Here is a 121,896-nt window from a genome sequence, read left to right as displayed (position 1 = left end):
TTGCTAATCTAATCTAATTTGTGAAGAGATGAGGACTTTAATCCAAGGAAATGGCTCTTAGAAAATTTGTACCATATCCTGAACATATTTTACTGATTTAGAGTAGTTAAAATAACCAGATATAATTGAGGACTGTAATAATGGGAAATGGAATTTAAAAATAAACCAAAATAGACACCTTTATTCAACACTTATGAGACAGGAAATCATGGGAGAAAGAGGGGATGTCACATGCAGCAAAGTACTGGGGTTTGAACTGTGGTCGGCTGCGTACATGGCATTAAACTCCGCTATGCCATAGCCACCCCACACTAGCTTTGTGTCCCATCAAGGCCACCCCGGTAAAAAAGTCCTGGATATGCCACTGCTTGTAAGGTTTTATCCAACTATTTGCCTCTTCTTTATTTTCTACTTGTCTCTGGCCTACATAAGATTGTATCTCCTTTCAGAGGACTGGTCATGATGTCTGTGGGCCAGCAACATTTACAGCAGGCAGAGAAACTGCCAGGGCCAAGGTGGATGAGGAAGGTCTGGAAATTGCTGTTTGCAGACATGGAATGTTGCTGCAAGGCTTAAATCACTATCGTGGTGAAATATGTGCCTACCCATTGTTCCTGCAGAAAGAGCTGGCTGAAACAGCGAACATAAAGTTCTTTTGTATGGACCTCACTTGCAGGTAATCTTGACCCTTGCCAAGTCATACCTGATGTTTTCACTGGTATTTTACACTGTAGTCATTTGTTATAGCTTGACACAACAGATCTCCAATCATACCTTTGAGACATTTTGGCTGTTGAAAGTGGATATGGCTTATATGGTGTCACCTCCATGTCAATCAGATGTAGGCCATTATTAGAATTAAAATTTATTTTGCTACATGCTGTTCTTTGCTTGTTAACACAGATTTTATTGTTTAACTTTAAGTTGTCTCATTATTATCTCAGTATGCACCCCAAACACTAAGTGTTTTTTTTTCATTACAGGTATTGGCCATATTTGGAGAAGACGGCAGAGAAGTTGCCCGAGCTCCAACCACTAACAGAGATGAAGCCTTTTCTCTCTGTAATGCATGCCAAGGCTCACACTGGCAAATGTGAGGTACAGTTTGCAGGTCAAAAGTTTGTGTCATAAGAATACTGAACACATTAGTGAAATCACTTAACATGTTGTGGCCATGTTACGCCCTTGTCAAAGCCAGAGATACTTGCTTTTTGCTAATGTTCATGAGCGCACCATAGCTGCCTCATGTGCGTAGTGTCATTTTGGACAGTTGCTTTGCAGGTCCTGAGAAATTAACAAGAAGCTGTTGTGTATGCACACTTTTTGATTCCTTTGGGTAAATGGTAAGATTTTAGACACCACATTAGAAAATACTTATTACATTATATAAGAAAGTAAGTAAGTAAATACAGGGAGTTTATAACTACCACATATATTTGTTTGAATTTTTGTTTATTTTGGTGCAGGTGAGATGGGGTGGCAGAAACCAGGAGGGTGCAGGAACTACTGTTGGTGAGGAAGTGGAGCAAGTGAACAGCTTTCTCTCAAGGGCAGCTCTGACTACAAAATACATGACCAAGTCAGGTTGGTTAAAAAATTCCCTGAAAAAAATCGCAGTCCATTCCATGCTTTGACCCCAGCACTACATGATAAAATTGATGTTAACTTGCATCTTCTCTGTTTTGTTTGTACAGGCAGAGGAGATATGTTGACAATGCTTGCCATGGGATGGAACAACAGGAAGGTGGAGAGTCTTCACAAGACACTGGCAAAGCGATTTGTCAAGGCAAGAAGTCTGCACTATAAACTTAGACTGTAAGGGAGGTTTCCTAAACTGACTTGGATTCTGCACTGGTTCTGTGTTATCACCGGATTCACACGGGGAGTGTCGGCCAGAACACCGCTTAAGGCCTGGTTTCTTCAGAGTATGAATAAAAGCGCAGAGACGCCGTTGACTTTACTCACTGGAACTTTAGTTGTGGTTGTGGTTTTTCTACAAGAAATAATAATAATAAACACATCTTAATGGTTTATACCTAAATACACAAACAATAGAAACAGAAATGTGAACTAAAGCTCTATATCTATAAACTTATCCACAATCATCTTCGAACACACATACTGCCGTATTCGGCATATATTAAACTACTTCCTCTTGGCCTTCAAAATAATATATCCTCAATATATATACATAGACAGACTCTTATTGTGTAACCGGAAGTACCGCGGATGCGCTCAGCGCAGCAGCAACTTGACGCTACAACATCAGACGGCGAAAATACACTTCTTCCAGTTACAACCAGAACTTAACGAAGGCACAGCGTTCGAATCAAGAAATAAACACAGTAAATGAACCTGACACTAACATTAACTAGACACAACATCACATATATCACTCAAACAATACTTACTTTACATGCACGCACAACCACGTCTGACGAGCTGACTCTCCCGACTGCTCTCTCATGCATCACTCACTCCTCTATCACGCAGCATACCATCATATGACATCACTCATCATGCTCGTTTCACATGGGCAATGCCCTGCCCCTTAAAGACCCCAATGACACAGAATATGTGAAATAAATGTAACATAGTGTGAACATGTATGAACTTTGGGGCCTTTTCTACAGCCGCCCCCGAATGTATCTTATACGTTTGCACATTAATGTAGGTCACAAAGTTCTACGGTTGAGTAGCTGATACAGGTGTAGAATTGTCCTCATCCTCCCCAGAGGGGAGCGCAGGAAGGACTACCAGCCTAGCAACTGGTCGGGTATAAAGTCTTGACTTAACCTTTACGTCAGCTGACCTAATGTGTCCATCAGCGCTGCGATGAACTTTGACGACCTTCCCAATGGGCCAAAGGCCTCGGGGGAGGTGTGGGTCAGTGATCATCACCACAGAGTCCTTTTTGATGTCAGCAGCTGTATCGTGCCACTTCTGGCGAGCTTGTAGACTTGGTACATACAGCCGAATAAAACGAGCCCAGAAGTGATCAGCCAAAACCTGGGAGTGCTTCCAGCGTCGGCGACTAAGAAGCTCACTCTCAGGGTAGACTACCTGAGGGAGTGAACCATCAGGCCGCCCCATCAGAAGGATGTTTGGGGTAACTGGATCGGGGTCGCTGGCATCTGAAGACACATAACCCAGGGGTTTACTGTTGAGGATCCCTTCTACTTCAGTAAGTACAGTGGAGAGCACTTCTTCTGGTACAGGTTGAGAACCCACTGTGGCGTACAGGGCTCTCTTCGCAGAGCGGATCTCTCTCTCCCACACTCCTCCAAAGTGGGGGGCTGCTGGGGGGTTGAAGTGGAAGGCGATCTTATGTTTGGTTAGGAGCTGTTGAAGGTCCGGCGACATTCCTCGGAAGGTCTCCCGGAGTTCTCGCTCTCCTCCTATGAAATTTGTCCCCTGGTCAGAGAACAATTCAGCAGGTGTTCCTCGACGAGCGATGAACCGGCGGAGAGCCATTAGAAAGGCATCAGAATCAATGGAGGTAAGAAGGTCTAGGTGTACAGCTCTGGTGGTGAGGCACTTGAATATGATTCCCCATCTTTTCTCCGAGCGTCTTCCCACCTTAACCTCAAATGGCCCAAAGCAGTCCATCCCTGTAGAATAGAAGGCAGGTTTGAACAGGCGCAAACGGGCCTCAGGTAGGTCTGCCATCTTTGGTACTTTAGGTCTGGCTCTCCAACGCTTACAGTCTGCACAGCTGGTTTGATAACACCGGACAGCTTCACGCCCCCTCAGAATCCAGTAAGATCTCCGGAGCTCTGCAAACACACGCTCTGGACCAGGGTGGCATAGCTGGCTGTCGAAGTCTTGGATTAGGAGCCTAGTCACTGGATGACCTGGGTCCAGAATGATGGGGTGGAGCACTGCGACCTCCAGGTCTGTGGCACGGCCTCCTACTCGGATGAGGTCTCCACTTCCATCTAGCTCAGGAGACAGGGTCAGAAGTCGACTGCTTCTAGGGACTGATTTACCAGCCTTGAGTAGGTTGTACTCCTGCTGGAAACTGTCCATCTGAGACCTATGTAAGACCAACCTCTCTGCCTGACGGTAGTCCTCAGCAGTAGGGTGGTCGCTCCTGTTAGCCGCCCCGTGCAACTCCTGCACAGTTGCTGCTAGTAGTTCCTTCCAGGAGTTGTACTGGCTCAGGTCAGTGGGGGGCTGGGTTGGAACACCAGCGGCAACACCACAGAAGGTGGACTTGCGCGTCTCTGATGTGTCTGTAGGCTGTTCCGTAGTAGCGGTCTGAGGCCACTGGTCTGGACTCAGCCGAAGAAATGGTGGTCCCTGACTCCACCTGTTTGGCTCTGCAAGCTCTTTCAGCCTTTTCCCACGCGTCACATCGTCTGCGGGATTTCTCATAGAGTCAACATATCTCCACGTATGTCTGTCGGTCAACTCCCGTATCTCTGACACACGGGAGCCAACAAAAACTTTAAAGCGGCAGGATTCGGACTTCAGCCAGGTCAGCACCGTTGTGGAATCAGACCACAGAATTATTTGGTCAATGGTGATGGTGAGTTCCTTCTCCAGGACCTGGGCGAGCTGTGCGCCCGTAAGTGCAGCACACAGTTCTAATCTGGGCATGGAGTGAAGTCGCTTAGGAGAGACTCTGGATCGAGCCATCAGGAATGACAGGTGCACGACACCATGCCTGTCAGTGGAACGAAGGTATGCCACCGAGCCATATGCCTCCTCAGAAGCATCACAGAAGATATGCACCTCTCTTCGGAGGCCAGAAATGTCTACCTCCTTTGGCAGGTATGGCCGTGGCAGTGTGACTTGTGAAAGGACCTGTAGCTCTTCCTCCCACATCCTCCATTGGTCTAGGAGATCCTGGGGAAGTGAGGGGTCATCCCAGCCCCGCTGTGCATCCCAAAGGTGCCTGACAAGCACCTTGGCCCGAGTGGTGTAGGGCAAGATGAATCCCAAAGGGTCGTACTGACTCGCCAGTACTTTATAGATGTTCCGCATTGTTGGGACACCGTAATCCACATGCCGATGCTTGTAGCCAAGGACATCCGTATGGAAGTGCCAGCTTAGTCCCAGGGTGGATTCTGGGACATCTGTCTTTCTGTGAGCCATCCACAACTCCACACTGGCAGATCGACTCTCTTCAGGCAGGTGGCTTATGACCTCTGGCTCACTGCTGGCCCACTGGCGTAGTTCAAATCCTGCAGATGCTAACAGGGCTCTTAATTTGTCAACAAGGTGTCTTGCCATAGCACGGGTGGGAACACTCTGAAGCCAATTGTCAACGTAGAAGCATTTCTCGATTGAGATCCTCACATCTTCATTTGGCTGACTGTTTTCAGTAACGTGCCGCTGCAGAGCGAAGGTAGCACAACAGGGGCTACATGTTGTTCCAAATGGCAGCACCTGCCACTCATACACTGCAGGGAACTCTTCTTTGCTGACATCACGCCAAACAAATCTGAGCAGTGCACGGTCCTCTGGGAGAAGACGAACTTGATGGAACATGCCTTTGATGTCTGCACTGATTGCGACAGCATGCTCCCTGAAACGCAGCAGAACTCCCAGAAGTGTGGCTCCCAAATTTGGCCCAGGCAGTAGGTAATCGTTCAGGTTGTGGCCCTGATGCTGAAAGGAACAGTTGAATACTATCCTCAGCTTGCCATTATGACTCACGATATGATGAGGGATGTACCATGCCTCATCATTTCCTTTAGCCGTTATTTCTGGACCACACTTGATTACAGAACCTGCCTCGATCAGTTTCTCCATCTCCGATCTGTAGGCTTCAGCTTGTGCAGGGTCTCTAGCCAGTCGCCTTTCTACACTACGTAAGCTGGGCATGACAGCCATTGGTGTAGCCTGAAGGAGTGGCATTCCCTGACGACGGAGCAGAGGGGTGGTGTAACGGTGAACACCGTCAACCTCTACCCTGACAGTTTTGGTCTCAAGAGTCCTGATAGCGTATGTATCCTGCTTTGAGCGGGTAACTAGCTTCTCACTGCGGAATGGAACTGTATCAACTAACCACAGTTTCTCCACATGCTTCATGAGCTCACTCACTTGAGGTGCTACTGTGGTCAATAGGCACTGCGATGGTTGGGAGATATGGCCGACTGCACTTGCTGGTCCCTGCAGAGTCCAGCCTAATCTGGTGTGTACCGCAGCTGGTCCTCCTGGGGGTCCTAACCTGACAGGTTCTATGGGGGTGATGAGGTGGGGGTGATCACTCCCGATGAGAAGCAGGGGCTTCACATTAGTCAGGGTCGGTATGGGAAGGCCGATGAGGTGTTTGTAATGCCTTCGGAGCTGTTCCATGGGGTATGCATGGCTTGCTAGTCCAATGCGGGCAGTGGTAAATGCACCAGTGATCCTGAACTTGGTCTTTGGGTTGGAAGGTGCAGCTATAGTGAATGACACCGAGGCTCCCTGAAGTGACTGCACGTCCTGTCTAATTGTGCGCAGAGATAAGTCTTCGGGGATCCCTTGCACACCCAGCTGGTGTGCAGCATCTGGCAGGAGCATAGTTCTTTCTGAGCCATCATCCAGGACAGCATAAGTGTTGACTGTTCGGTCTCCATGATGAAGGCGCACCTTGACGACCTTTAGGAGGACACGACGACCTTCGGTCGGTCGGTCGAGGTACAGTACTTCGGTTGTGCCATGACTTTCTGGCAACGCTGTAGACGGTGACTGCTTTAGAGGCCTCACATTCACATCATGTAGCACCCGGAGATGTTTACCTTGGCAAAGAGCACAGGTCTTCCTTAAGTTACACTGAGCAGCCTGGTGTGACCTCGCACAACGCCAACACCGCTTGTTAGTCTTTATCCATTCTGAAACCTGATCCTTTGTTAACCTGGATATTGCTGTGCACTGGCTGAGGTGGTGCTCTGCACTGCTACAGAATGCACAGAATGGTGTGCTCTTAGACCCTTTATAGGCTGGTGAGACAGGAACCTCCAGCTTCTTGACCTCATCCTTAGCACCATGGAGGATTATGGCGCTTTGACGCTTGGGTGGTCATCCATCGGGTCGGGATACCGACCTCTCTTTCATTCCTCTCATGGCTAACTGTCCCTCCGAGTCCTGACACCAGGATTCGTATTGTAACCATTCCGACAGGTCAAGCAGGGTGTAATTGCGTGTGCCCCGATAGAACATGGAACGGCGGAACTCTGCTCTCTGCTCTGGGGGTAACTTGCTCAGAAGGCGAGCAACATGGGAGCCGCATTGCAACTCCACTGCTCCTTCGGGACCTAAAGTCCTCAGCATCCCCACCAGTGATTGTATCTGGAGTGAAAATCTCTCGAACGCAGCGATGTCTCCTCTCCTAACATCTTGAGCATCCATCACAGCTGCAATCCGCTTCAGTGCTATCTGGTGTGGTTGACCAAACTTATCATTGAGGGCAGCCATAGTGTCTGAGTAGGGTGTTGGGGAATTCAGGTAGGCATCTGCTATCAGCCTGGCTTCCTCCAGCTGCAAGTGATCAACCAGCACTTGATACTTAAATAACTCATTTGCCTCTCGAGGTAAAAGATTCTCCAATGAGATCTTCAGCTGGGCAAACTCACTTGGGTCACGGTGGGAGAAAGTACAGATGGTAGGTCGCGGTCCATGGTAACTTGAGTCCAAGCTGAGTGAAGTGTTGCCCTGAAAGGTGGGGGCACTGGGTTGCCCACAGGCTCGTTCCTGTGGCCACCACTACGTCCATAACCCTTTGGCATGGAGGTAGGAAATCTGTGCAGTGGCAGCGAAGACTGAACAGGTCTAAACCATGGAGTCGATGGGTGAGGAGTCTCAACTGATGGTCTCATAGCAGGCGGAGGCTCTGGCCATGGATATTGAACCCATGGCTGGCTCACCTGTGGCTTGCCTCCTTCGGTACATAGGAGCTCGTATTTAAGCCGACCAGGATGATACAACACAGGTGGGTCATCTGGTTGCCGTACTCCCTCTGGTGGGTGTGGCCATGGGGGTGGAGCCGGCCAGTCATCATCATCGTCGCTGTCAGGCTGAGTTTGGGTGGATGATGGTGACTGCATCGCTTGTGGCTCTGGCTTGGTAGCAGGAATAGAAGCAGGGCTCTGCATGTTCCTGACAGCATCCACCAGTTGCCTCATATCCTCTCGCAGAGCTCTAAGCTCAACCAGGTCCGATGACATGCGACGCTGTGTCTGCTGAAGGAGTTGCCGCTCATGATGTATGTCATCCAATTCTACCTTATTCTCTGCATAATAAGGTTGGTGGTGCAGCGCTTCAGGTAGAGGAGTAGAGTGCTCCTGGAACTGTACCTTGGATTCTCTCTGTGTAGGCCACGGGGAGGCTAGCTGGTTCTCCTGTCTGAACTCCTGACCCTCAGCACCATAGCTTCGGGAGGAAGCATCCCGCCACAGGAGGCCACTTCTCATCAGAGAATCTTAAGGAGGGGTGAGGGAGGTCTTCCTGGCCTGTTCCTCTTCGTATGTAGCCTCTACTTCCATCCTATGTCTCTGGTTGCCATAGCCTGGATAATCCACCTCATAATCTGCATACCGTGTAGGAGGTTGTATGCGTCGTCTAGGGCGCGCACCTAAAGCCTCATACTCTGGATGTGATTCCATCACTGCTGTCAATCCAGTCTCCGGCTCGAAGGACCATTAATGTAAGGGAGGTTTCCTAAACCGACTTGGATTCTGCACTGGTTCTGTGTTATCACCGGATTCACACAGGGAGTGTCGGCCAGAACACCGCTTAAGGCCTGGTTTCTTCAGAGTATGAATTTTATTAAATTATAAATTATAAACTTTATTTCAGACTCCATTGGTCCATAAAAAAACAAAACAAAAAAAAAACACAGAAAACATTACAACACTAAAAAACATACAAACACTTCATCCAATGTTTCCACAAACTGGATGTATACCTTGTGCTACTCCTTATAGGCTCAATTAAAGACAAAATAAGCTCATTTTGTGACACATTCAAACGACAAATAAAATTATACATAACTTTCCTAATCACAGCATGCATAGTGAGAACATTTCGATTCACAAATATCTGGCTAGCACTGGTCCACCTGGGAAGTCTCAACAGGATCCTGAAAGCATCATTATAAGCCACCTGAAGCCTCCTTAGCTTTGCCCTGCTATAGCTACACCAAAGGTAGGCAGTATAAAGTGGCGTACAATATGCTTTAAAGAGAGCAACTTTAACATTCTCAGAGCAACTGCCAAATTTCCGACACAACATGTTGGCCTGCGCATATAGTTTGCAGCACTGACGCTGAATATCATCATCATCACATAAATCGTCCCTGATAATGTGACCCAGGTACCTGACCTTGTGCACAACACTAAGCGCTTGGCTGCCCAAATAAAACAAAGGAAAATGTAACCTCTGGTCTTGTTTTGCTTTAACAATCATCACAACACTCTTCTTTTCATTAAACTTTATATTATATTCCTCACCATACTTCGAGCATATTCTTAATAATTGCTGCAGACCAACGCTATAAGGGGACAATACAACGAGGTCATCAGCATAAAGTAGATGGTTAATCAGACTTTCTCCTATGACGCATCCAGTCTTACAAGTTTTTAAGCTCTGAGACAACCCATCCATATACAAATTAAACAAGGCTGGTGACAAAATTCCACCTTGTCTAACCCCATTTGTCACTTGGAAGGGTGCAGATACACAGTTACCCCACCGCACCTGCATTTTCTGATGTGAATACCAAAAGAACAAGATCCTTATTATATATAGGGGAACCCCACGCTCTTGTAACTTTAAAAACAATTTGCCATGATTAATACGGTCAAAAGCCTTGGAAGCATCCAGAAAGCAGATGAACATCGTGGAATTGTGCATTCTATATGTACTGACCATTTCCTTCAGCGCATAAATGCATAGGTCTGTACCATGCTTACTTTTAAACCCAAATTGATGATCCGAGGTCACAATATATTGTTGAAGTCTTTCCAACAGGATCAATTCCAAAACTTTGGAAAACAGACTAGCTAGCGCAACAGGTCTATAATTTTCCATGCTAGATATTCTAGCAGTCTTATCCTTAATTACAGGGACTAATAAAACAGCCAGCATCGAATCAGGTAATATACCATGCAGTAAACATCCAGAAAAACACATTGCAACCAAAACAAAAAGTCTGTGACTAGCATATTTAAGATGCTCCGCTGTTATTTGATCAAGGCCACAAGCTTTATTCAGGGCCAATTTCTCAATAGCACAAAACACTTGATTAGGTCTAATCACTGCATTCACATCATCAGGAACAATACCAACATTAAATTCATCACTTATACCACAATTAAAAATATCACTATAAAGTTTTCTCCACAATTCCACAATGTTTCCAGATCCACTAGTCCCATCAATACTAGCTGGCAATGGCATTTTACTGTTACTGATTACCTTCACTTCCTTCCAGAAATCATTTATGTTATTATATTGTAGGTTTTTAGCCATTGCGTTTGCTCTCATTTCCTGCTCATTTCTTTTAATAAAGCGCACAGCATATTTAAATCTAGCATTAGCCTGTTTCTTAAGCTCAAATTCTGGACCATGCCTAGCTTTTCCAGCAATAATCCAATTCTTAAAGGCTTCTCTTGCCTGTCCATGCAATTCCGACACATATTCATTCCATCCTGGTCGCAAATTATTTAGCTTAGCCCTCTTTTTACAGAGAGGTTTGCTAGCATTATTTAAACTATTGATCATTTTATCATACATTTTACAGAGGTCACTACTATGATTCTGATTTTTACACCTTATATTACGGCATGAAATAGCTTCAAAGGGTATTTCAATATCACTCAGTTCCTCTTCAGAAAGAGCATTGTAGAGGCCCAGGTCACCTTCTGTAAGCCTTGACCAGTCTAATTTACCACTATATCTATGGTTTACATCTGTGGTCAGCTCAGGTACACTTTCAACATTCATCGTAAAACAAACAGGTATATGATCACTTGTACTAAGTTCATATAATATCTCAGCTTTCTCTACACAGTCATGGGCATCTGTTGTACTTATACAATGATCCAGCCATGATGTTGTATCCCATGCTTCACTGATATATGTGTAGCTTTCAGATGGCAACAATATTTTACTAGTGATAATTAACTTGCTAGTTTCACAGAATTGAAGCAGATGTCGACCGAATAATGATTTCTTATCAGCGATATCAGCATTCATATCGCCAACCACAAACATACATGTGCATGCATTTTCCCTAATAAATGAACCTACAAAAGCAAGCCTACTAAGATACTCATCCTCATTGCTATAACATTCATATGGAGTGTAAACATTTAAAATAATAAAAACATGATTATTATATACAACTTCCACTGCTATGCACCAATCCACCCCCAGTCTAATCACATTAATCCAGGGATCATATTTTTTGTGCCACATAATTGCCACTCCCCCAGGTATTCGGCCACGCACGATTCCCATACTGAGGTCCGTTGTAGACTCCCCTGCCCCATGGAAGTCAACATGGACAGCATTAAGCTTGTCCAGGTCTTGCTTAGCTAACAGTGTCTCCTGTAAGCACAGTATATCAGCACTCTCCAGTAGCTTATCAACAACATAGCGTCGCACCTTGTCCCCTGCGGTCTGCCCCAAACGCAGGCCACGCGAGTTGTATGACACAAGTTTCATAAGTCTTACATGTGTTTACTTTAGCTACTCTCCAGCACGCAACCCGGCTTCACTCACCGCTGCCCCTACAACAGCTCCCCTATGTTGTCGTGCCTCATAAAAGCGTCGCACAAATATCCCCTCAGGCCACAACTCTGGTTCATACATTTCCTTGACCTCTTCACACTCAGCGGTGACTTTAAAGGAGCTAAACCGACTGGCACCAGTGTCTATTCGTTGACAAGTTACGTCACGGCGGAGCTTGTCTTTCAAGTAATCTGTCAGTATATCTGTATCCATATCAAGTGAAAACTTTGTTGCAAACACGCTCACCACTTTAGTCCTCACAACAGGTATATTTCCCCCAGCATTAGTTCCAACAATACCGGTCATCTTTTTCCCTCCCCGAGAGCTTTGCCCCGGTTTGGGTCGTACCTGTGCATGTACATTGTGTCCGTGGCGTCCTCGTTTTGCAACAGTACTCCACAGTGGGAATCCCTGTCCTGCCGTACTAGCGTCCTCCATGGCAGCGCTCTCCATCTCCCTGACGGCCACGTCACTGGTCGATCCGCCCTCTCCAAACTGCCCCACAGCCGGCGTGTCTCGGGGCAGAGTCTGCAAACCCGGCACACATCCATCGCCAGCGCTACGTCGCTCAATCACACCAAGGCGATGGTTGATGTCCGCTGTCACTGCACGGAGATCCTCTGAGACACTTGTCTGCAGACCCACGGCTTGTTTCATTGCCGAAATGTCCGCACTTAGCGCTCCTATCTTCCCAAGCAGGCTAGACACATCAAGGCTATTAAAAGTTACAGGGGCAAGTCGTCAAGATGATAAGACACGAACCGAGGGGTATTTTCACCAACCTCATTCAGTAATTTCAGACAACTTTTAACATTGTTGATGTCTTTCTGTTGTCCTTTGTGCGCAACGTAGCGCAATGAGCCCGAGCAGAGTTCAAAAAGCACCTTTCTAGAATTCTCAATCCACTCAGACGCAAAGTGATTTACTGCTAGCAGCACAATTTCATCATGACACAAAGTTTTCATTTTGACGACCAGAAAATTGAGAAACTCGTCCTCCACAATAATCTTGCCATCAATAGTTGAGTAAATCTCTGGTTTTATTCGAGATTTACTTTTGGCAGCAGCAGCCCCTCCTCCAGCCCCTCTTCCAGCCACGTCCGCCATTGTAGTCTGTGTGAATAAAAGCGCAGAGACGCCGTTGACTTTACTCACTGGAACTTTAGTTGTGGTTGTGGTTTTTCTACAAGAAATAATAATAATAAACACATCTTAATGGTTTATACCTAAATACACAAACAATAGAAACAGAAATGTGAACTAAAGCTCTATATCTATAAACTTATCCACAATCATCTTCGAACACACATACTGCCGTATTCGGCATATATTAAACTACTTCCTCTTGGCCTTCAAAATAATATATCCTCAATATATATACATAGACAGACTCTTATTGTGTAACCGGAAGTACCGCGGATGCGCTCAGCGCAGCAGCAACTTGACGCTACAACATCAGACGGCGAAAATACACTTCTTCCAGTTACAACCAGAACTTAACGAAGGCACAGCGTTCGAATCAAGAAATAAACACAGTAAATGAACCTGACACTAACATTAACTAGACACAACATCACATATATCACTCAAACAATACTTACTTTACATGCACGCACAACCACGTCTGACGAGCTGACTCTCCCGACTGCTCTCTCATGCATCACTCACTCCTCTATCACGCAGCATACCATCATATGACATCACTCATCATGCTCGTTTCACATGGGCAATGCCCTGCCCCTTAAAGACCCCAATGACACAGAATATGTGAAATAAATGTAACATAGTGTGAACATGTATGAACTTTGGGGCCTTTTCTACAGCCGCCCCCGAATGTATCTTATACGTTTGCACATTAATGTAGGTCACAAAGTTCTACGGTTGAGTAGCTGATACAGGTGTAGAATTGTCCTCATCCTCCCCAGAGGGGAGCGCAGGAAGGACTACCAGCCTAGCAACTGGTCGGGTATAAAGTCTTGACTTAACCTTTACGTCAGCTGACCTAATGTGTCCATCAGCGCTGCGATGAACTTTGACGACCTTCCCAATGGGCCAAAGGCCTCGGGGGAGGTGTGGGTCAGTGATCATCACCACAGAGTCCTTTTTGATGTCAGCAGCTGTATCGTGCCACTTCTGGCGAGCTTGTAGACTTGGTACATACAGCCGAATAAAACGAGCCCAGAAGTGATCAGCCAAAACCTGGGAGTGCTTCCAGCGTCGGCGACTAAGAAGCTCACTCTCAGGGTAGACTACCTGAGGGAGTGAACCATCAGGCCGCCCCATCAGAAGGATGTTTGGGGTAACTGGATCGGGGTCGCTGGCATCTGAAGACACATAACCCAGGGGTTTACTGTTGAGGATCCCTTCTACTTCAGTAAGTACAGTGGAGAGCACTTCTTCTGGTACAGGTTGAGAACCCACTGTGGCGTACAGGGCTCTCTTCGCAGAGCGGATCTCTCTCTCCCACACTCCTCCAAAGTGGGGGGCTGCTGGGGGGTTGAAGTGGAAGGCGATCTTATGTTTGGTTAGGAGCTGTTGAAGGTCCGGCGACATTCCTCGGAAGGTCTCCCGGAGTTCTCGCTCTCCTCCTATGAAATTTGTCCCCTGGTCAGAGAACAATTCAGCAGGTGTTCCTCGACGAGCGATGAACCGGCGGAGAGCCATTAGAAAGGCATCAGAATCAATGGAGGTAAGAAGGTCTAGGTGTACAGCTCTGGTGGTGAGGCACTTGAATATGATTCCCCATCTTTTCTCCGAGCGTCTTCCCACCTTAACCTCAAATGGCCCAAAGCAGTCCATCCCTGTAGAATAGAAGGCAGGTTTGAACAGGCGCAAACGGGCCTCAGGTAGGTCTGCCATCTTTGGTACTTTAGGTCTGGCTCTCCAACGCTTACAGTCTGCACAGCTGGTTTGATAACACCGGACAGCTTCACGCCCCCTCAGAATCCAGTAAGATCTCCGGAGCTCTGCAAACACACGCTCTGGACCAGGGTGGCATAGCTGGCTGTCGAAGTCTTGGATTAGGAGCCTAGTCACTGGATGACCTGGGTCCAGAATGATGGGGTGGAGCACTGCGACCTCCAGGTCTGTGGCACGGCCTCCTACTCGGATGAGGTCTCCACTTCCATCTAGCTCAGGAGACAGGGTCAGAAGTCGACTGCTTCTAGGGACTGATTTACCAGCCTTGAGTAGGTTGTACTCCTGCTGGAAACTGTCCATCTGAGACCTATGTAAGACCAACCTCTCTGCCTGACGGTAGTCCTCAGCAGTAGGGTGGTCGCTCCTGTTAGCCGCCCCGTGCAACTCCTGCACAGTTGCTGCTAGTAGTTCCTTCCAGGAGTTGTACTGGCTCAGGTCAGTGGGGGGCTGGGTTGGAACACCAGCGGCAACACCACAGAAGGTGGACTTGCGCGTCTCTGATGTGTCTGTAGGCTGTTCCGTAGTAGCGGTCTGAGGCCACTGGTCTGGACTCAGCCGAAGAAATGGTGGTCCCTGACTCCACCTGTTTGGCTCTGCAAGCTCTTTCAGCCTTTTCCCACGCGTCACATCGTCTGCGGGATTTCTCATAGAGTCAACATATCTCCACGTATGTCTGTCGGTCAACTCCCGTATCTCTGACACACGGGAGCCAACAAAAACTTTAAAGCGGCAGGATTCGGACTTCAGCCAGGTCAGCACCGTTGTGGAATCAGACCACAGAATTATTTGGTCAATGGTGATGGTGAGTTCCTTCTCCAGGACCTGGGCGAGCTGTGCGCCCGTAAGTGCAGCACACAGTTCTAATCTGGGCATGGAGTGAAGTCGCTTAGGAGAGACTCTGGATCGAGCCATCAGGAATGACAGGTGCACGACACCATGCCTGTCAGTGGAACGAAGGTATGCCACCGAGCCATATGCCTCCTCAGAAGCATCACAGAAGATATGCACCTCTCTTCGGAGGCCAGAAATGTCTACCTCCTTTGGCAGGTATGGCCGTGGCAGTGTGACTTGTGAAAGGACCTGTAGCTCTTCCTCCCACATCCTCCATTGGTCTAGGAGATCCTGGGGAAGTGAGGGGTCATCCCAGCCCCGCTGTGCATCCCAAAGGTGCCTGACAAGCACCTTGGCCCGAGTGGTGTAGGGCAAGATGAATCCCAAAGGGTCGTACTGACTCGCCAGTACTTTATAGATGTTCCGCATTGTTGGGACACCGTAATCCACATGCCGATGCTTGTAGCCAAGGACATCCGTATGGAAGTGCCAGCTTAGTCCCAGGGTGGATTCTGGGACATCTGTCTTTCTGTGAGCCATCCACAACTCCACACTGGCAGATCGACTCTCTTCAGGCAGGTGGCTTATGACCTCTGGCTCACTGCTGGCCCACTGGCGTAGTTCAAATCCTGCAGATGCTAACAGGGCTCTTAATTTGTCAACAAGGTGTCTTGCCATAGCACGGGTGGGAACACTCTGAAGCCAATTGTCAACGTAGAAGCATTTCTCGATTGAGATCCTCACATCTTCATTTGGCTGACTGTTTTCAGTAACGTGCCGCTGCAGAGCGAAGGTAGCACAACAGGGGCTACATGTTGTTCCAAATGGCAGCACCTGCCACTCATACACTGCAGGGAACTCTTCTTTGCTGACATCACGCCAAACAAATCTGAGCAGTGCACGGTCCTCTGGGAGAAGACGAACTTGATGGAACATGCCTTTGATGTCTGCACTGATTGCGACAGCATGCTCCCTGAAACGCAGCAGAACTCCCAGAAGTGTGGCTCCCAAATTTGGCCCAGGCAGTAGGTAATCGTTCAGGTTGTGGCCCTGATGCTGAAAGGAACAGTTGAATACTATCCTCAGCTTGCCATTATGACTCACGATATGATGAGGGATGTACCATGCCTCATCATTTCCTTTAGCCGTTATTTCTGGACCACACTTGATTACAGAACCTGCCTCGATCAGTTTCTCCATCTCCGATCTGTAGGCTTCAGCTTGTGCAGGGTCTCTAGCCAGTCGCCTTTCTACACTACGTAAGCTGGGCATGACAGCCATTGGTGTAGCCTGAAGGAGTGGCATTCCCTGACGACGGAGCAGAGGGGTGGTGTAACGGTGAACACCGTCAACCTCTACCCTGACAGTTTTGGTCTCAAGAGTCCTGATAGCGTATGTATCCTGCTTTGAGCGGGTAACTAGCTTCTCACTGCGGAATGGAACTGTATCAACTAACCACAGTTTCTCCACATGCTTCATGAGCTCACTCACTTGAGGTGCTACTGTGGTCAATAGGCACTGCGATGGTTGGGAGATATGGCCGACTGCACTTGCTGGTCCCTGCAGAGTCCAGCCTAATCTGGTGTGTACCGCAGCTGGTCCTCCTGGGGGTCCTAACCTGACAGGTTCTATGGGGGTGATGAGGTGGGGGTGATCACTCCCGATGAGAAGCAGGGGCTTCACATTAGTCAGGGTCGGTATGGGAAGGCCGATGAGGTGTTTGTAATGCCTTCGGAGCTGTTCCATGGGGTATGCATGGCTTGCTAGTCCAATGCGGGCAGTGGTAAATGCACCAGTGATCCTGAACTTGGTCTTTGGGTTGGAAGGTGCAGCTATAGTGAATGACACCGAGGCTCCCTGAAGTGACTGCACGTCCTGTCTAATTGTGCGCAGAGATAAGTCTTCGGGGATCCCTTGCACACCCAGCTGGTGTGCAGCATCTGGCAGGAGCATAGTTCTTTCTGAGCCATCATCCAGGACAGCATAAGTGTTGACTGTTCGGTCTCCATGATGAAGGCGCACCTTGACGACCTTTAGGAGGACACGACGACCTTCGGTCGGTCGGTCGAGGTACAGTACTTCGGTTGTGCCATGACTTTCTGGCAACGCTGTAGACGGTGACTGCTTTAGAGGCCTCACATTCACATCATGTAGCACCCGGAGATGTTTACCTTGGCAAAGAGCACAGGTCTTCCTTAAGTTACACTGAGCAGCCTGGTGTGACCTCGCACAACGCCAACACCGCTTGTTAGTCTTTATCCATTCTGAAACCTGATCCTTTGTTAACCTGGATATTGCTGTGCACTGGCTGAGGTGGTGCTCTGCACTGCTACAGAATGCACAGAATGGTGTGCTCTTAGACCCTTTATAGGCTGGTGAGACAGGAACCTCCAGCTTCTTGACCTCATCCTTAGCACCATGGAGGATTATGGCGCTTTGACGCTTGGGTGGTCATCCATCGGGTCGGGATACCGACCTCTCTTTCATTCCTCTCATGGCTAACTGTCCCTCCGAGTCCTGACACCAGGATTCGTATTGTAACCATTCCGACAGGTCAAGCAGGGTGTAATTGCGTGTGCCCCGATAGAACATGGAACGGCGGAACTCTGCTCTCTGCTCTGGGGGTAACTTGCTCAGAAGGCGAGCAACATGGGAGCCGCATTGCAACTCCACTGCTCCTTCGGGACCTAAAGTCCTCAGCATCCCCACCAGTGATTGTATCTGGAGTGAAAATCTCTCGAACGCAGCGATGTCTCCTCTCCTAACATCTTGAGCATCCATCACAGCTGCAATCCGCTTCAGTGCTATCTGGTGTGGTTGACCAAACTTATCATTGAGGGCAGCCATAGTGTCTGAGTAGGGTGTTGGGGAATTCAGGTAGGCATCTGCTATCAGCCTGGCTTCCTCCAGCTGCAAGTGATCAACCAGCACTTGATACTTAAATAACTCATTTGCCTCTCGAGGTAAAAGATTCTCCAATGAGATCTTCAGCTGGGCAAACTCACTTGGGTCACGGTGGGAGAAAGTACAGATGGTAGGTCGCGGTCCATGGTAACTTGAGTCCAAGCTGAGTGAAGTGTTGCCCTGAAAGGTGGGGGCACTGGGTTGCCCACAGGCTCGTTCCTGTGGCCACCACTACGTCCATAACCCTTTGGCATGGAGGTAGGAAATCTGTGCAGTGGCAGCGAAGACTGAACAGGTCTAAACCATGGAGTCGATGGGTGAGGAGTCTCAACTGATGGTCTCATAGCAGGCGGAGGCTCTGGCCATGGATATTGAACCCATGGCTGGCTCACCTGTGGCTTGCCTCCTTCGGTACATAGGAGCTCGTATTTAAGCCGACCAGGATGATACAACACAGGTGGGTCATCTGGTTGCCGTACTCCCTCTGGTGGGTGTGGCCATGGGGGTGGAGCCGGCCAGTCATCATCATCGTCGCTGTCAGGCTGAGTTTGGGTGGATGATGGTGACTGCATCGCTTGTGGCTCTGGCTTGGTAGCAGGAATAGAAGCAGGGCTCTGCATGTTCCTGACAGCATCCACCAGTTGCCTCATATCCTCTCGCAGAGCTCTAAGCTCAACCAGGTCCGATGACATGCGACGCTGTGTCTGCTGAAGGAGTTGCCGCTCATGATGTATGTCATCCAATTCTACCTTATTCTCTGCATAATAAGGTTGGTGGTGCAGCGCTTCAGGTAGAGGAGTAGAGTGCTCCTGGAACTGTACCTTGGATTCTCTCTGTGTAGGCCACGGGGAGGCTAGCTGGTTCTCCTGTCTGAACTCCTGACCCTCAGCACCATAGCTTCGGGAGGAAGCATCCCGCCACAGGAGGCCACTTCTCATCAGAGAATCTTAAGGAGGGGTGAGGGAGGTCTTCCTGGCCTGTTCCTCTTCGTATGTAGCCTCTACTTCCATCCTATGTCTCTGGTTGCCATAGCCTGGATAATCCACCTCATAATCTGCATACCGTGTAGGAGGTTGTATGCGTCGTCTAGGGCGCGCACCTAAAGCCTCATACTCTGGATGTGATTCCATCACTGCTGTCAATCCAGTCTCCGGCTCGAAGGACCATTAATGTAAGGGAGGTTTCCTAAACCGACTTGGATTCTGCACTGGTTCTGTGTTATCACCGGATTCACACAGGGAGTGTCGGCCAGAACACCGCTTAAGGCCTGGTTTCTTCAGAGTATGAATTTTATTAAATTATAAATTATAAACTTTATTTCAGACTCCATTGGTCCATAAAAAACAAAACAAAAAAAAACACAGAAAACATTACAACACTAAAAAACATACAAACACTTCATCCAATGTTTCCACAAACTGGATGTATACCTTGTGCTACTCCTTATAGGCTCAATTAAAGACAAAATAAGCTCATTTTGTGACACATTCAAACGACAAATAAAATTATACATAACTTTCCTAATCACAGCATGCATAGTGAGAACATTTCGATTCACAAATATCTGGCTAGCACTGGTCCACCTGGGAAGTCTCAACAGGATCCTGAAAGCATCATTATAAGCCACCTGAAGCCTCCTTAGCTTTGCCCTGCTATAGCTACACCAAAGGTAGGCAGTATAAAGTGGCGTACAATATGCTTTAAAGAGAGCAACTTTAACATTCTCAGAGCAACTGCCAAATTTCCGACACAACATGTTGGCCTGCGCATATAGTTTGCAGCACTGACGCTGAATATCATCATCATCACATAAATCGTCCCTGATAATGTGACCCAGGTACCTGACCTTGTGCACAACACTAAGCGCTTGGCTGCCCAAATAAAACAAAGGAAAATGTAACCTCTGGTCTTGTTTTGCTTTAACAATCATCACAACACTCTTCTTTTCATTAAACTTTATATTATATTCCTCACCATACTTCGAGCATATTCTTAATAATTGCTGCAGACCAACGCTATAAGGGACAATACAACGAGGTCATCAGCATAAAGTAGATGGTTAATCAGACTTTCTCCTATGACGCATCCAGTCTTACAAGTTTTTAAGCTCTGAGACAACCCATCCATATACAAATTAAACAAGGCTGGTGACAAAATTCCACCTTGTCTAACCCCATTTGTCACTTGGAAGGGTGCAGATACACAGTTACCCCACCGCACCTGCATTTTCTGATGTGAATACCAAAAGAACAAGATCCTTATTATATATAGGGGAACCCCACGCTCTTGTAACTTTAAAAACAATTTGCCATGATTAATACGGTCAAAAGCCTTGGAAGCATCCAGAAAGCAGATGAACATCGTGGAATTGTGCATTCTATATGTACTGACCATTTCCTTCAGCGCATAAATGCATAGGTCTGTACCATGCTTACTTTTAAACCCAAATTGATGATCCGAGGTCACAATATATTGTTGAAGTCTTTCCAACAGGATCAATTCCAAAACTTTGGAAAACAGACTAGCTAGCGCAACAGGTCTATAATTTTCCATGCTAGATATTCTAGCAGTCTTATCCTTAATTACAGGGACTAATAAAACAGCCAGCATCGAATCAGGTAATATACCATGCAGTAAACATCCAGAAAAACACATTGCAACCAAAACAAAAAGTCTGTGACTAGCATATTTAAGATGCTCCGCTGTTATTTGATCAAGGCCACAAGCTTTATTCAGGGCCAATTTCTCAATAGCACAAAACACTTGATTAGGTCTAATCACTGCATTCACATCATCAGGAACAATACCAACATTAAATTCATCACTTATACCACAATTAAAAATATCACTATAAAGTTTTCTCCACAATTCCACAATGTTTCCAGATCCACTAGTCCCATCAATACTAGCTGGCAATGGCATTTTACTGTTACTGATTACCTTCACTTCCTTCCAGAAATCATTTATGTTATTATATTGTAGGTTTTTAGCCATTGCGTTTGCTCTCATTTCCTGCTCATTTCTTTTAATAAAGCGCACAGCATATTTAAATCTAGCATTAGCCTGTTTCTTAAGCTCAAATTCTGGACCATGCCTAGCTTTTCCAGCAATAATCCAATTCTTAAAGGCTTCTCTTGCCTGTCCATGCAATTCCGACACATATTCATTCCATCCTGGTCGCAAATTATTTAGCTTAGCCCTCTTTTTACAGAGAGGTTTGCTAGCATTATTTAAACTATTGATCATTTTATCATACATTTTACAGAGGTCACTACTATGATTCTGATTTTTACACCTTATATTACGGCATGAAATAGCTTCAAAGGGTATTTCAATATCACTCAGTTCCTCTTCAGAAAGAGCATTGTAGAGGCCCAGGTCACCTTCTGTAAGCCTTGACCAGTCTAATTTACCACTATATCTATGGTTTACATCTGTGGTCAGCTCAGGTACACTTTCAACATTCATCGTAAAACAAACAGGTATATGATCACTTGTACTAAGTTCATATAATATCTCAGCTTTCTCTACACAGTCATGGGCATCTGTTGTACTTATACAATGATCCAGCCATGATGTTGTATCCCATGCTTCACTGATATATGTGTAGCTTTCAGATGGCAACAATATTTTACTAGTGATAATTAACTTGCTAGTTTCACAGAATTGAAGCAGATGTCGACCGAATAATGATTTCTTATCAGCGATATCAGCATTCATATCGCCAACCACAAACATACATGTGCATGCATTTTCCCTAATAAATGAACCTACAAAAGCAAGCCTACTAAGATACTCATCCTCATTGCTATAACATTCATATGGAGTGTAAACATTTAAAATAATAAAAACATGATTATTATATACAACTTCCACTGCTATGCACCAATCCACCCCCAGTCTAATCACATTAATCCAGGGATCATATTTTTTGTGCCACATAATTGCCACTCCCCCAGGTATTCGGCCACGCACGATTCCCATACTGAGGTCCGTTGTAGACTCCCCTGCCCCATGGAAGTCAACATGGACAGCATTAAGCTTGTCCAGGTCTTGCTTAGCTAACAGTGTCTCCTGTAAGCACAGTATATCAGCACTCTCCAGTAGCTTATCAACAACATAGCGTCGCACCTTGTCCCCTGCGGTCTGCCCCAAACGCAGGCCACGCGAGTTGTATGACACAAGTTTCATAAGTCTTACATGTGTTTACTTTAGCTACTCTCCAGCACGCAACCCGGCTTCACTCACCGCTGCCCCTACAACAGCTCCCCTATGTTGTCGTGCCTCATAAAAGCGTCGCACAAATATCCCCTCAGGCCACAACTCTGGTTCATACATTTCCTTGACCTCTTCACACTCAGCGGTGACTTTAAAGGAGCTAAACCGACTGGCACCAGTGTCTATTCGTTGACAAGTTACGTCACGGCGGAGCTTGTCTTTCAAGTAATCTGTCAGTATATCTGTATCCATATCAAGTGAAAACTTTGTTGCAAACACGCTCACCACTTTAGTCCTCACAACAGGTATATTTCCCCCAGCATTAGTTCCAACAATACCGGTCATCTTTTTCCCTCCCCGAGAGCTTTGCCCCGGTTTGGGTCGTACCTGTGCATGTACATTGTGTCCGTGGCGTCCTCGTTTTGCAACAGTACTCCACAGTGGGAATCCCTGTCCTGCCGTACTAGCGTCCTCCATGGCAGCGCTCTCCATCTCCCTGACGGCCACGTCACTGGTCGATCCGCCCTCTCCAAACTGCCCCACAGCCGGCGTGTCTCGGGGCAGAGTCTGCAAACCCGGCACACATCCATCGCCAGCGCTACGTCGCTCAATCACACCAAGGCGATGGTTGATGTCCGCTGTCACTGCACGGAGATCCTCTGAGACACTTGTCTGCAGACCCACGGCTTGTTTCATTGCCGAAATGTCCGCACTTAGCGCTCCTATCTTCCCAAGCAGGCTAGACACATCAAGGCTATTAAAAGTTACAGGGGGCAAGTCGTCAAGATGATAAGACACGAACCGAGGGGTATTTTCACCAACCTCATTCAGTAATTTCAGACAACTTTTAACATTGTTGATGTCTTTCTGTTGTCCTTTGTGCGCAACGTAGCGCAATGAGCCCGAGCAGAGTTCAAAAAGCACCTTTCTAGAATTCTCAATCCACTCAGACGCAAAGTGATTTACTGCTAGCAGCACAATTTCATCATGACACAAAGTTTTCATTTTGACGACCAGAAAATTGAGAAACTCGTCCTCCACAATAATCTTGCCATCAATAGTTGAGTAAATCTCTGGTTTTATTCGAGATTTACTTTTGGCAGCAGCAGCCCCTCCTCCAGCCCCTCTTCCAGCCACGTCCGCCATTGTAGTCTGTGTGAATAAAAGCGCAGAGACGCCGTTGACTTTACTCACTGGAACTTTAGTTGTGGTTGTGGTTTTTCTACAAGAAATAATAATAATAAACACATCTTAATGGTTTATACCTAAATACACAAACAATAGAAACAGAAATGTGAACTAAAGCTCTATATCTATAAACTTATCCACAATCATCTTCGAACACACATACTGCCGTATTCGGCATATATTAAACTACTTCCTCTTGGCCTTCAAAATAATATATCCTCAATATATATACATAGACAGACTCTTATTGTGTAACCGGAAGTACCGCGGATGCGCTCAGCGCAGCAGCAACTTGACGCTACAACATCAGACGGCGAAAATACACTTCTTCCAGTTACAACCAGAACTTAACGAAGGCACAGCGTTCGAATCAAGAAATAAACACAGTAAATGAACCTGACACTAACATTAACTAGACACAACATCACATATATCATTCAAACAATACTTACTTTACATGCACGCACAACCACGTCTGACGAGCTGACTCTCCCGACTGCTCTCTCATGCATCACTCACTCCTCTATCACGCAGCATACCATCATATGACATCACTCATCATGCTCGTTTCACATGGGCAATGCCCTGCCCCTTAAAGACCCCAATGACACAGAATATGTGAAATAAATGTAACATAGTGTGAACATGTATGAACTTTGGGGCCTTTTCTACATAGACTCTATACTGTTTTAACATTTACATTTGTCACTTTGTGGTTAAAAGGGTGGTGATTAGGCTGCATTTTTATTGCACAGCTTTCTAGTGTTTGCAACCACCCAAAACACTTCAAAAAGCTAGTCAACATTCACCTCATTCACACACACATTCATACACAGGTGATTGAGGCTACTTGTAAAAAATGTGGCACTGTTCATCAGAATATCATTCACATAGAGAGTGATGTGGGATTCAAAATCTTTCACAAGGATACTTTGACATGTAGACTGACTGACTGAAAAGTATAAATATTTTTCAGCAGATAAATAATACTAATGACAGTGATACTGAATTCTTCTTATATTTTGTCTTGAAAACATTATAAATAGTCTACACAGAGAGCAGAAACTGAAACAGCAAATCTTGAGCGTCTCCAGCATGAACTCAACATTGATCATGATGACACAGAAGTGGGTGGAGGATGTGAAGCAGTGGGCAGCCACTGGTAAGTAACATGGTCACAGATGTATCAGTTTGGTATTGTCATTCATTTGGTTACTTTTGATTTTCCAACGCTTTTGGATTGTTTCTGTTTTTCAAGAGAAACATGGTGCTCGTAGTAGCCAAGAAGAGCTCCAGATTGATTGAGGATATCATCTATTCCCTCAGAAGGAAGAAGCATGATCTCTATCGACAAAATGGTATTTAGTTTTACATTACTCAACAACTTGTGTTTGGTTGTTGTTTTTACTAGTAAAACATTTTTAACCTAACAGACAGTAATCAAACAAGGCAACGCAAACGGAGGAGACTGGGTGAGCTCAAGAAGAAACTCAGGGAGATGATCATGCAGTACAACGCTGTTGCAACCAGTGCACAAAACATTGACGCAGAAGCAAGCATGCAGTCTCTCTGATGTGTTGCTGCCTTGGGAAGCACAAGGAGATGGTAAGCAAAGTGTTTTATTTTTCATTATGACTTGTGATTATAGCCATTAATTTAAGAATGGTGAGCCACATAATGATTAGCACTGTGAGAATTTTGGTAGAACATGTTTACATTAAAGTTTTGATTCTGTCACATCTGTTCTCTTTTCCAAAATAGTGGTGAGCCTTCGTTTGAAGAGGCGTGTTTTTGACCAGGTCATGCTAGTCAGGCGTATCGAAGAGGAGAAGCTGATCGTTGTGAAGATGACTCAACATTATCAGTACTTGAGAAACGCATTGGACAAACTACAAAGCCTCCTTCATCACACTGAAGAGAACATCAAGAACAACGGTATGTTCTACAAATATTCTCTTTATTAAAGAGTAACTCACACTTTTTTGATCAAATATGAAAGCCTTTTTAACCTCAAATCCAGCTTGCTCTTTTTTTTAACACAAAAACACAACCTCCAAGTTGGACATTGAAACTGCATCACATGTTTTCAGCTTCATCTGCCTAATTTTAAATCTCATTTATCTTCACATGTCACTCAAGTTACTCTAATAGAGATGACAGAGGCCGGATATAGAGGACTGCACTGCTGTCTTCTGCAGAAGAGAGATGTTCTACAAAACAAACTGAGTGAACTCGCCAGCACCTATTCCCATGTAGACACAGACTCTGTTTTTTAATGGTAGATGAAGACATGGAGGACTGTGAAGAGGACGACAGCAGCTCAGACCTTTCAGAGGAGGAATTGCGAATTGTTTGGCTGCATTGATTCATGACACAATAAAAGATTACACAGCAGTGTGTCTACCAGAGTACAGCAATGATCTGGCCAGGAGGCAAACTTTAAAGTTATTGTGCATTTCAGAATAATGCTAACATGATATTAAAGGTAACACAAATGGTGACATGCAGAATAAATAAATGTCAGTTTAAGCCACATCTCCTGTGTCTTTTATTTTGAACCCACCTGTTTAATTAAAAAAAACATCTAAAGTTTGAGTTTGAGTTTATTTTCACATTATGATGGAAAATAGGTACAGCCAGACTAGCTACTTGTCAATTACCTCTGAAAGCATGAAAATAAAATAGTATGGCTGTTATAGTCTTTAAAGGCGGCGTACAATCAACCGGGGGTTGCGCGCATGCGTGCGTCTCAGAGTACTAGTAAAAGAGTTGCGGTATGCTCACAATCCGCAACGGTTAGGCAGCAAACGTTTCTTATTAGCCGATCACATTCATTGACCTGTATTGGGCAGTGTCTCGGAGGGAGACACATTATATTTAAACAAACTTCAAACCACACCATCACTGTAAAACAAACACAAAAGATCTGAGTCACGAGCCACAGAAGTTCTGTTTTCAAACGTTGCTGAATGAGTTCTGTTTTTGTACATACCCCCTTTAGCCGGTGAAACACGGCAGCCTGAATAAGTGCTAAAATAGCGCTATTAAATGTTTGTGTTAGTGTTTTTATGTCAACAAACGTCTCAAAATCTAAATATTTAAGACACGACTTTCTTTTTCCGTTGAAAAATGAGCGCATACAGTTCTTCTAAACCCTAATGTCACAAACCCTAATCCTAACCCGGAAGAATGCTTGTAGAACTACAATTAGTACAGGATTGCAATTGGTAGAAGTGTGTTGTGCCAAACTTTTTTGTAGTTCTAATGTGTTTTCCCTATTATGTTGCAAGGTTACAATGACACTTGAGGGCTCTCTGGGGTTTTGTGAGGGTGGCAAACACATATCTTTGATAAAAATCTGCTATTTCATAATATTTAGAAGGTTAAATTGTGTTTTTCCTGGATTTTGACTCTACACAGTGGTGCCCCCAATTGGATTACCTTCTTTTGTGGTTGTAGAGGTCAAGAGCTTTCCAAAAATGTTGCCCTTATGATTGAAACATATTTTGTTCCTGCCCTGTAAGCCTTCAAAAGTGCCTCAATTTCAAGGTTCAAAGGTCACTCCTGAGGAGCAGGATCCTCAAACAGTTTTCAAACTGATGTATGTTACTCTGTAGGCTGAGACTTTTCCAATGATGTATTCAGTGTTGTTCTATAATAAAGTAAAAATTTTCATCTTGTTCCAAGCCAGCTCCTTTCAGGTATAGTTTCTTACACCCCTTTCAGGGAGAACTTGGATAAATTTAGGAAAAACAAGCTGTCATGGGTATTTACTAGTCAAATGTTTTAAAGCAATTGACGCAGACCTCTGCACACCATACTTCTCATTTTTGGAAAATTTTACTCATTTTTCATCCCCTATTATCAGTGTAACATTTTATGCCAATAGGCTTTGGTCTAATCAAGCTTCAAATTTCAGTATTTCAAAGCAGGAGCCATTTACAATCTTCATACTAACACGTTACTCACCTGGGGCCTCATTTATAAAACATTGCGTAGGATCCATACTAAAGTTTGCGTACGCCGATAATACGAAAAGGGCGTATGCCCTTCGCCCCTGATTTATAAAACTTTGCGTAAGCACAGCTGCATGCAATTTCTTGATAAATCACACACCAGCTGGAAGATTGCACAGGTGGATCCACCTCACATTCCGCCCACAACACACCCACATTTTACCATGAATGGTCAATGCAAAGTAACTCATGAATGTATCTGTATATAAATAAGCTGCTGATCCACGGCATTTCACTGCTGTGTGTCAGGATGAATGAATCATGTGTTGACCCAGGCCACCCTGCCACTAAATTTGTTATGATCATGTCCGATGTACAAATAATTTGCACACTGATTGAATGTGCATTTTTTCGGTTCACATAGAGAAATTCATTTTCACTCGGGAGTTGTGGTGTGAAGCATGTGTGCCTGCGTGCCTGTACAGGGCTGATTAATGGTTGGACGCTCATCCCATTCGGCCGCATATGGATAAATAAACAAAATTCTTTACTTTTTTTGCCTTTTTACTGTGATAGTTGCAGTGAAGAGTGACAGGAAATGGGGAGAAGAGTAGGGGGAAGACATGCATAAAAGTGCCACAGGCAGGAATCGAACCCGAACCACTGCGTCGGAGACCACCCCTACAAATGGATGAGCCATACAGGCGCCGGGTGATCAGAAAACAAAATTATTTAATAAAGATCACCACACCGGCCCCAGATACCAGCCCTTCGGTCAAATGACCGAATGAAATAACGTTCAATCCGCTCCTGTTAATATATGAACATAGTTCTGCAAATACAGTCGTCAGCCGAATGGCGCACTATAGGAACATCTACAACAATGAGGGTTTATGATTATCAGGCTCTACAAGTCTAATATGTGATAACAATAAAGGTTTGAGATCAATCTGGTTTCAATTCACCACTTCATCCTCTGGCACTGCCGTTCCCTCTGTCTCCAAAATGTGCTTAAGCAAGCATCAAAGTTGGCGCACCGGTGCGCACATTCTCACGCCAAGTTTTTTTTAGAAATCACAACGAACACAGCGTACGCCACTTTCTACGCAAAGTTTGTGATTTACGCCCTGTTTTGTGCGTAAAGAAGCATCAAGAATCAAGGTTGGTGCACCGGTGCGCACATTCTCACGCCAAGTTTGTTTTTATAAATCACAACCTTTGCGTAGAAAGTGGCGTATGCCACTTTCTAGCCCTGTTTTGTGCGTACGCAAGCTTTATAAATGAGGCCCCTGGTCAAGACCTTTTCATTGTATTTCATTTAGTTCTGGGGCAAAAGTTTGATTTTTACACTTCACATTCCATTTAGAGGATCAATATAAGAACCCTGAAATTGAGGTTCAAAGGTCAATATTTCATGTGTATGAAGGAACACAAACAGAAACAGCAACACAAACAGCAACTATATGTTTATTTCAAATAATTTTATTGTCACAGTTCAGGCAAGGACTCATGTGCAGCACAACTTTTGAGATCAATAGCGTTCTTTATTGAAGCTTTATTGAACCAGAATATAGTAGCAGAGGGATTTGGATTGGGCTTGCTGAATCTGACTTTGTCTTTTGTGGACCAGCTGTTTAAGAGGAAGAGACCACAGTACTAGACCAGGGGCCTATTTCACGAAGCAGTTTCTTCCACAACTCTGAGTTGATCTACTCTGAGTTTTCGGTTTCACAACGGCTGATATGAGTTGGTTTAATCAACTCGGAGTAGTTTGACCCGGAGTTACGCGCGTGCACCACAACTCTGAAAAGACAGCATCAATGGAACCCCGATTCGACGAGTCACCATGGAAACGAAAGGCTGCATTTTTGAACTGGAATTTTTTTAACGCGCTCAGACGCACTCAGAGAGAGAGACGGTGTGGAGAACACTGCTGCCTGGGTCAATGCGTAAGTTTAAATGTAGTCCTTTGTAATTGTAATAATATTACAGGGAATAACTGTCTGAATCGTAGAATATTGAGTTATTTCATTCAGGGGAAATCTCGCGGGGGAGAAGCGCTCGTGGCAGCAGCTTAAGATGAAATATAAAAACATTGTTCAAACAGGTCAGACCTCGGCATTATCTCATGGAGGTACTTCATGTTGATCATGTTTTACATTGTAAAGTAGCCTAAATATTAAGTGGCTGTTTGACTGTGCAGTTGTTTTATCCACACATAGCCTAAATGTCTGCATCCATATCATGTCCTGTTAAATAATTAAGCCTATTTAAACTAACATAGACTTCTGCTCAGCCAATAGAAAGAATGTCACAAAACTAAAGGGCTGGACCTGAGCAGAGAGTCACACTACCAAGGCTGGCTGAATGAAAGTGATTTATTGTTTAGGGGGTGAATAATGGCACGGTGAGGGGAAATCCAGGGTGCAGGAGTGGCTGGTGTAGTTGGGGTTTTGGCCAGAAACGGGGGGGTCCAGGCAGGGACAGAAGGGGTCCAGGGAGGAATGGGGGTCCAGGGAGGGAAAGCCGGTGATGATTTGTCGGGGAGAGCCGGAGGGGAAGGAGGATGGCGGGGACCCCGGACAGCTGAACTGAGGACGAGGAACAGGAGAAAACAACATTAGACAACAAGGCAGAAACTCAAACAGATCTTGTAAGAGGCTAGAGAGCGAACTGAACTGCGTGGTTCTTGTTCAACAATCTGGCAGGGAGTGGAAGGATGAGCCGGTACTTATTGCTGGGGTGTGTAATCAAGTCGATGATCGTCAGCTGTCCGGGAGCCGTAGAGGAGGTTGATTGCCTGAGTGGAGTCAGCTGAGAAGCTAGACTCCACTCAGGCACCGAGCTGCAGGGGGAGAGACAGGGCAGAGGAGCGGATGAGAGACAGGCAGGACAGACAGGGCAGAGGAGAAGGGAGCTGTGACAAAGAAAGCAGATGCCTGTAAATCAGGTGGTATAAAATGTCATGGATGCATATATATATATATATATATATATATATATATATATATACACACATATGATTATTTAGTTGTCTTTTGTGTATTTTCTTGTCTTTTGGCCCCTTCACATCACAGACCTTGTAACTGTAAGTAGTCAACACTCCAAAGATGTATCCAAATGGTAGTTTAAGTTGACTGAAACATGTCACTGATCTAGGATGAAGAGGATGAAACTGTGTCTGCTGCCTTTACAGAGGGGGATCCAGAAAGGCATACAGAGGTATGTTGCTGATAGTTCTCTTCTCATTCAGATTTTGGGTGGAATATAGAGTGTGACATTTAGCCTACACTGAAGTATTGCACAGTCTGATCTTTTTTAACAGAGCATGGCTGGACAGCAGCAGGATGGTCCCTCAGCTTCCACTGCACAGACTGACACAGTGAGATGGATGTTCAGGAAACACCAGAGCTTCATTCTGTGGAATTCATGTGCAACTGTATAATTTAATGTCCTCTATGTATTCCCAGTTATCAGTAAAACAGATTTACAAACTGTACTTGCTGAGAAAAATCCAAAAAACAGATTAGGAGGGCAGATCTGGAAATTGAAAGACTGGAGCACAAGTTAGAGGTGGTGATGGTCACAGGTGAATTATGTTAACTACTGGAACATGAACTGAACTATCTCTTCTATTTTGTAGGAAATAAAGAAGACCAAATGAAATGTGTATCATGTCTTTATTTGCTGTGGTGGTGATGGTGACTTAAACTCTAAAGTGATTATTGCACATGGTGTCTCTGACTGCTCTGCTGTCCTGGATAGCTGCAGGTGGATGGGCTCATCATCTGGGTCTTCAGTTTGTACGGCAGGGTGTTGCTCTCCTCTAATAGTGGTAATATTATGAAGAACAAGACATGCCACAGTAATATCACAGGCCCTCTCAGGGGTCACCCTGAGGAGACGTAGGCTCTGGAAACGGGCTTTCAGCAGGCCTGTGGTCATCTCCACCCAGGCTCTGGTCCTGCAGTGAGCCCGGTTGAAGTTCTGTTGGGGGCCTGGTTCAGGGTCAGGGTATGAGGTCATCAGCCTGGGTTGTTATGGTAACCCCTGTCACCCAGCAGAAGGCCATCAAACTCTCCTGTAATGTATAGTGGATACATCAGAGTATATTAAAGGAGAGAGACAAGAGAATTCTATGGTGAAAATCTTTAGGCTGCTGACCACGCTGCAGTCTGTTGCTCAGGTTAGACTCTCCATAAATCCTGGAGTCATGAACAGACCCAGACCACTTGGCCTCCTCATTAGAAATGATGTATGCAGCATCACATATGATCTGGACAGTGCAGAGAATGACAGATGTTGAACTATGATGCAGTCTTTAACATTTAGAAACTGTAGTCAGTCTACTTGTAGCCTACCTGCACATTTATGCTGTGAATGGACTTCCTATTCATGATGTGAGGGAGCTGTGATGGGGATGTGTGTGCATCTATGCAGCCAATCACACTTGGAAATCCTAAAAGAAATTAAAATGACTAATCCCAGTCTGAGGTTGCAGCACAATGTCATGAACAGAATATGATTTAAAATGAATTTAACAGATCTCTACATCATTCACCTGCAATCCCATGGATCCTCCTTGATGTTCTGACAGGTTTGTGTCCAGGAAAACCACAATGACGAGTAAAAGTCGTTTCAGAGCCAGGAAAACTTTTCTGACTGTCCTGCATACAGTTGTCTTACTGTAGTGCTCTGCATCTCTGACATTATATAAAAACTTCCATTTGCAAAGAACCGCAGCGCAACACACAATATCTGCTGGATGTGAGAGCATGACTGCGGCTGGTAATGTAAATGTAAGTACAGATTAGGTTGTTTATGTAGATTATGGACTTGAAAGGATTACGAAACGGTACCGCTCAAACAGATAATTGTCCTGAAATGCGAGAACATTTATGCTTGGTCTGATAACAATCTACTGACGAATATTTAATTATCTGTGCAGTAATGCTGCTCCTTTATCCACTGGATCGTTAATAAAAGCTGTTCTACGCCAAAACTCGCTCGCTTACTGACTGAATGAATGAGGAAATGAAACAGCGTGTGTGGCTGAAAGTGGGCGGAGACAGAGAGAAACTCGAGGTTTTCTCAGATAAACCTGCTGGCGAGCAGGTTAGAGTCATAGAGTCTGTTACTGCGGTAACTGACCGAGAGTTTAAGTTACCCCTCTTTGTGAAACAGGCTAGAGTTACCCCGCATTCCCTGGTTAGAGTTACCTCGCTTCGTGAAATGGAAAACTCTGAGTTTCCCTCATTTCAGGGTTAAGAAACTCAGAGTTTTCACTAAACCTGCTTCGTGAAATAGGCCCCAGGCTTCATGGAGCTTCACCCAACTGAACAGAACCACAGGAGCTGTAGCTGTGAGCTGGCATCGTACCAGCTCCAGGAACCCAGAAGTGTCCAGGCAGGACAGCGTGGTCAGGGGTAGAAGGCTGGTCAGGTTACCGGGGATCAGACGATTGAGGCAGGTCGGGTGCAGAAAACTGGTCAGGTTTGCAGAGAGCATATAGCAAAGACAGGTCGAGGACATGCTCGATCAGAACTTGGCAGACAGGTGATGTATTACCGTGGTCCGGAGCAGCGGACAGGTCAGGTCACCAGTGAGCACAGAATCAGGACTGTTTGGTATCAGGCTGGGTCAGAACCAGAAGATCAGGCAGGAGAAAAACACTGGAGAGTCTTGCATGTGGACGAAGAACAATCTGGCAGTGGGTGAGTGTGGAGCTGAGGTTTAAATACAGTGACTGAAATACAGCAGGTGGATGAGGTGCAGGTGTGGCTGATTACAGTAGGGTATGGCATGGACAGAGAGGTGATGTGATAGAAAGATACTGACTGGTGTGAAGAACGGAGCAGACAGTTGACAGAATGTGGCATTTATTTCAGAACTCTCCAAATATGAATAATGATGTTATGCACTCAAAGTTCCACATTGTCTTGGAGCTCCCAGGAGTTTTTCCACTTTACTCCACTGTAAGACAGACAGAGAGACGGCAAAAAGTATTACTTTCAGATTTTAACAATTGAAATATGTACCATCCTGATTCTGCAACTTACAAAGAAACGTAAAGTATTCAGGTGTTTATGCATTTCACCTTATTATCAGCCAAACACCCCGTTGTAATTACAGTTCAGTTTAAGACCATTTTCTAATGACCCAATTGCATAACTAAGAACGTTACTATGTTACTATATTTTTGTAATAAAGGTGGATTACAATATTTAATGTAAAAGACGAGTATTACAAGGTATCTGTATCTCCTAAACACCAGTTTGGGCTTCTATTCAGTAGCCTATTGATGACCTTCAAACCTCTCCCATCTTTCAGAAGTCTTACTTGTACAGCCAATTCCTTACAACATTGCACTGGACAGAATTCCGGCCCAAACTCTTCTCTAGTCTTGGTGTCCACTCAAGGCTCTTTGCTAATCAAGTGAACATTCACCCCATTCACACTGTCTGAGGCTACTGTCTGTCATGAATATCTATTCACCCACACTCACACACGGATGACTATGCCATAGAAACCAATTGGGTCTGGAATTTGGCAACTGGTTCAGTATCTTCAAATTGTACACTGTGAAATTCAAATAACATACATACCATCCAGAGCAAGGTTGCCACTGCACCAAAACCTCGACGCGGCCCTTAACAAAAAACAAGGACAAGTAAAATAAGTTACATTTTCTTTCAAAAGATGAATATTAAATACAACCTTAAGGTGATATCAAATAACATATGTAAGGGATAATGCTTGACGAGGTGTCCATTATCAGAAATTAATGACGACACAGTTCAGTCCTCCGTGTCGTCCATTCATTTTTGATAATGGACACTTCGAAGGGCATTATGCCACTTATACCATGGTATACTTGTGGAAAAAAACTACATATTTAATTATTGTTATTATTAGGGTCCGAGCACCGAGGGTGCGAAGGACAGGCGGTGCCAGGGCACCGACTGTCCAAGGCACCAGCGGTGCCAAGGACCCTATTGAAACCCTAGGGTTTATTATTATTATTATTATTATTTTTTTATTTTTTTTTTTTTTTTCTCCCGTAAAGTAAATTGGCTTTTTGGCGGCCTTATCATACTCCAAAACGCGTGAAATTTGGCATGCACATCAGGACTGGCGAAAAATTTGATATTTTATGGGAGTTGCGCATGTGCGTGGCAAAATGGCTCTATAGCGCCACCTGCAAACTTGAAAAAGTAGTCATTAGGCCAACTGCCACAATGTTTCATGTACAGCTACAATATTTGGTGGGCATATGCAGAACATCTGGACACACCAAAAAGTCAATTACAGCCACGCCCTAAACCCAACAGGAAGTCGGCCACCTTCAATTTGCTGTAAATTTTTCAAACTTAATCGCTCCTCGGGAAATGACTTGCCTTTTTGGCGGCCTTATCATGAACCAAAACGCGTGAAATTTGGCGTGCACATCAGGACTGGCGAAAAATTTGATATTTTATGGGAGTTGCGCATATGTGTGAAAAAATGGCTCTATAGCGCCACCTGCAAAATTGAAACAGTGGTCATTAGGCCAACTTCCACAATGTTTTATTTACAGCTACAATATTTGGTGGGCATATGCACCACATCAGGACACACCAAAAAGTCAATCACAGCCACACCCTAAACCCAACAGGAAGTCGGCCATCTTGAATTTGCTGTACATTTGTCAAAATTTATAGCTCCTAGTGGATAAGTCTGAGAGAACTGAAATTTGGCCAGTACATGCACCAGACCTTTCTGATGAAAAGTTATCAAAAACTCAACCAGAAGCCAAAAGGTGTGGCCATGGCGGAGCCTCAAACAACTGATCCTTCGCCATGAAACAGGAAGTGGTGTCTAATTCTTCTCAACATGCTCCAATCTGCCTGAAACTTTACATGTATGATGACAGTCCTGTCCTGATGTCATCCACATAGGGATATTCATTGACAGTCATAGCGCCACCTTGTGGTTTCAGGAAATAGACATCTTTTACACTTTCATGCCCTATTGTTACCCAGTTGATCATATTCACTTCAAATGCAGTGACAACAGCCTAAACACATTGATGATGCATCCCAGTGAAAATGGTGACTTGTCATCAAAGGGCGTGTCTGTGGCGGCCAAACCAATTTCGATGTTTCGCCATGAAAATTTAACGATTCATATCTCAGCTGAACAACATCCTATCTGCCTCAGACTTCACATGCTGGATACCAGGTCCAGTCTGAACACATCCACACTCATAAATTTTGAAAAAGTCATAGCGCCACCTGTTGGTAATAGTAAGTTTAAGGCCTTATATTTTCAGGTACAATGGCCCCAAACTTGGTGATATCATGCTGGAAATTGGTCAGTCGAGTCTTCACCTCTTGACAATCACACACTGTGAAGGGTGTGACATTTCATGTAACGCTGTTGCCGTAGCAACCAAATATCGCCATGAAAAACAAAGCCCTTTCTGACAGGTTAGGAATACTCCAATGCTCACAAAAATTACCACACACATCACCATTGACCCAAGGAACAACACTGTATGCATCTCGGCACTGCACATGCTATAGCGCCCCCTACAGTATTTTTAACAAACAGCCCCCCCAGCACGTTTCACCTACATCCATGAAATTTGGGAGGCTTATAGAGCACATCAGGACGCACAAAAAAGCCTCTTGGAGCCATGTCCTAAACCCAACAGGAAGTCGGCCATCTTGGATTAATTGTGAGATTTTTGATGATTTTTCTCATTTTTGAGAGTTAATACCTCCTAGGGGATAATTCCAGGAGACCTGAAATTTTGTCAGTCCACACAGCAGGACTTGGTTTGGAAAAGTTATCAAAAGTTTAACCAGAAGCCAAATGGCGTGGCCATGGCGACCATCAGCGTTTTGATGCTTCGCCATGAAACATCAACTGCTGTATAACTCTCCTCTGCATGCTCCAATCTGCCTCAAACTTTCCATGTGTGATCACAATCCAATCCTGATCACATCTACAGGCCAACAGACACTCTCAGTCGCAGCGCCACCTGATGGAGGGACAGTAAATGCTGTATAACTGGCCTCTACATGATCAAATCAGCCTGAAACTTTTCATGAGTGATCAGAGTCCAACCCTCATCACATCCACTGTGTGAAATACACTCTGAGTTACAGCGCCACCTGGTGGATAGACAGGAAATGCTCTATAACTGCTCTGAACATGCTACAGTCTGGCTGAAATTTTAAATGTATGATTGGACTCTGGTCCAGATGCGATTCAGAGGCCGACATACACTCTCAGTCACAGCGCCACCTGGTGGACGTGCGTGGATTCACGACCAGCGTGGATGCGAGGACCCGTCCATCGCTGCTTGCAGCTTTAATTTAATGTTGTTTTTTTAATGGTTAAAATCCCAAGTTTTTCCACAAGAAGTGGCTGAGTGGATTCTTTAATATCTCTTGTTGTGACACGTTGCTAAGGTAACCTTTGATCCAGCGCAGTAATTTAGAACAATCATGATATTTGACAATTCTTTCACAGGCATGCTATAATACTTTTAACAGACACCCTGCAGCCAATCAGAATCAAGTATTCACCCAGACCATGGTATAAGTTACTTTAATCATAGGTAATTTCTCATGCTTCTTGAAACAAACCTCTCTGAGTCTTTTCTTGAGGATTTTTTGAAAGGGAAAACACTTGAGCCTTGATGAACAGGACATTCTGAAATGAATGAAAAGAATCTTAGAGACATGAAGAAAAAGTTCAAAATATCCTCTAGTAACAAAATTGACAAGCACATGACATGGAAGGACGACAGATGTTTTGATTACACAGTCATGGACTATTTCAGCCACACTGCAGTCATGGTACAGAGGGATGTTTTATAGATTATAGATGAACACAAGGAATGATCACAGCAACCAAAATTCTTTGCATGTAAATATGAACATTTGAGCATTACGTTTTCAAATACTGTGAATCTACTCCTATTGTATCAACATTTATTGTCTTTTAGTTCTTTCAACACAATTTAAATTCACAGAAACTATACATACCACGAGGGTCTGCATTCCTTGATTTTCTTTTCTGCTTCGAGGTGGCCACAGGGGAAGCAAGGGAGGTGGACACAGGAGGAACAGGGGAGGTGGACATGGACATAGGAGGAGCAGGGGAGGTGGACATGGACACAGGAGGAGCAGGGGAGGTGGACATGGACACAGGAGGAGCAGGGGAGGTGGACATGGACACAGGAGGAGCAGGGGTGGTGGACATGGACACAGGAGGAGCAGGGGAGGTGGACATGGACACAGGAGGAGCTGGGGAGGTGGACACAGGAGGAGCTGGGGAGGTGGACACGGACATAGGGGGAGCAGGGGAGGTGGACACAGGAGGAGCTGGGGAGATGGACACAGATGCAGGAACCTCACAGGTCTGTGCCGCAACAGTCACTGTCGGGATGAAGAAACTGTGTTGTAAATATTGGCATAAAGCAGTTGCAAATCAAATATACACATACCAAAGACTATTGAGTTATTACAGCTGCACAAAAGTAAGTGGTGTGAAATATATAAAAAACAACATACACTTGAAAAATGATTAACAGAAAGCTGAGCTTTTACAGTAGTTAACTGTATAATCTAAGTAATCAAACTCTTTTCAAAATTTCAAAAACTTTTTTGTTTTTTGTTTATTTTCATTAACAGTGTACCATTTAAAATATTGCAGTATGAGTGTAGGAACAGAGCAGCCACATTGCTGTTAGATGGATAACTGTACGCAGCACATTTTGCACCAACTTCTTTTTTGTTTTTCACTTTGAGTCTAATTCCCGTCTTCCACTGTCTTGTCGTTCCAAGTCTTCTGACTTGCATACACTTATTAATAAAACTAAAACATGACTTCCGCTACTTTGCGCATAGTCACCTGTGAATAGTCAATTTTATTTAATGAATGTATGGTGATTGAGTAAATATTAATAAAAGAACTGACTAAAGAACTGGACAGTGGATATTGGTACACATCGCAATTCAAGGATGTGGATGTGATGAAAAGATTATTAACAATATGATATTACAATGTGACACATAACTATTTTCAGTAGTTATATTTTGAATGATAAATTACCACAGAAATCTGTTCACATGGATCTATGATCCTTCACAGTGACACAGACATTGTCTTGAGTGATGCTGCTCTTGGGTTTTTAATCATCAAAATGCTTGGGATCTTATCTGAGGACAGATAAGATTACTTGTAAATACCATGTGATTAGAGAAAATAATTTGCATGAAAAATCATGTTGATTCCATTTAAAGAGACATTTTGGCACTACGGGAAAAATCAAGACTCAATATTCAAACCAGCTGTGGGTACACAGTAAAAAACTAAAGATTAATTTTACTCTGCTATAAACAAACACACGTTGTTTTTTTCTTTTAAAAATAATCCTTTGTTCACTATGGATTGGGTGTAAATATGACATGAACATGAACACATTACCATTAAGGAGACCTCCATACACACGTGGACAAAATTGTTGGTACCCCTCAGTTAAAGAAGGAAAAACCCACAATTCTCACTGAAATCACTTGAAACTCACAAAAGTAACAATAAATAAAAATTTATTGAAAATTAAATAATCAAAAACAGCCATTACTTTTGAATTGTTGATTAACATAATTATTTAAAAAAACAAACTAATGAAACAGGCCTGGACAAAAATGATGGTACCTCTATAAAAGATTGAAAACTATTTGACCAGAGTGACATGATTAACTCAGGTGTGTCATTTAATTGACATCACAGGTGTTTCCAAACTCATAATCAGTCAGTCTGCCTATTTAAAGGGAGACAAGTAGTCACCCTGCTGTTTGGTGAAAAGGTGTGTACCACACTGAACATGGACAACAGAAAGCGAAGGAGAGAATTGTCCCAGGACATCCGAAAAAAAATTATAGACAAACATCTTAAAGGTAAAGGCTATAAGACCATCTCTAAACAGCTTGAAGTTCCTGTGACAACAGTGGCTCATATTATTCAGAAGTTCAAGACCCACGGGACAGTAGCCAACCTCCCTGGACGTGGCCGCAAGAGGAAAATTGATGACAAATTGAAGAGACGGATCGTTGGAATTGTATCCAAAGAGCCCAGAGCAACCTCCAAAGAAATTAAAGGTGAACTCCAAGGCCAAGGTACATCAGTGTCAGATCGCACCATTCGTCGTTGTTTGAGCCAAAGTGGACTTCATGGGAGACGACCAAGGAGGACACCACTGCTGAAAAAAACTCATAAAAAAGCCAGACTGGAATTTGCAAAAATGCATGTTGACAAGCCACAAAGCTTCTGGGAGAATGTCCTTTGGACAGATGAGACCAAACTGGAGCTTTTTGGTAAGGCACATCAACTCTATGTTCATAGACTCAAAAACCAAGCATACGAAGAAAAGAACACTGTCCCTACGGTGAAACATGGAGGAGGCTCAGTAATGTTTTGGGGCTGCTTTGCTGCATCTGGCACAGGGTGTCTTGAAAGTGTGCAAGGTACGATGAAATCTGAAGACTATCAAGGCATTCTGGAGAGAAATGTGCTGCCTAGTGTCAGAAAGCTTGGTCTCAGTCGCAGGTCATGGGTCTTCCAACAGGACAACGATCCAAAACACACAGCCAAAAACACCCAAGAATGGCTGAGAGAAAAGCGTTGGACTATTCTAAAGTGGCCTTCTATGAGCCCAGATCTGAATCCCATTGAACATATGTGGAAGGAGCTGAAACATGCCATTTGGAGAAGACACCCATCAAACCTGAGACAACTGGAGCTGTTTGCTCATGAGGAGTGGGCCAAAATACCTGTTGACAGCTGCAGAACGCTCATTGACAAATACAGAAATCGTTTAATTGCAGTGATTGCCTCAAAAGGTTGTGCAACAAAATATTAAGTTATGGGTACCATCATTTTTGTCCAGCCCTATTTCATTAGTTTGTTTTTTTAAATAATTATGTTAATCAACAATTCAAAAGTGATGGCTGATTTTGATTATTTAATTTTCAATAAATTTTTATTTATTGTTACTTTTGTGAGTTTCAAGTGATTTCAGTGAGAATTGTGGGTTTTTCCTTCTTTAACTGAGGGGTACCAACAATTTTGTCCACGTGTGTATGTGCCATTTCCATTTCATGAGGAGGATCCCCAAGCTCTTTTTTTATTTACTCTTTTTAAAGGTGCACTTTATTTTTTTATTTTGGGGGGTTTTCCAGCACACTGTGTTGTAACTTGTGTGCATGTGTATTCATGTCTCATTCCATGAGGAGGATACCAAAGCTCTTTTCAAAATAATGTTTTCAAAATAAAATAAATGTTTTTGTGATTAAAAGAAATAGAATTGACTTTTTGTCTTCAACATTTGGCTCAACATTAGCTCTACTCTGTACTTTTACAGTTGTGACTGCATTATGACCATACTTCCACTAGGTCTACTTAAACAGAACATAAAGATCTTCTCCAGACTTGTATTAGAACATATGTACTTTAATAGGTGGCATGAAATTAAGAATAGGAGGTTCAACTCAGAAGTGAAACAACTTCCTTGAGGTTTGCCACGTCTTGATCAGAGTCTCAAATGAAATTAAGAACATCTCTTTGTTACATCAATGAGGTACATCAACGCATCTTTGAACGGAGTGTAGTTGTAATTGACAGCATTATCAAAAAGAACCGAAAGGTCTGGGTAATACTGTGTGAAGAGCTGCTCTGCTCTCACTTTGTCTGCCTCCGACGTAAAGGGGTCACTTCCAAATGAAGATATTCTGGTGAGGGAAGATCCCATGTCCCTCTCGTACATTTCAGCTGCTGCAGTGGTATCTGGCATAAGATCTGCTGTGATCTTTCTCAGCGTTCCTGTCCCAGCCAGATGATTTGGTATCCCTTTGCCTTTAAGAACACAGATGATTGTTGTGATATTCAAAACCATTCTAGAATCTGTTAAAGTGAATAACTTGTATGGGATATGTACACACCTGGGATCCTGTGAGCATTCCACGAATCCACAAATCTGTTTAGGCCAATCTCGGACATCTGGCTTGTCAGATTGGATATAACAAACTTTGTCAGGCTGTCATCCATGTCCATTGCTTCCTGATCTTGTAACTGTACCAGGGCCTCCTTAAGTGGGTAGGTCACTCGATTATTGATTTCTGGCCACAGTCTTTCCACTGTATGATTCTGTTAAAAAAAAAAAAAAAAAGGAAAGAAAGAAAGTAAGTAGCTGATAGCTACCTCAAGTGTCTACTTAAGGGTAATACTTGGCTTAATGCTTTGTCACATTTCATGGTGTAATGAAGGCTGATAATTTGCAGATGGTTAACATTACCCTTGTTGACTGAGTTTGGAGGTATGGCTCTCGTTGCTGGATGTGTCTATATTCCGACAGCCTCTCTTGCATGTACAGGCAGAGGTAAAACTCTTTGCCATGATCCACTCGCAGTTGATCCCACATTCCATAATGTGTTACTGCTGGTCTACATATGAAACATTAAGTTATTGATTTGTAACTTGTTTGTAGTTAAATATGGCTCCAACAGTATTATTCCATTTCAATCAAATATTTTCTTTGAAAAAGAACATAGGCCTACAACACTGACCTGTACACTTGGTCGAAGATGGTAAGATTGTTTTTTACAGGCATAGTTGCATTTGCAACAATTTTCTTACTATAGCCATCTACAGCAATCACAAAGGTCACTCCAAACATGGCCAATTTTTTCATTTTGGTCCAGGTGTAATTTGTGTCCCATATATTCCGCATCATATGGGATTGGGTTCAAGTTACGGGCACCCTATGCATAAAAGAAAATATAATCATTTTAGGCTGTACTGAGAGGAAATCTGTGTTGTTAGTCATAAATGTGTGGCATACACAACAACGACTCACATAAAAAATAACAATTTAGAACAGCTAAAGAACATCTTACTTGATGCCGTCTTTCATGGTAAGGGACATGGGCTGCTCTCAGAACTTTTCCAACTCGGCCTTCCCCTGCATGTACCCCAACTGAGGACAGGTAGGCTGTCATCATTTTCCGACCGTAAGTAGCTCCCGTCTGTTAAACACACACGCGCGCACACACACACACACGTTTAGAAGCTACAGTAACCCATGGGCCAGAGCAGACACCTGTACCAACCACAGGGGTCAAGTCAGGTCAAGTCAGCTTTTATTGTCATTTTGTTCATATGTACTGGTCATTCAAGGAAACTGAAATTACCTTTCTCTCTATCCCAATGGTATCGAATCCAGCCTGCTCCAACACACCTGATTCAAATGATCAGCTCGTTATCAGTCTTCTGCAGTGGCTTCATGAGCTGATCATCTGAATCAGGTGTGTTGGAGCAGGCTGACATCTAAAACATGCAGGATAGTGGCCCCTGAAGACCAGGATTCGACACCACTACAACAAGCAAGGACTTTCCTGTTGTAGCCTAGTCAGTGCAGCTCCCACTAGAAAAGCCACAATCTCAGAGGTCTATCAAATCACATGTAGAAATCACAACAACTATACAATTTGCCCACCCAGATGGCAGTACGCTATTTTTTTGGTCAAGGACTAGCTCTACGGCAAATGATACATTTGCAAATATTCTGTAATTGTGCAGCAGGCCCACCTGAGTTATTGCACGACTGACGGCAATTTCAAGGTCTGAGTCAGACGTTTGTCCTTTTCTTCGCATGTTGTGTGTTGCAAGTAGTCTCCGGACACTGATCTCTGATATTCCCCGCTGGACACCCATTTCTCGCAGGTTCTCTGAAATCTGCCCATCTGTTTCTCCATTCATAAACATATCGCGAATAATGGAGAAGTATGGCTCGAGTGAGACCATTATACACAACGTAAGTTATCGCTCTAATAAGGTGCAGAGGTTTCCACTTTGACGGCTCGTCCACATAGCTAGCCTAGCATACAGTCTATGCCTAGCACCAGGCTACTTCTTCCGGTTGCACGAGCAAAGCACATTGGGAAATGGGTACCAATAATAGCTAAATTAGAGTTATTATTTTGTTTTGGTTTTCCTGTTTATTATTTGTTGTGTTTTGGGTTGGACAACGGAAATCAAACACCAATCCCTCAATTTTTGGTCATACAAAAAAAAAGGAAAACGAAATATCGAGTCGTTGTTTTGTTTTTCGTTTGCCAGGTTGAATGGAATACTGGAATGATCGGATGATACACGGACCCAAGAGCCTCAACCACTCTAAAGTCACCAAGTTTTACAGATTGTGGCTCTGAAAACTGCTGGTAGTGTTGAGCTCCATCTTTGTTCCACGTCATGTGTTTTGATGCTCCGGAGTCAATCAACCAGTCTCCTTGTTGTAGCTCAATTTTACTTGACTCACAACAAAGGCATCCTCATATGAGTCCTCTGCATCCTCACACATCATGCTTTTAGCTTTGTGGGTTTTGTACTTTCTTTTTGTGCTTGGACAATCAAGCTTGATATGTCCCTCCTTCCCACATTTGTAACATCTCCATGAGGTGGGGCTATCTGCTCCCACTGCTTTTGACTTATCCTGAACATTTCCATGCACCTGAGATGACATGGCTGATGCACCACTGGTCACTGTGCTTTTGTCAGCATGCTCTTGCTTTTGTTCTTCGTTTATCAGTGCCTGTTGGACAAACTTTAGTGGCAAATTGTCTATTTTTGTCTCCAAAGCTGTAACAATTGTTGCATAGCTGGATGGTAGACTCCCTAGGAGAGTGACAATCTGGTCCTCTTCCTTAATCACAGAACCTATTGCACTTAGCTGATCAGTAAGCTCTTTCATTCTTTTCAAATGATCACTAAGTTTTTCTCCTTTCATTTCACATCAGAAGTACTTTTTCTTCAGAAACAGCTTGTTAGCAACAGTGTCTCTTTCAAATTGTGCTTTTAATGTCTCCCATGCTTCCTTGGGGGTCTGACAGCTTGTAATCAAGTATAACTGGGGTGTACTCACATTTAGCACCAACAATGAAAAAGTTTTTTCCTTCTTTCTTTCAAACTCTGCTCGAGTGTTAGCATCTGCTGCTAGCTGTTCCATCTCTTGTACCATACCCAACAGTCCTGTTGCTTTCAGTGGATGTTCCAACTGAAATTTCCATGTTGCCCAGTTCTCGTGAATAAACGAGAACAATAAAGCTCAGCTCGTCAATAAACAGTATATCTTCCACTGTGAATCCCACAACACTGTTTTTGACGCACAAAATCCATGTTTAGTAGCCTTTTTCCAGAGTCCTCTGGGCCCATAACCTGTCGTTCGTTTCACATTTAATTCAGTGTTTTTTTTTTGCACAATTGCGCCACCAGAGGGCAGCAATGTACATACAATTCACATTGTTAAATTACTTTTACAACATCATATACTTTGAGGACCTGTAATTGTTTGATTTTATATAAAATAATATCCAATATACACATTTATTTGACTAATTTAAATGTTGTGGTTAAAACTCGAAAATATTATTAAATGCACAGGTTAACTATATTATTGTATTGTATTAATGTATTAAATATTAGTTAGGATCTTATTATATGGTCAACAAAAGTACATATTGCCCCTAATACTTCTGTACATTTACTTACAGTAAGTGGGATTTTGAATGAGCCCATTAGCTACGTATTCAATAGGGTACAAATGTAATCTACTGGGCTTGTAAAATTGCAATAAAAAACAAACAAACAAAAAAAAGGGCTTTCCAGTGGGCGTGGCCACACAGTTTGCGGAAAGCAAAAATGTCACCGTTAACGACGTCACGTAAACAGGAAATGAAGTGCAAGAAGCGGCGAGTTCAACTGAACAAGAGCAACAGACATTGTGACAAACTCTTAACGTATAATTTCAACAATTAGACATGAAGAGCTATCGACTTGTAGCAGCTAGTAGACGGCTCATAAAGAGCTAGCTTCGGACGCTCCGCCGGCAGGCAAACTTTCGCTAGGCTACCAGTAACTTAGCTAAAGATTTTAGAGGTTTATTTTATGGTTTATCTGCTCATTTAGCATTCTGTTTTTGTTTCGTTAGCTAACAGACTTGATGCTGAACTGTTCGACAAACTGTAAAAATATCCTTATGCCGCCGTTATGGGAGACAAGGAGCTGAGTCTTATAGACAAGAAGATCACAAGGTAACGTTGTCGAACGACAGCTCTCCTTCACTTTGCTGAACCAAAATGTCGCCCATAAGTGGAATAAAGCGTTGAATTTCTTATTTTGTTGTCTATTAAGGTCACTGGCTTTTAGCTCGAAGTACCGTTAATATGGTGAAGTATCAACGCAAAAATTCTTTAATACGCGTATAAGTTCTGTATTATGTTTGTCAAGTTAAGTCACCGTTAATTGTACAGCACATTTAAAACAACAGCCGCTGATCCAAGAATACTTTCAGTGGCGAAATAGACTAACGCCGCGAATTTACGTTATTTGCGTTTGAATATTAAGTTCCTACAGTGTTATTTATTATGTGGATTTACGAGAGAAATTGAAATGTTACCGTTAAAACCCTACAGAATGATGTGAGTACAGTGTTATATATTACACAAATTTAACTGACTTATTTTAATGTTAAAAGTTAATAACCTATTATACACGCTAACGCGTTAGTCGCCTAATTCAAAAATTAACGTTTAGATCCTGCAAAATTATACATAGAAGAACAAATTATTTCAAAGACTCTCTCTGAGCAGCATATTGGTGGAGAGGAACAATGTTTTTCCTCAGGATAGCAGCCATTTAGACTCAGGTAAGGCAGCCACATGCATCAACCAGGTAGGGTGTGCGAGAGAAAATGATAGCAGAGACAAATAGACAACAACCAGAAAACAAACACTTGACAGATTTTTGGGACCAGTAGCTGCACATCAGGCCAATACTGCCCCAGTTCCAGAAAAACCTGCAGAGAGGGCAAAACACAAGTGACAGGAGAGAGAAGTTCTGGTTTGGTTCCTCAGACTGCTATTATATTTTATGAGATATCTTTAGATGTTTAGTGCAGAAGTTTCAGCGTTCCTGTTGTAGCTGCCTCAGGTGGAGCTAGTTTAAGCTACTTTATATCCAGCCTTATATGCAGTGACCACATGACTACTTCTGAGAGGTGGCGTGATGATAAATGGGAGAGAGAATGGAAAGTTGTGATACTTAAATGTGTTTTCAGTTTGGGGACTTTTTGACTAATCTTACATATCTGAAATGTGACCATGGCAACACACGGCTTTTGGTAAGAAGCCAAAAGTTTTAAAATCACAGTTTCAAATTTTAAATGTGTGTTTTATTGTAAATATTTTTGTATATTGTCCATTGTGCAAAATCCTATTGTATTAGAATTCAATAGCTGTGAAATGGAGCAAAAAGTACAATATTTCCCACTCAAATTAAGAAGAAGAAGAAGAAGAAGACAGAAGCATACAATGAAAATACTCCAGAAAGTACCTTAAGCCTGTTACTTTCAACAACTGGTCCATAGTAAAGCATAATATTATTTGCCTTGTATTTCATCACAGGTTTATTGTGAAAGATGTTCATCTGCAAAACTGCTCACTGTAGTAAAAATACCAAATACCTGCCCTCCTACGGCTACGCCCTGGTGTACACCTGTCAGCCAGGTTATTTCCTCTCCGGGGGTTCGGAGCACCACGTCTGCCGCTCTGACGGCAGCTGGACTGGCAAGGTGCCGGTATGCAGAGTCGGCTCCAAATCACATGAGAAAAATGTAAAAACCCATAGCAGGGACCCCGAGCCCTAAAATAAACGTTCCTGACAATGTCTTTGCCCCTTTGCACCTGTTAATTATGATGCAGTGTATTAAATGTAGTAGAGTATAGTTTCAAGTACCATAAAACTGAAATACTCAAGTAAATTTCATGTGTCTCAAAACTATACTAACAGTAAGTGCTGTACTACAGTATATATTGACCAACTAACAGTGTTTCCACATCAGCTTAATTTATTTACTTTTAATAATTCTGTCTTTCACCACAGTTTAGCCTTTTTTTTTATTTTTTTAAAAAAGCATTTTATGGAAGGAATTCATTCTTTTGTTGAAGTTGTCACAGTTCATGTGTACATTAGCGCCATGACCTGTGATAATGGATCGCAAGTAATCTTGCTTCATGCTAAAGGGTCAGAATCTCAAAATGTTGTTAACACAAGAATTTACAATGGAAGCAATCAGAAATGTAATCAACAAGAGTTATGGCAATTGATCAATTAATGTAGTGAGATTAAATTAGAATAAACAAATTGAAAATGTCACATTTTGTAGTTAGAGAGCGATGCTAGTTCAGAATATTTTGTTGCCATTGTAAGGATAGGCTGTATGATTTATCACTGTAAACTGATACATGTTTGGGGTTTTGTACTGTGAAAATCATACAATTAAAGACATCTCCTTGAGCTTTTACGACTTCCAATGGACATTTAAATTTTTTAAGACTTGTCAGAGACTAACTAATTAATCAATTAAGTTAAAAAAAACTTTATTAGTTGGCACAAATTTTGTTGTATAGCAAATAGTACTAAGTTTGTTGGCACTGTTTTTTTTCCATTGTGAATCTGACCTTTTTGCATTCTCTCTAGTTTGCTACATATTCTCCTGGCTCCCACTGTAACATCTCTTAATCTGCACTGCAATCACATCCCGAAGATCGAGGGCCTGACCTCCGCTTGGCGCCTGAGGCACTTAGACCTTTCCTCCAATTGCATTTCTAAGATTGAGGGTCTAAGTTCCCTCACTTCCCTGAGGACTTTAAATTTATCCTCCAACTTAATCACCAAGGTTGAAGGTGAGTCTTTAGTCATTATTTTGCTGAGATAATAAATATTTCAGCTCTGTGCAAGTTTTCCAAGTAATAATTCTTTATTACTGGATCTTCTGTTTACTCTGATGCTACTGTCAATGCTCTATGAGCTGTAAAATCACTTAGTTGTTAATGTCCTCCCACTTTACCTCAGGACTGAATGGCCTTGTGAACCTAACAAGATTAAACTTGTCCTACAATCAGATAAATAGCCTTACTGGTGAGTCCACTACTGTCTGAACAGTTTCTCAGGGGTGGAATTTCTCTTTACAGCAATTTTTCTTTTTTGCGCCAAATGAGAACACTACCAAGTTGCTAATACTTAGATGCTGTTTATTCGTCATGTCCTCATTAGGCTTTTTGTATCTTCATGGCACGGAGTACAAGCTGAAGTACCTCAGTCTCCATGGTAACTACCTGGACAGCATTGATCACCTCCTGGAGTGCCTGCTGGGATTACAAGGTTTAAGAGAAATCACTTTAAGCCAGGATGGCAGAGATAACCCTCTCTGTATGTCACCAGGTAGGGAGGGCAGAAAACATTACTTTGCCATGTGTATTCATCATGCATACAGGTGTGAACAAAAAATATACATACCTTTGTAAAGAACATGTATATTATGATTTAATTTCTAATGACTTCTACAACTTTTACTTTTCTTTGATGGCATTTTTGAAATCCATGTGTCTTTGTCACTAAAAACAATCATACATTTTGTTTTTTTCACAGATTTATTATAGGTCTTTTTAGAAATATGATCAAATCTGCTAGATCAAAAATATACATACAGCAACTTGAATGATCAGTTTTGGTGATGTAGATGATGATTGACTGCAGCTGCTGGCTCCTCCAAGCCAATTTAAATAGGTTCCATTTGATACACTCATTAGACTCGGTCAGAAACAGTACAGTGAGGAAGTCTGAGGAGCTCAACAAAGATCATAGAAAGGACATCATTGATTCAGACAAGTCAGGAAAGTCACTTGGAGCCATTTAAAAAAGGTATCAGATCCTAAAATCAACCTTGGAAACAACTGTAAGTATAAAGTGGATAATACAGTTTTATCACAGCCATGATCAGGAATAAAATGCAAATTATCACCTACTGCTGAAAGACAATTGATCAGGATGGTCAAGAGTCAACTAAGTATCGCCACAAAGCAGATCTGCAATGAATTCAAGGCTGCTGGAATACAGGTGTCGGTGTCCAGAGTCAACCGTGTTTTACATCACCATGAGCTGAGAGACCACTGTGCAGGAAGGAAACCTTTCCTCTAGAAACAGAACCTTGAAGCTCAACTGAAGATTGCTGCTGACCACATGGACAAAGAAAAGGCCTTCTCGAGGAAAATTCTGTGGTCAGATGGAACAAAATTCGAGCTATTTGGCCACATTGACCAGAAATATGTTTGGAGTAAAAAGGGTGAGGCCTTTAGCCCCAAGAACACCAAGTCTAATGTAGAGCATCGTTGTATTATTCTGGCCTGGGACTGTTTTGGGGCCAGTGGAACTGATGCTTTACAGAAAGTAAATGGAATTAAGATGGAGGATTGTAATTCACAGTTCTATTAAGAGACACGATCAGAGATACAATCAGAAGCTTGTGGATGGGTACCAAAAGTGTCTAATTAAAGTGAAATGGACAAAGGACACTGAACCAAACATTAGCATTGCTGTTTGTATATTTTTGACCCAGCAGATTTTGTTATATTTCTAGAACATCTGTAACATATCTAAAACAGTACCAAAAATCACTATTGTGTGGTTTTGTGTGTGTGTGTGTGTGTGTGTGTGTGTGTGTGTGTGTGTGTGTGTGTGTGTGTGTGTGTGTGTGTGTGTGTGTGTGTGTGTGTGTGTGTGTGTGTGTGTGTGTGTGTGTGTGTGTGTGTGTGTGTGTGTGTGTGTCAAAGACACATTTCTCAGTCTTTTAATCATAGAGCTGTAGGATTCATTACAATGAAAGACTTTACAAGTGTATGTAAACTTTTGTTTATGACATTGTCTGTTGCTACTGGCTTTTCTCTGACAGCTGACAAGTCTAAAACTAACTTTTGGTATTTTGTCTTTATTTGATGATGGTAGCGGAAATATGGTCAGAAACTGCAGGCAGATCACAGACAACAAAGGTCTCAAACCAGAGGTGGATCAGCAATGCTGTACATCTTACCTGAATAAAATAATAAATAAATTCATAATGATATAATAATAATAATAATGGTAATAATAGATAACAAATCTGCTTCAACAAGCCACTGAAACACGCCCTGCAGCTGAATGTGTTTTATTCTTTGAATGTTTCTGGGTGTGTTAGATTATTGTCGACAGTGTTGAAACTAGGACGGCAAATGATGAAATTTCGATTTGTTGATTATTTTTTAATTTATTAGCTAAAGGGGGCGTCTGTATTTCTGAAGAGATATAGCTGATAATTATCCTATTCAGATAGACAAGCACACGTATTCACAGGACAGAGGGTTCCTGCAAATGAAGTAGAGTGTTTTTCAGTTTACTATCATAAGTAAGGAACTGCAGTGTTTGCAGCTGTTGCCTAAAAATTTATGAAAAGATTGTTTGGTTATTGAAACATGCATTTTCTCTTGACTGATTAATCGACTAAGCTCACTAGTCAGTGAGAAGAGCCTTCAGTACCTTAATTACCTCTGCCAGGAGGTTATGTAATCACTGGAGTTTGTCTGTTTGTCTGTTAACAGCATAACTCAAAAAGTTATGGACGGATTTTCACCAAATTTTTACAGAATGTCCGGAAGAGCAAAAGTAACAATCGATTAGATTTTGGAGGTGATCCGGATCACCGTCTGGATCCAGGATTTTTTTGAAGGACTATGTACAATTGAGAGATGGCCTGGTGGAGGTCTGCGCTCTCCGAGTGCTTTTCTAGTCTGTTTATGGATTACAGAATATCTGTAATCATTTAGAAAACTTCTATCTGCAACTTCAGTTGAATTAAAATTTTATTGCAAACTGGTGAGAGTAAAAACATTTTTAAAAAATGACATACAGGAAAAAGCCATGTGAATTCATCATTCACTGTAAACTGGATGAAAAAGTGTAAGTATGCAGAGCATCTCTTCCTAAGGCTGATTAAGCCTCTGGGATGCTATTCTGACTCACACAGGAAGTATCCCAAAGTGTACATCAGATGTGTTAGAAGTGCCTCACATGTAGGAACACCAGAGAACACAAGTCCAAAGAGATATTTTTTTTAGATTTCACAGAATAAGTGACTTGTCACACTCTGTACTGTCTGTAAAGGAAGCCCAGTGGAAATCAGTTGAAGTCAAACTGCTGATATTATTAGTAACGACTGGGGTCTGTTTGTCTGTGCATCTTCTCTTCCTCCCTCTTTGGTAATTGGACTGGCAGCAGTTATATTAATGTAAAAGTCTTTATGCAATGTGCCCATTATCCATATCTTTCTGTTCTTGATTAATTCCCAGCAGTAGTTGTTGAGAGTCTCTTTTCATCTTTTTAAATCCAGGAGGGCATACTTAATGCAGTCTTACAACCCTTGCTGTCAGTGTGTCTGGATGTACTGTGCTCAATTCCGGTGAAGTAAGCTTTATTAGTAGTGGGTCATTCCATATCAAATAGACAAAAATCCAGAAAAGTGGTTGCACCCACCATCTCAAAATTGCTTCATTTTTTTTGTACCATTCTTTGGTACATTTCATTGGGAAAGCCACAATTTTGAGGTCCTAAACCCAATCCTCATGGTTCTACAGGCCCATGAAGGGGCAAGGGTCATGTTTTTATGTTTCCGTCTGTAATTTTTTTCAGCTTTCACAACTTTATATCTCAGGAACCTCTCAAGATATCTGCTTGAAATTTTCAGGACTAAAAATATAAATATAGTACATAATATTTTAAGCTTCAAGCAAGGTATATGTCTCGTATATTTTGTATACCAGCCCTCTCAATATGTGAAAAAATTCTTCAGATGAGCTTTTCATATACAGTGCCTATCATAAGTATTCGCCCCCTTTGATGTTTTACCCTTTTATTGCTTTCATAAATCAATCTTGGTCAATAAAATGTAGCTTTTTTAACAAAAAAAATTATTGGAAAAAACTCTTTAATGTCAAAGTGAAAACAGATTTCTATAAAGTAATGTTAATGAAAGAAAATTATATAAATGAAAATAATTGTTTGCATAATTATTCACCCCCTTTTTAATTTAATGGTCTAATTCAATAGAGGTCCATCAAATTGTTGTCAATAGTCTCACAATTAGTGAAATGAAGATCACCTGAGTGGTGTGGGTGTGTTTCAAGTGATTGAGTTGTAAAAGACCTGTGTCTGAAGGGTCCAGAGAGTGGTTGATCAGTATTCCTGGCTACCATTACACCATGAAGACAGAAGAACACTCTAAGCAACTCAGGGAAAGGGTTATTGAGAAGTACAATTCAGGGGATGGTTACAAAAAAATTTCCAAGGCACTGAACATCCCCCGGAGTTCAGTGAAATCAATTATCAAGAAAGGGAAGGAATATGGCACTTGTGTGAATCTGCCTAGATCAGGCCGCCCTCGTAAACTGAGTGACTGTGCAAGTAGGAGACTAGTGAGAGAAGCCACCAAGACCCTTACAACTACTCTGAAGGAGTTACAAGCTTCAGCTGCTGAGATGGGAGAGACTGTGCATGTAGCAACTACTTGCCCGGGTTCTTCACCGGTCAAAGCTTTATGGGAGAGTGGCAATGAGAAAGCCGCTGTTGAAGAAATGTCATATTAGCTCTCGACTAGAGTTTGCCAAAAAGCACGTGGAAGACTCCATGGTCAAGTGGAAGAAGATTCTTTGGTCTGATGAGACCAAAATTGAGCTTTTTGGCCATCAGACAAGACGTCATGTTTGGCGGAAACCAAACACCGCACATCACCAAAAACACACCATCCCCACTGTGAAGCATGGTGGTGGCAGCATCATGTTGTGGGGATGTTTCTCAGCAACTGGACCTGGAAGGCTTGTAAAGATAGAGGGCAGAATGAATGCTGCAAAATACACTGAAATCCTGGTTGACAATCTTTTTCAGTCTGCAAGAGAACTACGTCTTGGGAGAAGATTTATTTTCCAGCAAGACAATGATCCAAAACATACTGCAAAAGCTACACAGAAATGGTTAAAGAAGAACCAGGTAAATGTTCTGTAGTGGCCGAGTCAAAGCCCAGACCTCAATCCTATAGAGAATTTGTGGCTGGACTTGAAAAGGGCTGTTCATGCCCCATACCTGCGCAACCTGACAGAGCTTGAGCAGTTTTGCAAAGAAGAATGGAGCAAAATTGCAGTGGGCAGATATGCAAGACTGATTGAGACCTATCCACACAGACTCACTGCTGTGATTGCAGCCAAAGGTGCATCTACTAAATACTGACTTGAAGGGGGTGAATAACTATGCAAACAATTATTTTCATTTATATAATTTTCTTTCATTAACATTACTTTATAGAAATCTGTTTTCACTTTGACATTAAAGAGTTTTTTCCAGTAAATTTTTGTGTTAAAAAAGCTAAATTTTATTGACCATGATTGATTTATGAAAGCAATAAAAGGGTAAAACATCAAAGGGGGTGAATACTCATGATAGACACTGTAGGCATTTCCTGGTCAAAAGAGATCATTTGGTCCTCAAAAATGGTTCAGTTTGATAGGATCCAACATACAGTAAGTATCAAAGCATGACTAGTACTGAAATTGTTATTCACAACCTTGCAATAATGTCTGAAACATTGGTCGTTAGCAAAAAATGACTATTTTTGAATTAAAATTTCAGATTGTGGACAAGGTTGTACAAGTTTCATACTTAGCAAAATTTTTCATCTTCATCTTAACTTTAAAAAACTACAAAAGAACTTTGGTTCTGCTTGTGAACATCTTGAATATGAGGCACAAAGTGTACAGGGGTAGACGTTTTTGACTAGCTGGTGGTGTCTAACAAATTACAACCTAAACGCAAACTAGACAATCAAATGTCACTAAATTATACATATTAGAGACGTGGAAGTTATTTAGACAACATTTTTTGACTTTGATCTCCACAAGTCCTCAACTCCCTTCAAAATGCTTGCATCAGGAAACCTATAATGCCTCCCTAAACCAACTGCATCAGGCACTGGGACAACACACAGGATATGTTCTTTGGGCACCCTGCACTCATCCGTATGTTTTGGCCAGTAAAAGGACTTGGCTGGTCCATGTGGGTGCATAGATTGTACTTCAAAATTATCATGCTCTGAGGAATGTGACTTGACATTGCCAAGCCACCACTGGCCATCATATAGACATGCTACGTACTGCCCAGGGGATATGTCTTCTGACTCAGCTATAGATTCTGTAGTGCCACCTGGTTCACTAACTGTGGTGGAATGTTCACAGTCTCCATCTGGCAAACATATGTGATTTGTTCACTATGTTGCCAGCATCACCTGAAAGAGAAAATCGTCCTTATTGGTATAAGCTGTGGAGAATGAATACAGCAAGAACCAAAGTTCATTTTAAGTTTTTCTACAAGGTTTCATGTGTATCTTCTAACCTACAAAATTTCAAAAATGTGCCACTTTGTCCACATGGAGTAATTTCAGCCTAAATATGGTGAATTTTGGCAAATGACCTGTGATTGACAGCTTCCCTAGCCCTCCCTAGGCACATTTAGTGTCCCATAAATGTATCAAAAAAATTTTTATGACCCAGACAACAAAATCTGACCTATCCTGACCCAGCAGAGTAATGTTAAGTACCTAATAAATGCATTTCATTTTGGAGCTTATTGTAATCTTATGCACTTTTTAAATGGTTGTACCTCAACAGATTTTCATCATAACACTTGTCTGACCACTTTATTTTCTGCGTCTATATACATTTAAAAGAACTTGAAAATTTGAAGAAGATATATTGCATACTTCCTGAGTTATTAGGGTTTGAAATCATCAAAAAATGACTGACGGATTTTAAAAATTAAGGATCCCCCTCCTTCAACAGGCTGTAAAATGAAAACCAGTGGGCCTGTGAGGCTGTAATTTTGGGTTTCTCAATCATTTTTACCTTTCTGCAGAATAACAAAAAATGAAGACAATCTGAGATGGTGGTGCAACCATCTTTTGTCTGTGTAATATGGAATGACCCTAGTGCATTTGAGGACAACATTCAGAGGTTACTCATGCAGATAGAATTATTTTTGTTTAATGCAATATTACCACCCTTACACCTAGTGTTTCATGAAGGCCAAATAAACAACTGATGTGCCAGTAATGGTAGACAGTCAAGTAGCTCCTGCTGGTCAGATCTTGCTAATTCATGTGTGAGATTGTGTGTTATTTGAAACAGAAGACAAACTACTTCTCTCAAATTAAGCTGTTTATTTTCTAATATCAGTGTCTCAAAACCTCTTTTACAAGGACCTGTTCTGTTTGAAACAGCCTCCCAGAAAAGGATGAAGTTTGATATGAACACAGCATTTTATTCTACATGGTGCAATGTGATTGGCTATAGGACATACACATATAATTCAAATGATGAAATGTGAATGGCTAGGAGGAGGAGGTGGGGATGAACCATGGTTCACACAGATGTATTGTTTGCATATATTAATTAATAAATATTAATTTCAAAAAAGTGATATTGGATACTTTCTCATGGCACACCTAGTGATCTCTCTGCTGTGAGGCATAGCAAAACCTCTCTGTGTCTTTGGAATGTGTATGTGTAGAACCATTCCATGTTGTGGTGTATGTGTGTAAACAGATAGGGTTAATGGCTGAATCCATATCTCTCTCTTGAAAGATCAAGCACAACCCATGCATTAATTGCATAATAAATGGTTATTAATATAAATATTGTAATACCCATGATGTGATATCAATTTCAGCGTTAGGCTAGCAGTGCCTATAAAAAATAGTAAATCCTAACACGTATCTGCTCTTGACTTTCCACAGGTTACAGGGAGATTGTTATGCAGTCACTGCCACAGATCACTGTTCTGGATGGCCTGGAACAGCTGGGAAATCCATCACCTCCAAGTCTAGACAGTGATGTTCCTGGTTTGGAGGACTATGTACAGCTCCTGCTGTCCTCAGACACAAATCACAATGAAGTGGTAATTTTTCTTGCCATGTTACCGTTATTTTTCTCATTTGAAATTCTCATACCACCTGTTTAATTAAAATTATGAAATTTTAGTAAAAATGTATTAAATCAAGATTTATTTCACCAGGAAGTCTTTAGAAATAGATTATCTAGTTTTTCAAGAGACACAGCAATTAATAGAGCATTTATATACTGTATAGCACAATGTAATAGGATATGAGAGGAAAGACACAGAAAGGCTTTAAAACAATTGCATTTCTAAGAAAAGGTTTTTTGACTTTTGGTTACAAAATGTGTTTTTCACATTTGCATATTAAAAAAGTGCAGAGCCTGTCTACTAACTTAGCAGAAATGGCAACCAAAAAGGACTGTGCTATGTTATTGAATGAATATAAAGGTAGCAAACAGTTGTGCTGAATAGTTGTTTTGAATAGCAGAATGTTGTCACCAAATTTCTAAAATATTTTTGTAATTTGATGGATATACACCGACTATAGTGACAGTTTGTAAAGCTGTTCCCTTAACTAGTAAATTACTTGACATTTCATTGCCAGATGGCATTTTTTATTAGTTTTTCTTAGTTTGACCAGCTGCACTTGAAGAAAAACTGTGCATCACATTCATAGTGGAAAGCCTAAAACTTAAAGTTATGTTTCCGTTGCAGGTTAGAGTTGATGGCCCTCTCAGCACACCCCGCATTGACCAGCTGCTGACCCAGTTTCGTCACCGGGTTAACTCTGAAACAGTACCAGTCAAACAACCAGATCATCAGTGTTTCCAATCAGATTGTTCTGGCGTGGCTGATCCAGCAGACCCTACTAATGAACAGCGCATCAAGAAACTGGAGCACCACGTGTCCCAGCTCATCCAGCAGGTGTATATTTAACACTGCTAAAAGTATTAATCAATTTAATAAGAGGTACCTGTGTTGATTTGTGTTGACTGACTGATTACGTTGTGAGATATACAGCACGTGACTGGCGTGTTGTTTTAAGGCTGTAGTCCAGCTTGTGTACCACATACAGTGCTGTGCAAAAGTTTCATGAATTTAGATTCACATGCTTGAATGCAATAACATCAGATAGATGTCAGATTGGTTACAAATCCATCAACAACAACCCCCAAAACTCAACCAGATCCATTTTCAGCCAAAATTAGAACAGGGAATCTTGCAAAACATGGTAAACTTTCCACAATGCCCTCATCTCAAAGTCATCATGTTAGTATCTGATTACTAATCAGTAACCTCCAGGGCAAAAAAATAAACCAATAATAATGAAATGCAGTTCCTCAAATGACCACTCAAAAGTTGCATCCCTCCCTCTCCTCCCATCCCTCCCCCTTGCCCTCCTCTGCCCCTCTCAACCATAGACTGTATATATAGTGGACGTAGCATCTGGCTCCAGAATTGAAGCCTACCCGGAAGTGTCAAAAACTTGCAATATCACGCCGTCCGCTAGGGTTGGCTCCAAGAAGCTTTTTCTCCATAGACCCCAATTCATTTTTGGAAAAAATAAAATTTGATAGACTGATGTTCTACAGCTCAGGATTTTTTTCCCGTTAGTTTTCATGGTCAAAATGAGAGATCAGGTGGCCGATCTTAAAATAAATCAATACTGAATTTTAAATAAATCGTTAAAGTTGGCAGAGCCAGGGGGCGTGGCTATACTTGATAGACAGCAACAGAAGCCTCTGCGGTAAAATGTGGGTAGGATAAGAGAGTCCTCAGCCAATCCTGCCCCTAGTTGCTCTCCGGTCCAGTCTATTTGATGATCACTGGCTCCCAAAAAATCCAAAACGGCGACCAGGAAGTAGCAAAATCCGGGCTTCATTTTATCGGCGTTGAAACCAACGGGTGACGTCACGGTTAGTTTACGCCTGCTCTCAACCCGCCCGGCCAGCAGGCAGATGGGTCCCCTCTATATAGAGCCACGTTCTGCTCGAGGTTTTTTTCCCTGTTAAAAGGGTGTTTCCCTTGCCACTGTCACCTTTGGGCTTGCTCTGGGGGTCAGGCATATGGGTTCTGTAAAGCGTCTTGAGACAATTTGACTGTAAGTGACGCTATATAAATAAAATTGAATTGAATTGAAGAATTGAAGTTGAGTGGCCTTTGACTTGACACATTTCCTGGAATTGCAACTGTGGACTTTATGCCCAGAGTTTGAACTTTCAGGTCTTGAACCTGAGGGCTTTGGCCGAGATAAATAGCAAACTACAAAGACAATGACTGAGGATTTTTATGTCCAGAGTTTGGTCCTTCAGCAGAGATACATCAATTTATAGCCTCATAAGAACAGTTTTGTCCTCTCTAAGGGATGGCTGCTTTGAATGGCAGGTGGATGCCATCGTACTGCAACTCATGGCCCAGAGATGTTTGTATGGTCCACCTCAGCTCCACTCCTGTTTAATGTCTTTGCTCATTTTTTTATTAGCCAGTAGTTGAAATGAGTCAGGCTAGCACAGAACCTATTGGATGACGTCACGGAGAGTTTGTCCATGTCTGTATACAGTTAATGGGGATTGTATGAAGAGATAGGAGCTGTTGAGACAGTTTACATCAACAGAAGAACTTTTCTTCATAATATCAAACTGGATCGATCTACCTACTAGTACATCAGAAAACTGTGGATGTGGACAGAGGAGAACTTGTCCTGTTTTAAAGACAAACCATTGTCACACCAAATAGTCATTTAATCTAGCGTTTTTTAATATTTACTTGATATAAAAATAATTCATAGCTTAAAACTACTCAAGGCATTCATTTTGAAATTGTCTTCATCTTACTTTCAGTGCCTACAGCATTTCCACAGATCAATAAACTCAATACCAAATGTGTTATTAGGGGCTCGGGCTTCGACACGAGCCACTCTCCTCTCCATTGCAAAGCAATGGGAGGAGAGTGGCTCGTGGCGAAGCCACGAGCCACTATTGTTCTCCTGTTGCGTTTATTATTCCGTTTTCTTCACGTTTCCGCCGATTTTCGGTCGCTAACTCGTCCTAGGGCTTTGAGAAAACCAAAACAAATTATACATCAAAACGTGCGGCTTCATCGGGAATAGTGTGCTATGACTTTTCTAAGAAATTCGTCATTTTTTCGCAGAATTATTCGCAAAAAACTGCCAAAAAAGTCCCATAGAAAATGAATGGGGAGTGAAAAAAATCGGCTCAAAAAATCCACTTTTTTCCAAACGCCACTGCTTCTCCATACGTTCACCTAGAAACTTCATTTAACCATCAAAACGCAGTGATTTTTCTTGTCTTCGCAGGAATGTAGTTTATGTCAGGCTGAGATTTAAAGTTTTTCATCAGTGAGTCCTCAAAAAAGTGAAAATTCTCAAAATTTGCTCTGGTTAGAGTGCGGCATGTCAGTTGGTAGAGTGGAGGAGAGGTGAAAAATCCGCCTGAAAATTTCCCGATCGCATCGCCCTCACGACCAAACGATAAACGTTAGGGGAATGAAATTTGGTCAGATTGTAGACAATTTTCCTGGGATTCAAATGAATCCAAGTTTGAAGACCTAGCTCTTTCAGAAGTGAAATGGCAGGCAGCAGTTTAGAGCAAAGTCGCACCGTTCTCTCCATAAGAACCAATGTAAACTGGATCATCTGCCTCATGGAGGGACAGTGTTTTTTAAATCGCTGTAACTCGGTCATTTCTCAGAATATTTGGAAAATAATTACATTTATGGAAAGCCACAGCCCTCCTCTCGCTCACGGTCATGTCGGTTTTCAGCTAGCATTCACGGTTAGCCCACAATTAACGCCAGAACGAGACGTTGCGCGCTGCTGCTGAGAAGCACTTTTTTGCTGTCTGTGGCAGGCACCGTTGCTATGGGGGCCATAGCAACCGCCCTTACACACGCGCAGGCATGGTCCCACGCACACACACAGACTCATTGGTGTGCCACACCCACCTTCACACCCAATACCTACACAGGAGCTGCATTTCAGCCTGTAAATCAGATCTACCTCTCAGCTTCACACAGCCTTTAGAGCAGGGGTATCAAACTCAGTTCCAACACACCTGATTCAAATGATCAGGCTCGCTATCAGGCTTCTGCTGAGCTTGATGATGAGCTGATTATTTGAATCAGGTGTGTTGTAAGACGGAAACATCTGGAACACAGAGGATAGTGGACCTCCAGGAACTGAGTTTGACTCCCCTGCTTTAGAGTAACTCCAATCCCAATGTTGACCAGGTGAGATCTTCCTGTCTTTCCCTTTCAAAATAAAAGCACAGCACACTTTCAAAATAAAATCCTTCCACACACCGGAAAACACCAGTTAAACCCCTCAGCTTCACACAGCCTTTACAGTAACTCCAATCCAAATGTTGACCAGGTGAGATCTGCCTGTCTGTGCCTTTCAAAATAAAAGCACAGCAAAATTTCAAAATAAAAGGCTGTGAAAGACTGGAAATGCCAGTTAAACCTCTCAGCTTCACACAGCATTTACATTAACTCCAATCTAAATTTTGACCAGGTGAGATCTTCCTGTCTCTGCCTTTCAAAATGAAAGCACAGCACAATTTCAAAATAAAAGCCTGCGACAGACCGGAAAACGCCAGTTTAACCTCTCAGCTTCACACAGCCTTTCGAGCAGGGGTGTCAAACTCAGTTCCAACACACCTGATTCAAATGATCAGGCTCGTTATCAGGCTTCTGCTGAGCTTAATGATGAGCTAATCATTTGAATCAGGTGTGTTGTAAGAAGGAAACATCTGGAACACAGAGGATAGTGGTTTTCCAGGAACTGAGTTTGAGACCCCTGCTTTACAGTAACTCCAATGCAAATGTTGACCAGATGAGATCTTCCTGTCTCTGCCTTTCAAAATAAAAGCACAGCACAATTTCAAAATGAAAGCCTGCGATTGGCCTGAAAACACCAGTTAAACCTCTCTGCTTCACACAGCCTTTTGAGTAACTCCAATCCAAATTTTGACCAGGTGATATCTTCCCGTCTCTGCCTTTCAAAATAAAAGCACAGCACAATTTGCCAGGTAAATCTCTCAGCTTCACACAGCCTTTAGACTAACTCCAATTCAAATGTTGACGAGGTGAGATCTTCCTGTCTCTGCCTTTGAAAATAAAAGCACAACACAATTTCAAACTAAAAGCCTGCGATGGGCCAGAAAACGGAAGTTAAACCTCTCTGCTTCACACAGCCTTTACAGTAACTTCAATCCAAATTTTGACCAGGTGACATCTTCCTGTCTCTGCCTTTCAAAATAAAAGCACAGGACAATTTCAAAATAAAAACCTGTGACGGACCAAAAAATAACCTTCTCCTGCCCAGCTCCGGACATGCACACATCCCGAGCCCCTCCCACGATTTCCGCACCAGCGGGAATTGTCTAGTTCATCTATTCTGCTCTTTTAAATGGAAATTTAATTTTTCTCACCTATTATGAGCAATTTTGAAATGTTTACCCAGGCCCCTGCAAGTGACAGAGCCAGTAGCTCTGCCCATCCTGTGATGATGGTACGGAAAGCCAAGAGGGACACAGACCGCACTTCAGAAAGTGAGTGTGACAGTGGGAAGGAAAACAGGAGACTTACAAGGATTCCCAACAGCATAGCATCAAGCACAACCACTAAGGAGACCAAGGGCAGGAGATCAGACAGGTGATTCTGCACAAAAAGATGTTTCAGCTGTCAGGTTTATTTTGTAGCGGAAATAATTTGTTTTGCTGTTAGGTTTACATGTGTGGTCCCTGATTTTGTTACAGGAGCTAAATACTGCCTTGACAAAGCCCAATATTCCATAGAACTCTGTGTTAATGTTTTAAAAGTGAGTTATGTCGATACATTTTAAGCACTGGTGGGCACCATAACAAAAATCAGAGAGTGTGCCTCTGAGTAATGATAATCACATTCATACACTTGCCAAAGTTTGCTGACACAGAAGTGTTTAGGATGTTGTTACTGACAATGTCAACATCTATAATAATGAAACACAATATATAGCAATAGAGATTTTTGTTTTGTCCGTCATGCATCAACCTAATATCAAGTACAGTGAGTACAGAAAGTATTCAGATCCCTTGAAATTTTTCACTCTCTGTGTCATTGCAGCCATTTGCCAAAATCAAAAAAGTTCATTTTATTTCTCATTAATGTACACTCAGCACCCCATCTTGACAGAAAAAAAAACAGAAATGTAGAAATTTTTGCAAATTTATTAAAAAAGAAAAACTGAAATATCACATGGTCATAAGTATTCAGACCCTGTGCTCAGTATTGAGTAGAAGCACCCTTTTCAGCTAGTACAGCCATGAGTCTTCTTGGGAACGACGCACCAAGTTTTTCACACCTGGACTTGGGGATCCTCTGCCATTCTTCCTTGCAGATCCTCTCCAGTTCTGTCAGGTTGGATGGTGAATGTTGGTGGACAGCCATTTTGAGGTCTCTCCAGAGATGCTCAATTGGGTTTAGGTCAGGGCTCTGGCTGGGCCAGTCAAGAACGGTCACAGAGTTGTTCTGAAGCCACTCCTTTGTTATTTTAGCTGTGCCGAAGGTTCACCATTCAACAGGACAATGACCCTAAGCAGGTCATTGTCCTGTTGAATGGTGAACCTTCGGCCCAGTCTGAGGTCCTGAGCACTCTGGAAGAGGTTTTCCTCCAGGATATCTCTGTACTTGGCCGCATTCATCCTTCCTTCAATTGCAACCGGTTGTCCTGTCCCTGCAGCTGAAAAACACCCCCACAACATGATGTTAACCACCATGTTTCACTGTAGGGATTGTATTGGGCAGGTGATGAGCAGTGCCTGGTTTTCTCCACACATACCACTTAGAATTAACACCAAAAAGTTAAATCTTGATCTCATCAGACCAGAGAATCCTATTTCTCAGTCCTTCATGTGTTTTTTGGCAAACTCAATGTGTCTTGCACTGAGGAGAGGCTTCCGTCAGGCCACTCTGCCATAAAGCCCTAACTGGTGGAGGGCTGCAGTGATAGTTGACTTTGTGGAACTTTCTCCTATCTCCCGACTGCATCTCTGGAGCTCAGCCACAGTGATCTTTGGGTTCTTTTTTACCTCTCTCACCAAGGCTCTTCTCCCACGACTGCTCAGTTTGGCTGGACGGCCAGGTCTAGGAAGAGTTGTGGTCGTCCCAAACTTCTTCCATTTGAGGATTATGGAGGTCACTGTGCTCTTAGGAACCTTGAGTGCTGCAGAAATTCTTTTGTAACCTTGGCCAGATCTGTCCCTTGCCACAGTTCTGTCTCTGAGCTCCTTGGACAGTTCCTTCGACCTCATGATTCTCATTTGCTCTGACATGCACTGTGAGCTGTAAGGTCTTATATAGACAGGTGTGTGCCTTTCCTAATCAAGGCCAAACAGTTTAATTAAACACAGCTGGACTCCAATAAAGAAGCAGAACCATCTCGAGGAGGATCAGAAAAAATGGACAGCATGTGAGTTAAATATGAATGTCGCTGCAAAGGGTCTGAATACTTATGACCATGTGATATTTCAGTTTTTCTTTTTTAATAAATTTGCAAAAATTTCTACATTTCTGTTTTTTTCTGTCAAGATGGGGTGCTGGGTGTACATTAATGAGAAATAAAATGAACTTTTTTGATTTGGGCAAATGGCTGCAATGACACAGAGAGTGCAAACTTTCAAGGGGTCTGAATACTTTCCATATCCACTGTATCTTCATGATAGAAGAAATCTTTTTACCTCTCAGCTGAAAGAGGGACATCAATATTCTTCGATGAGCAATGTTGTAAACTTTCCTCCTCTCTATTAGAAATTACAACTGTCACCTCACTCTAGTGATTAACAACCACCCTCTGTGGTCTCCCCCCTCATCTTACTTCATCAGCCACTGATGACGTGCTTGAGATTCATTTATGTAAGCTCACAACTGTCCTCATCAAACAGCAAGGTAATTTTAAAATGGCAGCTCCAAATTCATTTCAAAGTTGTTCAAACTTTGCCTCCCTGTAAAAGTCAGTAGATTGTTTGCTTTGACCTTTATTTAGCCAGACATTAGCTGCAGGCTGTTTATAATCAAGTTTACAGCTGGTTTAATACCTGTGATTTGTTTTATGTGCAGTGATCAGGAGAATCATAAACAGAGGACTTCAAAGTCTGCTGTGGGGCAGAGGAGGAAGTCTGGCGGCACGGCGGGTGTACAGGCAGCAGGGTCAACCAGGAGGGGACCTCTAAGAGCAGCCAAGACCTCAGGCGATGTGAAAACCAAGTCTGCTGAGGAGGAGGAAACCTACAGGGTACACAGTGGATAGGCCACCTGCAGGCTGAATGGCAGCTTCTATTTTTATTGAATAAATGGAATGTGAAAAAGCCTGAATCTCTGTACACAAAAAGGAGTAGCAGTGTATTTTTTTTACCAAACTTCCCTGTAAAGACAAATATTGACGAATAGATACAAAAATGACTGCAAAACAAAGATAATTGTAATGTCAACATTTTTCTCTCTACTTTTTACCCTTTTTGTGATTATTTAAAAACCTAGAAAACAAATATCTTTTCAATTTCAGTGAATCCTCTATAATACTTGAGCCAAGAGTTCATCATCTGTTTGATTTTTAAATTGAAAAACAAATTAACCACCAAGTCATACATCCAAAAAAGGGAGTACAGCCTCGTATTCAGAAGGTTGTGCTGCCCCCTTTGTAGAAATAATTCTGTACGAGCTTTGCATAATTGTCCGTTGTCTTACTGAAATTTCGTGCAAAATTTCCTTAGTTACCTCAGCAAGATTTTTGTGGGTTTTCTTGCATGTACTACCTGCTTAAAATCCCCCACATCATTTTAATATGCACTTTGACTGGACAATTCCATAACAATCCATTCATCTTTTTGAGCCAAAGAAATGGCCTTAAATTATCTTCAAGCACTCTTTAATATGATACAGAACTCATAGTTGAATCCATGATTTCAAGCTGCACAGTCTCTGAGACAGCAGCTGAAGCCATAAATGCTTCAGCATCATGTTTTACAGTTGATACAGTTTCTTCTTCTGAAAAACTATTTGATCTGAACCACGTCTACTCCTACTGTGGCTAAAAAGCTATGTCTGTCTGTCCAAAGGCCATTATTTGAAAAGCCTCACTTTGTATCTACATGTTCATTGGCAAACTGTCGCTGTGCTCTGCCTTTTTCTTTTTGGACAGCAATAGAAATCGTGTTTGTGCAATATCTTTCTGATAATGGATGCATGCACTTTGACAGCAACAACTGCACAATTCATACTCAGATCTTTGGAAAAATAGAGGATGAAATTTTGGAGAAGAGATATCATCTGTTTTTTCCTTTATTTGTTTGTTTGTTTCTTTTTTCTTTCTCTCCGATAGTCTGTTAGGCTATCAGAGTTTTTTTTCATCAACTTTTTTGACAGTATTCTTTACAGGAACCCACAGACAGTGCAGGGAGAACTTTTGAGTGACCTTTGAAAACCTTTTCAGAGTTGTAAATAGAAATTTACTTTTCAGCTTAAATCTAGAATAGTGTCGTTTGTTTGTCTTTCTTTGTGTTCTTTGTTTAGTGTATTTTCATGGTTTTGTATATGTCTGCTTCTCAGACAATTGTGGAGGAGCGTGACCAGGAAAGAGAAAGACGTTGGAAGGCAGAACAAGCTGTGAGGAAGTTGACAGAGGATCTGAAGTCCATGCAGACAAAGGTTAGCGAAGAAAAAGACCTCCAGAGCATGGCCCTACACACCACTGACAGGTAAAAGGGAAGCACAGGTGAACATGTATACACTGTGTACACAATCTTTCACTTAAATTGGTGCAGTGTCTCTAAAGCAGAAATCATGATAGAAAAATAATCATTGAACTTGTCTCTGTGGATTTTTGTTGCATAATGGATCCTCATTCATTTCTGTCCTCTTCATCTTTTGTGCTGACTCTCTGGAGACCAGGGTTCACTGCCTGTCTCATTCTTACACAATGAATATCCATCCCACCATTTAAATTCTTCACTCTTTGTGGCATTGCCTTTTATGAAATTAAGCACACGTTTTCACTTCAGCAAACTCAAAACCTTGAAGTATGCCTGCAGTTGTCTGTGACAGTAAAGCTATTTAGTATAAAAATCATTAACCTACACACTCATCCTGAATATGTACCTTATATTTAAATCCTAGCTGCTATAATTATCCGTAATTTAATATTCCTATCTCCATTGCAATATACATATGACTAATTTGCAAGATGTGGCTGCTCTGTTCAGGTTTGCATCACATCCCACTCAGATAAATCTGCATTATGGCTGTAGTTAGAAGCCTGGTGACACACATATGTTAGCTGTATTATACAAATCAGTCTTAACTGTCATTTTCTAATGACACTGAACACTGCTGTTACTGTTGATGTCTGCGAGACACATTACAGGGAAATGACTCCTCAAGACAGATTTTAAAATGGGATGACTGTGGATGAGGTGCTTTACAATTTTTGGGTTGCTTTGTTGTACTGTGTGCAGCTTGCTAATTTCTTTCCACCAGACTGGTGTATCCATTCCCCCTTCCATATTCTGTCCCCTGAGATAAGAGTTTGACTATGATGTAATGTTATATTTCATCAAGTTCACAAGCTATCACGTTTAATGCTGGGAGAGGATAGTCAAGGGCATCACAAAGCTGGTAGTGTTGTCCCTTACCAATTTCTATGTGCAGTACAAATAGAAATTCAGGTTATTGCTGCTGCTGCTGCTGCTGCTGCTGCTGTTGCGCACTCTTGTCATGTTTTTTTCCTATCCAGACTGAAAGATATGTTGCTGAAAGAGCGATCAGGGCGCTCTCAGCTACAGGCTCGTGTCGAGCAACTGGAGCGGAGTTGTCAGTCTCTAAACCAGCAGCTAGAGCAGACCCGTAGCAGTGAAGAACAACACAAGACTGCACTGCGTAGACTGGAAGAAAGTATCTCCCATGGAGAGGCACTCAGGGCTTGCCAGCAGGCTGAAGAGGTACAGATTCTAGTTTGTTTCCCTGAGAACACATCATTTTGGTAAAGACAGTGTAAATTCAGTCAAGTAATGCTTGTCAGGTCTTGACATACAATTGCCATCAATGCACCTACAAAGTTCCTTTAGAGTGATACAAAATTAAATGTGCCATGTTGTTTCTATTATACCTTAATGCCTACCGCTGAACTCCGCTTATCACTCCTAATTTTAATTATACCAGTGCAATAGTTCACTGATCCAGCCCACAGCCTAAATAAATGTTGAGAGATAAAAGGATTCTGCAGAAAGAGTCATTCAGCTCCTAAAGGCTTGTGCAAAACATGTCTGACCTTCCTCAGTTGAAGCGTTACCAGGATCTGGAGAACAAAGCAACAGCTCTGAAGAGGGAGTTGGATATCCAGAGAGCCTCAGTACAGCAGCACAAAGGCAAACTGCAGCAACTGCATGAACTGCTGGCATCCAGGGAACAAGAGCACAGGTACACCTGAAGGGCTTTCTGCTGAATCACTGAAAGAAGTCTTGCTTAATATCAACTTTACCCCCTTTTTAAAGGCTCTCTTCTCTGTATCAACCTCTTTCTATGAGCAATGGTGAAGATTTGTCCATGTGGGTCATTCCATAAAAAATCAATTAGTCCCTCCCATCTAACTCACTTAGAGTCAACAGTTTTTTTGTCCATTAACTTTAGTATATTTACAAAGCCATATAAAATTTTGTCTTATGAATATTTTAAGATTTACAGGCCCTTGAAATACACAAGAGTTGATTGAAATTAATTTTTTTAGATTTGTATTACTTCTGTCATTTACTGTACATTTTTTAAATGCACTGAACTTCACAAGTACAATAAATATACCGGGCTTTGCAAAAGTTCTGTTACATGGTTTCATGATCTTTAGAGACGTTTACATGTCGGAGTGAAAAATTCGATTAAATAAACTGAAAGTTCTACCTTATAGGCAGGTGTCCTAAATACAATTTTTTTCTCTGGTGAAGTTGTATCAAGATGGAAGTCAAAAGAGTTGAGATATCTGCTCTCCTTCATGCTGGCCACAACAAGTCTGACAGAGCCAAGCAGCTGAACATCAGCCGGATGACCGTCCACAGAGTCGCAGAGAGGCTCAAGAATGGTGAAGATCTTTCAGTGATCTTTCAAGAATGGTGAAGACCTGAAAGATCTTCACCATTCTTGAGCCTCTCCGCGACTCTGTGGACGGTCATCCGGCTGATGTTCAGCACAAAGGAGAGAAGATATCTCAACTCTTTTGACTTCCATCTTGATACAATTTCACCGGAGAACAAAATTTGTATTAAGGACACCTGCCTATAAGGTAGAACTTTCAGTTTATTTAATGGAATTTTTCACTCCAACGTGTAAACGTCTCTAAAGATCATGAAACCGAGTGTAACAGAACTTTTGCAAAGCCCGGTACATGTGAAATTTTAATAAACTGTGATCAAATCAGATTTACATTCACTTCAGGTATGACATTCTAAAGCCAAAATCTAATTTTTGCTCAGCTCAATTTTTTTCCAGAATTAGCTCTGAACATCAGTATCATGGGATATATCATAGTTTCAGTAGCAATACTGCAACAGTGTAATGTCTGTGACATAGAGCCATGGACATTGTACCCTGGATGTGTTATCTGTTTTTTGATGATTGATGGGAGAAAACTTTAAAAGTGCATTTTAGGGTCATATCATGATGTGGTGGGCTATATGGTTTGAGTAAACCAAAGGTCAATGAAATATTACTTTTGTAATCCTTCATTAGAAATACTATAATGTACTACATTTACTAATACTGTACAGTACTTAAGTAAGTGTACAAAGAAACAGCTAATTCTGGGGCAGTTAGGTGTAAACATTATTAGATTTGGATGATTTTATATGGAGTGACCCAGATAGAGCATTAACTATTATTAAAATAATATAGCACTTCATATAATACTTTAAATAATATTATTTTGGTATTGGTGTTGTAGTCTCTTCTTTTGTGACTGGTTTTCAAGTAGTTTTGAGTAAGCAAGAAAAAAAAACTGGTGACTCGTATTTTTGTGCCTCAGTCTGTATTGAGTATATGACAGTCCAAATGAGTCACAAGGTGTATTTTAAATATTCAGTTTCTTGTTGTGTCAGTGAATATTCTAGCATTACATGCAGGCTATTCTGTTTCTGTTAAGGATGGCAATGTCCCATCTTAAAATGCTCGCATTCTTCTCACAGAAAGCAACTAGAATTGCGGTTACAACCTGGCGGCGCAGATTTCCATGAGGCAATAGCAAAAGAAATAGCATCTGTGGAACAGAGACACAGTTACAAGGAGGTGGAGCTGCAGGAGAAACTGGCAGAGGGGAGGAAACAGTATGCTGCTCTGGAGGATGAGTTCCGCATGGCTCTAACCATCGAAGCTGCTCACTTCTCTGAGGTCTGCCAAAACATGGACACTTGCCATCCAGATGACCTGTAATCACTTAAATGTCCTGAAGTTTACCCTGCCTTCTCTGTGCAGTCAAGGTTTTAGGTGATTTTTTGTACAGTAAAAAGTAAAATGATTGAATTGGAATTGAACCCAGTCTGGATAGACTTAGTGGATTTCCAGCATGATGCTAAAAGCTGAGACTGAATTAGGATCATTTGACTCTGGATAAGTGGTCTGTAATTGCCACATAAAGAAAGCTATTAAAAAAGAATTGGACATGAATCACTTCTTATTTTCATGTTATGGCTACAGATTTCATTCAACCTCTGCACAAAATTTAATCTTATTCTTGATTGCTACAGCTCACACAATTTCCTCCTTTAAGTCATGAAACTTATTCTATGAGAAAAGTCTGAGTAAGATTTAGATTTCCAGACATGTCTTTCAAGGATTGCATTCTGTAAATTCATGACTCTGTACCCTGTTCTGCCAGAGTTGGCACTGACTGATGAAATTGTCAAGTCAGGTAATACTTGGGCCAAAGACTTACATTCTGTTCAACTCCTGAGATTTTACATTTACATTCACTAGCACACCATCGCTCTTCTTCTGTAGGTGAGGGAGGCGTGTGATCAGATGACCGTGGAGCTGATGGAGCTCAAGTCCGCTCTCACTCAGTCACAGCAAAGGGAGAAGAAATCAGGCTCTCTGGTGCAAGAGCTCACAACCATGGTCAAAGAACAGAAGAACCGCATCTCTGAGCTCATCAAAGCCAAGAGAGATACTGTTACTGAACTGAAGGTGTGAAGCACTGCACTAACTGTGTGACATGTAAAACTAAATTAGAAGCCCAAATTGACTCATAACTTTCATATATAAGGTAGAACAGAGAGGCATCAGGATTGCCTTGTCAAAAATGAGCTTGCATGATACTGACTACTTTCAGACATCATGAATACTGAATGATGCAGCTGTCTTTCCATCTGCCAGCCATGACAGATGGTTGTTGATCATTAATATTGTCTGTCCCTCTGCTAGGGTCGTCTGCAGTCTTTGGAAGCAGAGGTGCGGCAGGACCGGCATCTCAGTCTGCAGCTCGAGCTGCTAAAGAAAGACAAGGCCCGACTGCTTTCTCAGCTCACAGCTCAGGAGTCAGTGATAGACGGCCTCAGGGCAGAGAGGAGGATCTGGGGCCAGGAGCTCGCTCAGCAGGGTGGGACACATTCAAAAGTACACGTGTTGTACACTTTGAGTCAGCCTTATAGTGCATCCAAGATTCAGGGAAACAATTGTTGATTTGCAGGGCAAGTTGTTTCTTGAGTCTGTCTATAATACACTGACCTATGAGTCATTGGTAACATTTTGGAGATTTTGCTTTAGGGTCAGCATCAAGGAGGCTTAATACTGTATAGTGCTATTTAAAAAAAAATCTGTATCAAGTAAAGCCTGCCATCTAGTGGTTATCGTGTAAGAAATACACAGTCAGGAAAAGCTGGATTTTTTAAAATTTTATTTTATGGCAGTCTTTTCACACAAATAATTAACCCTTTAAGCTTCAGTGTACCGCTGGCGGTACACCTACTAATTTGCATAGGAATTTCAAGAATGTCCGACGGCTGCAAACACGGTTATACAAACACTATATGCCGATGGAAAGCTTAGATTCTCATGAATCCGCTGGTATAAACCACTTTCAGATGCGATTACCACAGCGGGTGAGAAAAACACATTTGTCCGACAAAAACAAATATTCATCCATCCGTTCTCTATACACGGCTTCAACGCACACAGCGCGACTCACATTTCCGGGTTTATTAATACACACAAAACAAAATATTCCACAAAAAACGGCCATAATCCAACCTTTTACATCCAGATGACACAAGCCAGTAAACTATTTTATCCAAAACATGTCCTGAAGTCGGTATAAAATCCCCGAATCGGTCATTTTCAAGGAAATGCACCTCGTGATGTGCGTCCAATATTCCCTGTATTTTTCGTCATTTTTTTAATTTAAAAATAGAATATTAGCGATTTTTTGTACTGAAAACGGCTGGAATTGACTGAAGCTTAAAGGGTTAAAATGCATTTACATAAATTATTAGAATAGCATTTAAAAGACATTTTTTTAAACTGATCACCATAGAGAATAATAAGTATAGCAGAATTATAATAATAAAATAATAATCATAGTTAAAAGAAGAAAAAAGAATAAAAGTGAAGGAATAACAGACATGAACTAATTTACAATTTTATATATTTGTCTTTACTAGGAGCATCATTGGCTCAGGATCGTGGATTTCTGGAGGCCAGGATAGAGGTGCTGAGCAATGAGCTGGAGAATCAGAAGAAACAGAATGGAAGGGACAATGATGCCCTTGAAATTAAAATGAAAATCATGGATGACCAGACAGAGACCATTCGCAGACTCAAAGAGGTAGCATGATACCTGTGCTATTGTAAGCAGTGTGTTAAATTAAAATCCAACCTCTGTCAAAAAACAAACCAGAAACAAAACGCATTGTCTCAGAGCCTACAAAATCTTAACTTGCATGTTTGTCCATTTTATTGTGTGCATTGAGTTGGTTTATGTTTATCGTTTTATTATGTAAATGTTTATCAGTATTTCTTAGGGCAGAGGACTGCACAGCGGGGTAGTGGTTAGCACTTTTGCCTTGCAGCAAGAAGATCCCCGGTTCAAATCCCAGGCTGGGCCTGGGATCTTTCTGCATGGAGTTTGCATGTTCTCCCTGTGCATGCGTGGGTTTTCTCCGGGTACTCCGGCTTCCTCCCTCAGTCCAAAAATATGCTGAGGTTAATTGATAACTCTAAATTGCCCATAGGTGTGAATGTGAGTGTGATTGTTCGTCTGTAAATGTAGCCCTGCGACAGACTGGCGACCTGTCCAGGGTGTCCCCTGCCTTCGCCTGAGTCAGCTGGGATAGGCTCCAGCACCCCCCGCGACCCTAGTGAGGATAAAGCGGTGTATAGAGAATGGATGGATGGATCTTAGGGCAGTCTCCTCCTCATCTGCCACATTCCTGTTGTTCAGGCCTTACAGGAGCGAGACGATCAGACCCGCAGGCTGAGGGAGGAGGTGGTCCAGGCACAGAAGAGATTTCAGCAGCAGCTGGAGGAGGAAATGGGCCAGCGGGCAGAGCTGAAGGAAAAACTGGAACATCTGAGCTTGTGTAAGGAGGAGCTGAGACAGCAGATGGAAGACAAGGAAACTGAGCTTGACGAGGTCAAAAGAGTTCACAGGCAGGTGTCCCATCCCAAACACACAAAACCATAAAGGTGTAAATGTAATGCTGCAGTAATGTTTTTATTTGTGGCACACCTGACTCAAACTGTCTTTATGGCCACAACTACTGCTTCTGCTGCTGCTGATTAAATATTCATGATGGAATAGTATGTGATACTTGTATGTTTTCTGTTTTGCATCTCTTCTTTTAGTGATTCCAGTAAGAAGTGGCAGGAGAAGGCAGACCTACTCACTCGACTGGAGAGCCAGGTGAAGCGTATGAAGGACAATTTTGAGTCCAAGGAGCGTGTACTGCTGGAAGAAAGAGATAAAGCAATGGAAGCACACAAGTATGCTACAAAATCAACAAAGACATTTTCTATCTACTGATCTCAGCCTGCATTTATCAAGCAATCTGAACTATGGGATGCCAAAATATTTTGTATATAAATATTTTTTTGTTCTCAAAGTGGTGGTGTTTGTTCAGATACTGTACATTTTTAAGTTGTTGGAAAGGTACTCAGATGCTTGTTTGCCAGCCTACTGGGAACAAATAAGAAGTTCTGCACTTTAACTAAATCCTACAGGAAAGTGGATTTATTTATTTATTCATTCATTCATTCATTCATTATTATGAATGAAGCTGCTTATTATGTTTTCCTCATAAGCCTGAAAGTAAGATCAAATTCCCCTCGCTCTGAAAGGTTTGACCCATGTGAGAGTAATTTGTTAAACAAGGCCCTCCTCAAATTGCTACTGAAAAAGTCTGTGTTCACATCATGATTAGACTTTTTAAAGAGCATTAGTAAGGCATTTTAGTGAAGTTTCACTTGAAACAAAAGTGAGTGGGGGATTTCATCCTAATATATTACTCTTTCAGTCTGCATTTTCTGTGTTAGTACTTTACACACATGGACAAAATTGTTGGCCCCTCTCGGTTAATGAAAGAAAAATCCACAATGGTCACAGAAATAATTTGAATCTGACAAAAGCAATAATAAAGTCAGCCTTCAAACCTGAGACAACTGGAGCAGTCTGCTCATGAGGAGTGGGCTAAAATACCTGCTGAGAGGTACAGAAGTGTCATTGGCAGTTACAGAAATCATTTAATTGCAGTGATTACCTCAAAAGGTTGTGCAACAAAATATTAAGTTAAGGATACCATCATTTTTGTCCAGGCCTGTTTCATGAGTTTATTTTTTTTTAATAATTCTGTTGAACCACGGTTCAAAAGCAATGTCTGATTTTCATTGCTTAATTTTCATAAAAATTTTTATTTATTACTTTTGTCAGATTCAAATTATTTCCGTGACCATTCTGGGTTTTTCCTTCATTAACCCGAAGGTACCAACAATTTTGTCCACTTGTGTTCATCTGTGGCCACCTACTCTTAAAAATACATATATTTGTTTTCCCCAAGGCAGTACTGACAGCATGCAAAGTGCCACACATGATTGTAACATGATTTATTTGTGGTTGTCTGTCCTACAGAGCTGCAGTGGAGAAGTTACATAGTGTGGACAATGCTTTTCGTCGACAACTGGAGTCTATCCAGGCTACACATCAATCTGAGCTGCTTCACCTGGCTAATGAAAAACAAAAAAAGATAGAACAAACCAATCGGAAGGTAAATTAAGTGGACAATTTTCGGGAAAGAAGAGCTGCTATGTGTTCATCAATGAGAAATGTGAGCATAGGCAATGTTTCATCTCAGAGGGAGTTTTGAAAGTGGTTACAGGTGATCATGTTGGAGGAGAGACAACTACACACGTGGACAAAATTGTTGGTACCCCTCAGTTAAAGAAGGAAAAACCCACAATTCTCACTGAAATCACTTGAAACTCACAAAAGTAACAATAAATAAAAATTTATTGAAAATTAAATAATTAAAATCAGCCATCACTTTTGAATTGTTGATTAACATAATTATTTTAAAAAACAAACTAATGAAATAGGGCTGGACAAAAATGATGGTACCCATAACTTAATATTTTGTTGCACAACCTTTTGAGGCAATCACTGCAATTAAACGATTTCTGTATTTGTCAATGAGCGTTCTGCAGCTGTCAACAGGTATTTTGGCCCACTCCTCATGAGCAAACAGCTCCAGTTGTCTCAGGTTTGATGGGTGTCTTCTCCAAATGGCATGTTTCAGCTCCTTCCACATATGTTCAATGGGATTCAGATCTGGGCTCATAGAAGGCCACTTTAGAATAGTCCAACGCTTTTCTCTCAGCCATTCTTGGGTGTTTTTGGCTGTGTGTTTTGGATCGTTGTCCTGTTGGAAGACCCATGACCTGCGACTGAGACCAAGCTTTCTGACACTAGGCAGCACATTTCTCTCCAGAATGCCTTGATAGTCTTCAGATTTCATCGTACCTTGCACACTTTCAAGACACCCTGTGCCAGATGCAGCAAAGCAGCCCCAAAACATTACTGAGCCTCCTCCATGTTTCACCGTAGGGACAGTGTTCTTTTCTTCGTATGCTTGGTTTTTGAGTCTATGAACATAGAGTTGATGTGCCTTACCAAAAAGCTCCAGTTTGGTCTCATCTGTCCAAAGGACATTCTCCCAGAAGCTTTGTGGCTTGTCAACATGCATTTTTGCAAATTCCAGTCTGGCTTTTTTATGAGTTTTTTTCAGCAGTGGTGTCCTCCTTGGTCGTCTCCCATGAAGTCCACTTTGGCTCAAACAACGACGAATGGTGCGATCTGACACTGATGTACCTTGGCCTTGGAGTTCACCTTTAATTTCTTTGGAGGTTGCTCTGGGCTCTTTGGATACAATTCCAACGATCCGTCTCTTCAATTTGTCATCAATTTTCCTCTTGCGGCCACGTCCAGGGAGGTTGGCTACTGTCCCGTGGGTCTTGAACTTCTGAATAATATGAGCCACTGTTGTCACAGGAACTTCAAGCTGTTTAGAGATGGTCTTATAGCCTTTACCTTTAAGATGTTTGTCTATAATTTTTTTTCGGATGTCCTGGGACAATTCTCTCCTTCGCTTTCTGTTGTCCATGTTCAGTGTGGTACACACCTTTTCACCAAACAGCAGGGTGACTACTTGTCTCCCTTTAAATAGGCAGACTGACTGATTATGAGTTTGGAAACACCTGTGATGTCAATTAAATGACACACCTGAGTTAATCATGTCACTCTGGTCAAATAGTTTTCAATCTTTTATAGAGGTACCATCATTTTTGTCCAGGCCTGTTTCATTAGTTTGTTTTTTAAAATAATTATGTTAATCAACAATTCAAAAGTAATGGCTGTTTTTGATTATTTAATTTTCAAAAAAAAATTATTTATTGTTACTTTTGTGAGTTTCAAGTGATTTCAGTGAGAATTGTGGGTTTTTCCTTCTTTAACTGAGGGGTACCAACAATTTTGTCCACATGTGTATTCAAACATTTCAAGCAAAGCATTTATTGCTTCCTTCACTGCTAATTTATAAGAGAGACTGTCATTTAAAAGTAGACATTCTTGACATAGTAGATCAGTGTCATCCAGCAGTCTTTGAATTGCTTCAGTCTCTGGAGAAAATAATAGTAATTTTGAAAATTAATAAAATGTAAACTGTCACACCAGTTTCAGATTGTAAAGGCAAAATTGATATTTATGCAGTCTTATTTCACCTTCATTTATGCCTTGAATTTGATTGCGTTTCATCATTGTCTGTGAAAATTTTGTATTGGACCATTTTTTAAAAGAAGTGTTTTCCAGTGTTTTTTGCAGCTAAGGCTGTCTGTCCGTGTGTCTTCCGCAGGTCTTTGAGGTGGAGGAGGAGATGCGTCAGCTCTTGGAGGAGACTGAAACTAAGAAGAGAATCATGGAAGAGAAGATGAAACGTCTCACCAGTGTACTAAAAGACTTTTAACACATGAAATGTGGATTAGCACTGGACATTTGTAATTTTAAAATTACATTACAGTTGTAATTTAAAAACGTAATTTAAAATTTACAACTGCCCAGTGTTAAACCACATTTATAATCCATACATTTTTAATACCACATTTTATGTGTACTTTAAACTCAGTTCTACATTTTACAATAGTGTGATTTATTTAAATAAACTCCCTGTTGTGCCTATTTTTGTTTCGCGTTATAAGATAAGATGGGAATTCATTGCACAGATTTGGGTGGACTTTTTGTGTGAAGACTGGGCAGGTTTACTGCAGTTTACAATGAATCACAGTTCTCCTAAAGTCAACTAAATATGAAAGAACAAACTGAAGGCGTAACAGCATAGCAAAAATATTTACACTGTCAGGATTTTATGAAGTTTGCTACAGTTTTGTTGTAGCTTTGCTGGCAATAGAGTGCTTATAAGAAATGTTTGATATATACTCAGAGTAGACATTACAAAATTATGTGATGCTATTTAAGGTTATGAAATACTGATTCAAATTTGTAGTTTAGTATAGTGAGTACATCAGTTGGGCTATCATTTTTTACTTGATTTATTGTATAATAATATCAATGCCAGTGTTTGGTTATTATATTTTTTTGATAGAAAGCTAAAGTTTTTATTATTATTTAATAAACAATAAATAATTTATTGTTAATTATTCTTTATTACTGTTCGTACATTGTACATTGTTGATGTGGGCTGTCTGTCAGGGGGCGGGGTAGGATTTGGGCGGGGGCGGGTCTTCTTTGTCAGTCGTCGAGGCGCGCGACCGTAGCACGCGCGCGACAAGGGTTGCCGTGGCAACTGCAACCCAACGTAACGTCTGTTTGTTTAAAAGACCTGCAGGTAGTGTGGCGTCCGGGGGAGAGAGTATGCGTTAACTGGCAACAGAAAGAAATGCTGGGTTTTGTAGTTCGAGGCAGGCAGCTGAGTTAAAATAAGTACGAGTTTCTATAAGAAGATGGAGTTTGAGACGACGGAGAACGTGCGCTCGACGCCAAGTCGCCACGAGAAAAGTTTGGGGCTCCTCACGATGAAGTTTGTCAGTCTACTACAAGAAGCAAAGGATGGCGTCCTTGATTTAAAAGTGGTCAGTGGGTTGTTTAGCTGAACATTAATCGGTGTTTTGTGGTACCAACCAGCAGATGTGAACAAAGGGCTGTCGGTCACAAATGGGGCCATCAGGTGCACTGATTTAGTTAACAGGTGGACGAGCAAGCCGCCATTACTGGCCTTATCGGTAGTGGGTCCAGTAACATACAAGGGGAACCCGAATGTACCCGTTTTGAAGGGATGTGTCTCGTTACCAGTTTGCAGTCAAATGGTTAATGACAATAAACTAGCCTATTCTGAATATAGCCCCCAACATGTTATTTGTTGAAATAGTGCTTAAAGTCATGCTTCACATTGGCTTCACAGCGAGTACAGACCAGCAAGGCCAGGGATCTTACACTGTGTGCCATGGAATTAGTTTGATTTAAGATGAATTACACAGCTATAATATGTAAATGTGCTTAGGATATACTTATTTTCATAACTTTGATAACAATTTAGGTGACCTACCCTTTAAATAGACCAGGAGAACAGATGCTGACAAGCTAAATTCACCTATAAAGTCCCTTTACACAATGCCCAAAATAAATAACTACTAATAATCAGAGCAAATCTGCTGTCTGTGTTGCTGACACAATATTCTGTCCATAGCCTTACGATAAATTATCTTACAGCAACTCTCAATAAAACAGTTAAATGTGTTTTAATTGCTGCTTGCCATTATTGTTCTAGATGAGAATCACGTGTATGGACATTAGTGTTACTACTGCAGGTATCCTGCTGTGAGCCTGTAAAATGGAAAAATCTCTGCAAAACATCTGAAATGTATGTATTTTGACTTTAGTAAGCAGATCAGACTTTTGTAAACAGTAAAATACTATCCCAATATTTTTGATGATTTATATTATTTTTGAGGACTTTTAACATGTTGTGGGAATCATGGATGAAAAGATTCATGTCCATTTCTTTATTATTCTAACCTTAAATAAATGAATAAAAATAACATTAAATAAAACTGTTGCATCAGTGGTTTCACAAATTCATGCTATCCTCTTTATGACAGTCATGCCTTTTATGGTATTTCATGTGGTAATACTACATCACATTTTAAATGTATTGCAGAATGATTATTGTACTAAAAATTGATGACTGAAGATTGAATATTTTGTACATGGTGAGACTTAACTGCTCACCACTAAAAATAAATCTTATAAAGACTTCAGTTACAGAACCAAACGTCAGCCTAGCAGCTTTCAGCATTTTGATATGAGGCTTTATTCTCCTCAGACCAACCTGAAGTTTTTTTATTCTGCAAATGTACCCTTTTTGCATCAATAGTATGGAGTTTTCCCTCTCTTCTTGCGTGCCAAAGCTGGGTAATGTTTACACAGCAGGTTCTTCAGACCCGTTCCCTCCTCCCTCCTCCCCTGCTTTTGTATGAATGTCCTCTTCTGCCAAAGAGTTTGATTTGCTATTTTTGCAGCTTGATTTGCTAAATACTTCATTTACGGCTTTGTTTGAGTCTCATTTTTTCCCCTTCATGCAATGTTAGCCACAGAAACTCTCTCTTAATGTCTGGTGAAAATGTCTGTAACTTGTCAACAAAGTTTCATCCTAAGCTGCTACTGAGTATGCCCCTTCATGGAGGTGTCTGTCTGAATCAACAGGCTGCAGACAGCTTGGCAGTGAAGCAGAAGAGAAGGATATATGACATCACCAATGTGCTGGAGGGTGTTGGGCTGATTGAGAAGAAGAACAAGAATATAATCCAGTGGAGGTTTGAAAAAAAAATTTCATATTGTAGAAACAGTGAACGTTCTTACCAGCGCTTTTAATTGGCTTAGGCTTCAATAAAATTGCTTGTATGTAACATCTTCCTCGGTTAAGCCTTTTAAGCAGATGAATTTAAAAATGTACTCTTTCTCTAATATAGAGCAAATATTAACTAGCAGTAACAAAAAAATTATGTCATTTGACTCTTTTATCCTTTCCCTTCCTCATGTGGAGGGGGGAGAACAGAAGCAGCCAAACTCAGGAGGTGCTGGAGCAGGTGGAAGTTTTAAAGGCCCAAATATGTGAGCTCGAGGCTCAAGAGAAAGAGCTAGATGACCAAAATGCCTGGCTGGAAGAGAACATTGAACACTTCAATCGCGATCCCATCACCAGCAAATATCCTTTTTGACATCTGGAGGTGGTTTGCTTTTGCTTATTTTAAGACTGTTCAGTTTTTGTTTAGAACAGGTCAGCAGTTTTGTGCATCTCTTTCTTCACTTCACAATTTTTCCACACAATTTTGGAATGTTCAGTAGAACAGTAATTCTACTTCTACTTTCACCTCTCACACAAGACATGTTGTAAAATGTTAACATTCATTACACTTTTTAAAAACCCCAAAAATCAACTCACTGCTCTCACATTAAGTGCTTAAAACATCTGATATTGAATCTTTGATGCCTTTCCAATGAAATGTCATTTTGTGCACGTGTGTTTTTTTGTGTGTGTGTGTGTGTGTGTGTGTGTGTACTGGCTTTCTCTACAGTTTGTAGTTCTCGTCTTCTTGGAGGCTCATTTACTCATTTCAGACGGAAAAAAATCCCTCCTTTATCCTTCTAACGTTGTTTGCTTATTGAACAGAGAAAACGCTATGGAGGAGGATTATAAATATAATTGCTATTGTCAGTGAAATCACAGCCAGGCTAATCCTGACTTGCACAATGCTCAGAGTCTTGTTTTTCCAGTTTATTGTCTGCAAAAGTAATCCTGCTTCCTTAACACTTCTCCACTTATAAATTTGTGACACATGAAGACATCTGCAGTGCTTTCAGTGGAGACACTCTTCTTGCTGTTGTTGCTCCTACTGGAACTCAGCTCGAGGTGCCACTGCCTGAAATGGTAGTTTACTTTGCTGATTAGGATATACATTTTTTTGTCTGCTCTGCACTGATCACGAGTCACAAGAAAGCCAAGCATTTACTAGATTTATTCCTTATTTCTCTGCTACAAAAGGTTATAACTTTTAAGAAAAAAGGGCTTGCCACTGATCCACAAGGTCCTTAACACATGTATCTGCTTATTCTTTACAAGCTGGCCTACAGTGCCTATCATAAGTATTCACCCCCTTTGATGTTTTACCCGTTTATTGCTTTCATAAATCAATCATGGTCAATAAAATTTAGCTTTTTTAACAAAAAAAATATTGGAAAAAACTCTTTAATGTCAAAGTGAAAACAGATTTCTATAAAGTAATGTTAATGAAAGAAAATTATATAAATGAAAATAATTGTTTGCATAATTATTTACCCTCTTCAAGTCAGTATTTAGTAGATGCACCTTTGGCTGCAATCACAGCAGTGAGTCTGTGTGGATAGGTCTCAATCAGTCTTGCACATCTGCCCACTGCAGTTTTGCTCCATTCTTCTTTACAAAACTGCTCAAGCTCTGTCAGGTTGCGCGGGTATCAGGCATGAACAGCCCTTTTCAAGTCCAGCCACAAATTCTCTATAGGATTGAGGTCTGGGCTTTGACTCGGCCACTACAGAACATTTACCTGGTTCTTTTTTAACCATTTCTGTGTAGCTTTTGCAGTATGTTTTGGATCATTGTCTTGCTGGAAAATAAATCTTCTCCCAAGATGTAGTTCTCTTGCAGACTGAAAAAGATTGTCCCCCAGGATTTCAGTGTATTTTGTAGCATTCATTCTGCCCTCTATCTTTACAAGCCTTCCAGGTCCAGTTGCTGAGAAACATCCCCACAGCATGATGCTGCCACCACCATGCTTCACAGTGGGGATGGTGTGTTTTTGGTGATGTGCGGTGTTTGGTTTCCGCCAAACATGACGTCTTGTCTGATGGCCAAAAAGCTCAATTTTGGTGTCATCAGACCAAAGAATTTTCTTCCACTTGACCATGGAGTCTTCCAAGTGCTTTTTGGCAAACTCTAGTCGAGATCTAATATGACATTTCTTCAACAGCGGCTTTCTCATTGCCACTCTCCCATAAAACTTTGATCGGTGAAGAACCCGGGCAGTAGTTGCTACATGCACAGTCTCTCCCATCTCAGCAGCTGAAGCTTGTAACTCCTTCAGAGTAGTTGTAGGGGTCTTGGTGGCTTCTCTCACTAGTCTCCTACTTGCACGGTCACTCAGTTTGCAAGGGCGGCCTGATCTAGGCAGATTCACACAAGTGCCATATTCCTTCCATTTCTTGATAATTGATTTCACTGAACTCCGGGGGATGTTCAGTGCCTTGGAAATTTTTTTGTAATCATCCCCTGAATTATACTTCTCAATAACCCTTTCCCTGAGTTGCTTAGAGTGTTCTTCTGTCTTCATGGTGTAATGGTAGCCAGGAATACTGATCAACCACTCTCTGGACCCTTCAGACACAGGTCTTTTACAACTCAATCACTTGAAACACACCCACACAACTCAGGTGATCTTCATTTCACTAATTGTGAGACTATTGGCAACAATTTGATGGACCTCTATTGAATTAGAACATTAAATTAAAAAGCGGGTGAATAATTATGCAAACAATTATTTTTATTTATATAATTTTCTTTCATTAACATTACTTTATAGAAATCTGTTTTCACTTTGACATTAAAGAGTTTTTTCCAATAATTTTTTTGTTAAAAAAGCTACATTTTATTGACCAAGATTGATTTATGAAAGCAATAAAAGGGTAAAACATCAAAGGGGGTGAATAATTATGATAGGCACTGTATGTGTGCTGTGACACTGATCAACATAATGTTACTAACTGTGTCATATTGCAGTGTCACTGCTCCAGAGCCATTGTCAAATTTCAAATGTCGAGTTCAAATAAATAGAATAACTGCTTGAATTCTTTGAGTGAGACACTGCAGAGGTGGTGTATGTTACCTTAGATTTACAAACATAGTGGGCTTAAAGGAGAACTTCCCTTTTAAGACCACTCAGGGGCCATAGACGCAAGCTGTGAATGGGATGTTGATGTCTTGTTAGCAAGAAGTTTCCCATTTGCACACCCAACAGATGCAGCGTAACTCATGTATTCTTTTGGAATACTTTCTGGCCATCGTATGGATGCATGTCCAGTATTATTAATTTATATTCCGTTATAGTCTGTTTTTCTTAGCTGACACCATCCTCCTACATCTGTGAATGAGGTAGCTTGTTGTAAAACCAGAACAGTGAGCTTAAAGTAGCTAAATCTTTCATAGAGCTTAGGGAAACCTAATCATGTAATAATTATCTATGGACTTGTCACTACAAGCTGCTTGTATCACATACTAGCAATTGGTCTGTGGTGTATATAAAATAGTGATTATAGTTGCGCTATTAATCTTTAAGCTCTTTGACATGGTTCTGTCCCAAAGGGCCAGGCTGGTCAGAAGAAGTACCAGGTGAATCTGCGCAGCTACTCGGCTCCCATCCAGGTCATGCTCATCAACCGGGATTCAGACTCCACAATACCTGTGGTGTTTCCTGTACCGCCAACTGACAATATCTGTCCAATGCCAACTCCACCCAGCACCCCTGCCAGCCTGCAGAGGTTCCCTCTTTCCATGTCTGCAAGCTCCACTTCCAACACCACCACCTCCTTCTGCAGCCAGGACTCTCTCTGCTCAGACCACCAGGTGGTGCTGCCAGAAGACAAACTGCTGACGCCATCTTGCACCCCTCCTGATGTGCAGATGGGTAAGGACATGGGCTTTGGGATTACACATATAATTTTATTTATTTTTTTACATGCAGTAGAGCTTTAAACATAACATCATGAAATTCATAAACCACCCACAAGTTAGAAATTTTACTAACCTATACTAAACATGCCTCTCAAAATATCCGGTAAATAATTGCCCATAGAGAAAAACTATGATTCAACCAATTTTGCAGTTGGTTGGTTGTGGGGCTGTTGAAGTACTGCCAAAGACTTTGTCAAATTTCCTTTTAATTTTTTTAAATTTTTATTTTGTGTGGGCATGTACTGACGACGTTTTGCTGCTTTCATGTCACGTGATAGATGTAGAAGATTGGAAAGATTCAATATTCATACAGTTTAACAGACATGGTAATTTTTTTTTCCTCCTTGCAATTATTGTTATATTTAAAATCTTGTATTGTTTACATTCATCTTTACTGAAGCATTGCAGTGTTACTTGCCACATTATCACCACCTGTAGATTACAGCAGTAGTGTGAAACCATAACCCGCATTTGCAACAAAGTAGTTGGCACATTCATAAATGGCTCGATATTGGTGTTTGACATCAGGAAAACCACAGTGTATCTTTTAAGGTGTGAGAAATATGCACCTTCATTCTTCTTAATGGTACACTCAAGTGAGTGACCTCATTTCATTCTCAGCATAGCTCGACCCAATTTCAACCTTAGCAATGACTTAAGTCAGAATAAGAGGAAACACCTAAATGTGTGTGCTGAGCCTTTAAAACCATCAAGAGTTGGTAGAGTTGTTGGGGAAACAACACTATCACTGACAGGGCTGTGGTAAAATAGTAAAAAGCATGTGTAAAGGTGAAAATCAGACTGAACTTAAACTAGCCTATGTAAACGATTGATATTGTTGGTGTGGGTCTAGCATGAATAGTTTGTTGCTTTGGATGTTGCTGCCACAAAGAATTGTGAGAGGGTATTATTCAGGCATGTCATTGAGAAATTACCAAATAAGTGAATCCTTGGAAGCGAGGGAGCGGAGCGACCGAGCGGGGGGGAGGGTTTCGAAGGGGAGCGGGGCCCCCCTCCCATGCAAGAAACCTTTGAAATTTAAAGGCTGAAATGGTGCATTCTGGTGAACTCTGACACCTACAATTCTTTAAACATGAAGGCTTAAAAAAATGTCTGTATGGGACCTTCTAGGCACCCCCCAAAAACAGCACAAAGTCATGTTAATGTGATGAAACCAAATATTTATACTGGATTCAAATTTGAATGAGCCACATGAAGTCATCACTATGTGTGCTTTCCGATCGACCATGGGAGTGAGCCTCTTTTGTTGAGGAACTTGTGGGGCAATGCCACTGGGTTGTTGCAAGCATAGACATAATAAAGAGTAGACGCCGCATCAACCGCTACTGTCCATTGGGGCTGACGAGCGGTAGGGTCGCCATCTTGGTCAGGTCAGCCGCTCCACTCAGCACTGTTTGACAGCGCATTTAATCCATCTTAACTCTGAATATTAAACTGATTTTCACGCGTTTTTATTTTTTTTCTGCAAACGTCATACATGTAGCTATGATACAGGACAAATGGTTCGGCGTATTTTAATATTCATAGCGGGAATAATAGATAATAATAATAATAGGTAATAGAATATTCTGATATTAAACTCGACTGTAGACAGATATTTTGCAAACACTGTAAACACACACACTAATATATGTTAGAGAAGCAGATAATGGCAGTAAAGTCAATTATTTTAATAATTTGAAGAGACAATATATGATTACGCTATATATACATATATAAACAAAATACTGACTAATGAACACATTTCTATATAAAACAATGTATATATATCTACAGTGCCTTGTGAAAGTATTCGGCCCCCTTGAACTTTTCAACCTTTTGCCACATTTCAGGCTTCAAACATAAAGATATAAAATTTTAATTTTTTGTCAAGAATCAACAACAATTGGGACACAATCGTGAAGTGGAATGAAATTTATTGGATATTTTATACTTTTTTAACAAATAAAAAACTGAAAAGTGGGGTGTGCAATATTATTTGGCCCCTTTACTTTCAGTGCAGCAAACTCACTCCAGAAGTTCAGTGAGGATCTCTGAATGATCCACTGTTGTCCTAAATGACTGATGATGATAAATAGAATCCACCTGTGTGTAGTCAAGTCTCCGTATAAATGCACCTGCTCTGTGATAGTCTCAGGGTTCTGTTTAAAGTGCAGAGAGCATCATGAAGACCAAGGAACACACCAGGCAGGTCCCAGATACTGTTGTGGAGAAGTTTAAAGCCGGATTTGGATACAAAAAGATTTCCCAAGCTTTAAACATCTCAAGGAGCACTGTGCAAGCAATCATATTGAAATGGAAGGAGTATCAGACCACTGCAAATCTACCAAGACCCGGCTGTCCCTCTAAACTTTCACTTTTACTTTTAATCCCGCTATGAATATTAAAATACGCCGGACCATTTGTCCTGTATCATAGCTACATGTATGACATTTGCAGCAAAAAATAAAAACGCGTGAAAATCAGTTTAATATTCAGAGTTAAGATGAATTAAATGCGCTGTCAAACAGCGCTGAGTGAAGCGGGTGACCGGACCAAGAGGGCGGCCTTATTTCTCGCTGAGCAGCAGCCCGAGTGGCGTCTACTCTTTATTATGTCTATGGTTGCAAGTACACATCACCTGTCCCGTATGTTTGGTCCTGTTGTCGCGTCTCTTCCCTCCGCCGGGGGAAAAAATTGCTGGGCATTTGGTGGTTAGAGCGCTTTTCGTACAATTTCCCAGCATGATTTTTTGTTTTTATGTGGTCTATCAGCACTTGGCATCCTCTGTCGCTGTGTTTTGTCTCATCGTCACACACCATGCACCTCGCTTTCCCAGCTACATCTAACTTTCGATAATGCTCTCCAATCGTTGTTTCCAACTCGTGCTTTTGCCAGCGGACTGTTGACAACTACGTGCGATCCAACCCTATACCCCTTACACCCTATATTTTTTTTCTCATCGAATTTGGGCGATTCACGTTGGATCTCAAAATTGATACCTCGATACGCGAATTTTCGCGGATCCGTGACCAAATAACATGCCTGATTATTTCATTTTCTTTCCTTAAGTACAGTCCAGTGTATCCTATGCTAAAGGAGATGAGGAAGGAACCATTGAACCAACCACATTTCCCTAGCATTTAGAGAATTTAAGCAACCCTTTTCATGGCTGCCACTTACAGTAGGTACAAACGAATGACTTCACTCAGTTATTAACCTTATGAAGCAAACAGAACATTTTTCCTCAACCCAGGGCCGTGTCTAAAATATTTTGTTTACTCTATTGTACACCACATAGAAAAACAACAGTGCGCATGACATTGGTTAACTGTCCCGTGATGCAACACACTACATTTTATGAATGCCAAAAAGGCTGAGTATGATGATTCAAACTCACTAGACATATCTGAAATCTTAATTTCCTATTCACTGTTGGCTGTCCATTATGTATGGAATAGATAAGGAATGAAGATGATAGTATTTTAAGACAGCTCTGGTGTGCAAGATTGCTCAGTTGTGTTAATTGAGCTGGTGAAGTCACAACCTAAAAGTGTTTGTAGAACTGAACTATCAGCACCTTGCACTCATGCTGCATTTTCTGCTGTACTTTATTTGAGTAAAACTACTTCTATTTCCTGATTATTGTTGCACTATAATGACACAAAAATATTTTGGCTTCTTTTGAGGGTAAAGAAACTGAGAATCCCTTTCAGTAAAAGTCAGTGTAATGCAACACATTGAGCAAGAGCTATTAGAGTTGACTTTTTTTTGGTCCCCACACAATGTGCATTAACAGAAAAAACATCCTTCACCAACATGAATCAAGAGAGTAAATAGGGCCCTTCTTAACTCCAGTTACTGTTGTCATTATAGTTTTAGTTTTGTGTCAGTCATAAATGTTTTTGAACATCTATGATGACTAATGCATGGATTGTTTTAGTTTAAACAATGTTTCTTGTGTAGACTTATGGCAATAAATGCCACTGAAATGAGCCTATTGGAAAAACACACCTTCTGTGTATGCTCACTTAGCTAAAACTGATGCAGCAACATTCTAGGATGAAAATTAAAACCTCTGCTTTCCTGAACTCTTTACCTTACTTACCTTAATCTCTAAAGGGTCCATCTGACTTCTGTACATAATACCTTCTATAATGACTCCATAATGAGGAGAGCAATACATGGGTAAAGCAATTAAAAGGCCACCGTGTTATAGTCTGTTACAGTTTTAGACAGACAAGGACATGTCTGTCTAAACAGAAAAAAGCACATGACATGTCAAGTGAGAGAAGAGAAAGAGAGGGTGAGCTGAGTTTTAGTTGTGGAAAGTGTTTTTCCTACAAAAGCCCCTTTCTAACCAATACTCCCTACTCACTTCTAGAATGTTCCATATTCAGAAAGGGTCCGCCCTTCCATGTTACTTCCCTCTGTGTTTAAAACGGAAAGACAGACAGAGACAAACAGAAGGGTAACCTCGCTATTGGTTTTGTAAGAGCAATTTTTCTGTAAAGGAGACATTTGTGGATAGAAATTTGACTGAATCCATGATAAGAACTATTGTCTGTTTGCTTAGATGATGATTTTTTAACAGCAACACTGCTGTGGACACTGAGAAAAATACATATTTGTGGTATACATTTTATATACTTTACATTAACTATGTTGCCCTGCATAACCTTTGCAAAACTGTTCATCTGTTCTCACACCATGTCGTGGGAACTGATTAATCTGAGGCATATTTTTCTGTGTATGGGACTAACCACTTCCATGTTTAGAAGTACTCTTATGAGATCAAGATGAATCATTGTCATGCTAACTGTAAATGAAACTGGGTAAGAAAAGGTCATAGCACCGTCAAAGTGAAACTCAGTGAGACATTCTTTCCAGGAAAAAAATGAGGAATTATCACAATAGTAACACAAAATACATTTTTTTAGAATGATTTTTTAATGTTACCCGGCACATTGTTGGCAATAATGATAATCCGGTGTTTGCATCATGACTTTTGTATGTAAGAAGAGATGTTTGTAGATTTTTTTAAATTTAATTTTCAATAGATAAAATAATTGCAGATTTAAAGGGAGTTATGTATTGACCAGAGACAGTGACCTCCTGGAGTCCATATACTAAGCTAATCTAACTAGCTGCTGTTTGTAACTTTGTATTTACCAGACAAATATGTGAGTGGTGATGTTGTCCTGTAACCTTTTTGTGTTTTTGGTACCACAGCTGCCCTTTGCTGTTTGTAGGTCCAAATAACTAACCCTGTGCTATACACATAAGAATTCTTGTTTCGCCTCTTATTCTCCCTGCAGAGTGTCACAGTCAGCAGATGGACCTGGCAGGCCCAGAGTTCCAGTCCATGCTGGACGTGAGCAGCCTGCTGAAGCTCAGTGCTGCTGGAGACCACATGAGGAACGTCAGAGAAGGTGAGACAGTGGGATGTGCTCGCAGTTAGTCCAAGTAGTTTACTTTGTAATTGCATCCAACAGTGAAGCTCGAGGGCAATTTATTGTGTGCTTTCACATTATTTCAGTTCTTGTTCTGTTGAGACCTGAAGATCTAAACTTGCTTCTTTTCTAAATTATTTTTCTAATAGGGTATTTACTACTGAGAGTAAATGACTGTATCATATAGAGAATAGAGCCCTTTTTTGGTCCAGATTTAGCTAATCCCCATAAAGCTCTGTACAAGAATTGACTTGCAAATCATCTCCAAATACAATCCGGACCCATCTCACCCCATTAAAATGAGATGTGTGATTTAACAATCAAGCTATCCAGTCACTCACTTTGGTTTGTGTGTAAATTGCATTATTTTACTTGTGCATTTGCAACATGTAGAAACATGAGCTCAAATGTTTATTTACCATATCCTATTTGGCAGAATTGATCACCCACATTGTTGCTACTCCCTAGGCTCCCATTTCATTGCCCTTGAAGTTGCTGAGCAGTTGAAGAATATCTTTCACAGTCTTGGTTTAAACTGGGTTCTCCATTTTTAAATCATAAATCCAACCAGGAAAGACTCTTTCACTTGTTGCACTCAATTTAAATAAATACTGCAGACCACAGTCATTTTAAGTTCGGATTTCTCCAGTTTAAAAAAAAAGTTTTTTATTGCATTAAGTTAATTTTTGCCTGTGCATTTACTTGTAAATTATATAAATATAATTTTGACCTGTGCAGTTTTTGCAGATTATCTGGTAGGTACCTAACCTGGTGTGGGGCTCTGATACAGATATTGTAGTGTATGCTTTAGCGTATTTAAATTGATGTTACACAGACCATACGGTTCAACTATACTTTGAAATAGAAAATGTTTTTAATTCTCTTATAGGAGCTGTTGACCTGATTGATGAACTAATGTCTACTGATGGTAAGCATCATAACATGGCTTAACTAACTCCATAAATTGTGTCTGTTTCTTCTTAATTGTACTATAAGGCTAAATCGCTGCATACTACTTTTCTCCCTGGTGGAAACCTGATGCATCACGGATGGCTGTGGTCACAACTGTGCTCTGTTGTGCACCTTTAACCACATCCACCAGTGATGTCATCAGGTCCTGGAGTATACATCACTGCAGCAAGGTGAGAAGTTAAAGCTCCAAAGGTCTGCAAAGATGAAATTTTCAGCGTTTCAGAGGGTGATTTTCCTTTAGATGACAACCTAAGGGAAAATCTGTGCTAGTGGTTCTGTGAGACTGCTTGGAGCCAGATGCTAACATCAGCATTCTAACATGCTCATGATGTAATTTCTAACACATTGATGTTGAGTTGATAGTGTCTACCATATTCATCATCTTAGTTTACTATGTTAGCATGCTATCCATTTGTAAGTAAAACACAAAATGAAGCTAAGGACAAGGGGAATGTCATTGTTTGCAGTTAGTCATGAACCAAAGTATGTGACTTTTTAAAAAAAACTGATCAGTGGATCATCAGTCATTAGCATTCATCATTAGGGCAACATATTTATTTGTACCAAATTTCAAGGCAATCCCATCTATCAGTGGTTGTATTACGTCGCAATCAAAGTGACAATTGGTATGCTCTTAGCATAGCTGGGGACTGATATATGGTGTGTGTGAGACATGATTTTTCCAGTGTTCCTGCTGAATTCTCTTTCTACATACAGGTATAGACTACAGCTTCAATCTGGATGACAGTGAGGGAGTGTGTGACCTGTTTGACATGCAGATCCTCAATTACTAATGGCTGACTGTGACTGTGCTGCACGCAAATACAATCTTGAGGTACATTTTGCCTCACTTCAAAGATGATTCAATAGATAGATAGTTTTTCCTATTATGTTACAGTTGCAATTGATGCTTTAAAACCGTTTTATCAACTTAAAGGAATCGACACATATCTTAAGTGCTGTGCATTAGACAACTTCAACATTCAGTTTACCACATTAGCCTCTTTCCAACAAAGTGCCTGAATGAATTTACCATAAGGTATTTACTGTATGTAGCCATTAGCCATTTTATCTCCACTGAGACTTTACTGGTTTAATGGGTAACATCTTCAGGATTTTAGATAAATGAGGTGCCTCAGTGGAGGTGAGCTGTGACAAATCCTTCAGCTTCCTGCTGCACTTTTCTATGTATCTTTGTGTTTTCTGCCATCCAGGGGAAAGCCTGAGACTTGAAGGCAACTGCTTTACTTTTTGCAGTTTATCAACTTTTGGGACTGACAGTATTTTGCTTTAGTTGATATTTACAGTAACTTGTAACATGTTCAGTATTGACTTCTTTTTAAAATTTCAACATAGGGTTAAACTAGTTTAGGATATGTAAGGAAACTTTCTTTGCATGTAAACCAATCAAATCCATAGTTATATTTCAACAAACATTTTGTTTTGGTTGCATTTTGTTACCTTGTTCTTGTGAAAATGCAAAAACAAAACAAAAAAAAATCTAAATTATTGTGACACTGCCATTTTAGGCCACTTTTTGTCTTTTTTCCTCTATCATTACAGGTATATATTTGAATAACTACTATTTTTTACTTAATTTAAGAGAAGAAAAAATAATTATTGGTTCAAGTTTGTTAAAACTGATGCTAGTTAACTGCCTTATCCAGAATTTAATTAATTAAATTTGCCATATTTCTGATCTGAATTCTTAAATATTACAAGCCCTGCATGGCATTTTTGTATATTTATATTTCCTTTGTTGTTTGTGAAAAGAAGTAATGTTTTTGTAGCACATTTTTGAAAGTTTTTTTTTCAATAAATTGATTTATTTAAGACATGTAATAAGCATGGTTCTATTTACAAATGTAAGGAAGGAAAACAATCACAAATCATTTCAGCATGTACTAAAGTTTCAGGATTTCAGATTTCAAAGTTGTCTTAAAGTTTACAGAAGGAAGTATTATCATACATGATCTGACAGCTGATCACTGGATTCAGACCTTTTCTTTCGTTTTTTTGGCTGGGTAAAGTGTTTTCCTCTGTGAACAGATGGTAAAGTTAAGTCAGATGGTTTCCATATGACAGCATGCGTGCCAGAGAATGACCTTGCAGCATAAACCATCACCTGATCTGTATACCAGCTGGGACATGGAACAAAAACAGAAAATATAAAAAAAATTCCTTGGATAACTCATAAAGTGTAAACACCTGCTGATATGTTTTATCAGAGAGATTAATGACACAACAAACCATATGATACAGGTATAAAATAAAAAACTATTTGGAAAACAAATGATAATCACACAGTGCTGTTAACGTCTGTCAGAGTAAGGCTAATACTGGACTACAACTCTAAATGTCCATTGCTCCCTCTGTGCAGCTACACATTAAAGGTGACTTAGAAAACATTTACTCACAGTAAATGTTTTCTAAGTTACCTTTAATCAGTATTAAAAACATCTGTTTTGATAAAATCTGATTATCAACATTTTATCGTTACATTAAAAAAATTACTAGACGTTTCAGTCTGTTGTGAGGAAACTCAGGCGTGCATGTCCATAAAGTCTGAGTGTCAGATGCTCTGAGGAATTCGTGGAAACTGCAAATGTTGTTTTCCCACATCAAATTCAGCTAAATCCCACTGGATGTAAAAGCTTTTGTGTGGATGGTTTGATATCCGTTATCTTTTAATTTTCAGAAAGTCACAGTAATCTTGAGCTGAGACAGAAAACGCAAGATCAGAGAGCACATAGTTCAACTGGAACAATATCAGAGGATCAGTGTTCACTCACTGATTGATAGGTGCAGGAATGAGCATCTGGTTTACACAGATGTGTAACATCAGGCTGATATAATTAAACAAGCACAACTTGCAGTGAAAGATTTGTTTTTCAACAGAGAAGAGCTCCAGCTGCTACATAGTTTTCAATGCAGATCTTTACCAGATTTTTGGGTCAGATGCCAACATACTAGCACATCTCCAAGAATTAGAATATAGTGAAGAAAGTTTATAATTTTCCATCAGTTATTTAAGAAACTGAAAATTGAATATATTCTAGATTCATTCCAAGTGGACCATTTTTTGATTTTTACTATGGATGATTTTGGGCTATAGCTCTTGAAAATCACAAACATTATCTCAAAATATTCATATTGAAGTTTAACCCTTTAAGCTTCAGTCAATTCCAGCCGTTTTCAGTACAAAAAATCGCTAATATTCTATTTTTAAATTAAAAAAATGACGAAAAATACAGGGAATATTGGACGCACATCGCGAGGTGCATTTCCTTGAAAACGACCGATTCGTGGATTTTATACCGACTTCAGGACATGTTTTGGACAAAATAGTTTACTGGCTTGTGTTGTCTGGATGTAAAAGGTTGGATTATGGCCGTTTTTTGTGGAATCTTTTTTTCTGTGTGTAATAATGAACCCGGAAATGTGAGTCGCGCTGTGTGCGTTGAAGCCGTGTATAGAGAACGGATGGATGAATATTTGTTTTTGTCGGACAAATGTGTTTTTCTCACCCGCTGTGGTAATCACATCTGAAAGTGGTTTATACCGGCGGATTCATGAGAATCTAAGCTTTCCATCGGCATATAGTGTTTGTATAATCGGGTTTGCAGCCGTCGGACATTCTTGAAATTCCTATGCAAATTAGTAAGTGTACCACCGGCGGTACACCTACGACGCCCTGAAGCGTAAAGGGTTAAGCTTACAGTGCTTATTGCCATATTTACTGTTAAAAATGAACCCGATTCTTTTTCTTGATCTGGATGCAAACCCCTTTTTTCTTTCAACACTCACAGCAGAGAGAAATGTGACTGCTGTTTGAAAGTAAACAAGAATATTTTCTATGAAAGTCAGCTTTAATAGAAAAACATTTTTTATACGACTTAATGACTTCCAAACGTGCTACTGCTGCCTTTTCCTCAACAATACTACACCAAAGAATAACTAACCTCTGTTGTGCCACATATGTGACTGGGTGACTTTTACTGTGGTGTATTAATCATAACTCAGACTGAGAATGTGTTTGTCTCTTGGGTTGCACTGTGAGAGTTACAAGACATCTCCATCCCCAACACTTCTGCATGAGTTTCCCTTCTTCTGCTCCTCTTCCTTCGCTTCTCTCCAAACTTCTTGGCCACTTTCATCATGTGCTGCCTGAACGAAGACCCCACAAAGGCATAGAGGATCGGGTTGAGGCAGCAGTGAGTGAGGGCCAGACTCTCTGTCACTTGAGCAGCCTGATCCAGCACTTTACTTGTCCCGCAGTGAGTCACTAACGAGTAGACTGAATCCATCGCGCGGTACACCTTCAACACGTTATATGGCAGCTGAGTGACCACAAACACCCCCACGACTATTAGAAGAACACGCAGAGCTTTCCACTTCCTGCCTCGTCTCTGTATAGGGAGGCCGTTTAGCGCTCTGCCCACACTACAGTAACAGATCACCATGACCAGGAGAGGAAGCAGGAATCCCAGCAACACCTCAGCTACCTCCAGGGCAGCTTTACCACCTTGACCCATAGAGGGAGGATAGATAGCTAGGCAGATGTTCCTGTTAGACGCCCACCTCACTTCTGACAGTATTAAATCAGGAAGACCAAGGAGGAAAGCTGTCACCCACACAACTAAACACACCTTCCAGCAGTGTCTCCTGGAGAACACCCTCTGCAGCTGCCCACTTTTACCTTTACCTTGCACTCTGGCTAACGCTAAGTAACGGTCCAAACTGATGCAGGCCAGCAGCAACATGCAACAGGTGAAATTCACAGAGTAGCACGCCGACATGATCTTACAGATGACCTCCCCCAGCTCCCAGCCCCTCGCAGCATCAGCTGCCCAGAAAGGCAGCGTGAAAAGCAGGAGCAGGTCAGCCACAGCCAGGTGGCTCAGGAAAGCATCTGTCATGGTCTTCAGGCGTTTGTGGTAGGCGTATACGGCCACGACTAAAGCATTTCCAGCCAGCCCTGCCAGAAGGCACACAGTGTACATGATGGGGAGGAACAGGGCTGCGAAGGACCGGATGTCACCCTTCTCACACAGGGCAGGATATTCATCATAGCTGAAGTTGAAGCTGATGTTGTCATGGTAGTAGTAGTCGTCCTCCTCTGAGACATCCATGCTGATAAAGCTGTAAGGAAACACATGATATGTTATACCAGTGGGAGTTTACAAGATGAATTAATTTCAAGTCCTTGATATTCTGTATTCTAAGATAAACCAATATCCATTACAACACTTCAGAGAGTACATAAGGTAAACAATTTTTAAATGAAAAAAATACAATAAGCAGAGAGTTGCATTACATCAGGATTTTATCCATATCCTTAAGACACCAATGCTTTCTCTTAAAGTCATTTTCTCAGCTGAACTCTGAAGTCTTAACAACCTAAACACATGAAGTTGTTGTTAAAAATGGTAATATTTCACAGATACATTTGGAAAGAAATGCTGAATGAAAGATTGCAACCGGTGAAGTCAGTGTAAGAGAGACTTGGATGTGATGTCAAGACTTCAGCTCTCTACATGACAGGTGATGACATTAACGTAATCCACTCAGATCAAGGTCTTCAGTGCTTCAGTAGAACAACGGGACTTCTTTTTGTTTCTTGAAGTAGTTTCACCTTTCATCCAAGAGGTTTCCTCAGTTATAAATGACTAGAAGTTGCAGGTATTCAACACCCCTGAATCACGCGACTCAAGGTGTTAATGATGGTGAAACCGCCTGGGAATGGATGTCAGGACTGTATATTAAGTACCTACTAAGTGGTGCAAATTCTTGACAGTTTCAATATGTCAGTTCTCAACATTTTTGGTATCAAAGTAAACAAATAACAGAGAATTTGTTCAAAACTGAACAAAACATTAACCATCACATCATCAAATCAATATTTATTAGTCCACTACCACGCAGTAGAGCTCTAATCCTGACTGACATGTTAGTAGGGAGGTTAAGTGACTTTTGACTTCAAATCATGATGCAAAGGTCTCCTTTTGTATGGAAGTACCTTAGGGTCATACAAGTAAATTTATCCTAAGACACAAGTGAGATCACGCTTTGGCGGCCATTTTAAAAATGGCTGCCGACGATCCTTGAGAGGCCCATATTTTTGCTTCTATTATAGCTATAATGGCAAACTTGGTGTCAAAGTGTACATTTTTGGGGTCAAGGAATCCAATAAAATAGATTTCAAGACTAAAAAAAAGAATGGTATTCTCCTCACCATGACAACTGAAGGTAAAATATACAATTTATTTTAAAAAAACATACCAAAAACACAGTCGAATCAAAACTCAATAATTGAATAATTACAACTTAAAGTGTTCAATATGTGTATTATGGATGCTAAGAAACTGAGTAGTGAGACAACAAGTTCATAACTACATTTTTTTTGTTTTTTTCTTTTTTTTTGCCTGCAAATCCGCTCAAAAATGACACCAACCAACCATGGCGTCATTACTTAAGCTTCATGCAATTTTTTTCTTCTTTGTGACTGTGACCATCACCTGCCCTCATGGCAAATTAACCTATCATGTTTATTTCAAGCTGTTTCCTACATTATGCCATTGAGGGCTGTGCACACCCAAGTGAAACATAAAACAAACACAGGACAGACAGAAAGGTGAGGCATAGACAGTGTTCTAAGAGAAAAGGTGCATTTTATTTGTTTGTGCTCTTTAATTCACACCTTAAAACCAGTTACAAATCTAAGACCCTTCACAAACCCCAGATATGACAGAATCCCAACTGGGTCAATCATGAAGATGTCAGGAGACCACAAGAAGGATAGATAAAGCAGAGTGAGATCCACAGACACTAACCCAGCAACCTCCACTGACTCAGCGACCGGAGGAACAAACTCTATTGAGTTTTGGTAAGTGCCAGTGTGGTGGGTCTGGCATGCATGAAAACCTCCACCAAAAGGAGGGAACTGTCTCCTCCAGCCCAAGGAGGTCCACACAGCCCCCCCCCCCCCCCGCAGGAGCCACCGAGCGGAGAGCCAGCCCAGGAACCCGGAGCGACCCCCACTGACACAGCCAGAGCCCCAAGGCCTGCGCAGCAGAACGGGCCATAGCAGACCCCCACGGCGCCCCACCACCCCACCGGCCCACAGCCCCACTTTCCCCACGACCACCCGACCCCCCCTCCACCCCCCCACCCCCCCACCACCATGCCACCCCTTGGGGGTAGGTGAGGCAGAGCAGAGGGTAACGAACCCCCCCCTTCAGTCTCCCCGCAAGCCCAAAATGTGAATGTGTATGTAGTGCGTTAAAATTGGGGGAAATAGTGGTGGGGTGGGGGCATAGACGGGGGACCACAGCATTGCACTGGGGCCTGCCCCGTCTAATGACACCCCACCCCATAACCACCCATTCCCCAGGTAGTGTGGTGCATTAAAATTGGAGGGGAATTGTGGAGCAAGAATAGTACATGTCCACCCCCCCCCCAAGGGATGTGTTGTGTGCCCTATGTGTCTATTTACAAGGTGTATTGTGCGAAGCTAGTGAAGTGAGTTAAGAGGAGCGACCAACGGGGCCCCACCCAGCCAGGCGGAGGGAGGTAAGCACAAGCAGCACTGCACATGCAAAGGTCTAGAGTGGTTACCTGCTGACATTCAAGCCGTCGCACAACTCAGAAGTCGTCAGCTTTCACATAATGCCTAAAACTGAAGAATTATGTGAAGCCACAAAGGCAGCCATCTTGGTCCTTCTGGAAATTGACATGAGTGAGAGACAAGTAGCGAAGAAACTGAAGATCTCCAAGACAGCCATTCATTACACCAAGAAAAAGCAAGCCCAACATGGTTCTACCAAACTGCCAGCTGGTCACGGCAGGAAACGTCTTTCTACATTGCGTCTTTCTACCCACCAGATGACCATCACTCATCCGTTCCAGTGTCAGGAATCATCCTCACACCTCCAGGGACCTTAAAATGAGTGGACACTGTGGAGAAATAGGGCTTGACTGTTGATGATTGGACTAAGGTTCTCTTCAATGATGACTCCAGTTTTCACTTGATGCCCACTCCAGCCAACTTACTGGCCTGGAGAAGCTACAAACCAGACTGTCTGTCTCTACGCTAAAACATTGGGGTGGATCAGTGACCATCTGGGGTAGTTTCAGTCTGGGTGGAACAGGGTCAATGAACCAGGTCATGTACAGCACTACTCTTGAAAACAGTCTTGTTCCATCAGGTGGAAAACACTTTCCTGCTTCCAATGACTGGATTTTCCAACAAGACAATGCCCCTTGCCACACGACAAGGTCAGTTAAAGTCTGGATGAAGAACCAGAACATTGGAACCATGCCTTGGCTGCTCAATCACCAGATATAAATCCAACTGAAAACCTGTGGAAAATCATCAAATGCTAAATGGAGAACCACAAACCCAAAAACAAAGCAGATTAGTTAGAATTCATGCAACAGGAATGGGTTGCTGTGACAGCAGAACAATGTCAGAAGCTGGTAAAGAGAGCATGCCAAAATGCATGGCTGTAGTCATCAGAAACAATGGTTATGGATCAGTACTAACTCCTGTGTGGATCATGGGACTAAAACAGACAGAAAAGAAAACATGGAATCCTAAAAGCTGTTTTTTGGCAGTACAATGCCATAGCTATGGAAGAACTGAAGTCATTTTGGTTATTATCAAGAAAACCACGGCAAATGTCTGATACAGCTCTGAAATTAAACTCTCATGAGTTATTTTTGTTTTTGTCATTATATTTGTCCAAACAAATGTACCTTTAGTGGTACCAGGAATTAAAATGAACAAGAAACCGAGGAAAACAAGGGTGGTCTAACATTTATTTCCATGAGTGTATGTTCACATTTTAGAAGTAGACAATGCCATACCGACAATTTTTTTAGTGATGAAGACTAATAGCTTGGTGTAAATACATCACAAAGATGATTGTCTATTTAGATGTCTGCACAACTGTGGGAACATGAGCCATGACATCTACAGAAAGACATGCAAAGCAGCCTCTGCATGCAGCATTTGCAAGGTGCCTTACAGCCAGTCTGAAACTTGCACGTGACAAGATCTGGCAAGTCCTTTGAAATAGTGGCAGTTGTAGTGTAGACAGGAGTTGGTCGTGAGTCTGGGGAACCCTGCTGCCATCCCCATAGAGACGGCAAAATTGTCACATGGTGTTGGACAAGTGCCTTGCCCCATACATGTCCACTCTAAAGAGAAACATGATTCATGATACCAAGGCCCTCCATTATTCTTAGCCATATTTGTATCATGTCCCTACACATATTTTTCTTATCTGATAAGCTACTTGAAGGAGGTGCTGATGGAGTGCATCACTACTTGGTGGAATGTGGTGAAAATCTTTTCTTTTGTGAAAGAACAGGGAGAGTTGTGCAGCATCCACAGTTGTGATGTCCTCAGATACACCACAGAGCATCGGGACAAATCTTTGGAGCATGGGTGTCTGACCTGGACTACGGTAGCTGATTGTTTTGTCTGAGGACTTTCATTGCATGCTAAGCTATAGTGGGGCTGGTAGGCAACTCTGTGAACAGTGGCAACATGTATGATTTTGATGGGTGAAGTAGCCTCTGTGATGCAACAGCATTTTGTGCTACATGGCAGGATTTTAACTCATCACCTGCACTACATAGTGACTCACCCTGGATCTTATCTACAGCTTTCTTTTTAAACATGATTGCAATCACTGTCATCTTCCCCCTGGACAGAGCTCTGCCCCATTTGGAGAAGCCTTGCAATACTGCGAGAATCATGTTCTTTGATTTCTCCAGTGTTTTTAATACGATTCAGCCGGTTCTTCTGAGGGACAAGCTGGAGGTCACAGGGGTGGATCACCACCTCTTGGGTAGCATAATGGACTACCTCACAGACAGACCACAGGTTGTGAGGACACAGGACTGTGAGTCTGACGTGGTAGTCTGCAGCACAGGGGCCCCACAGGGAATGGTCTTGGCTCTGTTTCTTTTCACCCGGTACACTGCAGACTTCATGGACCACTCAGCCAGCTGTCATCTGCAGAAGTTCTCTGATGACTCTGCAGTCGTTGGTCTCATCTCAGATGATGATGATTGGGAGTACAGAGAACTGAACCAGGACTTTGAGGACTGGTGCCAGTGGAACTGCCTCCAGATCAATTCAGGAAATACCAGAGAACTGGTGGTGGACTTCCACAGACGCAGTCACACACACCCACCATTGGTGAACATCCAGGGCATGAACATGGAGAGAGTGGACTCATACAAGTACCTGGGTGTTCACCTGGACAATAAACTGGACTGGTCAGACCACACCACAGCACTTTAGAAAAAGGGTCAAAGCAGACTCTGTCTAATGAGGAGACTGCTGTCTTTTGGGGTGTAGGGGACACTCCTGAAGACATTTTATGACTCTGTGTCTGTGGTGGCATCAGCCATCTTTTATGGAGTAGTCTGCTGGGGCAGCAGCATCACAGCTGCTGGCAAAGGGAGACTTGATTGGCTGATCAAGACGGCCTGCCCTGTCCTGGGGAGCCCCCTGGATCCAGTGTAGGTGGTGGGAGAAAGGAGGATGTTAACCAAGCTAACATCCCTGCTGGACAGCATCTCCCACCCCATGCATGACACTCTGAGGGAACTGGACAGCTCCTTTAGTGACAGACTGATTATCCCAGGTGTGTGAAGGAGCGTTACCGCAGGTCCTTCCTTCGTGCTGGTATCAGACTTTCCAACAGACCACACACACACTCACTTAATAACAGTTAGCAAACTGTCATATGCAATAAGCTAAAGTGCAATTAATTTGTGTATATATATGTATAATAATGAAGCTAACTAACTAGCTAGCAAAATGTAGGCTATGTACTTGCTTCAATAATGAAGCTAAGTAGTTGGTAGCTAGCTAGCTATAATGTAGCTAACTATTAACTAGCTAGTTATTAATTATCAAACCTTAAAAAATATTTTATATTAAATGAGAAAGTCATACGAACCTCAAAGTGTCAACCTGTCACTTTGGACCTTCAACAGCTGCTACAGCAGTTACAATCCCTGGCACATCTGAGCATATGCTACTCCTGACTAGTTGAAATCTCATGCTACTTAGGACAAATGTCATGTACAGAAGTAGTTGCACTGCTTAAATGAAAAACTTTTTGAAGGAAACGATAAGTAAAGTCACTCTGATGACAATTTTTATGTAAAATGTGCATATTTACCCCCAGTTGTCATGGTAAAGGGAAACCTGTTGATATTTTAAACTTGAAACCTATTTTATTGAATTCCTTGACCCCAAAAATGTACACTTTGATATGAAGATTGTCATTATATCTATAACAGAAGCAAAGATATGGGCTCTAGAGGATTTTCAGCACATTGGCGGCCATTTTTGAAAAAAAAAAGTGTTTATTTCCCATACAAAGGGTGATCTCACTTGTGTCTTAGGATAAATTTATTTGTATGACCCTAAGGTACTTCCATACCAAAGGGGACCTTTGCATCATGACTTGAAGTCAAAAGCCTATTTTTTTGGGCTTAACCCCCCTACTATGTTGCCCACGAGCCTTTCACACTGTTGAGGGGTAATTTTGTCTCATTCTTCTTGAGTTACTGCTTTTATTTCTCCAAAATTCTTTGCTTTATGCTTTGAAACGGACTTTCTGATAATCCACCCAAAATTTTCAAAGGGGTTTTTTTGTCCTGGGATTGAGTTAGTCACTCTAAGACCTGGATACTTCGCTCCTGCAGACAAGTTCTACTGGCCCTGGATGGGTGGCAAGAGGCATTATCTTGTTGAGTTTTGACCTCAACGGAACAGTGCACATGCAGATTGGCACATGTGGGTTTGTATGGAAGCGAATGTGACTCATAACTCAAATTCAAAAGCATTAGCAGAAATGCTTTTGCATTTCAAAGTCATGGCTGCACTATTTGACTCAAAAATGAAATTAAAAAGCAATATTCCAAAATGCAGTTTCATTTTCTTCTTCAACACTGCTCATTCTGTGACTAAATGAAAAAGCAAAAGCAAATCACATTTGACATTTAATTTTCAAAACGTTCACCAGCAAAAAGGTAACAAAATTCAATTTGAAATGTCAAATTCGAAAATGCAAAAGCATTAGCAGAAATGCTTTTGCATTTCAAAGTCATGGCTGCACTATTTGACTCAAAAATGAAATTAAAAATCAATATTCCAAAATGCAATTTCATTTTCTTCTTCAAGACTGCTCATTTTGTGACTAAATGAAAAAGCAAAAGCAAACTCAGAAATGCTTTTTCGTTTTCGTGCTCACCCCGCAAAATGTGTCTCAAAATTCAAACACAAAAGCAATCTCAAGTGGCGCAGGTAAGTGACGTCACGGACCCCAACTACAACTAGATTTGACCGGAGACCATTGGAGACACGACGTGCAAGCAGATGGCGACGAGTATGTCCGGTGTTCAAGATTAACTGGTGTTCCCATCAACTGGTGATATTCAGTGAGCGACAGTGAGCAACACATAGCATAGGTGACTGTACCGATGCCTGTTCAAAACACACAGACGTCAATAAACTGTTCCGAAATGTTCTTGTTGTCAGCTTTAACATTGTCGTTATTGCTCTGTTTGGACTCACAGCTGTTCAGTCTACCAGTAAAATACTCGGTTTAATGAGGACTTCCAGCTAACGGAGTGGAAATATCGCTTCACTGCGGCAGTGTGACGATCTCCATCACATTAACTGGTGACAGTCTGTGGCCTCAGTCCGACAAAAACAGCAAGAGAAGTTCTAATACCGTTTTCAAAGCTTACTGCGATGAACCAGTTGGACCTGAGTTGTTCTACTTTTAAACAGACTTTAAATAAAACAATGACATCATATAAACCATCTGACCACATTCTAACCAGAGATTTCACATTCCAGCCTTCAGAACGTCCATATGCTTCATCTAATTTTTCACCCGATATTCAGGATTTATTTATTTTACTGGAGCATTGAAAGTTAATCAACATTGTATTCTATAGAATCAATGCATTGTAAATTAAATGCACTGACTTTACAGAACACAAAAAGGTTTGTGACGTAGAACAATAATATAGACTATTATATTTATTCTACCAAACCTTAACCAGCCCACCCTTGAACTATATAGCTAGCTGCTGTTTCAAACAAGATCTCAAAACTCAAGATGTGAAACAATAAAATAAGAATGAATAAAAACAGACCAAATAGATCATCTTGCTGAATTGTTCCACGCTAAGTTCCATCTGCAGATTCCCTCTCAGAGTAAAAACTGCCTCTTGACTGAACACATTTACACTTATATATACTTATGACTACCAATAGCTGTGAATAATTGTTTATTTTTTTTCCTTTTTATTAGCTTTATTTGACAGGTAAGTAGAGAGACAGACGGAAAAATAGACTGCGGTCAAGTGAGCCGCCCGCACTCTGGGCGTTGCGCGGCTATTCTGTGTAATACGGTTATGCGATCACAGACGCTGAGCAGCCAAGCTGAGAGACGTCCGCTGCAAATACATGCTGTTATACAGATTTTGACTGTCCATATCTGGAAGTCCTTAGGCGGTGACAAAGATCTCTCAGTGTGGCCTTGTCAGGGGTCGTCCCAGCTACCACCATGTACAATATCACCTGATTTTACTGTAGAATTTTAGATAAAATTAATGTCAAAGTATGTTGCAATTTCAATCGTCTGTCCATAATTGCTGATTTTGACTATCCTTATCTCCAAATCCTTAGGCTGTGACAAAGATCTCTCACTGTGGCCTTGTCAGGGGTCGTCCCAGCTACCACCATGTACAATATCACCTGATTTTACTGTAGAATTTTAGAGAAAATTAACGTCAAAGTATGCTGCAATTTCAATCGCCTACGTCCATAATGGCTGCTGCAGTTTCTGCTCCACCCTGCTACTTCCAGCTGCTGACTCACACCAAACTGCTTTGCCAATTCTGGACTTTTGCCTCTGGACACTCTGGGGCTAACTAAGCTCTGGAATTATTGACATGTTATGTCAATAAATCACGTGAAAAAGTTAAGCTTTTATCATGGCTGAACTGAACTGAATTGAGTATCAGCCATGATGCATCAACACAACTGAAATTGCAACATATTTTGACATTAATTTTCTCCAAAATTCTACAGTAAAATCAGGTGATATTGTACAAGGTGGTAGCTGGGACGGCCCCTGACAAAGCCACAGTGAGAGATCTTTGTCACCGCCTAAGGATTTCCAGATATGGACAGTCAAAATCTGTATAACAGGATGTATTTGCAGCGGACGTCTCTCAGCCTGGCTGCTCAGCGCCTGTGATCGCATTACCGTATTACACAGAATAGCCGCGCAACGCCCAGAGTGCGGGCGGCTCACTTGACCGCAGTAGAAAACGGGAGAAAACCTACAGCAAAAAGCTGCGAGCTGGAGTTGAACCCGGGCCGCTGCGTCGGGTTTATCTTCTTGTTGATAGATCTCCTGTTCAGTGACCTGAGCTATTGCCCCAGTATATGTGCTATACTGAAAGGAATTGGTGTCTTTTCTCAGTAAACGGTATTAGAACTTCTCTTGCTGTTTTTGTCGGACTGAGGCCACAGACTGTCACCAGTTAATGTGATGGAGATCGTCACACTGCCGCAGTGAAGCGATATTTTCACTCCGTTAGCTGGAAGTCCTCATTAAACTGAGTATTTTACTGGTAGACTGAACAGCTGTGAGTCCAAACAGAGCAATAACGACAATGTTAAAGCTGACAACAAGAACATTTCGGAACAGTTTATTGACGTCTGTGTGTTTTGAACAGGCATCGGTACAGTCACCTATGCTATGTGTTGCTCACTGAATATCACCAGTTGATGGGAACACCAGTTAATCTTGAACACCGGACATACTCGTCGCCATCTGCTTGCACGTCGTGTCTCCAATGGTCTCCAGTCAAATCTAGTTGTAGTTGGGGTCCGTGACGTCACTTACCTGCGCCACTTGAGATTGCTTTTGCGTTTGAATTTTGAGACACATTTTGCGGGGTGAGCACGAAAACGAAAAAGCATTTCTGAGTTTGCTTTTGCTTTTTCATTTAGTCACAAAATGAGCAGTGTTGAAGAAGAAAATGAAATTGCATTTTGGAATATTGATTTTTAATTTCATTTTTGAGTCAAATAGTGCAGCCATGACTTTGAAATGCAAAAGCATTTCTGCTAATGCTTTTGCATTTTCGAATTTGACATTTCAAATTGAATTTTGTTACCTTTTTGCTGGTGAATGTTTTGAAAATGAAAAAGCATTTCTGAGTTTGCTTTTGCTTTTTCATTTAGTCACAGAATGAGCAGTGTTGAAGAAGAAAATGAAATTGCATTTTGGAATATTGCTTTTTAATTTCATTTTTGAGTCAAATAGTGCAGCCATGACTTTGAAATGCAAAAGCATTTCTGCTAATGCTTTTGAATTTGAGTTTTGAGTCACATTCGCTTCCATAGGTTTGGAGAATGGCACAATACTTGGCGAAGTTCAATGTGCCATTACAGACAGTGAGATGACCAATATCTATGCTTGCACTAGGAATTTAAAATGAAGAGCCACTTTGGCTCACTCAGAAGAATAACAATGAGCCACAAAAAGCCACAAATTTCTGTGTCAGTGATAGCGGAAAAAAATGGAGTCATTTTCCCGCATTCTGGTGCATTTTGAAGTAAAAAATACTCAAACAGTTCTATTTTAACTATTTTATTTCTACTTATATGTATGTATGTTGTTATTTTTATTACAAACAGGCAGTCAGGGGTGAAGACACATTCCCATGTATATATGCATTTGGCCATTTAAAAACCTGTACCTGAAACATGTTCATGATCAAAACTTTTTGACCCATAAAAATATTAATTTCATGTCCAATTTACCTTCTTTTCCTCCTATGTCCAATTCTTCAACCCTCACTATGTACCATATCTTACAACTGTAGCATAAACTCAACAAAAACCTCCTCTAGGGGAGTCAGATTTTGTTAAGTGACCCTACAAAATCTGACTCCAGATTTTATTTCATACAATCTGCACAGTTAACTCAACCTGCATATTTCTGTTAAAATCCTAGTTTTGAAATAGTCTCTCTGTTCTTAATCTGCCATACTGTGATCATTTAGCCCCTTATTTTACTATTCTGTTCCGTTGTGGATTGAATTTGCAGCGTTTTTCTCTTGCGGTTGTTCTGGGGGTTTGTGTGTGTTTTTATATATTTGCAGCATTTTTCGTTTGCATCTGTTTTGTGATTTTGTAAGTCTTTGCTTCTGCATCGTTTCTGTGATTGCAGCATGTTTCTCTTGCAGCATTTTTTTCTTGCATGTGTTTTATGTGTTTGAGTTTTTGGTTTTGGATCATTTCTGTGTTTGCAGCGCTTTTGCCGTTTGCAGCGCGTTTGCACCTGTCGGCCACCGTATGTTACTGTACCAAAAGAAATTGCGCTTGAAGTACTAAGAGTGATTCTGAATGCAATATTGACAAATGCATGGGGTGTCTGAAAAGTTTTTTCCACCACCGTAGATTTACCAAAAACAAGCCGATTTATTATTGACAAAACTAACAGTTAGTTGCAGCCTCCGATGCTATGGACTCTTGAAGATGTGAGTCATGATAGAGGTGACTCACATCTGCATATCTTGTTCGATTTTAAAAAAATTCTCACAGTGCACCCACTAAAAGAAATATACATACTTGATTTCTTCCAAGTGTATACCATGTATCTTTAGCAGATAACTAACTGTATTTTTCAAGTCACTGTGCCTTTAAACTTACTGCTTGAGCAACAATGTGCACACAAATGGAAGTAACGTTGCACATGGAATATCTTAAATCTACGCAAATTGACAAAAAAATGGCAAAAGTGAAAGATGATTTAGTGCCAGGACTCCACGAAGGCCACAAGGAACTACAGATTTCATGTCTGGATTGAATGTTCTGACTACAACACAGCTGAATTGTAAGCAGAGTTGGCCACACAGCTGGAAAACATGTGGACACAAAAATTCCTCTGGCTTGTGAAAAGGCATGTAAAGAAGAAATACTGCAAAAAGTTGTGCAATTGTGAGCTGATTTAGTTTTGTGATACAATCAGTGGCGATATGTGGACATCATGTCCTGATCTGAACTTTTCCTCCCTGTTGCATCTTCAGTGAGATCATGGTGACTTCATTCTGTCTCTCACTAAGGTAAGTGCAAAGTGCAGAAGAATAATTTCCACAAAATTTCCACTTGATTGTATAAACTATTAAATTTCTCTGGAAATCCCTCCACTGAGATTTCTCCTCTGTTCAGTACATTAAATTTCTACCCCGCTGCATTGCTGTTTTAAGCAATTCAGTGCAAGGGACACGTTTCCACTTGTACATACAAGTATGATCAGCGTATAAAACACAGTAGTGGGAAATATATTTGCAGGAACCAAAATAAGGTGTATCTGACTATTTTATTGATTTTCTTACTTTAGATGTAGAAGAAAGCTTAAGATACCTCAACCATAAATAACAGAGCTGGAATAAGGTAGTGAGAAAAAGATTTTGAACATATAGAGATAAAATGTGTTTCATATTTCACATTCCTTAAAGTACTCATTATTTGCTTTAATAACTATTTTCTACACTACTCACAATATCATGACCATCTTCAAGAGATTGTCACCTGGGATGGCTTCCAGTTCACAGCTGGGCCTTTTGTGTTGTGCAGTGATTTGTGTTGTTATTCAGAAATTAGCCAGACACTGTATAATCTTAGTTATAATGACTAACTCACGAAAAAACAGTCCACTATTACTTTACGACATGAAGTCAATCAATTCAGAAACATTCCCAAATTTTCCAAGTTTTTCAGGTCTTTAAATATAATGCTAGGACAAATGTCAAGGGTTCTCAGTTCTGTTGTGCAACTTTTGAGCACAACACAATCTGCTAAAACCTGCAGTGCTCCAAATGATAGAATTTTTTGCACACATATGATTATGTACATTTTTAATCCATATGAGTTTATGTATATGTCCATACACAAACTAATGGAGAAAAAAAAATTATAATTTGCAGACACTCTAAGTAAGTTGATATGTATAACCACAAGAAAGGAGAGCACAAGTTCCCTCTGCTGCAGAGTACAGCAGCAGCAAATATTCAATTAGTTGTCAAATTCTAAATGAATCTACAACTGATTGTTTATGAATCACTTTATAAGTTAGCAGCCTCAGAAATGAATGATAAACAGAACCTTTACATTCCACATCAATGCTTCCCAGAGTTCAAGCAGCAGACACATCTCAACATTAACTGCTGGGAGGAGACTGCATCAGGCCTTAACGGGAAAACTGCTGCTTCCCTTTTGTTTTAGGCCTGAATCGTGGGACTTTAAAAGCTTTCTGATTTTTAGATGTGAGGGGTTGAGAGGCAGAATAAGGTGGTCAGAGCAACAATATGTCGAATGGAGGCAGATTATGTAGAGACTGAAAAGCAATCAACAGAATCTTACACTGAATTTAGTAAAGAAAGAAGAGCGAGTGTAATTTAGCCAGGATTGGAACAATGAGCATTTGTGATTAATTTTGCTGATGAGTTTTGAATCATCTATAATGACACAACTGCTGCATCATTCAGGCAGGTGAGTTGCAAGCCCAGGTGACCGAAAATGATGGTGTGGATCTGCTCAACAATGTTTCTGGGGGCCTTCTGGGTCAAGGTTTCTAATTTGTAGGTGACATTGTAGAACAAGAAAATGAATGTGTTAATTAAAGTTAAAGTTTTGGTCGAAAATAACTTTCAAGTTTCTGGTACAGTGCTTTATGTTCATTGAAAGGTTTCTAACAGCACAGTGTTCTGAAATGGACTTTCTGGATCATATTTGTTTTCATATATTTTAAATAGCAACATAAAACGAACAGAAGAAGTATGTTTAAACTACCCAATTAAAGGGTATTTCAATCATGACAGACTTTACTTCATCATTTTAAGTCTAGTTATATATAAATCTTCTTTAAGAGAATTTTTTTTTCAGGTCATGGAGTAAGTTGACCCAATTTTACATTTAGCAGAGAGAAGCTCCAATGCGGTAATCCTACCTCTGGAGTCATTTTGATCAATATGAACTCATTTATGTATGAAATGAATGTTATTTTCTCAATTTGTTTGATTATTACCAACTAATTATGAACTTATAGGTCTAGCACAAAAGTGTTTACTGCACTTTAAGGTGTTTAATGACATTATTGTCAGTAATCTTTGAACTCTTGTCATAAAAATATTGTCAGACAAGCAGTGCTGAATAGCCTTCAGTGGCTAACAATTAAACAGCTAGGTAATATAGCATAATGGTAACAGTTTAATGCCAGCCAGTTAGCATTTTAGACAGACAATAGTACTTTTTTTTTTTTACTACTGGTTAGTTATTATTACATGATAGTGTACACAATTTATCAGAATGTATCACTAGCAGGTCTACATTATTAAGTCTGTTCAGCCTACACTGTAGGCCCTACAGTGGCTAACAATTCAAGCTAGCTAACCAGCCCTACAGCTACCTTATTATGTTATTCATTTAACCTGAAGCTAGCCAATTAGTCTTTGACAGATAACAATACATTTTTTTCATTGCGGTTAGTTATTATGTTACTATATGAAATGATCATGTACATAATTTATCCCAAATGTAACATTAGCAGGACCATATTATTAAGTATGTTCAAGTATATTGTTATAAAAACACATAGGCTTATTGTGCCAACAAAATGTTTCATTGACCTACACGTATCTCAAAACCATTCCTTTTATTTCTTACAATTATTTCAAAGCTATTAAAATGTTAGTTTTAATAGCTTTATCAACCAGCAGACTACCCTCTTACTCTGCTGCATCTCGTATTCATTCAAGTCCATTGTTTACAGCAGGACTTCTGCTTGTAATGAACATAACAAGTAGGTTTAAATTCTACATTACTTAAATAAAGATCTCAATAGTTCTACCATCACTGTTTTGAAGTAATACGATACGACTGCAAACGTCATTTTTTTTTAAAATCTGAAAATAAAACGAATGTCATTACAAATGAATAGTGGCAGTCATATTGAAACAGATGCAGCCACAGCGAATCACAACAAAACAAGGCTTCTGGTAAAGGTAAACCTAAACGGCTGTGTTCATTCAAATAACTCCACAAAGATATGCATAACACGTACTCACCGTGTTCTGTCCGGCTGTCTGTCAGTTTGTCTTTGTGTCAGTGAGCTGATCGCTATGGACGAGGTTGCTTTGATTTTACACTAGCGCAGCACGAGTGGGTGGAGACCAACTTAAACAGAACTTAGCGTGAACACTGAACACAGAGGAGTCGCAGCAAAGGGCAGGAAGAGCCGCACTGAAACTACAAGAGCAGAGTAGGCACATCGTAAGAAAAATGAGATCAGATTTATTTATTTATCTATCTATTTATCTTTAAACGTCAAGCAAAACGCCCACTATTCCTCTGGTACGCACAGACACGCTTTCAGTAAATCTAACACAAACCAACACCAGCTGAAGCCACAAGGTACACTACCTCGCCTAAACTAAAGATCACAAAAAAAGCTGAGTGCTAACTCTCCAATAGGGTTTTGGAGCTGCAACCACAATGTTCTTAGGCAGAAGCAGCCGTGCATATTTTGGCAATTGGATTTTCCGTTCTGAAACGGGTATACTTAAGTCAGTGTTAGATTGCATTTGGTAAAATCTGCCGCTTGAGCTAGAGCACTATGAGCACATAATGAGTACAAGAAACTTCCCTGTGATTGTTTGTGTCTGAGATGATGCCCCTGCTGTTTCCACATACACAAGTGGGGCAACAACACAGCAAGAATTTAAAACACATTGAAATCATAATCTAGGTTATATGTTTCCATACTGCAAATCGACACTTGATTTGTTTGGAACCACACAATATAACACATTTCATCTAAACTACTGGAGGAATATGCACTGGACATGGGTGAAATAGTATTTTATTGTCATTTTATTGTCCCACCCTGTCATATATGGATTATATGTAAAAGCACTGTACATATTTACGACACTTTACGTCACCTGCTTTACGGCATTACGTACCTGATGTACTGCAGCTACGGTCCCACCATACATAGATATAAAAGAGTAGATACATAGATATGAAGAGTAGATATGCCGTAGCAGCCGACTAATCGACGTGCCTACGTGGCGGCCATCTTGGAGGTGGCAAAGTAATGTATGTACATTTAAAATAAATCATAATTTGTTAATTTCTCAACCTATCCAAAGTAGTTTAAATCAATCCACTGGACTTTAAGAAAGTTCCTTGAAGACGTTTCACCTCTCATCCAAGAGGCTTCTTCAGTTCTGGTGGTGGTTGGTGTTGCCTCAGCTTTTAAACCTCTGTGAGGTGTGTCCAGGGCTATTATTCCAACGACCAATACCAAAACTCATCTGACTAATCAACGATGGTCATTGTGAGTATTGGTGGGAGTCATTGAAATGCGCAGATGTCACTGAGCTCTCGTGTGCTAATGGTGGTCATTAGCATGAGTCTGCTGAGTAGTTCTTTTGGGGAGTTTTGAAAGGGCCTGATTGTAAATTGGCGAAAGATGATGTCGCAGATCACACCCCTGTTCAGAGATGGCTTCTCTACTTTGACATGGATGGCTTCTTTCACTCCTCTCTCAAACCATCATGGATGGTTCCTGCCGTCCGTCTGAGGCCAAAACACGCTACGCCCAGATCGAGAAAGTGTACGGCCAGTGTGTGGGCTTGTGAAAAGTTTGACAAGTATCTGTGTGGCTTGTTCCTCAGTTCCGAGACTGACCACAGACCATTAATACCTCTTGTGAACAGCCAAAGCTTGTACAACGTTAATTTAAGATGTCAACGTCTTCTTATGAGGCTCATGAGGTACAAACCAGAGGCTGTTTATGTGACAGGGAAAACCCTAGTTGTTGCAGATGCCCTGTCACATAGCCCACAGCCACACACAAGCGAGCAGAAAGATACCCACAGTGATGTTGAGTGTTACATAGCCACAGTCATCCAAGGTATCCCAGCATCGCCTACCAGAATGGACAGTATTAAAACAGCTACTGCAAATGACAATGAACTGCAAACTGTCGTCAGATTCACAAGACAAGGATGGCCTGAATACAAAGAAAAAGTGCCACTGAATGTCTGAGCATACAGGAAAGTGAAAAATGAGTTGTCAGAGACTAACGGTCTAGTTACGCATGGTTCAAGAATCGTCATCCCAAAGACAGATAGGTCAGAGATTCTAAAGAAAATACATGCCGGACACCAAGGACTCACAAAATGTAGGGACAGAGCAAACTCATCTGTTTGGTGGCCAGGCCTCTCTTCTGAGCTCAAAGACATTTTAATGCATTGTCAAACGTGCCAAGAACAGAAACGCACTCAAGCAGAAGGAACCACTCATTTCTACACCTCTGCCTGACCGTCCCTGGAAAAGGATTGGACTTCATCTTTGTGAGTACAACAAAGGCTACTACGTAGTAGTTTCAGACTACTACTCATGTTTTTTGGAGATACTACATCTGCCGTCTACCACAAGCTTTCAAGTTATTCTACGCCACGTTTGCCAGATTTGGTATTCCTGATGAGGTGGTGAGCAACAATGGACCTCAGTTTTGCTGTGCCGAGTTCCGAGAGTTTGCAAATGAACTGGACTTCAAACACATCACATCCAGGCCTCACCATCCTCAGGGAAATGGCCACGCAGAGAGAGCTGTGCAAACTGCTAAGAAAATCCTCAAGCAGGAGGATCCACTAATAGCTCTCATGTGTTCCCGATCAACACCCTGCTCTACTACAGGAGTCAGTCCTGCTGAGCTTCTAATGGGTAGAAAGATTCGCACCAATCTACTCACTCCGGAGAAGAATCTTCAACCAAAGTGGCCTGACAGAAAGACTATCATGCAAAAAGACGCCATGGAGAAGGCTAAACAAGCCTTCTACAAGAACCGCTGTCATCGAGCAAGACCTCTTACTCCTCTTTGTCCTGGAGACACCATCATCACCAAACTGGATCAGGACAAGACGTGGGTGACACCTGCAGTTGTTTCCAAAGAGTATGTTACTCCACGGCCCTACCTTCTGCAAATGCCGCAGGGTGCAGTGTTGCGCCATAACCGCCGTCATCTGCGTCATCATCTTGACAGTCTTCCACAACCTGCAGCCGCAGCCTTACACCCACCAGCTGAGAGTACTTTGGTGGAGCCTCTTCCATCTCTGGACTCTATCACTTCAGAGACTGCATCCTCTGTTCCTGCTCGGGTTTTCGCCGACACGCACACACCTGCTATTTCGCCGATGACTGTTAGTACCAGATCAGGACGTGTGTGCAAACCCATCAAGAGACTGGACCTGTAGTCTCTTTGTTGTGCATTGTGCCTTTGGGGGGGAGCAGGGTGGAGGAAAACGTTGAAAAAAAAAAAAGACTGAGTTACTATGGAGTTTGCAATGGATTGTTTGAAATGTTCATTACTTTGTTGCACTTAAATGCATTTATTCCAATTATAGCAGCTAAATTTCTGACCCTGTTTATATAGGAAATCCCCACTTCATATGTTTTCAGAGAAAATAGGGAGGAAAGCTAAATAAGTCAGTACTGGTCTAAAGGCTGCAAGTTTCTGATTACATTAAGGTTGCGTGGACTGAATATTTTGAGTGAATTTGTAGATACATCAGCTAAACAATTTAAGATGGAATTGCCAATTGAATGTTATTGCACTTTAGCATAGAATTATATTTACTTGAAAGGGGGAGATGTCATATATGGATTATATGTAAAGTACTGTGTTTACTATTTACGACACTTTACGTCACCTGCTTTACGACATTACCTACCTGATGTACTGCAGCTACGGTCCCGCGCTCAGTCTGTTGTTGTCATATATACATTCAACCTGCACGTTAGTGTTGTGCCTCGTTCAGTCACAAATAAAGGCTATTTTGCAAAGAATATAACCACTCGTCATTCCACACACACTCCTTTAGGAATTACACAGTCCTATATAGTATATATAAAAGTACAGTTTACAAAGGTTTTCTGTAAAAATTTCATTAGATTACAAGCTGAGTGGCTTTTGGAATCATAAACCAGTCTGACTGTTAGTTACAGCTGGTAATCATTCCAGTTTCAAATCCATCTGAGTCTTGTCGCACTGCACAAAGTAAATACATAAACACAAGGATGAGTCAGACTGAAAGAGAAGTCAAGTGACCCACAGTCATTTGTTTCAGAGTTTACTGAGCAAAGCAGTGTTGTTTTGGTGTTTGAATGCACGTGTTTAAACTGGGGCTGCACAGCGGCGTAGTGGTTAGCACTTTCGCCTTGCAGCAAGAAGATCCCGCTTCGAATCCTGGGGTGGGCCTGGGATCTTTCTGCATGGAGTTTGCATGTTCTCCCTGTGCATGCGTGGGTTTTCTCCGGGTACTCTGGCTTCCTCCCACAGTCCAAAAAATATGCTGAGGTTAAGTGATTATTCTAAATTGCCCGTAGGTATGAATGTGAGTGTGATTGTTTGTCTGTATATGTAGCCCTGCGACAGACTGGCGACCTGTCCAGGGTGTCCCCTGTCTTCACCTGAATCAGCTGAGATAGGCTCCAGCACCCCCTGCGACCCTAGTGAGGATAAAGCGGTGTATAGAGAATGGATGGATGAATGGCTGTTTAAACTGAGGCAAAAATGTTAAAAGCATTTTAACAGCACAGGAACACAAACACTAAAGTTTTATTCAACATAGGAATCAATAAATTAAAAAAAATATGATGCGAATAAAAGACAATATGTCTGCAGGCTTAAGTCTTTAGTTGCTGTTAAAGCCTAAAACTGCCACTGAAAAGCATGCAAATCAGGTGTCATCTCTAGGCCTCTGTAAAGCACTTTGAGTTTGAGTTTTAAAATCTTATGTAAATGTGCCATATTTGCTCCTTTTTCACGTCTCCAGAGTGTGACTTTTAGCTTTCCAGCGGAAAATGTTGGGCAGATGGTTGACTTTGCCATGACTGTATAACTCCTGGTTTTTGCCCTGTTCTAAACCAGCTGTTTTTCTCTAAAAACCAATGAGCTGATGAGGGTATCTGCCCAATTCAAGAAGAAAACTGTCTCTGCACCTATGATTGACGATGAGGAGAAACTGCTGGTTAACATGTAGTCTTATTGGACCGTGTTTCAGATACTGTTTAATACTCATTCTGTTATACACACAAAAATGTGTAATTGAGAACAGCACTTTTCCGTTTTTGCTTTTTAGAAGTAAAAAAAATAATCCTTATCAAGTGAATACCTCCATATAGTCCAAGTCTAAATATATATTTGGACCTGTGTTTACCCCGATGGTTTTTCATTTTCTTGTAGTGCTGAGCTCCTTCCTCTGTCTGGGAGAAAATGAAGAATAATTATTTGAAAAACCCATCCTCTTGGTTGTCTTGTGTTTTATGTAAATCGAACAAAATCACCATGGTTCACAAAGTTGGACCTACCTACTGGAGGATGCTGTTGAGCTGTCAGGCTGTGATGAGCAGGAACATCTGCAGACATCAGGCCATGACGGATGAACTGAGGAGGTTGAAACATACAGGCATTTATATACTCTTACCGACAAAAAACATTCATGTGCACAAGGAAATTATGAGGGTGTGTATGTATATATATATATATATATATATATATATATATATATATACACACACATATACACATACCCTCATAATTTCCTTATATGTATATGTATATATATATATATATATATATATACACACACACACATACCCTCATAATTTCCTTATATATGTGTGTATATATATATATATATATATATATATATATATATACACACATACCCTCATAATTTCCTTATATATATATATAAACACACACACACACGTGTGTGTATATATACAATATATACACACAAGTCATTTAAAATTACTAATTTTATCAGATTTAATTCCAACATATACTGGTTGTTTATTTTGCTGATATCTGCTTCCATCTGCAGCACTCCCTCCTCAGGTATTTCCTGTTTACAGCAATAAGTATAAGCCAGCTGCTCCACACAGAAATGCTACTTTTGCGTTTGAAGTTAGAAACCTGATGAGAAAGTTGCAATGAACTCAACACAGACAGAAATGTAATGAATAATCTTTACCATGAAACACAGAAAGTCATGGGTGTAACGGACGCGGGGTACGCGTGGGACATGTCCCACGCACTTTCCACATCTGTCCCCTCTGTCCCCCCGCACTTTTTTTCCAGCCGTTACAACAGCTAAACCCGTTATGAGCATGCAGTAACGTGTTTTCCCGAGCCGTCTTTGAATGCACCATGCGCATGCTACTAACGCAAGTGTTCCACAGGAGAGTGCTGCTGTGCTGAGCAGTGCTGAACGTGCGTCTGGAGTAATGTTTAGCAAACCAGCCAGAGCCAGCAAGAAGCAAAAAACTTTACACAGTTTTTTCCAAACAAACCCTGTAAGTTGTGTGACCTTGTTGGATGCAAACAATGTTAGACTTGTTAGCTAAATGATGACAAGGTAAAACGTGGCAATATATCAATATGTTAAGCTAGTTAACAATAATTCAAATGTTGTTGCCTCTGTTACATTACTTGCTAATTAGTTTATTCTTGGAATAAACCCAGTCCTCTTTAATTTCTGGGCAGAAGATGTGCTCACAATTGCTCTCCATGTATTTAAAGGCATTATGGAGGATGTTTTTGTTGTTTAATTTGTCTGATTCACATAAAATGAATATACTGACCTTTAGTGGACTTGTATGTATGGTTTCTAAAAGAATAATAAAAAAAAATAACTGTGGACATGGCAGGACATGAAAAACATCAGCCAATCAACGCGCTCGGACTGAGGCGTTCGCTTTGCTCCCTTTCCTGTCAATCAAAAATCTTCCGGCTCAGGCCTAGTTACGTAGATTACGTACGCCTTGGACTTACGTGTTTTGTGTATGTGTTGCTTTGGTATAGCTTTGTAGTTAGCTGGCGACTTGTTTTGCTCATCTTTTTTTACATAATGGCAGATAAAGTTCCAGGGGGACCCAGCCGTAAAAGAAAGGCATTTTTTGAGGTCAGAGAAAATAAAAGACAACTGGATCGTGAGAATGCAAAAACAAAAGTGATTATTGGCGAGTCATTTGGGCGATGGCATCAGCTCAAGCAACAAATGGACCTAAAGACAGAAGCCTTGGTTGCTAAATTCCTTCTGGACAGGTAAAATGTATTATTGTATTATACTGCGGCTGTAGGCAACTTCACGAGTCCTATGCAAGTTTCTGGAGGGGGGCGTTTCTTCGTAAATGTTCAGAGGGGGGAGGTTAGAGGGGGGTGAGGGAGAGGTTGTATGTGCGCATGCGCATGCTACGTTCAAAGTCGTAGGAAATTAAATCTCCTCTAATGCCTTTAAAGGGGAACTTCGTTTTTTTTCAACCTGGGGTCTGTTTCCATATGTAATTTCATACATGTGAGTGATGGAGAAATTAATTTTCGACATAGCTCCAGTATTTAGCCAGGCAAGCAGCTTAGCAGCTCAGCTAGCAGCTCGGCTAGCGAAAAGTATGGGGCAGCTGCCCCCCCCCCCCTCGTCAAAGTCCGCCCTAATGTGCTTTTTTTCCCACACTGACCGGCTCAGATAGTCTCAATGAGTGTCCCACAACATACTAGAGATGAGAAGTGAACGAAAACCTCCACATTACCAGGCGATCGCTCTTTGTTGTGGTCTGTATCCAAATCTCAGGACGCGAGAAAGCAAATCTCGTTCCGAACTCGCGCGATTTCGCGAGCTCTCGCGCGATTTCGGAATGCTAAGCTGCCTGCCTGGCTAAATACTGAATCTATGTCAAAAATTCATTTCTCTATCACTCACATGTATGAAATTACATATGGAAACTTCGTTTTTTTCAGGTTGAAAAAAACGAAGTTCCCCTTTAAGTCTTTTGGTCCAAAAAGAGGAGAGTCGAGGAGGAGAAAAAAGAATAGGCTATCTATGGTATAAAAGTGGTTAAATTTACAACTATTTTTTACTGCTTCTCTTTCTAATTCTATCTCAGAATTTTGATTTTCAGATTTTCATTCTGTGGAATTCATGTGCAACTGTATTAATGTCCTCTATGTATTCCCAGTTATCAGTAAAACGGATTTACAAACTGCATTTGCTGAGAAAAATAAAACAAAAAACAAAAAAGAGATTAGGAGCGCAGATGTGGAAATTGAAATACTGGAGCACAAGTTAGAGGTGGGTGATGGTCACAGGTGAATTATGTTAAATACTGGAACATGCACTGAACTATCTCTTTTATTTGTAGGAAATAAAGAAGACCAAATGAAATGTGTATGATGTCTTTATTTGCTGTGGTGGTGATGATGGTGACTTAAACTCTAAAGTGATTATTGCATATGATGTCTCTGACTGCTCTGCTGTCTTGGATAGCTGCAGGTAGATGGGGTCATCATCTGGGTCTTCAGTTTGTAGGGCAGGGTGTTGCTCTCCTCTAATAATGGCAATATTATGAAGAACAACACATGCCACAGTAATATCACAGGCCCTCTCAGGGGTCACCCTGAGGTGATGTAGGCGCTGGAAACGGGCTTTCAGCAGGCCTATGGTCATCTCCACCCAGGCTCTGGTCCTGCAGTGAGCCCGGGTGAAGTTCTGTTGGGGGCCTGTTTCAGGGTCAGGGTATGAGGTCATCAGCCTGGGTTGGCATGGTAACCCCTGTCACCCAGCAGAAGGCCATCAAACTCTCCTGTAATGTATAGTGGATACATCAGAGCATATTAAAGGAGGGAGACAAGAGAATTATATTGTGAAAATCTTTAGGCTGCTGACCACGTTGCAGTTTGTTGCTCAAGTTAGACTCTCCATAAATCCTGGAGTCATGAACAGACCCAGACCACTTGGCCTCCACATTAGAAATGATGTATGCAGCATCACAAATGTCTGGACAGTGCAGAGAATGACAGATGTTGAACTATGATGCAGTCTTTAACATTTAGAAACAGTAGTCAGTCTACCTGTAGCCTACCTGCACATTTATGCAATGAATGGACTTCCTATTCATGATGTGAGGGAGCTGTGATGGGGATGTGTGTGCATCTATGCATCCACAGTGGGGAATCCTAAAAGAAATTAAAATGAGTCTGAGGTTGCAGCACAATGTCATTAACAGAATATGATTTAAAATGAATGTAGCAGATCTCTACATCATTCACTTGCAATCCTGTGGAACTCCTCCTTGATGTTCTGACAGGTTTGTGTCCAGAATGATGAGTAAAAGTCGTTTCAGAGCCAGGAAAACTTTTCTGACTGTCCTGCATACAGTTGTCTTCCTGTAGTGCTCTGCATCTCTGACATCATATAAAAACTTTCATTTGCAAAGAACCGCAGCGCAACACACAATATCTGCTGGATGTGAGAGCATGACTGCAGCTGGTAATGTGAATGTAAGGACAGATAGGTTGTTTATGTAGATTATGGACTTGAAATGATTACGAAATGGTACCGCTCAAACCGATAATTGTCCGGAAATGCGAGAACATTTATGCTTGTTCTGATAACCATCTACGACGAATATTTAATTATCTGTGCAGTAATGCTGCTCCTTAATCCACTGGATCGTTAATAAAAGCTGTTCTACGCCAAAACGTGCTCGCTTACTGACTGAATGAATGAGGAAATGAAACAGCATGTGTGGCTGAAAGAGGGCGGAGACAGAGAGAAACTCGAGGTTTTGCGAGATAAACCTGCTGGCGACCAGGTTAGAGTCACAGAGTCTGTTACTGCGGTAACTGACCGAGAGTTTAAGTTACCCCTCTTTGTGAAACAGGCTACAGTTACCCCACATTCCCTGGTTAGAGTTACCTCGCTTCGTGAAACGGAAAACTCTGAGTTTCCCTTATTTCAGGGTTAACAAACTCACTAAACCTGCTTCGTGAAATAGGCCCATGGTGTGGAAGGTTCCAATCCTTGGAATGATATTTGGAAACCTCTCTTTGTGTTTCCACAAAATGTCAGTGGCTTTTGCGTAGAAGGCTTGGTCAAAAACTACCACTTTATGTGGCAGTTGCAGCATGTTCCTAATCTTCAGACTTTGTGTCAGAATCTCCTGAACTGTTAAGTTAGTGGCAGGGGCATTGATTGTTGGAAGATATCCCAGGGTGTCTTGGATAACTTCTTCCTCATTTGTTGTCTGAATATTGAAGCTCGTCCATCCATTTACAGTTTGTCTGGTGGAACAATGCATGCAAGCTACCAACCAGAGCAGGTTGTTTTGCGTGAGCATCTCTCAGTACTTTCTCACACTCCAAGGCAACATGTGGCGTTGGGACAGGGCCAGTGTGTTCTCCACTGTAAACTGGAGTAAACACCTCTCCTGGTTCATTAGTCATCTCTTGTCTTTTTAGATGACATTTGTGGGTTTGGGCTCAAGCATCGAGCCATCTACCTTTGGTTGCACAATTATCCCATTTACCCTGTGTGATGTTCCGGCTAGTGATGGGAGATCGAGGCTTTGATGAAGCTTCAACACTTTATCCAATACCTGCTTCATTACTCAAGGCTTCACTGACACTCAGTGCTCGACACTCGTCGTTTTATTGACATCTAGTGGTCAATAAAATGAAGTGCAATTGATTCATGTTTCTGATTGGTTCATGGATTGTTTTGGATTTGATTCGCCATGCACGTTCCTGTTTCACTACATTAGATGATTGTATCTGTTCTAGTGGCTACAATAATAATAATATTACCAGCAATAATAATGACAATACCTACTGAAGAGCCTGTTTCTTATCTGCCATGTCTGTCTGTAACCCTATATACTCTTCACTGATATTCTGTGTTATGAAGCATTTAAACGGAGCTGCAACATTCATGAGATGTGCTCTATAAGTACAGACTGATGCAATTTTCACATGAGGCTGGTGCAAATACAGATTATATTATGGATTTTGGCAAAGTATGTCTTGGGTTAATTGGTAAAGAGGGTGTGCTTGTGTAACTGGATATGATTTTTTTTAACAATGTATTAACAGTTTTTGTATGCAGGTACATATATGCATTGCAGTATACCTTACAAGACTTACTCAGTTATGCAAATATTTTTAACCATAATGTGGTACTTGCACATTAAACAGATCCTCATAAAATAAGGAAATGAAGAGAAAAAGATGGGGGGAAAAAATGAAATAAACATGTTCTCATACATGCAAATGCATAAATACAGTACTTTATACAGAACAGCTGGTAATCCTGTCATTCCTCTCATTATGGCACTTCCACGAGGTTTACATCACAACTGTTCATTCCACCTCATCACTTTCATCTGTTAAATTCATGGATTTCAAAAAAGCAATAAAGGGTCCCCACGCTTTCTCAAACAAATCCTGTCTCCCTTTTCGTACATGTGTCACTCTTTCTAGAGGAAAGGTTATTAACATCTGCCTCACCCAGTCTACTAATCTTGGTATGCAAGTTTTTTCCAAAAAAATGTTGTAATGTA

The 121,896-nt window shown here is 41.4% G+C and overlaps 6 protein-coding genes and 3 long non-coding RNA genes across 9 annotated transcripts; 5 read left to right on the top strand and 4 right to left on the bottom strand.

Annotated features, from left to right (window-relative positions):
• Window positions 1-983: 983 nt before the first annotated feature.
• Window positions 984-1,970, top strand: LOC110945547 (uncharacterized). Its single transcript, XR_007944280.1, has 3 exons — window positions 984-1,098; window positions 1,467-1,584; window positions 1,695-1,970. It is a non-coding gene; the product is annotated as an uncharacterized LOC110945547 (long non-coding RNA).
• LOC127535407 (uncharacterized) lies at window positions 1,875-6,821 on the bottom strand. The gene is made up of 2 exons (XM_051953319.1): window positions 2,412-6,821; window positions 1,875-1,993 (listed from the first exon to the last, which is right to left on the bottom strand). The coding sequence occupies exon 1, from the start codon at window positions 6,511-6,513 to the stop codon at window positions 2,686-2,688; it is 3,828 nt and encodes a 1,275-aa protein (XP_051809279.1). The 5' UTR covers window positions 6,514-6,821; the 3' UTR covers window positions 1,875-1,993; window positions 2,412-2,685.
• A 5,639-nt stretch (window positions 6,822-12,460) lies between these two features.
• On the bottom strand, window positions 12,461-19,693 carry LOC127535406 (uncharacterized). The gene is made up of 2 exons (XM_051953318.1): window positions 13,325-19,693; window positions 12,461-12,906 (listed from the first exon to the last, which is right to left on the bottom strand). Exon 1 carries the CDS (start codon window positions 17,424-17,426, stop codon window positions 13,599-13,601), a length of 3,828 nt encoding a protein of 1,275 aa, XP_051809278.1. The 5' UTR covers window positions 17,427-19,693; the 3' UTR covers window positions 12,461-12,906; window positions 13,325-13,598.
• Window positions 19,694-25,040: 5,347 nt separating this feature from the next.
• On the top strand, window positions 25,041-26,275 carry LOC110946428 (uncharacterized). Its single transcript, XR_007944284.1, has 4 exons — window positions 25,041-25,141; window positions 25,217-25,388; window positions 25,545-25,718; window positions 25,923-26,275. It is a non-coding gene; the product is annotated as an uncharacterized LOC110946428 (long non-coding RNA).
• Window positions 26,276-33,616: 7,341 nt separating this feature from the next.
• On the bottom strand, window positions 33,617-63,419 carry LOC127535419 (uncharacterized). Its single transcript, XM_051953429.1, has 5 exons — window positions 62,955-63,419; window positions 37,777-38,169; window positions 37,375-37,441; window positions 34,345-34,388; window positions 33,617-33,712 (listed from the first exon to the last, which is right to left on the bottom strand). The coding sequence occupies exons 2-5, from the start codon at window positions 38,081-38,083 to the stop codon at window positions 33,705-33,707; spliced, it is 426 nt and encodes a 141-aa protein (XP_051809389.1). The 5' UTR covers window positions 38,084-38,169; window positions 62,955-63,419; the 3' UTR covers window positions 33,617-33,704.
• On the top strand, window positions 45,496-77,819 carry lrrcc1 (leucine rich repeat and coiled-coil centrosomal protein 1). The gene is made up of 19 exons (XM_022217233.2): window positions 45,496-45,879; window positions 48,326-48,531; window positions 48,701-48,766; window positions 48,902-49,069; window positions 56,493-56,653; window positions 57,308-57,517; window positions 62,076-62,266; window positions 64,709-64,883; window positions 66,197-66,345; window positions 67,380-67,584; window positions 67,923-68,062; window positions 69,814-70,015; window positions 70,625-70,810; window positions 71,048-71,222; window positions 72,283-72,446; window positions 73,062-73,270; window positions 73,466-73,603; window positions 74,745-74,880; window positions 77,020-77,819. The coding sequence occupies exons 1-19, from the start codon at window positions 45,836-45,838 to the stop codon at window positions 77,128-77,130; spliced, it is 3,036 nt and encodes a 1,011-aa protein (XP_022072925.2). The 5' UTR covers window positions 45,496-45,835; the 3' UTR covers window positions 77,131-77,819.
• A 106-nt stretch (window positions 77,820-77,925) lies between these two features.
• e2f5 (E2F transcription factor 5) lies at window positions 77,926-91,258 on the top strand. The gene is made up of 8 exons (XM_022217235.2): window positions 77,926-78,253; window positions 79,884-79,993; window positions 80,224-80,385; window positions 81,000-81,108; window positions 83,575-83,896; window positions 89,262-89,375; window positions 90,286-90,324; window positions 91,086-91,258. The coding sequence occupies exons 1-8, from the start codon at window positions 78,125-78,127 to the stop codon at window positions 91,160-91,162; spliced, it is 1,062 nt and encodes a 353-aa protein (XP_022072927.1). The 5' UTR covers window positions 77,926-78,124; the 3' UTR covers window positions 91,163-91,258.
• Window positions 91,259-92,255: 997 nt separating this feature from the next.
• Window positions 92,256-111,325, bottom strand: ackr4a (atypical chemokine receptor 4a). Its single transcript, XM_022217236.2, has 2 exons — window positions 110,556-111,325; window positions 92,256-95,510 (listed from the first exon to the last, which is right to left on the bottom strand). The coding sequence occupies exon 2, from the start codon at window positions 95,498-95,500 to the stop codon at window positions 94,388-94,390; it is 1,113 nt and encodes a 370-aa protein (XP_022072928.1). The 5' UTR covers window positions 95,501-95,510; window positions 110,556-111,325; the 3' UTR covers window positions 92,256-94,387.
• LOC127535440 (uncharacterized) lies at window positions 101,794-106,059 on the top strand. The gene is made up of 2 exons (XR_007944294.1): window positions 101,794-102,196; window positions 105,829-106,059. It is a non-coding gene; the product is annotated as an uncharacterized LOC127535440 (long non-coding RNA).
• Window positions 111,326-121,896: the final 10,571 nt, after the last annotated feature.

Source organism: Acanthochromis polyacanthus, chromosome 9 (genome assembly GCF_021347895.1).
Source record: "Acanthochromis polyacanthus isolate Apoly-LR-REF ecotype Palm Island chromosome 9, KAUST_Apoly_ChrSc, whole genome shotgun sequence".
Taxonomy (NCBI): domain Eukaryota; kingdom Metazoa; phylum Chordata; class Actinopteri; family Pomacentridae; genus Acanthochromis; species Acanthochromis polyacanthus.
Note: the sequence above shows the minus strand (reverse complement) of the source record. Positions and strands in the feature narration are given on the sequence as shown.

Bases quoted from the DNA above. Each gene is read 5' to 3' on its own strand.
- LOC127535407 (XM_051953319.1), bottom strand. From the start codon at position 6,513: ATGCTCCTGCCAGATGCTGCACACCAGCTGGGTGTGCAAGGGATCCCC.
- LOC127535406 (XM_051953318.1), bottom strand. From the start codon at position 17,426: ATGCTCCTGCCAGATGCTGCACACCAGCTGGGTGTGCAAGGGATCCCC.
- LOC127535419 (XM_051953429.1), bottom strand. From the start codon at position 38,083: ATGTCCGTGTCCACCTCCCCAGCTCCTCCTGTGTCCACCTCCCCAGCT. The intron at 37,442-37,776 runs GTATGTATAGTT...CATTCATTTCAG, and splicing joins AAGGAATGCAGACCCTCGTG to AATGTCCTGTTCATCAAGGC. The intron at 34,389-37,374 runs GTTTGTTTCAAG...TTTTTTGTTAAG, and splicing joins TCAAGAAAAGACTCAGAGAG to GGCCGCGTCGAGGTTTTGGT.
- lrrcc1 (XM_022217233.2), top strand. From the start codon at position 45,836: ATGGGAGACAAGGAGCTGAGTCTTATAGACAAGAAGATCACAAG. The intron at 48,767-48,901 runs GTGAGTCCACTA...TGTCCTCATTAG, and splicing joins TCAGATAAATAGCCTTACTG to GCTTTTTGTATCTTCATGGC. The intron at 67,585-67,922 runs GTACAGATTCTA...GACCTTCCTCAG, and splicing joins CTTGCCAGCAGGCTGAAGAG to TTGAAGCGTTACCAGGATCT.
- e2f5 (XM_022217235.2), top strand. From the start codon at position 78,125: ATGGAGTTTGAGACGACGGAGAACGTGCGCTCGACGCCAAGTCGCCAC. The intron at 83,897-89,261 runs GTAAGGACATGG...TTCTCCCTGCAG, and splicing joins CCCTCCTGATGTGCAGATGG to AGTGTCACAGTCAGCAGATG. The intron at 90,325-91,085 runs GTAAGCATCATA...TTCTACATACAG, and splicing joins TGAACTAATGTCTACTGATG to GTATAGACTACAGCTTCAAT.
- ackr4a (XM_022217236.2), bottom strand. From the start codon at position 95,500: ATGGATGTCTCAGAGGAGGACGACTACTACTACCATGACAACATCAGC.